This window comes from Hyla sarda, chromosome 5, assembly GCF_029499605.1.
Source record: "Hyla sarda isolate aHylSar1 chromosome 5, aHylSar1.hap1, whole genome shotgun sequence".
NCBI lineage: Eukaryota > Metazoa > Chordata > Amphibia > Anura > Hylidae > Hyla > Hyla sarda.
In genome coordinates, this window is record NC_079193.1 from 231,639,696 (window position 1) to 231,783,874 (window position 144,179).

Genomic DNA, 144,179 nt, shown 5'->3' on the forward strand with positions numbered 1-144,179 from the left:
AGAGGGGGTCTGGAGGAGGAGGAGAGAGGGGGTCTGGAGGAGGAGGACAGAGGGGTCTGGAGGAGGAGGACAGAGGGGTAAGGAGGAGGACAGAGAAGGCTGGAGGACAAAGGAGGGTGGAGGAGTAAAGTGGGGTCTGGTGGAGAAGGATGGAGGAGAACAGAGTGGCCCGCAGAAGGGGATTGAGGAGGACAGATTGATCTAGAGAAGAAAAGAAAACAGAGGTATTGAGGAAGACGCAGGAGGAAAGATAGGTCGGGAGAAGGATGGAGTACAGAGACATCAGGAGGAGTAAAGAGGGGTCTGGAGAAGGAGAATAAAGGTGGACAGAGGGGTCTGGAGGAGGAGGAAAAAGGAGTCTGGAGGAGGAGGGTTGAGGAGGAAAGAGGAGTCTGGAGGAAGAGGACAGAGTGGGTCTGGAGGAGGGTGGAGGAGGAAAGAAGAGGATGGAGGAGGGCAGAGGGTCTGGAGGAGGAGGATAGAGGAGGACAGAGAGGTCTGGAGCAGGAGCGATGAAGAGGATGGAGGAGGAGGACTGAGGGGTCTGGAGGAGAAGGACTGAGGGGTCTGGAGAAGGACTGAGGAGGACAGAGGGTCCTGGATGAGGAGAACAGAGGGGTCAGGTGGAAGAGGAAGATGGAGAAGTAAAGAGGGGTCTGGAGCAGGAGGATGGAGGAGGAGAATAGAGGGGTCTGGAGCAGGAGGGTGGAGAAGGATAGAGGAGGACAGAGGGGTCTGGAGCAGGAGGGTGGAGGAGGAGGACAGAGGGGTCTGGAGCAGGAGGGTGGAGGAGGACTGAGGGGTCTGGAGGAGGAGGACAGAGGGGTCTGGAGGAGGAGGACAGAGGGGTCTGGAGGAGGTGGATGTATGAGGACAGATGAGTCTAAAGGAGGAGAGTGGAGGAGGACAAAGGGGTCTGAGGAAGGAGGATGGAGAAGGACAAAGTGGTCTGGAGGAGAAGAGAAAAGAGAAGCCAGGAGGATGGAGGAGGACAGAGGGGTCTAGAGGAGGACAGAGGGCTCTGAAGAAGGAGGATGGAGGAGGAAAGAGGGGTCTGCTGGAGAAGGACGGAGGAGGACACAGGGGCCTGGAGGAAGAGACAGAGTTGTCAGGAGGAGGACGATGGAGGAGTAAAGAGGGGTCTGGAGGAGGACAGAGGGGTCTGAAGGAGAAGAGAAAAAATGGTATTGGGGAAGAGGAGGATGACAGAGGGGTCAGAAGGAAGATGGAGGAGTAAAGATGGGTCTGGAGAAGGAGGACATAGGGGTCTGGAGCAGTAGGATGGAGGAGGACAAATGGGTCTGGAGGAGGAGATTGAAGGAGGACAAAGGAGAATGGAGGAGGAGGACAGAGGGGTCTGAAGGAGAGGGATAGAGAAAGACAGTGCAGGGGTGGGATTAAGCTGATCTGAGAAGAAACTGTGTGGCAGTATTATTATAATGGATACAATGTGTGTCAGGGTTCTTTTCAGGGGGCACAGTGTTTGGCAGTGTTATATTAATTATTTTTTTCATGTAGAGGATAAGGATCTGCTGGCAAAGTGAGGAGCCAACGATGTTCTGACGTCATACTCTGCAGAGAAGATGTAGCTGGATGAAGTCCTGGCGTCTGGACCAACAGAGAAGACGTCACTCAGGTCACTGATATCATATTCTATTCTCCTGACTGTCCTATCAGATGTGGTGACTGATATTGTGTATTCTCCTGACTGTCCCATCAGAGCTGTAGTCAATTTTAAGTTCTGCAGGGATGATGGATTAAACTGTTCCCCAATCTGTGGCTCTCCAGTCGTAGCAAAACTACAACTCCCATAACTCCTGAGGTTCTCCAGACATGATGGGAGTTAAAGCTTTACAACAGCTGGAAAGCCACTTAAATTGAGGTGATCAGTCAGGGGTCTCAGCAGTCGGAACGCCACCCTGGGCTGCTTATTCTAAAATGCCCGGGCCTATTTTTGGTCCCAGTCCGGCCCTGGTGTATATAATGCATGCAGTGGCGGATCCAGGGGGGGGGGGGGGGAACGGGGCAATTGCCCCCCCCCCCCCCCAGATTAATTTCCCCATCACTATTAAGGACATCCCTATTAAGGACATCCCATGCCCCTGTTAACCCTCTGCGGCCCTCGCACGGACCGCCGGGAAGTAGCGCACGCCAGGACTTCATTGACGTACCGTGCGTGCGCCCATTGGAAAGCAACGAGCCGGAGCGGAGCAGCGGACATGGGCTGGCCAGCATGGTAAGTGACCAGCAGCACATCAGCTTCAGTACTCCGACCACCGCTCCTCCAGTCCTGGGACTTACTGCTATGGTGGCCGGACAAAAAGAGCAGTGGTCGGAGCACTGAAGTAGGGCAGTAAACAGGCATACAGCCTCCAGCCATACACTGTATGGCTGGAGGCTGTATGTCTGTGAGGCAACATACTACACCTAATGTGGGGGGACTATACTGCACCTAATGTGGGGGAACTATAGCCTAATGTGGGGAGAACTATACTGCACCTAATGTGGAGAACTATACTGCACCTAATAGGGAGAACTATACTGCACCTAATGTGGGGTGAACTATACTGGCAACCTAATGTGAAGAACTATACTGCACCTAATGTTGGGGGACTATACTGCATCTAATGTGGGGGAACTACAGCCTAATGTGGGGGAACTATACAGCACCAAATGTGGGGGAACTATACTGCCTAATGTGGGGGAACTATACTGCACCTAATGTGGGGGGAACTCTGCTGCACCTAACGTGGGAGGAACTCTGCTGCACCTAACGTGGGGGGAACTGTGCCGCACCTTACGTGGGGGGGAACTCTGCCGCACCTAACGTGGGGGGAACTCTGCCACACCTAACGTGGGGGGAACTGTGCCGCACCTAACGTGGGAGGAACTCTGCCGCACCTTACGTGGGGGGAACTGTGCCGCACCTAACGTGGGGGCCTCGTATCGACGTTGGCTCACGTCGCGCTCCCAGAATTCAAGGGCCGGCGTTACTACGTCCTGACGCCGGCCCTAGAGCGTGACGTGCGTGAACATCAGGGGGGGGGGGGGTCCTCAATGTCCATTTTGCTTGGTGCCCCCAAATTCCTTCAAACGGCCCTGGGTGTAGCGAGCTGTTCATTTTAGTTCAGTTTTAACCCACATGGTTCGTTTAATGCGGTAGAGAAGTTATTTTGGCATCTTTTCTTTTACCAATAAAACTCTTATTTACTGCATAACTAGGCAGTTGCAAAGTGCCATAATTTAAATAACAGAAATGATATTAAAATATATTAATATAAAACATTTACTTCACTAAGATAGAATGTTGCTTGCTAGAATACAAGAATATGTTACACACTACAATCAGTTAAGAAGAATGTAAAACCCTAAAGAAAATACAATAATCTTGGGAGTAGTTTTTGCTTCCGCTTTTTATAAAGTCTGTAGTCTTATTCAAACCTTTAGTGGCTTAAATCATCTTGCCATCTGTTCCATGACATCCATGTCACACTCAATTAAGATCCCCTATTTTCAAGCTGTCTTCATTGTTTAATGTGCAACTTCTATCTAGTTACTCTGCAAGCACCACACGGGAGAAGCTTGCTATCCCTGCTGGAGACCAGCACATACGAGACAGAAAAAAATAATGACAGTGAGCTTTCCTAAGAGTTTCAGCATGACAAACGCACTCAGTTACTGATTCCAATTATAAAAGTGGATGGAGAAAAAAGGTGCTGCCTTTGGGAGGCTCCTGTCAAATTGACAAGCTAAAGAAGTCACTCATCTCTCTTTAGCACTGTTAACACTGCTTGAAAGTCTATTTCTAAGGAAACATTATGTTCTAACAAGCTTTTCTCTGCTGAGAGATATGTAATGTGTATATTCTGGCCATTCAAGCAAGTGTAAGTGTTACTTATGGTATAGAAAAACTTCCGAGACTTCAGGAAACTACTTACAAGACTCTGATGGCAATTCTAAGATCCATGTAATTTGTATCATTCCTTTCAGTTTTTGCCAAACTGAGTATGTATGGGTTAAGGCCTAATGCAATATTTTTCTGATTTTTACATTAAATACTTTAACGTCTATCAGAAAGAATACAAAACCCCAATAACATATTTTAGTATATATAAGTTAATACCTCTCGTTGAAGTATGTTACAATTGGTAACAATAAGCTGTTATAGGAAGTGTTTGATTTTAAAACGTTCCATTTTTGTTAAATTATGTGAGAAAAGAGGGGGATAAGAGCAGTCTGTGTAAGAGAAGACATGATAAGTAGTCTATGGTAAAGAGGGGATCATGGGAAAAGATATAGGTAAACTAGAAAAATGGCTAGAAATCTGCAAATTGACATTTAATGTACTGTAGATAAGTGCAAGATAATGCACCTTGGGTGTAAAAACCCAATGGAAAAATATTGAATATTTGATATAATCCTAACATTAGTAACTGAGGAAGAGATTTAGGGGTCATTTTTTTCAGAATACTTAACAGGAATCAGACAACCTGTCCACCCGCACTAAACCCAATACGCTGGGTTACAGTGCGGGTTAACCTGAGTAAACAGATGTTTTGCTTAATAAAATTGGTCAAGCCATCTCTAAGATTTAGACCCCATTCCAAGCATGGAAATGACCTCTTCTGTGCAATGGAAGCAGGAGTCGGCTTGCCAAGCTTTCTTGCCTCTGTCCTCTTTGCTTAGCCTTGTCCACCCATCTTCTAAACAGTCATAATTCTTTACTCTTACCTTCTATTGACGTAAGAGCTTTTGCCTATGTGAGCACTCTGCACACAGGCAGAGCGCCTGTGCTGCTCTCCCATCTTCAACCTCACGTTGTAATGACGTGAGTGAAGAATTTAAGTATTCACAAGATGGGTGGGCATAGCTGAGCAAAGAACAAAGGCAGGAAAGCTCAGCAAGCTGAATCTTGCCTCTATTGCGAAGAGGAGGTCATTTGCATTCTAGCAATGGGGACTATATCTCACAGTTGGCTGGGTCAATTTTAGTAAGTGAAACAGCTTTTTACTCAGGTTTACCTGCATTATAACCCAGTGTATTGGGTTTAATGTGGGTGACCAGGCTGTCAGCTTCCCTTTAACCCCTTAACGACGCAGGACGTATATTTACGTCCTGCGCCGGCTCCCGCGATATGAAGCGCTCATCAACGGCCGGGACCCGCGGCTAATACCACACATCGCCGATCACGGCGATGTGCGGTATTAACCCTTTAGAAGCGGCGGTCAAAGCTGACCGCCGCTTCTAAAGTGAAAGTGAATGTGACCCGGCTGCTCAGTCGGGCTGTTCGGGACCGCCGCGGTGAAATCGCGGCATCCCGAACAGCTTGCAGGACACCGGGAGGGCCCTTACCTGCCTCCTCGGTGTCCGATTGGCGAATGACTGCTCCGTGCCTGAGATCCAGGCAGGAGCAGTCAAGCGCCGATAACACTGATCACAGGCGTGTTAATACACGTCTGTGATCTGTGTAAAAGATCAGTGTGTGCAGTGTTATAGGTCCCTATGGGACCTATAACACTGCAAAAAAAAAAAGTAAAAAAAAAGTGTTCATAAAGGTCATTTAACCCCTAATAAAAGTTTGAATCACCCCCCTTTTCCCATAAAAAAAATAAATCAGTGTAAAAAAAATAAAAATAAACATATGTGGTATCGCCGCGTGAGTAAATGTCCGAACTATAAAAATATATCATTAATTAAACCACACGGTCAATGGCGTACGCGCAAAAAAATTCCAAAGTCACTTTTTATACCATTAAAAAATGAATAAAAAGTGATCAAAAAGTCCGATCAAAACAAAAATCATACCGATAAAAACTGCAGATCACGGCGCAAAAAATGAGTCCTCATATCGCCCTGTACGTGGAAAAATAAAAAAATTATAGGGGTCAGAAGATGACATTTTTAAACGTATAAATTTTCCTGCATGTAGTTATGATTTTTTCCAGAAGTGCGACAAAATCAAACCTATATAAGTAGGGTATCATTTTAACCGTATGGACCTACAGAATAATGATAAGGTGTAATTTTTACCGAAATATGCACTGCGTAGAAACGGAAGCCCCAAAAGTTACAAAATTGCGTTTTTCCTTTGATTTTGTCGCGCAATGATTTTTTTTCCCGTTTCGCCGTGCATTTTTGGGTAAAATGACTAATGTCACTGCAAAGTAGAATTAGCGACGCAAAAAATAAGCCATAATATGGATTTTTAGGTGGAAAATTGAAAGGGTTATGATTTTTAAAAGGTAAGGAGGAAAAAACGAAAGTGCAAAAACTGAAAAACCCTGAGTCCTTAAGGGGTTAAAGGTAGGAAGAGAATGTAATAGAGCAACAGGAAATGCTATCAGAATGCTTGGGTGTATAGGGAGAGGTATAAGCAGTAGCAAGAGGGAAGTGCTCGTGCTGTACAGAGCACTGGTGAGACCTCACTTCAAGTATTGTGTGTAGTACTGGAGACTGTATCTCCAGAAGGATATAAACAGAGGTGAGCAAATTGTTGAAAAATTTGATTTGGCCGATTCGCTGAATTTTCCCAAAAAGTTTGGTTCGGTCTGAATTTATTTGCAGGAAATCACTATTAAAAACGGCTATTTCTGGCCTACAGAGAGCCTAATAGGGGTGTAGAACACTTTGCTTTGTCCTAACATGCATAGGGAGTTTGCTGTGTTTGTGAAATAATACTGTTATTCAGTATGACATGCAGATTACAGGCATCCCTATTAGAATCACTGCCGCAGAGTGTCTGGATGTGACAGATTTTTTATGTAATTTTTATTTAATTTAACTTGAATTTACATTTTTGATTACCCATTCTGGTGAGCATCGAGCTGGGGGTGCGCCGCGAGGCGAACTACCACCTGTTCCAGCCCCTGCCTCTCAGCGCACCCCCAAACTCTGAGTGTCCACTTGAAAAGGGAGGGACTGCAGTACCAGCAACTTGGACAGGAGCGCATTCAGCTTCTGTGCCATTGGATAAGTGGGCACAAAAAGCTAGAAGTGGATGCAGAGGAAAAGCTTGTACTTGTATCTTAAAATTGAGCTGGCGGTCCTCCTCCAGGTGAGATACCACCTGTTCCAGCCCCTGCCTCTCAGTGCCCCCCTGACTGTGAAAGTGTGAATGTTTCATTTAATCAGTTATGGTTCATTGTTATCACTCCAAGCTGTTTCATTGGATTCCTGTGATAATTCCATAGGTAATACGACGGTGATGACCATAAGATTAAATCAAATTTTTTTTAAAGATTTATATTAGATTCCCAAGTTCAAAGGGGTATTCCAGACCAAAGCTTTTTATATATATATATATATATATATATATATATATATATATATATATATATGAACTAGCTCCGGAAAGTTAAACAGATTTGTAAATTTCTTCTATTAAAAAATATTAATCCTTCCAATAATTATTAGCTTCTGAAGTTGAGTTGTTATTTTCTGTCTAACTGCTCTCTGATGACTCACGTCCCGGGAGCTGTGCAGTTCCTATGGGGATATTCTCCCATCATGCACAGCTCCCGGGACGTAACATCATCATTGAGCAGTTAGACAGAAAACTTCAGAAGCTAATAACTATTGGAATGATTAAGATTTTTTAAGAGAAGTAATTTACAAATCTGTTTAACTTTCCGAAGCCAGTTGATATATATATAAAAAAAGATTTTGCCTGGAATACCCCTTTAATGTCCCGGTGTTTCCTTTGAACTAATACTGTATGACAAAACCCAAACTAACAAGGAGTCACATGGCGGCACAATGACAGAGTCTAGAGGTGGCAGCAGCATAAGGAGACCATAATCTAGCAGAATGACACAGCCTGGAATAGGCAGCGGCAAGAGGAGACCATATAGTGGCTGAATGACACTCTGCAGCATGAGGAGACCATAGGGCCTCACAATCCCTAAGATTAAAAGATTAATTTTAAAATTTAAATTGAAGATTTATGGTAGGTAGTGCTACCATAAAAATATGTAGGTAATGTCCCAGGCACAGCAGCATCAGTAAACCATATAGTGGCTGAATGACACAGCCTGCAGCAGCATGAGGCGACTAGAGGGCCTCACAATTCCTAAGATGAAAAGATGAATTTTAAAATTTAAATTGAAGATTTATGGTAGCTAGTGATACAGTAAAAATTGTCCCAGGCCCAGCAGCATCAGTAAACCATATAGTGGTTGAATGACAAAGCCTGCAGCTCACGGCAGCATGAGGAGACCATAGGGCCTCACAATCCCTAAGATTAAAAGATGAATTTTAAATTGAAGATTTATGGTAGCTAGTGCTACCATTAAAATTTGTAGGTAATGTCCCAGGCCCAGCAGCATCAGTAAACCATATAGTGGCTGAATGGCACAGCCTGGAGTTGGCGGCAGCATGAGTAGAACATATAGTGGCTGAATGGCACAGCCTGGAGTTGGCGGCAGCATGAGTAGAACATATTGTGGCTGAATGGCACAGCCTGGAGTTGGCAGAAGCATGTGGAGACCATATGGTGGCAGAATGAGATAGCCTGGAGGTGGCAGCAGTAGCATCAAGAGTCCTGAAAATGACCTGGTGACAGAGTGGTGCGGTGGGTGGCAATACCAGTACCGGGTGATGAAAGTGGGTGAAAAAAGGTCTGATGCGGAGGAATGTTTGTAACTTGGGAGAAGCGCCTTAAATCTGTTTGGCACTATACATATTTGTGAAGTGTTGGTGTGGCACCATGGTCAATCTACTCTGATGCATCAGGCATTGGTGGGTGGAAATCCTGGCTGATCCATGCCTGAATCATCTTTACAAAGGTCAGTCTCTCCACATTTTTTGTGGACAGACAAGTTCTCCTTGGGATGACTATGGCCCCCCGTCGCACTAAACACCCGCTCTGATGGCACACTACTTGCCGGGCAGGACAGCTTTTCGGCTACAAATCAAGTTTGGCTGCCCAGAAGTCCAGCGGATCTTCAAGGTGTGTTGGCATGGTCATGTCAAGGTATGCCACCACCTGCTGGTTCAGGTCCTGCTCCAGGTCTACCTGCTGCTGCTGATGATGATGGAGCTGGTACTGCTCCTGCAACCCCTCCACAGCAGCCATGGCTGTGGAAGATGAGCGCAGAGGTCCCCCTGAGTTAGACCTGTGAGAGGATGGACAATGGCGCCGATAGTCATTGGCCAACTGACTACGTAGGATGTCTCTGTAGTAGGTCAGTTTGTCCTCCCTCTCAATGGGTGTAAAAAAGGCCCCCATTTTGTGGCAGTAGCAACGGTCCAGTAAGGTGGAGAGCCAGAAGTCATCCAGCTGCTGAATGGTGAATGGTGACAAGTGAGCATGCATCGTGCCATTTGTGCAAGTGACTCGGAGGGACTCCCTGACTTCATCTCCACTGCATACTGCCACGGTGTGTCTGGGTCCTCAGTCTCGCCTTCCTCATAACCCCCTAGCTCTTCTAACTGCTTCTGCTTCTCCTCTCCTGTCAGATGATTAGAAATACTGACCATTTTGCAAAACCTAAACTGTGCTCCACTGTGCCCCTCCCTTTCCTGTTCAGCCCCCACAGGGCTCATGTGGCCATGAGATGTAGAAGCCATGTCTCCATTGCCCTGACCAGCCATCGTTTCCAACACGTGTTGTAGGAAATGAAGCAGTGGAATGACGTCATTCATCCCGTAATCCTGGCGACTGACTAATAATGTGGCTTCCTCAAAGGGCCTGAGCAAACAGTAGGTGTCACGTATGAGCTGCAACTGGTTGACATTGAAGTTGACACAGGGGAGTCCCCCTGTTCACTTAGATCATCAAGAAATCGGTGATGGCTTTTCTCTGTTTGTGTAGTTGGTCCAACATATGGAGGGTGGTATTCCAACGTGTCGCAACGTCGCAAATAAGACTATGTTGGGGGATACCGTTCTGACGCTGCAGCTCAAGGAGGGAGTGCTTTGCGGTGTACGAGTGGCTGAAGTGCATGCAAAGTTTCCTTCTCATTGTTAGGATGTCTAGCAAATAGGGGAACACTTCAGGGACTGCTTGACAACCAGATTGAACACATATGCCATACAGGGAGCATGGCTAAGCCTTCCTCTTCTTCCCGTTGTTAGTCACCATGGTTCCCATTTACAGTTTTCGTGGAGTAAGCCATGCTCAGATTTCTTTATGAATTACTTTTAGCAGTTCCTCCCGTGTGACTCCGTTCGCCAAGGCAAACCATGTGAAGAACAGAGTGACACATGGTATGCTGAAGGGGCACTGAGACTTGTCTGTGCAGTGGAGGCTGAGGACACGGTGGAGGATGAGGAAGCAGACTCGCACACTGTCACAGGACCAATGGCCTGAGAGCATGGAAAAGGATGCAGCGTGCCCTGTCCAAGTTGGTGTTGTGTGGGCCGTAAAGCACGTGTACTGACCATAGTTACAACTAGAGATGAGCGAACTTACAGTAAATTCGATTCGTCACGAACTTCTCGGCTCGGCAGTTGATGACTTATCCTGCAAAAATTAGTTCAGCTTTCAGGTGCTCCCGTGGGCTGGAAAGGTGGATACAGTCCTAGGAGACTCTTTCCTAGGACTGTATCCACCATTTTCAGCCCACCAGAGCACCTGAAAGCTGAACTAATTTATGCAGGATAAGTCATCAACTGCCGAGCCGAGAAGTTCGCGACAAATCGAATTTACTGTAAGTTCGTTCTTCTCTAGTTACAACTCCAGACGTCGGCGCTGTCGTGACCTTAAATACACACCGACAGACTCAAGGACTTGCCCACCTTCTCTTCCACAAAATTGTGTAGGGCTGGTACTACCTTCTTCCCAAAAAAAAAAGATGGCTTGGCATTCTCCACCACGGCTCGGCACAAGCCATAAGTTCTGTGAAAGGTGCAGAGTCCACCACTTGAAAAGGGAGGGACTGCAGAACCAGCAACTTGGACAGGAGCACATTCAGCTTCTGTGCCCTTGAATAAGTGGGCGCATACTGTTGTCTCTTGGACATGGCTTCGCCGATGGTTTGTTGGTGGAATGACTGACTAAAAGTAGGAGCAGTTGGAGCATCTGGAGTGACAGAAGGAGGGTATGACACACAGCGCCCTTTGGCTAAGGTGGTGGAGCCTTGGCTGGCTGAAAGAGGGAGCGGCGTGCCACTGGGTGATACAGCAGGCTTGACCACTACATCGGAGCCACGGTTCTCCCAGGCTGCTTTATGGGGACGTGTATATGTTGACGCAGGGCCGTGGTGCCAACTATGGGACCCTAGCCACGCTTCACCTTCTGCCAACACATCTTGCATGTGGTTATGTTAACCTCCTCCGGATGCTTGATGAAAAACTGCCACCCCACCGAGTAGCTGATTTTCCCACCACCAGTCCGCACTAATAGACTGCTACTGCAGCCATCTCCAGGAACCCCTGTTCCACTACCTCCGGGGAAGGTAGGCCGCCCCAAAGCAGGTGGTCTCCTCTGGGCACGTTTGGCTCCAGAATTTCCACTTCTGCCACCATGCTGACTGCCAACCATGCTACCACCTTGCTGGCTCAGCTGCTGCCTCACAGGCAACCTGCATCCCTCTTCTCCTGATGATGATGAAGCCCCTTCTACACCTGGCTTCTAATTGCAATCAGCTTCATCATCATCAACAAGTGTCTGCACGTCACTGATGTCCTCCTCAGGTTCCTCAACAGTGTCTGCTTCAGGACCCTGAACGCTGGTAACACCACCTCCCACGTCACTCCCCTCATCACTACTTGCCCGCCTATCAGAGGAAGCGGCGGGCAGTAGCTGCTGACTGTCCTCTATTAGATCGTCCTCACTGAATAGTAGAGCTGAACCAACAGCATTAGATACTTCTGTAGGGGAGAGAACAGCATAGGACAGAGGCAATGGGAGGACAGGGACTGCTCCCGGGCCATGCTAACTAAGGGTTGTGTCTGAGGAACCCACCGACTGTTGACTGGGGGTATCCTGCTGCCACTTGCCCCTAGTCTGTTGCAACCTCTGCCTGACGAATTTAGGCATTTGCCACTCCTCTGTACATGTCCTGGCACTTCTCTGCCTGACATACTTAGTGCGTATATGAGGGGAGTACAATACGCTTCACTATGCTTAAAACAGTATTTGTCTAGAACAGCAGCCGGTGAGTACTTTTGCCTGGCCTTTCACAGTATCTAGGCCCTTGACAGATTAACAGGTACAAAATAGTACACTACTTAGATTTAGGTATGTGGTATGCACTTATGAGGGCAGAAAAATGCGCTACAGTTCACTTAAAAAAGTATTTGAGTACAACACCAGCCGGTTAGTACTTTTGCCTGTCCTTTCACAGTCCTTTAACAAAGACATAGAGTTGCACTGAAAACTTATTCCTCCATCCTCTACTGTTTCACAAGCTGAGACAGCTTGTTCAAATGTGTGAGGCAACACACAGCTCTCTGCCCCTCTCTGTAATACACTGCTGTAGAAAGTGACTGGGAGGTTAATGGCTGCAGTAAAAATTATTTTCTGTGAAAAACCAGAACACTGATGTTACTATGAGGTGAAACGCTGCTGGAAAAAGCTTGTCTGTGTAACACACAATGCTGTCCTATCTCTCTGCAGTGAGAGGATGAAGTGACTAGCCAGAATATGGCTGCCAATTGTCATGTCTGTCGTAGTCTGTTGGACTACTGTGTATTGGATTGCTGTGTGTGAACAGTTTTATGTTTCCTGGTCAGGGAATAGTTAACCCCTTAACAACGCAGGACGTAAATGTACGTCCTGGTGATGTGATACTTAATAAACCAGGACGTACATTTACATCCTGAGCATAACCGCGGGCATCGGAGCGATGCCGGCATCATGTGTGGCAGGTCCCGGCTGTGGATCACAGCCAGGGACCCGCCGGAAATGGCGGACACCCGCGATCCCGCGGATGTCCGCCATTAACCCCTCAGATGCCGTGATCAATACAGATCACGGCATCTGCAGCATCGTGGTCACTTAACAGGATGATCGGATCGCCCGCAGCGCTGCCGCGGCGATCCGATCATCCTGCACGGCAGACGGAGGTCCCCTCACCTGCCTCCGCTGTCTTCCGGGAGTCTTCTGCTCTGATCTGCCTTCCCGCAGACCAGAGCAGAAGATGACCGATAACCCTGATCAGTGCTATGTCCTATACATAGCACTGAACAGGATTAGCAATCGAATGGTTGCTATAAATAGTCCCCTATGGGGACTATAAGAGTGTAAAATAAAAGTAAAAAAAGTAAAAAAATAAAGTTAAAAAAATGTGAAAAACCCCCTCCCCCAATAAAAACGTAAATTGTCCCATTTTCCCTATTTTACCCCCAAAAAGTGTAAAAAAATTATTTTATATACATATTTGGTATGGCCGCGTGTGTAAATATCAGAACTATTAAAATAAAATGTAAATGATCCCGTACGGTGAACGGCGTGAACGTAAAAAAAAAAAAAGTCCAAAATAGCTACTTTTTTTTATAACATTTTATTCCAAAAAATTTTTATAAAAAATGTAATAAAAGTTTTGGATAAGCAAATATGGTATTAATAAAAAGTACAGATCACGGCACAAAAAATTAGCTCTCATACCACCGCTGATATGGAAAAATTAAAAAGTTATAGGTCTTCAAAATAGGGGGATTTTAAACGTACTAATTTGGTTAAAAAGTTTGTGATTTTGTTTAAGCGCAACAGTAATAGAAAAGTGTATAATCATGGGTATCATTTTAATTGTATTGACCCAGAGAATAAAAAACACATGTCATTTTTACCATAAATTGTACAACGTGAAAACAAAACCTTCCAAAATTTGCAAAATTGCAGTTTTCTTTTTAATTTCCCCACACAAATAGTATTTTTTTTGGTTGCGCCATACATTTTACGGTAAAGTGAGTGATGGCATTACAACGGACAACTGGTCGCACAAAAAACAAGCCCTCATACTAGTCTGTGGATGAAAATATAAAAGAGTTATGATTTTTTGAAGGGGAGGAGGAAAAAACAAAAGCGTAAAAATAAAATTGTCCTTAAGGGGTTAAAGGGGTATTCCGGGCAAAAACATTTTATCCCCTATCCAAACGATAGGGGATAAGATGTCTGATCGCAGGGGGGGGAGGGGGTGTTCCGCTGCGGACTTAAGCCAGATTGTGAGCCAATCTAAATCTTTATTTTTGTTTCTCCTATGCCATTTAGGTGTAGCGTTACTAGTTTGGATAATTAACTTTCCATGTAGCCTAGCTAAAGTAATATTAAACATAGTAATATATTTTATTTTAAAAGTTAACAGAATGTTATCAATCTCACCCACACAGCTTGCCATTTACTAGGTTGAGATATTATGTTACAATGTAATACACTGTTGAAAAATGTGTTTCTGTTCTATATTAAGATGATGTTGTAATGCTTAAAGGTAATGCTTAAAGGACATTGGTAGTGCAATATAACTTGTCCACTATCCGAAGGATAGGGGATAAGATATAGATTGCGGGGGGTCCGATCGCTGGGGCCCCCTGTAATCTCCTAGGTGAGGCCACGGCAATCTGTACTAAGTGCAGTGTCATCCCCAGCAGAAAGCCATGGCAGAAACACCCCTCCATGTTTCTCTATGGGATACATGGAGAGGGTGTGTCGGCCGCAGTGTCATGCAGGGACGGAATGCCCCTTTTCCAGCATCCTGCTGCGGCCCCGTCCAGGAGATCGCAGTGGGCCCCAGCGCTCGGACCCCCTGCGATCTATAACTTATCACCCATCATTCGTTATATTGCACTACAGATGTCCTTTAAGACTGTATTGTGATGTTTATGCCATTGTACAAACAGTCTAGTCCAAGCATCTCCTGGCATGTAGAGCAGGAGTTCATCAAAGATTGTTTCAATGGGGTTTCAGTGTGCGATACTGAGGCAGTGCCTGATGTTGTATTGAGAGCAAGCTCGGGGCATTGGAAAGCTTTGGTTAGGGTAGCTCGATTGGATCTTGAACCCTAGACATCCTCCTGGGGTCATTGCGATAAGAAAGTAAAGGCTTCACAAGTGTGATTGAAATTGAGTCCCCTTGTAGTTCCCTTTGTGTTATGGTAGCGCAGATGTAACCAGATCATCAAGAGACAGAAGGACATAGCCATTATATAGAGCAGTGGGCAATAGGCAGCTTAACTAAGTGTTAACAAATCATCCACATTAACAGAGGTACAGTCCTTGAACAGTTTTCCAACTGAAATGAAACAGCAAATTTGGTGTGGTTGGTGAAGAGTTACCCTGTGATAGTCTGTAGGTGTTCTAAGTTAGTCAATAAGATATTAAGGCGTTACCTCAGGTAAAAAATAAATAAAAAAAATAATAAAAAAATGGTGCAGAACATATAGATTTGCTTAACGGTTTACCCGAGTTCTGAAACCCCCAGAAATCTGTTTTGGGGATCTTAGACCTATATTTCCTGGTTAAGCAGTTTTTCAGTGCTACAATTCCTAGAATGCATTGCTTTACCTCAGCTCTTCTTTACAGTCCTCTCACCCTGCCTACTCCCCTCCCACAGCTTTACTGCTCGTTCCCCGCCCAGAGCTGTTGCAGGATATCTCATTTCACAGCAGACTATCGCAAATTCAATCAGGTTGCAGTACTTGCTATTCATTTCTTGTCTGCTCGTCTGACTAAGGCACCATTCATTACAAAGCAGAATGCTTTGTACCATGAACTGAAAACTTCTTGCTGATTTGTAATATTAATATGTAATTCTTATGTGAATGTACTTAGAGAGTGCTTTTTCTCTAAGATGTGTTGGAATACATTGATGTACAGTTTTTTGTTTAGAGTGAATAAAACTTATTTAGATATTATCTGGATATTAGTCTTTTTTTGTAGTCAATGTTCAGTCCTAGTACAGATACAAAATACATACATACATACATAACATAGGTATTGCAAAACTGTGATAATCTGTAGAGTAATCTTACAACACAGGACTGTGGAATACTACAGTTTTCAGATCAAATCTGTCAATTCCTTTGCAGTCCTTCACATTCAACACCTTAAAGAAAATAGGGACAACACAACATTAGCTACTTTAGATGTATAATTTTAATTTTATTAAAGAGTAAACAGTATACTTTTATTTTAATCTTTTCGGTACAGAATTATATGAAGCAGCCAAGCGAGAGAAATTCCAGCTCAATCCCAAGCCCGTAGCGCCTGGACTGGCGTGGGCAACGCCTAGAACACGGCAATGAAAATAAAGAGGATGTCCAGCGCAGGTAGAGGAACGAATTCTTTATTGTAAGCTTCAGCACAGGGAAGACATGACAGAGTGACGCGTTTCGGCCCTAGCCTAGCGCCGAAACACGTCACTCTGTCATGTCTTCCGTGTGCTGAAACTTACAATAAAGAATTTGTTCCTCTACCTGCGCTGGACATCCTCTTTATTTTCATTGCAGAATTATATGAAGGTCAGCTTGAATTTACACAGTATTTTGTAGTGTTTTTTTGTTGTTGTTTTTTTTTTTGTTGTTCTTAACAGTTTTTTGGGGCCAAAAAAGCAAATTATTGAAAATGTATTTAAAGTTTTTTGGTGTATTTTTGGGGGGGAGGAAAAGGTGGTTGGCATTTTTGTTGTGAAGACCATAATCTGAATAAAGAAAAGTACATAAAGATTGTAAGCAGTGGAACCTCAAGTACTATAAAAAATACAATAGCATATTGTCAGTGAACATCCATAGGACAATCTGTGTTTCTAATGACAATGTAATGTCCCATTAACATTGTAACAGCTTTGACCTAAAAATGTAATTCAGAGGTCAAGGTCTGCATTGGGTAATCGGCATAGAGCATGCCCTGATCAGTTACAGCAGATGGACAGGCAAAACTTAAATGGGTTATGTGAGACTAGACAGAAGGGCCTGTGTGCTTTGTCTGGTAACAGAACCACTCTTGTCCATGGGTTCAAGAAAACAGGGCTGTGCTATAACATTAAACACCCATGGTCAAAAGTAGTGGCACATATGTTTTTAGTAAAACACATTTAAACTGTCTATATATGACCATGTTCTAACCCATTTATTAACACATGGTAAATACTATACTGGAACTCTAGGTACACATTACCAGTTATATATAAATGTATATATGTATACTGTTATAGGAAAAATTTAAACTACTAACCTAGAGTGAGAGAAACAACAGTAGGTCAGTCCAATGGCTGGACCAATGATTAGTTTATTCTGGAAAAAGTTAGTTCTTTCAGTGTGTTTCTGGCACATACCTATCTGCTTGGACCAACAATTATTCAGACTAAACTAATATTCTCTTTGTGTGCACTTTTATACCTCACCACTGTAATTCCTGCAGAATGCCATACATGTATGTCAAAATTTAAAGGGGTTATTCACCATAAGGTGATTTAACCCCTTAAAGGGGTACTTCGCCCCATGCATCTTATCCCCTATACAAAGGATAGGGGATAAGATGTAAGATCGCGGGGATCCCGCTGCTGGGGACCCCTGGGATCTCCGCTGCAGCACCCCGCTATCATTACTGCACAGAGCAAACTCACTTTGTGCATAATGACGGGCAATACAGGGGCCGGAGTATCGTGACGTCACGGCCCTGCCCCCTCATGACATCACAGCCCACCTCCTCAATACTAGTCTATGGGAGGGGTCGTGGGGGCCATCACGTCCTCTCCCATAGACTTGCATTAAAGGAGTGGAGCCGTGATGTCGCGTCCAGCCCCTGTATCACCGGTCATTATGCGTAATAGCGGGGTGCTGCAGAGGAGATCCCGGGGGTCCCCAGTGGCCGGACCCCCGTGATCTGACCTCTTATCCCCTATCCTTTGGATAGAAGATGAGATGCTAGGGGCGGAGTGCCTCTTTAAGGACAAAGCCCATTTTGACCTTAAGGACGAGGCCAATTTTCGTTTTTGCACTTTTTCCTCCTCCCATTTTAAAAATCATAACTCTTTCAATTTTGCACCTACAGACCCATATAAGGGCTTCGTTATTGCGTCATCAATTGTACTTTGTAATGACCACTTATTTTATAACAATCTGCAGTGAAACAAAAATAATTTTTTGTGGGGTGAAATTTAAAAAAACAATGCCATTTTGTAAATTTTGGGGGCTTCCATTATTCACACATTGCACTTTTTGGTAAAAATGACACCTTATCTTTATTCTGTAGGTCCATACGGTTAAAAGGATATCCAATTTATGTAGGTTTTATTTTATTTTACTACTTTAACCCCTTAACGACGCAGGACGTATATTTACGTCCTACGCCGGCTCCCGCGATATGAAGCGGGATCGCGCCGCGATCCCGCATCATATCGCGTGGGTCCCAGCGCTAATCAACGGCCGGGACCCGCGGCTAATACCACACATCGCCGATCGCGGCGATGTGCGGTATTAACCCTTTAGAAGCGGCGGTCAAAGCTGACCGCCGCTTCTAAAGTGAAACTGAAAGTATCCCGGCTGCTCAGTCGTCGCTCGGTGCCAAGGATGGTTCAGGCAAAATATACGTTTAAAAGAGGTTTATTTATATGTCAAATAAATAAAACTATTAATTAAAAGTGCATGCAAGCAATAACGCGTTTCGAGATCAGCATATCCCTTCTTCAGATTGCAGATGTAAAAATGATGAAACTGAACATTTAAATAGGCGCCAGACCGGTATTCCAGGTCAGAGGGCGTGTATCTGAACCGGATCTGGATCGGCGTGATGTCTTAAAAATTTTACCATTAAGTCGGCACATTAAAAAGAAAAGAAACAAGATACACGGGGCATGTATTGTAGGAATAGGTGTGTATCTAAGAACAGAATATCACAGTGAATTAACTTTTGGGTGAAGTATATATGAATGAGTGCTAAAAGCGCATCCCAAAGGGAGGCTTAGAGCGCATCAGTCAGACAACATAGTCTGGTGTGATTGAAGTCATGTGAAAGAACTTAATGCAAACTAGTATTACTGGGGAAATGTAGGTGCGCGGGGTACATTTGAAAAGGCCGGATAGATTGAGAAACGTATGCAGCCAATGAAAGTAGGTGGGAGGGACATGAGTGGAAGAACAACAAATAATCCAGTAGCAATACGGCAAAATGTCAAAAATGTAAACAAAGGTCACATGTTTGGTGTATACCAATCAGGGATGAAGTCTATGAAAAAAAAAAAAAAAACAATTTGAACAAATAGAGGCAGCCAATCCGGAGGTGGATGGAGGCGCTAGCAACTGGTCGGGATATACAATGTATATAATGATGAATAAAGTAGTACATCGGACATCTGCGTTCTTAATGAGAAAGAGAGAAAAAGTGCGAAGCAAACTATCGTATCGAGGTAAGTAGGAAGTATGTATGGTCTATGATAATGATGATCATGTTACGTGCTCGATGTACTCGTTAAGACCTGTCGGTTGTAAGGTTTGTAGGCGGAATATCCAATAGTTTTCCCGTCGGCGAAGGCAAGTGAATCTTTGATTAGTGTCTTCCGAGATGTGTTCAATTGGCGTAATGTGAAATCCGGAAAATTTGCAGCCATGCGCCGCCGCAGCATGCCTTGACACACTGTGTAAATTGTATCCATTGGTCACATTTGATCGATGTTTGTTGAGTCGACAGCGCAAAGGTTGAATGGTGCGTCCTATATATTGAAGAGAACAGGAACACTCCAGAAGATAAATGATATATGACGTGTTGCAGTTCATAAATGTTTTGATATTGAATACTTCTTGTGTTATGTTGGATTTGAATGTTTTCTTAGCATGATTAATTGACTGGCAGCATTTGCATCTTGTGGTATTGCATCTATAACTTCCTATTACAGGTGGCATGGATAAAAATGTAGGGATAGTGGCTTTCAGATTTTTTAGACGGCTGGGGGCTAGGATATTTTTAAGTGATCGATTTTTCCGATAAGTGACAAGGGGATGGGAGGGAATGACATCTTTCAAATACGGATCCAATTTGAGGGTATCCCTCGCCGGACCATCAGAACTAGATACAATCCGCATTTTTAACCTCTCCAAACATATTCTGACTGAAATCGAGGAAAGCGTACTTAAAAAGGGTCTATCATTCTGCCCCACTGCAAAATCCAAAGATTTCGATCTATTCCTCGATTTAAATAGCTACATTAGAAAACTAACTTTAAAACGGCATTTCAACATGATTGCCAAAAATGACACTCCATCCGCTATGCCAATAAATTCCTATGTTAATATCCTTGATCCGGCCCCTATACCCACAGGCTTAAAACCCCCATCCACGTTTCATCCGATTCACAATAGAGGCTCCTTCCTGGATACATTCTCAGCAGCAGTTATTTCTGAATTCAAACAAATGTGCTCTAAAGTCACAAGCAGACACAAACCTAATCTCTCTAAAAAACAACGAGAGGCCTTAACCACCTTATCGAAAGATGATTCTATTATAATAAAAGCGGCGGATAAAGGAGGTGGCATTGTATTACTGGATCGAATAGACTATCTCCTTGAAGCTAACCGTTTATTGTCTGATACCACCTTCTACATACAGCTATCCCATAATCCCACTTCTCTGTACTGTAGTGAGTTTAATGATTTTCTTTTACAAAGTTTCAATTCTGGCGTGTTAAACAAAAAGGAATTCAAGTTCATCACCATCACTCAATCCGACACTCCCCTATTTTACTATCTGCCAAAAATCCATAAGGATGCTACATACCCCCCTGGACGTCCTATCATTTCCGGCATTAATTCTCTCACATCCAACCTCTCCCAGTATATAGACATCTTGCTACAGCAATTTGTCATCACCACACCGGCCTACCTCCGTGATACTGCAGATTTCATAAACTCCGTTATTAATATCCCATGGAAAGATTCATATTGCTTCCTAACAATGGACATAACGTCTCTTTATACAATCATAGACCATGACCAAGGCATACAAGCCTTTTCTTTTTTTCTGGATTTAGACACTAAGATGCCCACTGCTCAAAAAATGTTCATTTTAGATGGGATCAAATTCATATTACACCACAACTATTTTTCATTTAATAACCGCATCTATAAACAGGAACGAGGCACGGCGATGGGCACGCGCTTCGCACCAAGTCTGGCAAATCTGTTTATGAGTTTTTTCGAACACCAATTTGTTTACACTCATCCTTTGTTTCATCACTGTATAATTTACAGAAGATATATCGATGATATATTTATTATCTGGGACACCGACCTCAATGCTCTCAATAAATTTATTACAGATCTGAATAATAATACCCAGAACCTCCATTTTACTCATAACATTTATCCTAATAATGCAGAATTTTTGGACGTCATTGTGTTTCACACTCCAGCTAAAAATATCAACACCAAAACTTATTTCAAATCTGTTGACAGTAATAGTTACCTGGATTATAGCAGTTCCCACTTTCACAAGTGGTTAAACAATATCCCCTTTGGGCAATTTAAACGGCTAAGAAGAAACTGTACACAACTTTCAGATTACACCACGCAAAGTAAAATGCTGACCAAGAGATTCAAATCTAAAGGCTACCCAACATCTCTGATCCAAAATAGTTTCCAAAAAGCAAAAGCCCTAGACCAACAGACATGCCTACTTCCATCATCAATCAAAAAAGAAGACAGTATTACCAGTTTCTCTTGCAATTTCATCACCAATTTTTCAAGTGACCATAAAAATATTAAAAAGATTCTAAAGAAACATTGGGATACCCTCAAATTGGATCCGTATTTGAAAGATGTCATTCCCTCCCATCCCCTTGTCACTTATCGGAAAAATCGATCACTTAAAAATATCCTAGCCCCCAGCCGTCTAAAAAATCTGAAAGCCACTATCCCTACATTTTTATCCATGCCACCTGTAATAGGAAGTTATAGATGCAATACCACAAGATGCAAATGCTGCCAGTCAATTAATCATGCTAAGAAAACATTCAAATCCAACATAACACAAGAAGTATTCAATATCAAAACATTTATGAACTGCAACACGTCATATATCATTTATCTTCTGGAGTGTTCCTGTTCTCTTCAATATATAGGACGCACCATTCAACCTTTGCGCTGTCGACTCAACAAACATCGATCAAATGTGACCAATGGATACAATTTACACAGTGTGTCAAGGCATGCTGCGGCGGCGCATGGCTGCAAATTTTCCGGATTTCACATTACGCCAATTGAACACATCTCGGAAGACACTAATCAAAGATTCACTTGCCTTCGCCGACGGGAAAACTATTGGATATTCCGCCTACAAACCTTACAACCGACAGGTCTTAACGAGTACATCGAGCACGTAACATGATCATCATTATCATAGACCATACATACTTCCTACTTACCTCGATACGATAGTTTGCTTCGCACTTTTTCTCTCTTTCTCATTAAGAACGCAGATGTCCGATGTACTACTTTATTCATCATTATATACATTGTATATCCCGACCAGTTGCTAGCGCCTCTATCCACCTCCGGATTGGCTGCCTCTATTTGTTCAAATTGTTTTTTTTTTTTTTTTCATAGACTTCATCCCTGATTGGTATACACCAAACATGTGACCTTTGTTTACATTTTTGACATTTTGCCGTATTGCTACTGGATTATTTGTTATTCTTCCACTCATGTCCCTCCCACCTACTTTCATTGGCTGCATACGTTTCTCAATCTATCCGGCCTTTTCAAATGTACCCCGCGCACCTACATTTCCCCAGTAATACTAGTTCGCATTAAGTTCTTTCACATGACTTCAATCACACCAGACTATGTTGTCTGACTGATGCGCTCCAAGCCTCCCTTTGGGATGCGCTTTTAGCACTCATTCATATATACTTCACCCAAAAGTTAATTCACTGTGATATTCTGTTCTTAGATACACACCTATTCCTACAATACATGCCCCGTGTATCTTGTTTCTTTTCTTTTTAATGTGCCGACTTAATGGTAAAATTTTTAAGACATCACGCCGATCCAGATCCGGTTCAGATACACGCCCTCTGACCTGGAATACCGGTCTGGCGCCTATTTAAATGTTCAGTTTCATCATTTTTACATCTGCAATCTGAAGAAGGGATATGCTGATCCCGAAACGCATTATTGCTTGCATGCACTTTTAATTAATAGTTTTATTTATTTGACATATAAATAAACCTCTTTTAAACGTATATCTTGCCTGAACCATCCTTGGCACCGAGCAGCGCTGGACACAAGGGCCCTCTCTTTCCTCCTCATTCAAGTACTCTACGTGTTCCTTCCCAGGATACCGGTCTAGGCACCTTCAGCTGCAGCACGGATTCCACTTAATACCCCTCAAACGGGGAGATACGCTTAACCCCAAGAGGGTCACCAGGTGAGAGCACACCCTGCTGGGGGATCCACCTGGGATTTCTCTGTTTGTACGGTATCACACGAGGCGCTGCCCTCTCTCTTTTTTTGTTTCCTCAAATTTCCTTTTGGCTGCTCAGTCGGGCTGTTCGGGACCGCCGCGGTGAAATCGCGGCGTCCCGAACAGCTGATTGGACACCGGGAGGGCTCTTACCTGTCTCCTCGGTGTCCGATCGACGAATGACTGCTCCGTGCCTGAGATCCAGGCAGGAGCAGTCAAGCGTCGATAATGCTGATCACAGGCGTATTAATACACGCCTGTGATCAGGATGAGAGATCAGTGTGTGCAGTGTTATAGGTCCCTATGGGACCTATAACACTGCAAAAAAAAAGTAAAAAAAAAGTGTTAATAAAGGTCATTTAACCCCTTCCCTAATAAAAGTTTGAATCACCCCCCTTTTCCCATAAGAAAAATAAAACAGTGTAGAAAAAAAATTAAAATAAACATATGTGGTATCGCCTCGTGTGTAAATGTCCGAACTATAAAAATATATCATTAATTAAGCCGTACGGTCAATGGCGTACGCGCAAAAAAATTCCAAAGTCCAAAAAAGCGTATTTTGGTAACTTTTTATAACATTAAAAAATGAATAAAAAGTGATCAAAAAGTCAGATCAAAACAAAAATCATACCAATAAAAACTTCAGATCACGGCGCAAAAATGAGTCCTCATACTGCCCCGTACGTGGAAAAATAAAAAAGTTATAGGGGTCAGAAGATGACATTTTTAAACGTATAAATTTTCCTGCATGTAGTTATGATTTTTTCCAGAAGTGCGACAAAATCAAACCTATATAAGTAGGGTATCATTTTAACCGTATGGACCTACAGAATAATGATAAGGTGTAATTTTTACCGAAATATGCACTGCGTAGAAACGGAAGCCCCCAAAAGTTACAAAATGGGTTTTTTTTTTCGATTTTGTCGCACAATGATTTTTTTTTCCGTTTCGCCGTGCATTTTTGGGTAAAATGACTAATGTCACTGCAAAGTAGAATTGGCGACGCAAAAAATAAGCCATAATATGGATTTTTAGGTGGAAAATTGAAAGGGTTATGATTTTTTAAAGGTAAGGAGGAAAAAACGAAAGTGCAAAAACGGAAAAACCCTGAGTCCTTAAGGGGTTAAAAAAATTATAACTACATACTCCAAAATTAGTATGTTTAAAATTCTTCTGACCCCTATAACTTTTTTATAGCTTTTTATAAATGTATACATTTTTTATGATATATTAAGTGACCAAAAATGCACAATTTTGGACTTTGATATTTTTTTACGTGTACGCCATCAACCGTATGGGTTTAACTACCCTTATATTTTAATAGTTCAGGCCTTTACACACGCGATGGTACCACATATGATTATTTTTATTTTATTATTTTTCTTAAAAAATGGGAAAAGGGGGGATTTAAACTTTTATTAGGAAGGGGTTAATTCACTTTTATAAACTTTTTTTTTACTTTATTTTTTTTTAAATATGCAATCTTTTGATTGCCATAGCATAGCATTGATAAGCGTTATCGGTGCTCTGCTGCTCCAGCCTGCATAGCAGGTTGGGAGTAGCAGATCATTGATCGGACGGCGAGGTAAGGGCCCTCCCGCCATCTTCTCAACTGATCGGGACATCGCGGGATACTTTAACTTTCGGTTTAGAAGTTGCGACCAACTTTGATCGCAGCGTCTAAATGGTTAATGCTGGGCATCGGACCGATCGGTGATCCCTGGCATTAACCTTGGGTCCTGGTTGCTGATAGCAGTCAGGACTCACCGGGTTTTAAGCATACTCAGCTCATGAGCATGCTTCAAACCCCGGGAATGGGACCAGGGCGCACAGGTACACCCTCTGTCCATAAGTACCGGGACGAAAGGGTGTACCTGTACGCCCTTCATCTTTAACAGGTTAAGTACATACCTGCCAGACAGTAATGGACATGCTTAGATAGGATCCACGCTTGTCTTGGGGGCTAAATGGCTGTGTTGTGAGTCCACCATAACTCTGAGGCTATTTCCTGTTGGTGTTTGTTCCTTTAAACTACAAATACCATAATTTCTTGTTTGAAAGTGTGAGGACCCTTTTCTCCCTCCCACACATTAGCCACCCCACCCATTGAAACACACCTGTGATCCCTTCAATGCAATAGACCGGTGTTTTCTCACTAGGGTGCCTCCAATTGTTGCAAAAACATAATGATTTCCTCCCACCGGTCGCTCCACTCATTGTAGCAAAGACAGGCTCCCTCTGTCATCTGACTAGAGATCTTCAACCTGGGAAAACCTGAAACGACACTTATTTTGTATGCTGTTAAAAATAAAACTTGGGTGACAAATCACAGACGAATTGTGAAATTACCACGGATCACAGGTATAGACTCTCTATAATGAACTATACTAACGTTGCATTCCCTGTAGCATAGTCAAATAAAAAAATCCAGGAATACCCCTTTAATCGCAGAGACACAAGGGCCCAGATGGGACCTGGAATGGCTGGAAATGGAGGTAACCTTGATCCTAGCAATTAAGGTTATGTTTTTTATAGTGCATAAGTAGTACACATAAAGGGGGACATGTATCATTATTTGTGTATGGTAGAAGCATTTTACCCCTTTTCCCGAATTCTAAATTATGCGCAGAAGAACTAAATTTATTAATCAAGCGCAATGAGCTTCATAAATTGCGGGTAAATATAGTTATCTCCTCAATCCACTCTTTGGAAAACAGAATCGATGATTTAGAGCATCTTGCTATGTCAAGTCCAAGATGGCTTATATTTGCGCAAAAAAAAACAGCACTTGCAGCAAAATTTTTGGTGTAAAGGAAAAGTACGCAGTTAATAAATCCATGCGTACTATAGATGTCACTCCAAGGTACCCCACATCCGCGGGGATCCGATCATCCAGTATGCCAGCGGGATGCCCCCTCACCTGTCTCTGGCTGTCTCCCGGGATCTTCTGCTCTGGTCTGAGATCGAGCAGAAGATCACCGATAATACTGACCAGTGCTATGTTCTATACATAGCACTGAACAGTATTAGCAATCAAATGATTGGTATGAATAGTCCCCTATGGGGACATAAAAACTGTAAAAACAAAAAAAGTAAAAAAAAAATTTAAAAAGTAAAAAAAATGTCAAACATACTAATTTTGTTAAAATGGTTTGAGTTTTTTTTAAGTGGTTCAATTATAGAAAAGCATATAATATGGGTATCATTTTAATCGTATTGACCCACAGAATAAAGAAAACTTGTCATTTTTACTTTAAAGTGTACAGCGTGAAAACAAAACCTTCCAAAATTTGCTAAATTGCGGTTTTCTTTTCAATTTTCCCACATAAATAATATTTGTTTGGTTGTGCCGTACATTTAATGGTAAAATAAGTGATGTAATTACAAAGTACAATTGGTGACGCAAAAAACAAGCCCTCATATGGGTCTGTCGATGGAAATATAAGAGAGTTATGATTTTTAGAAGGTGAGGAGGAAAAAACGAAAATGCAAAAATAAATTTGGTCTGGTCCTTAACCTCCCTAGCGGTACGATTCCGTCTGGAAATTTGTACCAAAAGCGGTACAATTTTTTGCATTGAAATTCCACATCTCCCCCCGTCACATTCCCCCTCCCTTGTCACATTTCCCCCCCCCCCATATCACATTCCCCCCCTGTCACATTCCTCCCCTTGTTGCATTCTCCCCCCCCTGTCACATTCATCCCCCCTGTCACATTCCCCCCTTGTTACATTCTCCCCTGTGTCACATTCCCCCCTTGTCACCTTGTCATCTTCTTGTCCTGCAGCAAATACACTAGGTTTGCCGGCAGATTTCAAACCTAGTGTATTTGCTGCAGAACAAGTCCTTTCCCCTTCAGCCAATCACAGGCTTTACACCACTGCGGCCTGTGATTGGCTGAAAAGGGAAAGGTCCTGTAAGATGAATAGAGCAGTGAACAGAGCGCACGGAGGGGACCGACATCTGCAGGGACCGGGACTAGGTGAGCAAAAGGTTTTTTTATTTTCTTCCTTCTTACTTTTACACTTAGTTCAGGGTTTTCTACCAGGGGGCCTCCAGCTGTTGTGAAACTACTGCTCCCAGCATGCCCGGACAGCCTTTGGCTGTCCGGGCATGCTGAGAGTTGTAGTTTTGCAACATCTGGAGGCCCCCTGGTAGGGAAACACTGACTTTTAGTATATGTCTTTACCTGCTCTGGCCGGCCCCCGCAACGGGAGCCGACCCGAGCAGATAATCACATGTTTTCCCGGGGGCTGCATCACTATATCGCAAAAAGCAAAAATCGCGATTTGATTGCTTTTGCGATATACTGTGCAGCCCGCACAGCAACTCTGCAATTCTACCCCGAGCGTGACTCGGGGTTACCGCTTCTAGCAGCGAAAATTAACCCCGAGTCACGCTCGGGAATACCGCTAGGCTGGTTAAGGCCAAAATGGGCCTGGTCTTTAAGGGGTTAAAAGGGTACTCCACTGGAAAGCATTTTTTTTTAAAGGGATATTCCAGGAAAAAACTTTTTTTTATATCAACAAATTTGTAAATTACTTCTATTAAAAAAAATCTTAATCCTTTCAATAATTATCAGCTGCTAAAGTTGAGTTGTTGTTTTCTGTCTGGCAACAGTGCTCTCTGCTGACATCTCTGCTTGTCTCGGGAACTGCACAGAGTAGAAGAGGTGTGCTATGGGGATGTACTTCTAAACTGGGCGGTTCCCGAGGCATGTGTCATCAGAGAGCGCTTAAACAGAAAAGAACAACTCATCTTCAGCAGCTCATTAGTACTGAAAGGATTAAGATTTTTTTAATAGAAGTAATTTACAAATCTGTTTAACTTTCTGGAGCCAGTTGATCTATAAAAAAAAATAGTTTTTTCCTGGATAACCCCTTTAAATCAACTGGTACCAGAAAGTTAAACAGATTTGTAAATTAAAATTAGTATAAGTATCACTAGCGCTGGAATGGTATGTTACCGGCTGCCAAGATAACGCTGAGAGGGTCCTGACCACTCCTCACATGGATAATGGATTAAAACTTAATATGGTATTAGCGTATCGGCGCACAGAAACAATGAAAAGGTATATTCAAATTTGCTCTGGATGTGTTGATTGGCCGTATCCTCGATATGAGGAGCCGGTGAGTACTGAGACTGTGTTATTGATGATACTTCTTAACAGATATACCAAAAATTTATTATACCAAAATGTCCATGGATTTAATTACACCTAAAGCAGAGTACTGAACGATGACAAAGAGATTTGAATAAATACTGAGTTATTTGCAACTGACTTGCGATCACAGTCTCTGTGCATGCATCCCGTTACAAATGTTTCAATAATGTTTCCGATGTGAATACAATGACTACAATCTCTGACACAAATGTGGCAGGGGCCAAGTGTTTCATAGAAAATGAACCGGTACCTGTAAACATACAGCGCTCGTGTTAGGACTGTGGCCCGGGGGTTATTTCCAACTTGCGATCCAGGTAGGGATGTAGACTGGAATAGATATCCGTGGTGGTTGATGACTGGAATCGATGTCTGCTATGGTTCCGAGGAGCCGCAGAGAGCTCCCTTCAATACGGGGTTTTTTTAACAGCGGTTACACACACCGTGAGGATCGCTCCGGCCGGATAGCGTCTCACCGGTGTGGCGCGCTGAACAACGGATCGTTTGCGGTATTGCTTGGTCGCTACTTAGTGACGTCACTATTGTTGTAGGGCACGGGTCAGATCCAATGCATTTCGGATAGTTCGCTATCCTTCCTCAGGAAGGATAGCGAACTATCCGAAATGCATTGGATCTGACCCGGCTTCTGTGCCCTACAACAATAGTGACTTCACTAAGTAGCGCCCAGGCAATACCGCAAACGATCCGTTGTTCAGCGCGCCACACCGGTAAGACGCTATCCGGCTGGAGCGATCCTTACGGTGTGTGTAACCGCTGTTAAAAAAAAACCTTATTGAAGGGAGCTCTCTGCGGCTCCTCAGAACCATAGCGGACATCGATTCCAGTCATCAACCACCACGGATATCTATTCCAGTCTACATCCCTACCTGGATCGCAAGTTGGAAATAACCTCCGGGCCACAGTCCTAACACGAGCGCTGTATGTTTACAGGTACCGGTTCATTTTCTATGAAACACTTGGCCCCTGCCACATTTGTGTCAGAGATTGTAGTCATTGTATTCACATCGGAAACATTATTGAAACATTTGTAACGGGATGCATGGACAGAGACTGTGATCGCAAGTCAGTTGCAAATAACTCAGTATTTATGAAAATCTCTTTGTCATCGTTCAGTACTCTGCTTTAGGTGTAATTAAATCCATGGACATTTTGGTATAATTAATTTTTGGTATATCTGATAAGAAGTATCATCAATAACACAGTCTCAGTACTCACCGGCTCCTCATATCGAGGATACGGCCAATCAACACATCCAGAGCAGATTTGTAAATTACTTCTATTAAAATCCTTCCAGTATTTATCAGCTGCTGTTATGATTCACAGGAAGTTATTTTCTTTTTGAATTTCCTTTCTGCCTGACCACAGTGCTTTCTGCTGATACCTCTGTCCATTTTAGGAACTGTCCAGAGCAGGAGAGGTTTTCTATGGGGATTTGCTCCTACTCTGGACAATTCCTAAAATGGACAATGGTGTCAGCAGAGAGCACTATGGTCAGGCAGAAAGGAAATTTAAAAAGAAAACAACTTCCTGTGGAGCATACAGCAGCTGATAACTACTGGAAGGATTAAGATTTTTTAATAGAAGTAATTTACAAATCTGTTTAACTTTCTGGCACCAGTTGATTTAAGATTTTTTTTTTCCAGTGGAGTACCCCTTTAACTCTTAGCTTGACACACTGTATGCAGATACCACAAATACAATAAAAAGGTAATTTAGGTAATCAGCAATGAATAATTGAGTCACAATGACTAGTAATTGTATCAAGGACTTTTGTTTCATATCAATAATGTCCGAGATGAAACCCTAAGTGCTTTATGTTGTAAGCAGAGGCCCAGTGTACAATTATAGAAATCTATTTACTGACAATCAGTCCATTACCAGGCTGAAACACTAAAAGCATTTACAGTCAGCTTAGTGACTGCACTGTGCTGACATGCAAGGGCCTGAGGGGCTGCAGCACTGGTACTCTAGAGGGGACTGTTTCAAAGAGGAGGATGTAACTTTATTTCAAGAATATGCTTTGACTTGTAAGTCGAGAAACAGAGCTACTTTTGTACGTGCATTTTAATCTGCAGAAAATTGCTCTGATCTTAGTGACTTGTGATCATGACCAAAATCACATGCTAAGCTTTTTAAAGCGTTTGGCTTTATGAGACCTTTCGCTTGTTCATTGTGCATAAATGTGTTATAATAAGAACATTTCATGGGTCTGTACATATGACTAGTAAAACTGAAATTGATGAATTTCCAGTACATGCTATAAATATTCCAAAGAATTTCCTCCGGCACTCAAGGTAGGAGATAAAACAGGCTTGTCTTTATTTATAAAGCAGTTCACATACAGAACAATGGTCTGACGCGTTTCACCCGCTGCGGGGCTTAAGCCCCGCAGCGGGTGAAACGCGTCAGCCCATTCTTCTGTATGTGAACTGCTTTATAAATAAAGACAAGCCTGTTTTATCTCCTACCTTGAGTGACGGACGAAATTCCTTGGAGTTCGTGAGACTGCCGTGGGCGGAACCGGCAGGTCCGCAGCACAGGTGAGAGAAACTATCGGCGCTGGTGCGAGCGGTATCCATGCTTTCTATGCTATAAATATTGTATGAGTGCCTTTCCTACATCTGGATACATTTAGTAGTGAAACAGTGTGATCATAAGAAAGTTACGTGTACAGAAAGTTACTCTACATGTAATTGTACTACAAGTGCTTGTCTGTGGGGTTGCTTCTTTGCCATGTGAGCATACACTATGGATGAGCCAGTTTATAATGCTTTATAGGGAAGTATAACCCAAATTAAAATAGGGTTTGAGTTTATTTTTTTATTGTTACAACATTTCCCTGTTACAAAACTCTGCACACTTTAATATTACCTACTAGCAATCATAAATAACCCAACAAAAGCCTAGGGGCAAGGGAATGCAGCTGGACTAAATAAAGATGAGATTATCCAGAGATCGATGAGAATGCTTTAGTTCCTCTCCATTCCTGTACTTTGTTTAGGAGTCAGGAGCCTGTAAAAAAGCACAAAGGAAGAATATTATAGCATACCAAGAACATACTTTTATTTTCTGTATGTTAAATCTCCTATGCTTTCATTATGTACTATTACATTGAAAAAAAAATAACCCCTTAAGGACTCAGCGTTTTTCAGTTTTTGCATTTTCGTTTTTCCCTCCTTACCTTTTCAAAATCATAACTCTTTAAATTTTCCACCTAAAAATCCATATTACGGCCTTTTTTTTTTGCGTCACCAATTCTACTTTGCAGTGACATTAGTCATTTTACCCGAAAATCCACGGCGAAACGGAGAAAAAATCATTGTGCGACAAAATTGAAGGAAAAACACCATATTGTAATTTTTGGGGGCTTCCGTTTCTACACAGTGCATTTTTTGGTAAAAATGACACCTTTTCTTTATTCTGTAGGTCCATACGGTTAAAATGATACCCTACTTATATAGGTTTGATTTTGTCGTACTTCTGGAAGAAATCATAACTTCATGCAGAAAAATTTATTTGTTTAAAAATTTCCTCTTCTGACCCCTATAACTTATTTATTTTTCCGCATATGGGGATGTATGAAGGCAAATTTTTTGTGCCGTCATCTAAAGTTTTTGTCAGTCCCATTTTTGTTTTGATCTGACTTTTTGATTGCTTTTTATTCATTTTTTTATCGTATAAATGGTATTTTACATGTACGCCATTGAACTAGCGGTTTAATGAACAATATATTTTTATAGTTTGGACATTTACTCACGCGGCTATACCACATATGTTTATTTTTATTTTAATTTACATAGTTTTTTTGTTATGGGAAAAGGGGGGGTGATTCTGACTTTTATAAGGGAAGGGGTTCAGTCACATTTCTTAACACTTTTTTTTCCACTTTTTTTTTTTTTGCAATGTTATAGCTATCGCCGCTCGACTGCTCATGCCTGGATCTCAGGCACGGAGCAGTCATTTGGCGATCGGACACGCTGGAGGCAGGTAGAGATCCTCCTGGTGTCCTGCAAGCTGCTCGGGACAACGCGGTGGTCGCGAACAGCCCGATCGAGCTGCTGGGATGCTTTCAGTTTCACTTCAGACATGGCTGTCAACTTTGATCGCCGCATCTGAAGGGTTAATACCGGGCATCACCGCAATCGGTGATGTCTGGTATTAGCCACGGGTCCCGGCCGTTGATTGCTGCCGGGACCGACCAGATATGACACAGGGTCATCGCGTCGTTAAGGACACAGCCAGCTACATTTTTTCATTTTTTTCCCCTCCTCACCTTCTAAGAGTCATAACTTGTTTTTTCCATGACCAATTGTACTTTGTAATCACATCACTTATTTTACCACTTATATTAAATGTATGGCAAAAAAAAAATTTGTGTGGGGAAATTGAAAAGATAACCATAATTTAGCAAATTTTGGAGGGTTTCATTTTCATGCTGTTAAATTTATGGTAAAAATGACATGTTCTCTTTATTCTGTGTCAATACAATGAAAATGATAGCCATGTTTACATGCTTTTCTATTATTGCAGGTTTTTTTTTAAACCTCAAACCTTTGCTTTACAAAATAAGTATGTTAAAATTGCCCTATTTTGACTTATAAGGGTGCATGTGATCTGTAGTTTTTTAATGGCTTTTTGCATATATGTGACTTTATTATTTTTATTAAACTTTTTAAAAATGTGATGTAATCGAAAAGCAAAAATGTCACCCTACAAGACCATTTATTAAGAATATATATTGATATATGTTTATAAATTTTTTTCTCCCCTTTTTATTTAATATGGGAAAAAGGGGCAATTAAAATTTCCCCTGAGAGTGACAGGAGGCAGATGAGGAGACCTCTGGCTGCATTTTGGCTCATCAGATCCCTGTGGTGGTGCCACGGGTTGTCCGATGAGTCGTACAAAGCCCCCAGGAATGCTTTAACTGACATAAACAGTATTGATCACAGTATCTGATGCGTTAAAAAACGATTGATTGAACTCTTTGCTAATTTTTCGAAAAAGGAAAAAACTTAAAGTGTCATTGTCATTTAGAAAAACTTTTGACATGTCAAAGAAACATGTCAGAACTTTTTATGAGGCAAGGTCTCAGTGTTGAGACCCCCAACGGTTAGGAAACCAAGCCTGAAGACATGCACAGCATTGCTGTTATAAGTCTATTTGGCAGGGGGACAAAGATTGATACAAGACCCCAACGGATTTTACATGTCCCTGTGACATGTCAGACATTTTTGCAATTGACAGAGCCCATTCAAACATTGCATTGACATTATTATTGAGACCATTTACTCATTACTTCATTGAAGCACCATCGGCAGTGATTACAGTCTCCAGTCTACTTGATTGCCACAAGGTTTGCACTTGGATTTGGGTTTGTTTTGCAAGCTTTGGTGGAAGCCATTTTCAGGTTCCCCTAGAGAGGTTTGCTTGGATTAAAGTCAGGGCAATAGCTGGGCAAGGTAGTCTTGTTGGAAGGCTAATATTTGGCCCAGTCTGAGGTTCAGAGCGCTCTGGGTCTGGTATTCATTAAGAATACTACTATAGTTTGCTCCATTCAACTTTCTCTTTATCCTAATGAGTCTCCCTACCCCCAGTTGCTGAAAAACACCACCGTAGCATGATGCTTCCACCACCATGATTCAATGTAGAAATGGTATCAGGAAGGTGATGAGCAGAGTCTGTTTTTTTCTAGACATGACTCTTGAGAACGGCGACCAAAAACTTAAATCTTGGTTTCATCAGACAAGAGAATCTTGTTTCTCACAGTTTCATTTTTGTAAACATAACAAAATGGAAAAAAATCCATGTTGAATTTGCCATTGGCAAAGTTTAAGTGGGACGTTTATCATTGTTTGCTTTGGTAAGCAAGTTCTGAAGGCATTTTTTTTGCTTTAGTTTTGCTTCTGTGCTACATATTTATCATACTATCACAGAGGTTGAAGTATTTGGAGCACACAAGCAAAACAAAAAAGTCGCAGCTGAGACTTTTATGTGACTTTTTTTCCGACATTCTCAATTTGTAGGGGAGTTTTGTACTCCAGGTCAGACCTAGAGCAGACTTGCGACTTTTTGTAAGGGGTTTGCAACTCTTTTTTGCCTACGTGCGAATTTCGCACATCATAAAATCGTGACTACTGCAAAAAGAAAACTGAAACTTGTGTAGGTAATGCTGTTAGTAAGTTTTTAGTTACCACACGAAAAAGTGCTTAAGGGCACAAAAAAAAAAAAAAAGGCTCTAAATACCTTGATAGATGTCCCCCTAAAAGTTTGAGTTTTCCTAAGTTTTCCAAATCTCTAAACGGTGAAGTGATAAAGTAGAACCAACAGCCAGAAATGTGGGCCCTAGGTTGTATAGAAAGTGTGGACTTCCTGAAGTAAGAAGCAATAAAAGTGGCAATTAGAAAGGAGGAAATACATAACATTAACTATTTATGTTATTTAATTAACTATTTAATTTGACAACTAAAATAATATGTGGCTCCTAAAAATTTCAGTTTGAAGTTTGCGTACCATATCCTGATGATAGCTGATGATAGCTGGGTGCTGCATTGCAATAAAAGATGAAACATTGCAGTGGTCCCCAGCGGCGGGACCCCCACGATCAGGCATCTTATCCCCTATACTTTGGATAGGGGATAAGATGTCTTAGGGCCGGAGTACCCCTTTGATCAACACACCACGGCAAAGACCTACATATGGTTTTACTATAAAAAAAGGTGGTTCTAAATAGATATCATTCAAATATCACCAAAATATAGGGTAGAATATTAACCCCTTAAGGACCCTTGATGTACGCATACGTCATGACACCCTGGTACTTAAGGACCCATGATGTACGTGTACGTCATGGAGAATTCCGGACCCCGCCGGGCGGGGATCGGACCGGGATGCCTGCTGAAATCATTCAGCAGGCATCCCGTGCCAAACCCTGGGGGGTCATTAGACACCCCCATGTCGGCGATCGCGGCAAATCGCAAGTGAATTCACACTTGCGCCTTGCGTGATTCCGGGTCATTACGGGTTTATGGTGACCCGGAATATAAGGGGGATAGCGGTTGTCTAAGACACCCACGATCCCCCTGAAGGTATAGGAGTGAGGTGGCAGGGGTGCCACCCCTCCTATTGGTGGTCTAGACGCGACCACCAATAGCAGATCGGGGGCGGGGGGGTTAACTTTCGTTTTCCCCGTACTGCCCACCCACAATAGGCGGGGCAGGGGACGGGGCAGGACGGGGAAACGATGGGGAACGGCGCCAAAGATCCACTTACTGATCCGGGCGGGCGTCGGAGGCAGCGGGCGACAGAGATCGGCGGGCGGCGATGTCGTGCGGCTGGATCCGACGGAAGCCGGTGAGTTGCCTAGCAACATCTGGAGGGTACAGTTTGAGACCATTATACAGTGGTCTCTAACTGTAGCCCTCCAGATGCTGCAAAACTACAACTCCCAGCATGCCCAGACAGCTGTTTGGGCATGCTGGAATATGTAGTTTTGCAACAGCTGGAGGGCTACAGTTAGAGACCATTATACAGTGATCTCTAAACTGTATTCCTACAGATCTTGCAAAACTACAACTCCTAGCATGCCCAAACAGCTGTTTGCTGTCTGGGCATGCTGGGATTTGTAGTGTTGCAACAGCTGGAGGACCACAGTTTGGAGATCACTTTGCAGTTGCAAAACTGCAAATCTCAGCATGCCCAAACAGCTGTCTCGGCATGCTGGGAGTTGTAGTTGTGTACCTCCAGCTATTGCATAACTACATCTCCCAGAATGCCCTTAGGCGATCAGTACATGCTGGGAGTTGTAGTTTTGCAACAGCTGGAGGCACACTGGTTGGAAAATACTGAGTTAGGTAACAGAACCTAACTGAAGGTTTTCCAACCAGTGTGCCTCCAGCTGTTTCAAAAGTACAACTCCCAGCATGCACGGTCTGTCATTACATGCTGGGAGTTGTAGTTTTGAAACAGCTGGAGGTTTGCCCCTCCAGGTGAACGTACAGGGTACATTCACACAGGCAGGTTTACAGTAAGTTTCCTGCCTCAAGTTTGGGCTGCGGCAAATTTTTTGCTGCAGCGCAAACTCCTAGGGGGAAACTCCCCGTAACACGCCAGTGCGAATGTACCCTAAAAACACTACACTACACTAACACATAATAATGGGTAAAACACTACATATACACCCCCATACACTGTCCCCCCCCCAATAAAAATGAAAAACGTATTGTATGGTAGTGTATCCAAAACCGAGCCTCCAGCTGTTGCAAAACAACAACTCCCAGCATTTCCGGACAGCCACTGAGTGTCCAGGCATGTTGGGAATTTAGCAACAGCTGGAGGCAGCCTGTTTGGGAATCACTGGCGTAGAATTCCCTATGTCCACCCCTATGCAATCATTAATTTAGTCCTCAAATGCGCATGGCGCTCTCTCACTTCGGAGCCCTGTCATATTTCAAGGAAACAGTTTAGGGCCACATTTGGGGTATTTCCGTACTCGGGAGAAATTGCACTGCAAATTTTGTGGGGCTTTTCTCCTTTTACCCCTTATGAAAAGGAAAAGTTGGGGGCTACACCAGCTTGTTAGTGTAAAAAAATAAAAAAAATTTACACTAACATGCTGGTGTTGCCCCATACTTTTTATTTTCACAAGCAGTAAAAGGAAAAAAAGACTACCAAAATTTGTAACCCAATTTCTCTTGAATACGGAAATATCCCATATGTGGGCGTAAAATGCTCTGTGGGCGCACAACAAGGCTCAGGAGTGAGAGTGCACTATGTACATTTGAGGCCTAAATTGGTGATTTGCACAGGGGTGGCTGATTTTACAGTGGTTCTGACATAAACGCAAAAAAAGAAATACCCACATGTGACCCCATTTTGGAAACTACACCCCTCATGTAATGTAATAAGGGGTACAGTGAGCATTTACGCCCCACATGTGTCTGACAGATTTTTGGAACACTGGTCCGTGAAAATAAAAAATGTAATTTTTCATTTGAACAGCCCACTGTTCCAAAGATCTGTCAAACGCCAGTGGGGTGTAAATAATACTGCACCCCTTATTAAATTCTGTGAGGGGTGTAGTTTCCAAAATGGGGTCACATGTGGGTGGGTCCACTGTTCTGGCACCACGGGGGGCTTTGTAAACGTACATGGCCCCTGACTTCCATTCCAAACAATTTTTTTTCCCAAAAGCTCAATGGTGCTCCTTCTCTTCTGAGCATTGTAGTGCGCCAGCAGAGCACTTGATGTCCACACATGGGGTATTTCCATACTCAGAAGAGATGGGGTTACAAATTTTGGGGGGCATTTTGTCCTATTATCCCTTGCAAAAAATTTTAATTTGAGGGAAAACTAGCATTTTAGTGAAAAAAAATAAATAAATCATTTACACATCCAACTTTAACGAAAAGTCGTCAAACACCTGTGCGGTGTTAAGGCTCACTGGACCCCTTGTTACGTGCCTTGAGGGGTATAGTTTCCAAAATAGTATGCCATGTGTTTGTTTGTTTTTTTGCTGTTCAGGCACCATAGGGGCTTCCTAAATGTGACATGCCCCCCAAAAACCATTTCAGAAAAACTCACTCTACAAAATCCCACTGTCGCTACTTCCCTTCTGAGCCCTCTACTGCACCCGCCGGACACTTGACTTACACATATGAGGTATTTTCTTACTCGAGAGAAATTGGGCTACACATGTTAGGAAGATTTTTCTCCTTTTACCCCTTGTAAAAATTCAATAACTGGGTCTACAAGAACATGCGAGTGTAAAAAATGAAGATTTTGAATTTTCTCCTTCAATTTGCTGCTATTCCTGTGAAACACCTAAAGGGTTAACAAACCTTTTGAATGTCATTTTGAATACTTTGAGGGGTGCAGTTTTTATAATGGGGTCATTTGTGGGGTATTTCTAATATGAAGGACCTTCAAATCCACTTCAAAACAGAACTGGTCCCTGAAAACTTCGATTTTGAAAATTTTGTGAAAAATTGGAAAATTGCTGCTATACTTTGAAGCCCTCTGATGTCTTCCAAAAGTAAAAACATGTCAACTTTATGATGCAAACATAAAGTAGACATATTGTATATGTGAATCAATATATAATTTATTTGGAATATTCATTTTCCTTATAAGCAGAGAGCTTCAAAGTAAAAAAAATGCGAAATTTTTAATTTTTTCATAAAATTTTGGAATTTTTCACCAAGAAATGATGCAAGTATCGACAAAATTTTACCTCTAACATAAAGTAGAATATGTCACAGAAAAAGAATCTCGGAATCAGAATGAAAGCTAAAAGCATCCCAGAGTTATTAATGTTTAAAGTGACAGTGGTCAGATGTGCGAAAAATGGCCGGGTCCTACAGTGAAAATTGTCTGGGTCCTTAAGGGGTTAAAGGGGCAGAGTAAATTCTCCTTTTAGCTTATTTATCTTATAGAAGCGTTCATCTTATAGAAGCAAAGAATACAGTGTTCTTACAAATGAAATCATAACTTTACATATCTCTTAAGCTGGGTCCACACTACGTTTTGTCCTATACGGGAGCGCATACGGCAGGGGGGAGCTAAAAGCTCGCGCTCCCGTATGTTACCGTATGCGCTCCCGTATGTCATTCATTTCAATGAGCCGACCGGAGTAAAACGTTCGGTCCGGTCGGCTCATTTTTGCGCCGTATGCGCTTTTACAACCGGACCTAAAACCGTGGTTGACCACAGTTTTAGGTCCGGTTGTAAAAGCGCATACGGCGCAAAAATGAGCCGACCGGACCGAACGTTTCACTCCGGTCGGCTCATTGAAATGAATGACATACGGGAGCGCATACGGTCACATACGGGAGCGCGAGCTTTTAGCTCCCCCCTGCCGTATGCGCTCCCGTATGGGACAAAACGTAGTGTGGACCCAGCCTTAGCCACATTTATTAATACTTAGTTTTGCACAATTTTTTTGAGTCCTTCATGTAGTCCCACAAAAAGAAGTTGCAGGGTGTTAGATCTGGCTATTATGGAGGACAGTGCAACATTTTACAATCTTTATTTCTGGCGCAGCTGGTCCATAGCTCTGGTAGAGTTTGATTTAGTTATAGTCGCACTGCTAATAGTTTAAAGGGGTGCTCCGGTGGGGAACAATTTTAAATCAACTGGTGCCAGAAAGTTGTACAGATTCGTAAATTACTTCAATTAAAAAATCTTAACCCTTCCAGTACTCATCAGCTGCTGTATGCTCCACAGGAAGTTCTTTTCTTTTTGAATTTCTTTTCTGTCTGTCCACAGTGCTCTTTACTGACACCTCTGTCCATGTCAGGAACTGTCCAAAGCTGGAGTAAATCCCCACTCTGGACAGTTCCTGACATGGACAGATGTGTCAGCAGACAGCACTATTTTTTAATAGAAGTAATTTACAAATCTGTTTAACTTTCTGGCACCAGCTGATTTAACCCCTTTACGCAAAAATCAGGTACATGTATGTGATGATTAGGGATGACTTCCCGCATCACTACGTACATGTACCTGATGGAAATAAACTGCCGCCGGGCACTGTGACAGATTATTGAGCTCAGCTGTGCTGCTCAGCCGAGCCTCCTTGAAGCCGGCCAGGGACCAATCGCAGTGGTCCCCGGCCGGCGATCACTGCTATTGGTCAGTCAGTACAGATGGACCAATAGTAGGCATCTGGCAGGGGTCTACTCCTTCATCGCTTCACTGTGTTAAGCAATCGGTGGTGAAGGGGGCCCAATCGGAGGAGGTCACCTGCGGGCACTAAGTTAACTCTGTATATGCTGCCATCACTGTGACCGCAGCGTCTATTAGGGTTACAGAGGGAGGAGCTCCCTCGGTCACCAATAAGCGCTCTGCAAAGTGAAAGCAGAGCAACAATGGTTGCCATGGCAACCGGAGGCCTGGCACTGGCCTATGTTGTCATGGCAACATGAGCGATCAGTTACTCACTGATCTATTCTATGCCTGTCAGTACTGACAGACATAGGCATTATTCATTGGAATACAGATGTGTACTCCGTTGAATTATGTGTATAATAGTAGAAAAAAAATTAAGTGTGAAAAAAATATAAAGAATAATAAAATTAATTATATATGTATATGTATAATACACCCACAAAAATTGTCCTCCCCAAATACATCAACATGTCCTGCAAAAAGAGTCCTCATACAATTGTGTCAGTGAAAAAATAAAAAGGTTACAGCTCACAGAATACAGCGACTTACAAACGTGATTTAAAAAAAAATTGTTTTTAGGCCATAAATGAAAAAAAAATAAAGAACAACCAAAGAATAGATTTTTTTTTATGTATACCACCTCATAAAAAGAAAGTCAGAGTGTCACATGTACCCCAGAATGGTACCAATGAAAGAGTTAACTTGTCTCCCAAAAATATTTTTGCACCCCAAGGCCCCTGTAATTTTATATGATGCTACCAAAATATCCTAAACTATAAGGATGCCCCAAAATCCACACAGCACGCCTTCATGTCTGAGGCCTGTGTGAGAGACACTTAGCGCACAAAGACCACATATGGGATATTTCTAAGTCAGTGGTTCTTAACCTTGTTGGAGGTACTGAACCCCACCAGTTTCATATGTGCATTCACCGAACCCCTCTTAATTGGAAAAATAAAATATGATTTTTTCAAATTCAAAACATAGGAGGTATATATTTACACATTAGGCAGACAGAGTTCCCCCACATTAGGCAGGCAGTGTTCCCCCACATTAGGCAGACAGAGTTCCCCCACATTAGGCAGACAGAGTTCCCCCACATTAGGCAGACAGAGTTCCCCCCACATTAGGCAGACAGAGTTCCCCCACATTAGGCAGGCAGTGTTTCCCCACATTGGGCAGGCAATGTTCCCCCACATTAGGCAGACAGAGTTCCCCCCACATTAGGCAGGCAGTGTTCCCCCCACATTAGGCAGGCAGTGTTTCCCCACATTGGGCAGGCAATGTTCCCCCACATTAGGCAGACAGAGTTCCCCCACATTAGGCAGGCAGTGTTCCCCCCACATTAGGCAGGCAGTGTTCCCCCACATTAGGCAGGCAGTGTTCCCCCCACATTAGGCAGGCAGTGTTCCCCCACATTAGGCAGGCAGTGTTCTCCCACATTATGTAGGCCAGTGGTCTTCAACCTGCGGACCTCCAGATGTTGCAAAACTACAACCGGCATGCTGGGAGTTGTAGTTTTGCAACATCTGGAGGTCCACAGGTTGAAGACCACTGATGTAGGCAGTGTTCCCCCACAGACATACAGCCTCCAGCCATATACAGTGTATGGCTGGAGGCTGTATGCCTGTGTACTGCCCACTTCAGTGCTCCGACCACCGCTCCGGCTATAGCAGTAGGTCTCGGGACCGGTGGTCAGAGCACCAAAGATGACGTGCCGCTGGTCACTTACGAAGCTGGCCAGCGCGCGTCTTCCTCCTTCTCTATCCTTCGGTCCTCGGCGCCTTCGTTTCCATGGGCGAATGCACAGGACGTCAGTTACATACCGGCGTGCGCTATGTCCCGGCAGCCCTGCATTTTAAACTTAACGTTGGGCCACAGGGAGTTAATAGTGATGGGGGAATTGCCCCGTCGCTACAGGACAGGCAAACACCGGCTCTGCTCGGGGCCCCAAGCAATTGCTTGGTTTGCCTGTCCTGTTGCGACCTCCCCCACCGAACCCCCTGGACTGACTCACCGAACCCCTGGGGTTCGATCGAACTCAGGTTAAGAACCACTGTTCTAAGTACTTCAGAATTTCGGGAATAAATCTTGAGTTGCATTTCTTTGTCAACACCTACTGTGTTACAGAAAGAAAATGGATTATAATGAAAAATCTGCAAAAAAAATATAAAATGGGATGATTTATGGGGAGTAACATACAGATTGAAAATCTGTAAAATTGCTGCTAAAATTATAAACACTAACATTCTAAAAAAGTAAAATGTTTACCAAATGATGGAGACATAAAATAGACATATTGTAGATGTGAATGAATCATTAATTTGGTGCGGCATGACTATTTATTGTATGAGCAAAAAATGTAAAAACTAGAAAAATGCAAATTTTTTTTTACAAAAAACGCTAAATATATCATTCAAAATTTACCTCTTATGTAAAGTACAATATGTCACGAAAAAACTGTCTCAAGTGAAAGCGTTCCAAAGTTATTAACAAATAAGTAGACGCATGTCAAATTTTGAACATTTGCCTTGGTCATTAAGGTCAAAACAGGCTATTGAGTGAAGGGGTTAAAATAAATTGTTTTCAACCAGAGTACCCCTTTAAGTTTGACAGATCTTCCGCTATCTGTGGCATAAGCCATTCCTTTAACATGTCCATGCAGGATTGGCCAGTGACATTATTCTCAGGAAAAAAAGGGACTGTAGACTTTGTGCCTGCTTATTGCACAGAACACACTAACTTTGGGTGATTCTTTTATGTGCTTAAAGGGGTACCCCACCCCTAGACATCTTATCCCCTATCCCAAGGATGTCTGATAGCGGGGGTCCCGCCTCTGGGGACCCCCGCAATATTGCATGCAGCACCCACCTGTTTCTTGTCCGGAAGCGCTGGAGGGTCTGGGTCACGACCACGGGAACGGAAGTCCGTGACGTCAGGACTCCGCCCCCGTGTGACGTCACGCCCCGTCCCCTCAGTGCAAGTCTATGGGAGGGGGCGTGACGGAGTATTTTGTGTTAGCAGACAGAAAATAAGGTGTTATTTATAGAAGTTACAGGTAGGTAATGCCCCCAGGTAGGTAGTGTCCCCAGGAGGTAGTGGCCCCTAGTAAGTCAAGCACCCAGGTAGTTAATGTCCCCCAGATAGGTAGTCATCTCCCCTGTAGGTAAATCCCCCAGATAACTGCCCCCGGTATGAAAACCCCCTGTGCAGGTAGCCCTCCCCATATTAGCTAGGCAGAAACATAGTAGATAGTCCCCACATTCTGCACGTAGCAGTTCCCCCACATTAGGTATAGGCGGCAGCAGAGTTCCCCCACAGTAAGTATAGGTGGAAGCAGAGTTTCCCCACAGTAGGTATAGGCAGCAGCAGAGTTCTCCCACAGTAGGTATAGGCGGCAGCAGAGTTCCCCCACAGTAGGTATAGGCAACAGCAGAGTTCTCCCACAGTAGGTATAGGCGGCAGCAGAGTTCTCCCACAGTAGGTATAGGCGGCAGCAGAGTTCCCCCACAGTAGGAGTCCCCCCCTCCCCAGGATGTAAAAAAAAAATCTGCTCACCTGATTATGTACCACGCAGCGATCTCCTCCAGAGAAGAGGCCTGCATCTTCCATCCTCCACATTGCAGGCGCCAATGAGTGACGTAATCGGCGCCTGCATTGCGAGCTGCGTGGGGGCAGAGGTCACGTCTCCTCTATGTGTAGGCTGCAGATGCGGTCACACAGAGAGGATGCTTTCTGTTGTATGTGCATGAGCCGCACATACAACAAAAAGCAGCGATGTCTGCCTGGGGATCCGGGACTGGTATTATTGGTAATATTGGTCTGGGTATGCTGGTTGGTCAGTAACCGTATGTTAATATTAGTATGGTGATTATACAAATTCCTTTACTGGTACTGTATTTGGTAATTGTATACTGTTACTTAGAGGTATAGGGTGTTGACATACTTTGTCTTATAGCTGTGTTGTCTTTGAGATTTGTATATATATTTTTTAATTACGAAATGCATTTCAATTAGCTTGAAGTAATGATAACTATACATACAGTGTTGCATTTGGTTTAATTTATTTGAACCTTAGGCTACATAATTTTTGTATAGGAATCTAAGGCCATGATTATGTAGCCAACACAAGGCTTCCTTGGCACAATCTAAATAAAATTTCAACAAGTTTTAATTTCAATTCCATTTGAATTAAGGTATATACAGTCCATAGATCTGGTCCACAAAATGACACATACATTTAATTTGGCTAATTGCAATTACTCATAGCATGAAAAAGCTGTTATCCGCCTGAAACATGAGCGCCAGTTTGTGGGATAAGGGGCCCATGCTTTCTGAACAGCCCAGAGCTAACGGTACACTTAATCTGTCCATGTGTCCAAGGTGACTTTAAAGGGGTACTCCACTGCTCCAGAATTCGGAACATTTTGTTCCGAATGCTTGGAGCGGGTGACGGGGTTGTGACATCATGGCCACGCCCCTCATAACATCACACCCCCTTAATGCAAGGGGGTGTGATGACTTTCATCAAGGGGGTGTGGTGTAACGTCATGAGGAGTGTGACCATGACCTCATGACGCCACCGCCCTCACACCCAGCGTTCTAAATGAACGCCAGGTGCTGCACAGAGATTGGGGGGGTCAAAGCGGTGAGACCCCCGTGAACCAACATCTTATCCCCTATCCTTTGGATAGGAGAAAAGGTATCTAAAGGTGGTGTACCCCTTTAAATGTTTTTTAATTAAAAGTATAGGTTCACATATACTGTATCCCCTATCCTTTGGATAGGGGATAAGGTATCTAGGGGCGGAGTACCCCTTTAAATGTTTTTTAATTAAAAGGATAGGTTCACATATACTGTATCTGGTGATCTGGCTCAGTATATCCAGCCTCAAACTGGCCACAACAGGCCAATAACATTTCCTAATTGCTCTCTCCTACTATCACTTTGCCCCTTTTGAGACCTTTGGGTCTTGGAGACATCAAAAGTGCCATATTCGACAGTATCCCCCCATGCTCTATGCACTTTAAACATTGGGAGATTATCCAAAGGATAGGGGATAAGATGTCTGATCGTGGGGATACCACCGTTGGGACCGCCTGCGATCTCCGTGCAGCATGCGTGCCACACCCGATATTCTAAACATACTGCTTAAAATGCTGGGTTTCCGCGGCCGGAGATGTGACATCACGCAACGCACCCTTCAGTCATGTCTAAAGGACTGTGTTAAGGAAATGCATTTTGTATTGGGCTATTTTCACAGTGTGTTAGTAGTATCCCTTTACTACACCAGAAAAGCTCTAAGTATGTAGTGGAAAATAGTACCAGACAACTGGCTAAAACTTTTAAAATCTCATCTTTATGATGCATTTTTTTGTTTAGAATTTTCAGCATGACAATTTCTGATGCTGTGTTTTTTTTTATTATATATATATTTTTTTATACAGTGGATTGACCCATTTCATTGTAGCACATTAAGCTGCCAATTCATGGTATACATATTTTGCCACTTGTGGACTTACGCTAAACCTGCAGCAAAATCATGTGTGGCATGTAGATTTTATTGAAATATTTCCCCTTGGCTCTGCAATGAGCAAAATTAATGAATAAAGCCACTTAAAAGTACCTCACCCGATGGGTTTAACCCCTTAACGACCACGGACGTAAATGTATGTCCTGGTTTGGCGGGACTTCCCACACCAGGACGTACATTTATGTCCTGTGTATGACCGCGAGCATCGGAAGGGTGCTCGCGTCATACATGGCGCGGATGTCCGCCATTAGCCCCTCAGATGCCATGATCAATACAGATTACGGAATCTCCGGCATTGCAGCACTTTGATTGGATGATCGGATCGCCCGCAGCGCTGCCGCGGTGATCCGATCATCCAGCATGACAGCCGGAGGTCCCCGTCTCCCGGGGTCTTCTGCTCTGGTCTGCGATCGAGCAGACCAGAGCAGAAGATCACCGATAATACTGAGAAGTGCTGTGTCTCATGCATAGCACTGCACAGTATTAGCAATCAAAGGATTGCTATAGATAATCCCCTATGGGGACATAAAAAGTGTAAAAAAAAAGTTGAAAAATGTAAAAATATAAAGTAAAAAAAAGTGAAAAATCCCCTCCCCCAATAAAAATGAAAATTGTCCCATTTTACCCCCAAAAGGCGTAAACATTTTAAAAAAAATAAACATATTTGGTATCGCCGCGTGCGTAAATGTCCGAACTATCAAAATATAATGTTAATGATCCCGTACGGTGAATGGCGAAAGTGTAAAAAATAAAAACATTCTAAAAATGCTGCTTTTTTGTCACATTTTATTAAAAAAAATTAATAAAAAATTATCTAAAAGTTTTATATATGCAAATGTGGTATCTAAAAAAAAGTACAGATGACGGCGCAAAAAATGAGCCCTCATACCGCCCTATATACGGAAAAATGAAAAAGTTATAGGTGGTCAAAATAGGGCGACTTTAGATTACTGATTTTGTACAAAAAGTTTTAGATTTTTTTTTAAGCAGTACAAAAATATAAAAGTATCTAGCCATGAGTATCATTTTAATCGTATTGACCCACAGAATAAAGAACACGTCATTTTTACCGTAAAGTGTACAGTGTGAAAACAAAAGCCTCCAAAATGTGCAAAATTTTGGTTTTCATTTAAATTTCCTCACTAAAAATTTTTGGGGGGGTTCGCCATACATTTTATGGTAAAATGAGAGGTTTCATTACAAATTACAATTGGTCACGCAAAAAACAAGCTCTTATATGGGTCTGTAGATGGAAATATAAAAAAGTTATGGATTTTAGAAGGAGAGGAGGAAAAAACGAAAACGCAAAAATAAAATTGGCTTTGTCCTTAAGGTGAAAATGGGCTTGGTCATTAAGGGGTTAAAGGAGTACTCCGGTGGAAACCTTTTTTTTTTTTTTAAATCAACTGGTGCCAGAAAGTTTAACAGATTTGTAAATTACTTCTATTAAAAAATAATAATCCTTCCAGTATTTATTAGCTGCTGTTTACTACAGAGGAAATTCTTTTCTTTTTGGAACACAGTGCTCTCTGCTGACATCATGACCACAGTGCTCTCTGCTGACATCTCTGTCCATTTTAAGAACTGTCCAGAGTAGGAGAAAATCCCCATAGAAAACATATGCTGCTCTGGACAGTTCCTAAAATGGACAGAGATGCCAGCAGAGAGCACTGTGGTCATGATGTCAGCAGAGAGCTCTGTGTTCCAAAAAGAAAAGAATTCCTCTGTAGTATTCAGCAGTTAATAAGTACTGGAAGGATTAAGATTTTTTTTAATAGAAGTAAATTACAAATCTGTTTAACTTTCTGGCACCAGTTGATTAAAAAAAAAAAAAATGTTTGCCACCGGAGTACCCCTTTAAGGGCATTTTGCAGTTTAAAAACCTACAACATGTCTGCCATCTTCCACAAATTGTTTCCACGGCATATGAATGGGGATTTGGAAAATCCTATTTACATGTATTGTCCTGCTTAGTTTCGGTACTGGTTTTTGTGAACTCAGATTAAGGCTTTATTCGCACACTGTCCATAAATGGCTGAAAAAAAGGATCTTATGCGAAAGACATTAAAAAAAACAAAAAAAAACTGTGTGAACACAAAACTGGCGGAAAATCAGGTTGAGTATAAAACTCAAAAAGCATAGCCCTTGCAATTAGGGGTTTAACAAGCTTCCAGCAAACAGTCTTTTCTCTGTTTCTGTCATATTAAATCTGTCCCCCGACAAGGCATATAACTTAAAATGGCCTCTCGAATGCCATTGTAAGTTGAATACAGCATCAACTTGTGATGCTTCTCAGTGGCCAGAAGTCAGCAGTTAGCGCTGCTGGTTTCTGCTGTTTACTGTATGTTGGGTGCCCACACTGAAGCAACCCCTTGGCTGAGTGGTTTAGCACAGCTGCCCTCCATGCACAGTGTACCACCTTGTTACAACAGCTGCTTGACAGAGCAGTTTCCCTCAGCTGCTGCTGGGCCTTGGCTGCTTTCTGACCTGCCACCTCCATGTCCAGTGAGAGGACTTAAGCATCTCGCTCAGCCCTGCAACTGCTTCTTACCATAGCTGTGGTCAGGATGTTTGAGGAAGTTCCTGGCTGAATCCCTTGTTTACTACCGTACCTGCCCAGGAGCAGCTGTAGTAAAAATTTCTGCTCAGCGCCTGCTGAGGTATTTAGCAGGTTGCAGTAAGGTACTGCATAGTGATTGGCAAGAAAACCCAGCTATTCACCATGCACACATTAGACTCGTCATTTGTGCAATTGGCTGAAAATGATCATCCAGTTGCATAAACCCCTGACTCACCACCAGCATCAGTGAATGCTGATTGGCAGATAAGTCAGGAGTCATAAGGGAGGAGTAGCAGAAGAAAAAAAGAGGAGAAAGAACACAATAAAGAAAAATAAATACTGTAGTAAATTTCTGCTTCAGCGTTATCTCCTTCAGTTTCATGCTAGAAAAAGATTAACCAGTTTCAAGTTGCTCCTTCTGACTCCTTATGGGCTTATTTTAATTCACTATTCATGTTTACATATGTTGGGTTGACATTTTGAGGCTTTGGAATCAATTACCAGTTTTCCATACAGTTATGGACTCAACATTAATTTGGTTTCAACATATAATGATCGTGTCGGAACCAAGGAATATTGTATGCTAATTGACCACAGTATGCAGATCTTCAATTGAACTGATAGCAGAGAGAGGATTCTTTGAAGCATCCAAGTTCTTCCTACCCTATCTGCAATATTAATCAGATATTTTAAAAAGAAAAATTAATCTGAGAACCTTTTTTAATTTCTAAGATGTTAGCCAGGTATATAAGGTTCCCATGTGGCAGATCAAGAACCAAATAACTAGAAGAGTTATCATAAACTTCTGTATTCCTTTACGTTTCCATGAAATTAATCTCTTCATATAGCTTCATAAAGATTGATTCTTGCCTCTATTATAGACCCTTGGCATGTAAAGCAGTCTTGTGACAACAATACAGCAATTATTATACATTTTTTTTTCCTTTTCTGTCAATCAACCTCCTTAAGTACACACAACTGTATACAGCAATTGTCCTGAGAGTATTATGCATAGGCCAATATGATTGCTTATACATAAAGTCTTTATAAATCTGTTTGACGTGTACATATATGAATGTAAAATAGGGATAATACAGATGACATTTCATTAAAATGTGAGCATTAACTCAAAGATTTATTTTCATCCCTTGTGGCATATTAAGTAAACCATTGTCGAGATAATGTGGCTAAGTTGTGTAATAATTTAGGTAAAGCAGGAACAATATCTAATACTTTTATGAAGTCTGATGCCATTACAAAAAAAGTAAGTATTGAGTTAAGCTAAAATAGTCATTCAGATATGAGTACAGAAGGTTGCGTACTGAAGCATTGTGCGCTACCTAGCGGTAGCCATTGCTCAGACGCTGTCTAAAAAGAAGAAGTAAACCTGAGATTAAACTATATTTAAAATAGCTGTTACATTGAAATGTCTGCATGTATCCATCAGCCACTATCAGTTCACAAGCTCTGATATGTGATGAGTTAAAGCTTTTTTCTTGAGTGACCATGCCCATTTGGTATGCACAATGAACAAACTTTTTATGCCCACTTTTTTAATCTATGAACCTGAGCTGCAACTTACCAGCGTTACAATTTTCTCATTTGCTTATGTTTGATAGTTGCTTATTCATTTGTGCACAATTGTTGTTTTTTACTTTAAGAATACAGTTTACTTACCTAGAATAACCTGAAATCTCTATAAGAAATGTGCATTTTCTATGTGTTTAATCCATTCATATTTCATAGCCAGACAGAATGTCAGAGCAAGGTTGGGGGGGGGGGGTAGTTACACAATTGCCTGACATCATACATAACAGTTATGTAGTGGCCTGGAAAAATAATCCTTTTGAGAATACAGCTTACAACATTCTGATCAAATATACTAAAACACAATGCAAGATACCATTTTACACTTAACGAATAATACATTTGTGCAGTACAAAGAACATGTTCTCTTTCACACAAAACATACTGTCATAATTACTGGAAATATGCCAGACAGAATATATATTCATCTTTTGAAAGAAACATAGTTGAATCACCATTTATGCTATGTGAACCTGAAAACACACAACATTAGGAATATAGCCCTTGGGAAGGAGAGCAGTCTGACTGTATCAAAATGAATGACTGTCTGAGTGTGACATTTTCCAGGGGGATGAAAGAAACGCAAAGCATATCTAGGTCAACATAAATAGCATTGCTATTCCAATGTTATTACTATTTGCATCATATCAGTAACAATGCGATAATCATCTGAAGGATTCCAGCAGGTAAACCTACAATACTTTAAGTACAAATGTTGTGCATGTTTACATTCTGAGAAAATTATCATAGGAGCTAGAAATTTCACAGTTATTGTATAAAAATATTTTTTATGGACAGACATCATTACACCATGTCATCAGGTTACATGCTCATATTAACCCTTTGTCTGTCTGCAGGCCCCACAAGATATTCCAGTACCTAGATAACATGGGCAGAACTCTATTTGACACAACTATTGCACTGAATTAATACTATTCATACTATTTCCCATTAGCATCAATCTTGATATTTAACTAGTTACGTGAGTAAGTTTAGCATAGGTTGTTGCATTTCACTATAAAGAAAATCAAGACTGCATGCTTTTAGATGAAATTATTCCCAATTGTATTATAGAATGCGCTTTTTAGTTTACTCGTCCAATATAAGAACATTTCATTTGAAATCATTTACTATATTTAATCCTTATCTGTGCTGATGCTGAAACGCAGCCAAAGTGTGTACAGTTATACACATTGTAACAAAGAATCTTTCATAAAATGGTGAAAATTGCCTTTTCATCAATATATTTTCCTCTTTAAATTTTGTAAATATTCATAGATTTTAGGAGACCTAGGAAATTCAAGGTATGAAGGGCACATTAAAAGGTGCCAGTGCTTTAAGTTACTAAATCTCAAACTACGCAATAGACAGCTTAAGCATCTCTTACAGCGCATTCCCATCTTATTCATGTTTGCTTACTTACATTGCTAGGATATGAGCTGCTCCAAAGGCTTTGTGTCTGGCTCTTTGTGAAAGGAATATATTGAAGTTGTAGAGTTGTATGGCTTGACGGGCTTCATATGCATCTTTTCAGCAGCAGGTGCTTCAAAGGAATAATATCTACAGCCACTTACAGAAAGTTACTCCATAAAGAGACAAATGAAAGCGTGTAGCTCACATTGAACACAGAGTTTAACCATACGTACAGAGCATACAGTGGCCATTGTGTGGGCCGGCATAATAGAAACGACATTCACCTGTACAGCAACTGAGAGCTTAGGAAAGTGTGAAGTGATACAATTATGATGCAGTGAGTGTAAACAAAGAAAGTTAACGACAGATTTATGCTATGTCTTAATCACAGCCAATTGTTTTTTTTTTGTTTCAGCAAAGAAAATACAGAAAGGAAAACATTTTTGTTTAAAGAGAGTATTGATCCAGGGTTGCCAGAATAGGTGTTGCAATAGCCATGCACGAGCGACTGTCAGTCTTCCGAAATTAGGCAAATTAGAGATCATTTGATGGCATTCTATTGTAGCTTTTGTAATCACAGTAATTTTCCTTGGTAAAGCTGCTCAATGATGAAGGGGAGTTCTCACCGCATAATTGTGAAAGATATCGAAAGATTCAGGATTCAGCATCTGCTTTCAAAAGCACTTCACATTCAAATTGCCATTTTACTTTATCCTGAAAATTTATTAGAGATTCAGATCATGTCGCTTTAAATAGAAAGGTGAAAGCAGGGTAATTTCAATCTATGAATTATTCAGATTCATACTGAAGAAACTGCTACCCATGAACTGATTCTCTGACAGTGTCTTTTCCAGAGCCTCCATTATGCTTGTCATTTTTATTTCTTTATCTACGATCTCTTTTTCAGCTACTGAGCTTGTCCCTTAGGGCTCAGCTTCAGCAAACCAAGTATTTCAAATTGGCAATAACCTAAAATGTGCTGTAGTCTTCATAGGCTGTATTTTTCCAAACCATCAAAAAGAAAACCCACACACATCCATGATGATTTCTGTTAGGCTCTTCGATTAGATGAATTAGAAACAAAAGAAGGAAATGAAGGAATAGGATGAGGCATCACACAGAAGAGGAGTTGTTCCCCTGTAACAACCCAGAAGATAAAGTGATGCTTTGTGCTTTCTCCTTTGTTGTCAGCGAGGCATCCTAGCTGCATAGCATCACGCAAAACAACTGTTAAAGCAGGCTGACTTAGTGCCCTGATTTCCAGCAGGAGCAGATAAGGACTGCATTACAGACAGACTAATCCACAAGCACATGCACTTAGACCAGACGACTCATTGCTGAAAATGAAGAAAACACAATAAGCCGGCAGCTGTTGCAGGTAAATCCAAAAGAAAAGCAATAAAACAAGAAGCAAAAATAGTGTGTTTCATACGGTGATGCTCCATTCAACAGACATTGCAATCCTAGAAATTCTCCACATGATGGCTGGTTGTGTCACTGCTAGACGGCTGCTGCCCTGTATCCAGAGAAGGATTGGGATTCATTTAGGTCAGCCAGTCTGGCTACTCTTTTAAGCCGGTTTCTTCCTCATGTGAAATATAAATTGCCTCCTACTATTTTGCCAGCTTTACATGTAACCCATGATGTTTAAGAAAGATTCAGCTGTACATTGGCTGCAAAGGCCCCAGATCTAGATACCAGGAAGCATCGGATCCTTTGTCTTAAGGTTCCTGTTCTTTGCAGGTAGGCTAGCGAGGCACAAAAAACTATTATATCAGGTGAGAAGGCAGATGTTTCTTCGTTCTTTCGAAGCATTTTGGATTCCAGCCTTTGAGCAGTGCTTGTTTAATTGAAAAACGTTGCAAGTTTGATGTCACCGTCTATATCCAAGATACTTTCCAGCTCTTATCCAAAAAAAAGACCAATCCTTTTTGTATCCGAAATAGGCATAAAGGTAAATTCCCGAGAAAAAAAAGATGTTCGGAATCACGCCCTATGCGTCTGTATTGCCGCACTGCGACCAGAAAACTGCAGTAGAAAGAGCTCTTGCAGTTGTGGAAATGTAGAAAGCAGCAGCTCTGTGACACAGCAGTCAGCTGACTTGTAGTGTTATCATTCAATGTCCTCTACCCAAAAAAAGGCCAATTTTCGGAGGAAAAAAAAGCACTGCGGAGAGGAACGAGCATTCCAAAATTTAAAATAACATTGTAGCAGCAAGCCAGACTTGCCTGTCTAAACACCTGAAAGTCACTCCTAGTGCAACGCGTGCAGTTTTGCTCACAGGAACTCTGGCCACATGAAGCTAGCTGACTGTCTGAAATCTCAGACATGCTGACGTAAGATTAGGCATCTTCTTTTTTTTTTTTTTTTTTTTTGGTAACAAAAAAGCTTTTGTTGCTGTGTGATGATAACTGTGAAGTTGGTTCTTAAACTGAATATGTAAAGCTGGCTTAAGAGTATAATTTTATTTAAGTAACTCCAATATGTGAACATTGCATTTATGGACATTATACACACAAAGTGTTACTGAATCTCTTTTTTCAAAAAAATCTTTACCATTACACCCAAGAGACATTTTGCTCAGTATTCATTTTTGTTGCTATTAGGAGAAGCTAATAGCAATTCATACAGTAAGTATAACATTATTAGGACAATAAAGATTGTGTATGTCATGAAATAAATCTGTTGGAAGTAGATTTCATATAAAACAAAGCTTTAAATGTGTTTCATACAAGTCTTATGACTGATATCTGGCATCCTCTAGCTATAGTGAGATGCAGAGCTTTTAATCCAGATTTGATCCTGAAGAGGTCGCTATGCACTGTCTGGATTTGAACTCACGCTCTATATCACATTTTTGCCTTGTATGTTTTGTTATGAAAGTTTTCTCTATGTTGTCCTATTTACATAGCCACAAAAATATAAATGAGCTAAGATTTCTTGGTTCTGATAAACCAAGCATAAAAAGTTGGCACACCTCCCATATCCAGTGTAGTACACAAAAAACAAAGGGCCCTATAGCAAAGGATACATTTCCTTTTAGGTGTTTCTTGACACTCCACACTATTAACCACACTGCATAGAACATGTCAGTGTCCAAATCTTATTTTAATGCCTCCAGAACATTTTCTACCTTGTTTTCTAACATTGCAGCACATGTGGAGGCCATATGCCTGAAGGCTTCCAACGTAAATTTTGAGGTTTTCTGGACAATTTATTACGAAAATACGGACACCTTGGAAAACCATTATGAAGATGGTAAGTAATGTCTGATAGAATTCTGATATGATAATTTTAGAAACATTTACAGTAGGCTGTAAAATTATGAGAAGAACACAATAACCTTGAGCTTTAAAGAGAAACTGACAGGCTGTTCACCTGCGCTAAATCCAATATACTGGGTTTTAGTGTGGGTAAAAAGCCCTAAAAGAGGGGTCACTTACATGAATAAGTGTAGTACTTGAAAAGTTATGGTCCTTCATTCTTCAATTCCTATTGCATTGTTGTGTGCAATGCAGGCTTGCCAAGCTTCCCTGCCTCCTCTATATTCCCTGCCCAGCCCACCCTCTAAATGAGTATGCAAATGTATTCATTCTCACAACACTAGAACGTGAGAGCCTACCGTTTCGGGTAAGCGATTGCTACGCTCAAAGAGCAGATCGCTCACCCCTTTGCATTTTCATCACAAGGGCTGGCCAAGCATGGAATATAGAGGATGCAGGCGAGCTTGGCAAGCCAGCTTCCTGCCTCCATTGCGCACAGCAGCACAATAGGAAGAAAATAATAAAGGGCCTTAACTCTTCAAGTATTAAACCTATTAATGTAAATAAAAAAAAAAAACATAGATCAGCAGTGTATACATTTTGAAAAAAATCTTGGTGTTCAGGTACTAAAACTGGAGGCCAATCTACTTGTCCTGATGAACAAAATGATTTGTTTTATTATTCTATCTATAGACCCATGCAAGTGCTTGTTATTTTGCAGGACCAATTATGCTTTGCAGTGTTGTAATGACATCCTTAAAGGGGTATTCCAGGCAAAACCTTTTTTTATATATATCAACTGGCTCCGGAAAGTTAAACAGATTTGTAAATTACTTCTATTAAAAAATCTTAATCCTTCCAATAGTTATTAGCTTCTGAAGTATTCTGTCTAACTGCTCAATGATGATGTTACGTCCCGGGAGCTGTGCATGATGGGAGATTATCCCCATAGGAACTGCACAACTCCCGGGACGTGAGTCATCAGAGAGCAGTTAGACAGAAAACAACAACTCAACTTCAGAAGCTAATAACTATTGGAAGAATTAAGATTTTTTAATAGAGGTAATTTACAAATCTGTTTAACTTTCCGGAGCCAGTTGATATATAAAAAAAGTTTTGGCCTGGAATACCCCTTTAATTTTTCAACACATTATGCTGCAAAAACGGAAAAAAAAAAAAAAAAACTATTTGTGAAGTAAAATTGAAAAAAAAAATACAATATTGTGGTCAAACTGACACAATGGCCCTGCACCAAAATATACCCATAAATCGATAAACCCAGACATTTGAAAAAAGGGCAAAGACGGCCAAGAATGGGGCATATTCTCCCAACCGAACCTTTTTACTAAAGAATAGAACACAAAATTCTGTGAATAAATGGCTGTAAATTCCCACCAAGAAAAAGCTGGTTGAAACGTTGCCGTCGTGTGAATACCCATAGTAAATAAACTTAGAACCATGCAAGTCTGAAACAACATTCCACACTAATAAAAAAAGTAAATCGGGGCCATTATCTACATTCCTCAGATCGGTACGATTACAATACCCAATGTGTAGTAAACTTTTTTTATTTTTTTTTTTCTAGAAAGAAAATATTATTTAAATTGCCAATTTCTGACCCCTATAACTTTTTTACCTTTCTGCCTATGTGTCCTCATTCACTTTTTTTTTTTTTTTTTACAAATATTGATCAAATACTATCTCTGCCCACCCCATATGGATTAGATACTGTGTCCAATGGATTAGATAATGTTCACCCCTGTATCATATAGGGGAGTTGCACAGTTACCAATCCATATTATGGATTGGGTACTGCGCCAGTGCTTCCCTATAAGGATTAGATGACTTTGCCCTCATACGCTGCAGCCTGCATTAGGATATACAAATAATACATTTTTTTGTCTTCATGGCATAATAATGTTATTGTAATTGACTGTTAACTTTACACTTTACACAATGTAAAACACTCAGGTTGACTTAATCATGCTCTTGTGGTTTGGGCCTAGTCCATGCTAAGCGCTGCTCCCCCTGGTCCCCGTACTGTCAGATGTAAGGGATGCTGGCACTGCTCAGACCTCAGATATACGTAACACCACTCCTTAAAGGATGAAGATGTACAGCAAATAAACCCTGCACCTTTGACTAATCACTCTGCACTAGTAATTTTGGTCCAGGCACACAGGGATAGCTACAGCTATAAATCTGGGGTGGTGGACAGATCTGTTTAAAGTCTGCCCTTGGCTGCCAGTCTGGCTCTGCAGCTTGCTTGAAGCAGGGCTAAACATGAAAAAAATTCACCCGTCCAACGCCTGATTGATTTCAATACATTTTGGCCCAGAAACTAGGAATAATGGGTCAGTACCAGAGATAGCTTAGATTTATTTTTCATACATTGTTTTGGCACCCTTGGTTGTTTAGTATAAAAAGGCTGATATCGTAAGAAAGAAATTGTTATTATTTTCATTAGCATGGCCAAATAGATTCAACAAAAAAACAAAACAAAAATAAACATAGTGTATGACATGGACAAGAATATTGGCACCCTTCCCTAACACTTAGTTGCACATCTTTCACACTAAGATGTTCTGATAATCCTCTGGTTATATTGTTCATGTAATGTTGGTACGCATTGCCAAAGAGCTTAAAGGGGTTCTTCGGTGCTTAGACATCTTATCCCCTATCCAAAGGATAGGGGATAAGATGCCTGATTGCGGGAGTCCTCCGGGTCTGATTACCGGTGACCACAGGGCCGACGGCGTGTGACGTCACGCCTCAGCCCCCGTGTGACGTTACACTCCGCCCTTCAATACAAGCCTATGGGAGGGGGCGTGACAGTTATCACGCCCCCTCCCATAGGCTTGCATTGAGGGGCGGAGCGTGATATCACACGGGGCGGAGGCGTGATGTCACACGCCGTCGGCCCTGTGGTCGCCGGTAATCAGACCCGGAGCGAACACGCTCCGGGACTGATTATAAACGGGGTGCCGTGTGCAAGATCACGGGGGTCCCCAGCGGCGGGACTCCCGCGATCAGGCATCTTATCCCTATCCTTTGGATAGGGGATAAGATGTCTAAGCACCGGAGTACCCCTTTAAGTTTAGCTTCATCTGTACATAAGGCATTTTTTCAGAAAGACTCTAGTTTGTCCATGAAACTTTTGGTACTCTTTAGTTACTATTTTTTTATGCCTTCCTTTAATGGAAAACTGTTAGGTCCCTGAAGCCTCACACACCGGCCCCAGGACTACATATATCAGGAGAACAGTGTTCTAAGGTGCCTTTCATACCTGTATTGTAGCCATCCTAGCCCTTGCCACCATAAGGTGTAGAATGTGTGCTTTGTCCTAGTCAATGTCACAACAGTCTCTATTTACATAACTAAATATCGCCGAGCATGCATTAAAAGGGTTTGAGTAGTTGGAGGCATTGCCAAAGACAATGTACAGACTGGTCTTGTCTTCCCCACTATTAAAGCATACTAAGGTGGTATATCCCAATATAGGGGTCAGGTAACCTCTGTGTGAAATTTTCAACAGCATCTCCACATACCTATCTGACAGTGGGCATTTGTACTCTTCTGCCAGGGCTTTTAAGAGGAGTGTGTCATTTAATCAGGTTTAGGTTTGTGATATAATAATCCAAAGTTTTGGAATTCATAGACCTGTGAGACTTGATTTATGATAGGGTAGGTTGGCAATCATTTTATGGAAGCAATACAATTTCTGATACTTCATGATAGTTTTAAGTTAGCATAACTTTGGACTTAAAGGTAATGAAAAAAAAAGTAAACCTACAAAACTTGCCCAACTGTATATATAAAAAATCCACAAGAATTCATGTAAAATCAAATAATATACTTTATTGGAAATTCATAATACACAAATAAAATAATTGATTATCCCACCCTCCCTATTTAAAAACATATACAAAATGGACAGATTAAAATAAGTTAATGGGGGAACATCCTGGATGACATCCAATACATGCAAGTAAATACTGAATAGTGGCAATCATATAAATATGTATATATAAGATGGAAACTGTTATATCGGTATATATATATATATATATATATATATATATATATATATATAGATGCAAATCATAAAACATTTAATGATTTGCATCTGCATCACTGGACTAATACGGCTACTCAAATTTACTATATATAGATATATATATATTACAAACCGTCCGGATCATAAAAATATATAAATACAGTGACCCGTGCTATATATGTAACACATATAGTGAATATAATTCAAAATTATATAATAATCACATAAATACATATATATTGCAGACCAGCCCTAGAATTGTAAACCACAAGCTATAAAGTGACTTGTGCATAGGGTGCCTGATGTATGATCCCACTCTAAAGTGCACAGACAGAAAGTAAATAACCATATATATGGCATGCTATATGCAAAATAAAAAAAAGACCAGCCTGTGGTCAGTAATATAGTGAGTGCGATCTGGTGGGATCATACATTAGGCACCATATGCACAAGTCACTTTAAAGTTTATGTTTTACAATTATAGGGCTGGTCTGCAATATATATTTATTTATGTTATTATATCATTTTGAATTATATACACTATGGCCCACATTTACTATTGCAAACCCGACATGTTTTGTAGGGATGCGTGCCAGACTCTGGCGCATTACGCCAGAAATTCTGTCACCATCAGAATTTGCGCCAGAATAGAAATAACCCGACTACCTCTCTATATTACTAAGAAAACCCAAAAAGGGGCGTGGCCCTTGTGTCAATGGGGCGTGGTCACCGAAAAGGGGCGTGTTCACGACATTTTCAGAAAAACCCAACATATTTACTAAGGTTTCCACACAAAATGTGGTGGATTTCAGCTGAGGAAAACCCGACAGATCAGAGCATGTGTAAAAAAGAAAAATGTAGGGAAACCTTATTTAATATTGCGGGAAAAAAAATTGTAGGGAATTAAAACCCACAAAGAAACCTACACAACACTCTTAATAAATAAGGGCCTATATGTGTTACATATATAGCACGGGTCACTGTATTTATATATTTTTATGATCCGGCTGGTTTGTAATATACACTGCTCAAAAAAATAAAGGGAACACTAAGATAACACATCCTAGATCTGAATGAATGAACTAATCGCATGAAATACTTTGGTTTTTACATAATTGAATGTGCTGACAACAAAATCACACAAAAATTATCAATGGAAATCTAAATTATCAACCCATGGAGGTCTGGATATGGAGTCACACTCAATTTCAAAGTGGAAAACCACACTACAGGCTGATCCAACTTTGATGTAATGTCCTTAAAACAAGTCAAAATGAGGCTCAGTAGTGTGTGTGGCCTCCACTTGCCCGTATGGCCTCCATACAACGCCTGGGCATGCTCCTGGTGAGGTGGCAGATGGTCTCCTGAGGGATGTCCTCCCAGACCTGGACCCACCAACTCCTAGACAGGCTGTGGTGGACGGAGCGAGACATGATATCCCAGATGTGCTCAATCAGATTCAGGTCTGGGGAACGGGCGGGCCAGTCCATAGCATCAATGCCTTCCTCTTGCAGTAACTGCTGACACACTCCAGCCACATGAGGTTGAGCATTGTCTTGTTTTAGGAGGAACCCAGGGCCAACCCCGCACCAGCATATGGTGTCATAAGGGGTCTGTGGATCTCATCTCTGTACCTAATGGCAGTCAGGCTACCTCTGGTATGTACATGGAGGGCTGTGCAGCCCCCCAAAGAAAAGCCATCCAACACCATTACTGACCTACCGCCAAATCGGTCTTGCAGGAGGATGTTGCAGGCAGCAGAACATTCTCCACGGCGTCTCCAGACTCTGTCACATCTTTCACATGTGCTCAGTGTTAACCTGCTTTCATCTGTGAAGAGCACAGGGCGCCAGTGGTGAATTGATCAATCTTGGTGTTCTCTGGCAAATCCCAAACGTCCTGCATGGTGTTGGGCTGTAAGCACAACCCCCACCTGTGGATGTCGGGCCCTCATACCACCCTCATGGAGTCTGTTTCTTACCGTTTTAGTGGACACATGCACATTTGTTGCCTGCTGGAGGTCATTTTGCAGGGCTCTGGCAGTGCTCCTCCTGCTTCTCCTTGCACAAAGGTGGAGGTAGCGGTCCTGCAGCTGGGTTGTTGCCTTCCTACAGCCTCCTTCACATCTCCGGGTAGCACCTCCATGCTCTGGACACTACGCTGACAGACACAGCAACCCTTCTTTCCACAGCTCGCATTAATGTACCATCCTGGATGAGCTGCACTACCTGAGCCACTTGTGTGGGTTGTAGACTCTGTCTCATGCTACCACTAGAGTGAAAGCACCGCCAGCATTCAAAAGTGACCAAAACATCAGCTAGGAAGCATAGGAACTGATAAGTGGTCTGTGGTCACCACCTGCAGAATCACTCCTTTATTGGGGGTGTCTTGCTAATTGCCTATAATTTCCACCTGTTGTCTGTTCCATCTGCACAACAGCAAATGTCAATCAATGTTGCTTCCTGAGTGGACAGTGTGATTTGACAGAAGTGTGATTGACTTGGAGTTACATTGTGTTGTTTAAGTGTTCCCTTTATTTTTTTGAGAAGTGTATATATACCCATGATTGCCACTATTTAGTATTTATTTGCATATATTGGATGTCATCCAGGATGTTCCTTCATTAACGTATTTTAATCTGTCCATTGTGTATATGTTTTTAAATATGGAGGGTGGGATGATCAATTATTTTATTTGTGTAATATGAATTTCCAATAAAGTATATTATTTGATTGTACGTGAATTCTTGTGGATCTTTTATATACAGTTGAGCAAGTTTTGTAGGCCTTGCCAATTTGTGTTTTGATGCGGCTGCAGCATCTACATAATTTATGTCCTATATTTTGTGTAGGTTTTGTAATGAAAAAAAAAAGGCTAGGGAAAGCCCTTGTAGAGTTTTAGTCATGACAGAGAAAACATCTTTTTGTTGAAGTGGTGAACTGGTTGTGGCCATTGGTTAACAATATTGTGTGTCTGACCATGTTGTAATACACAGTGATGCTAGGAAGGAGTTGGTCATCATTTCCAGAGGGATTACTGCATAAGACAGATGCAACAATTGTATCAAGTAGACATAGGGAACCAATGACTTGTCCCCAAGTCATTGGAGAAGCAGGAAAATAACCACAACCAGTCTGTAATAATGAGGGATAAGGCAGCCAGATTATATAATTGAATATTCTGAAAGTAAAGGCCCCCATTTAATGTGAGTTGTTGTAACATATAGTAAGACCTGCAAAATAGATATCAAAGGGAATGAAAAGCTCAACAACAAAAATAGAACGAGGTTAACTAGGTACACCTGTACACGCAGGTGTGGAGAAAAAGGATATATAATAACAGAATCCTAGTCCTCAAGTACTTCAACCAAAAACGGATATACGATGGATATCAGGTAAAAAAAAATAAAAATTTATGACACATATATAACATATAAAATAGATCACCTATAGGCATGCAAATATCAAATACAATAAAAATATATATCATAAGTAGTAAAAATACAATGACCCAAACATGAATGAATCCTAGTAATATAGAAAATGGATGCTACGATGCAAGGGAATGCTAAAGAGTAATGGGTTAATTCATATAGCCAATCCTTAGTACCGGTAAAGTCTGTAGCAATTTATCACAGAGGAGAAATGGTCTCATGCATGCCAATGTTAAATCGCTAACCACCATGCCAGTTTGTATTAAAGGCACATAATAGCGCTCACAGCCAGGCAGTCCCGATAGTCAGTTGCGCTGTAGTCGCAGTAGCTTCCTGCGCTGAATGTAACTAGCCCCAATTGAGCCGCAGTGAGGACCGCGGCTGGTCTCTCCGATATAGCGCTCGGCACAGAGCATGTACAGCCACAGAGGGATTAGAGTTGTGTCTCATGACACGGGTACGCTGCACAGTCCACAGCTGAATCAATCCAAGCACTGGTGGAAGCGGTAAGGTCCGGTCAGAGTGAATTGCAAGATACTGTGTGAATTTTCTCCGATAGATCCTCATTCCTGGTTAGCAATAGGGATGGCAGATGGATATGGATAAGTAGCAGTCCAGAATGTGGATATAAGACTATATGACAGTCTTTAGCAGCTCTATATATTCAAATGCTGCATATAGGCAAACTTAAAAGCATAAAAATAAAACATAAAATAAGGCCAAATGCGTTTCAGGGTGTAGACGCATGCGTTCTAACCCCTTCTTCAGTGGCTGACAATGTTCACTCAACATGGTTTACAGCCCTATATAAACCACTCACCATGTTGAGTGAACATTGTCAGCCACTGAAGAAGGGGTTAGAATGCATGTGTCCACACCCCAAAACGCGTTTGGCCTTATTTCAGGTTTAATTATTATGCTTTTAAGTTTGCCTATATGCAGAATTTGAATATATAGAGATGCTAAAGAATGTTATATATTAGACTGTACAAAGACTGTCTAATCCCTCTGTTGCTGTACACGCTCTGTGCCGAGCGAGATATCGGAGAGAACAGCCACGGTCCGCACTGAGGCTCGATTGGGGCCGGTTACATTCAGTGCAGGAAGCCACTTCGACTACAGCGCAACTGACGATCGGGAATGGCCGGCTGTGATAGCTATTATGTGCCTTTAACACAAACTGGCATGGTGGTGAACGATTCAACATTGGCATGCATAAGACCATTTCTCCTCTGTGATAAATTGCTACAGACTTTACCGGTACTAAGAATTGGCTATATGAATTAACCCATTACTCTTTAGCATTCCCTTACATCGTAGCATCCATTTTCTATATTACTAGGATTCATTCATGTTTGGGTCATTGTATTTTTACTACACATGATATATATTTTTATTGTAGTATTTGAATGCCTATAGGTGATCTTTTTTATATGTTATATATGTGTTATTAAAAAATTATTTTGACCTCATATCCATTGTACATCCGTTTTTGGTTGATGTACTTGAGGAGTAGGATTCTGTTATTATATAAGAGCTGTAAAGAGCATTGATAACTTTGTCTTTCCTTGGCCTCAAGCAAAAAGGGAGGAATTGTGAAAGATTAATGATAGGCGAGCCAAGCCCGGTAAACCTGGCCTCGCTCAGAACTTTGAGGAAAAAACGGCTCATTGAACATAGAACTTTGCCTGTCTTTGCTTGTGCAAGCCTAACAATGGTGCTAATATAAGAGAAGGGATAAAGAACACATGACGTTTTTGCACCTGAATGCATGATAGGATGAGGAAGTAACAATGAGATGATGTCAGGACAGCTCAGTATAATTTGCAGCTAGCAGCAAGATGAAATTTCACATTATATTTACAGCTCCCAGGCCAATCAGCATAGGGGTGGGTTTAAGAGACTAATTAAATGCTATGCACTGCTTTGCGGCCGCCATTTTAGAGAGAAAACTGATCAGTGAGCAGTGCACAGAAGAACTCACTGTGGAAGTATTGATCCTCGAAAGGTGTTATAAATACAATACAAAGCAATTTGAGCAAAGCATTGTGCGGTGGGCTGACCTCAGTGACCAGAATTATTGTGTCCAGTTGCTGCATTACAAATCTCAGCAGTGTGTCTGTAGAACAAGCCTATACTCACACTAGGTATAGAAAGTACAAGCAAGTGGAACCAGCTCCACCCCAGGCTTCTGCGCACGGACAGGACCAGGACTAGGTCCAAACATATGCAAGAAAGGAAGAATGTCCAGCGCGCACACGTATAAAACCGAGCTGCTTTATTGCATAGTTGCCATAGGAAACATCAGACACTCAGGTAACGTGACGCGTTTCGGCCCGCAGGGCCTTAGTCATAGTCGTGTATGACTAAGGCCCTGCGGGCCGAAACGCGTCACGTTACCTGAGTGTCCGATGTTTCCTATGGCAACTATGCAATAAAGCAGCTCGGTTTTATACGTGTGTATGCTGGACATTCTTCCTTTCTTGCATATACTCACACTACAATACAAATCAAGTAGAGAAAAGCATTTTGCAGTGGACTGACCTGTATTTTACGTCAAGTTACCTGTATTTTCTGGATTTTATGAGAAAACAGTATTTGGAAAAAAAAAATTAACTGGTGCCAAAAAGTTAAACAGATGTGTAAATTAAATATCAAGGTAGAGATGCAGGGAGAGCACACATGGGGAACAATATCACCTAATGGCGTCTGCAGCAAGGTCCGCAGTGACCTCCGATAACAGTCTCCTGCGGGGTGCACGTACAAGATATGAAGTAACAACAAGAACAACAATAGGAGACGTAGGTGCACTCACCGCAACGTAAAGACTGTCGCATCTCGGTGTCCGGTGACGGGTAGCCGGGTCACGGCATTTAGCGCTGGTATCTTGTGGCGCTCAGAGGCTACGCTGGCAGTTTCGCACGTAGGTGCGTGCTTCTTCCGGCCTCTTATTCACGTCATCGCTCCCGGACATATGTAGTGGGGAAGAACGTAATGTTGTCATAGCAATCGTAAACACCGCTACGGAACACCAAATGAACCAAAAAGTGTCAATCAAGCCCTAGTGCAGAAGATAGAGAAAAGTGTAAGTAGCCCATCCTGTGATGATCTGGAAAAAAGGCAGAAATAATCAAGCCACAATCAAACCAAGAAAACAGGGGAAAGAAAAATTCTAATATAATATAAGAAAACAAAAGAACAAAATGATATACCACCTATATAAAACTATGTAAAAATGTTGTTTTCTTATATTATATTAGTATTTTTATTTCCCCTGTTTGCTTGGTTTTATTGTGGCTTGATTATTTCTGCCTGTTTTCCAGATCATCACAGGTGATGGGCTACTTACACTTTTCTCTATCTTCTGCACTGGGGCTTGATTGACACTTTTTGGTTCATTTGGTGTTCCGTAGCGGTGTTTGCGATTGCTATCACAACATTACGTTCTTCCCCACTACATATGTCCGGGCGAGATGATGTGAATTAGAGGCCGGAAGAAGCACGCACCAACGTGCGAAACTGCAGGCGTAGCCTCTGAGCGCCACAAGATACCAGCGCCGAATGCCGTGACCCGGCTACCCGACACCGAGATGCGACAGTCTTTACGTTGCGGTGAGTGCACCTACGTCTCCTATTGTTGTTAGATGTGTAAATTACTTCTATTTAAAAATCTTAATCCTTCCAGTACTTATCAGCATGATTTAGTTTCTGTCAGATCACAGTGCTCCCTGCTGACACCTCTGTCCATGTCAGGAACTGTCCAGAGCAGGAGCAAATCCCCATAGCAAACCTGTCTTGCTCTGGACAGTTCCTGACATGGACAGAGGTGTCAGCAGAGTGCATTGTTCAGGCAGAAAAGAAATTAAAAAAGAAAATAACTTCCTCTGTAGGATACAGCAGCTGATAAGTACTGGAAGGGTTAAGATTTTTAAATGGAAGTAATTTACAAATCTGTTAAACTTTCTGGCACCAGTTGATCTTAAAAAAATAGTTTTGCCCTGGAGTACCTCTTTAAGAATAAAAGCTGACTGGCAGTTTCTCTGCCACTTGGTGAGTGACAAATCACCCCAAAAACATAGAAATAACCTCCAAATATTTTCCAATAAAAAATCTTGTCGATCCTCAAGTGTAACATTACAAAGAGTGTTCAGCACAGAAGACGGCATTGTCAGCCCTAAGCATACAAGACTGTTTTGCTAGCAATGTGGAAAAACCCACGTTTGATAATGAATCAGGAAGGGATCTGTGACTAATTTAAAACTCCTGTGCCTGATGCCAATGGTAGTACCACCACTCCTGCTGTTAGCTGGCTACTACTTTTATCACTAGTCCACCCACCACTGTCTGTTGTCCACTGGCTACAACTACCCCCAGTCCACCACTTACTAATACCAGCAAGTCCTGCACATGCACAGCCTAATTTTTTGGGCTGTTCGTACACAAACTATTTCCTCTTCACTACTGTGGGACACCAATCTTGTTTCAACTCCCAAAAGGAAGAATTTATGGAATGCTTGGAAAAAGTCATAGCGTCTTCATTTGCCAGACTCAAAACCTGTTGCTACTCCCCCCCAAAAAAGGGAAAATTCTTGTAACACTTGGAAAAAGCCGTTGCATCTTCAGTAGAGATGAGCGAGCCGAGCCCCGCAAAGCCAGATTTGACCTGAATTTCAGGGTGGCTACGGCATTAAGAACTTTCGAACATTGCCAGGGTCGGCTCACATGAACCTGGCAATTTTGCTGCCCACAAGAAAGGAGGAAGTATTGAGACAGTAAGATGACATCAGTGAATCCCAGCATACCTTGCAGCTATTACATGGCCTCAGGTTATACAATGATTTGCTGGTTAATGTGCCAATCAGCTCCTAGGCAAATAGGAAAAAGCACAGGGGTGGGTTTAAGACACAGATAAAGCCCTATTTACTGTGTGCAGCCACCAGTTTGGAAAGAGATAGAGAGAGAGGGAGCAAGCACTGCTTAAAAGGGGTTCTCCACCATAAGGTGATTTTAGTACGTACCTTGCAGACAGCAATGGACATGCTTAGGAAGGATCTGCACTTGTCTTGGTGCTAAATGGCTATGTTGTGAGATTACCATAATACTGTGGCTAGCTTTTTTTGAACTGGTACTTCATTTTGGTTTAAATTAGCTACATCCATTCAAAAGACCTGTAGTTTTCAATCAGGGTGCCTACAGCTGTTGCATTAGTTGCAGATTGATCTCTCTCCCACCCAGCGGTCACTAAACCCATTGAAGCAGACAGGCTCCTTGTCATTAGCTGACTAGTGAGTCAGGTCTCTGCCGCATTGCAACCTGGGAAAAATCTGAGACAACAGTCATTTTGTATGCTGTTAAAAATAAATATTGGGGTGAAAATCACAGAAGAATCGTGAGAAAACCGTCACACATAGGTACAGACACTATGAACTACACTAACTTTACAGCTCCTAGCATAGTCAAATAAAAAAAAATTCTTGTAATACCCCTTTAACCCCTTAACGACAATGGACGTAAATGTATGTCATGGTGACGTGGTACTTAACGCACCATGACGTACATTTATGATCGCGAGAACCGGAGCGGTGCTCGCGTCATGCCCGGCAGGTCCCAGCTGCTATCAGCAGCCAGGGACCTGCCGGTAATGGCGGTCATCAGCGATTGCGCGGATGTCCGCCATTAACCCCTCCGATGCCTTGATCAATACAGATCACGGCATCTGCGGCAGTGTGGTACTTTCAATGGATGATCGGATCCGCGGCGATACGATCATCCAGCATGGCGGCCGGAGGTCCCCTTACCTGGCTACGGCCGTCTCCCGGGGTCTTCTGCTCTGAGATCGAGCAGACCAGGACAGAAGATCACCGATAATACTGAGCAGTGCTGTGTCCTATGCATAGCACTGCACAGTATTAGCAATCAAAGGATTGCTATGAATAGTCCCCTATGGGGACATATAAAGTGTAAAAAAAATAAGTTCAAAAATGTAAAATAAAAAAGTAAAAAAATTTGAAAAATCCCCTCCCCAATAAAAAAGTAAAACATCCGTTTTTCCCATTTCACACCCAAAAAAGCATTAAAAAAAAATGAATACACATATTTGGTATCGCCGTGTGTGTAAAAGTCTGAACTATTAAAATATATTGGCCCTCATTTACAAAGACTGGAGTGTCGGTTAGGTCTTTTTTTCCTTGTGATTTACTAATCTGTCGCATGTGTCAGGTTTTTTTGTGTCGCACGATATTAAATTCTGTCGCACGGGAATAAAAAGTGTTGCACTGGAAAAATAAAAATTACGGTAAACCAAATAAATAAAGTAAAGTTACTCTGGACAAGGATGTAACTTTACATTCATGATTGCTAATGGGTTAACAACCCAAATTTTTTTTTTAAATATATAATATATATATATATATATATATTTATAAATATAAATTAAAAAAATCTATTAGATAGTTTAATCATAAATGCATTGAGGGGTTAAAAATGCTTTTAAAGTATAAAACAAGTAATTTAATCATGAACCACAATGGTCAGCTGTCCCTTCCTCAAACACACTCCATTTTTCCATTTTCACTCGACCCCTGGGCTGTTGGTTTTGAAATCACACTTTTTTCAGAGTGATTTCACAATTACTCCGAGTGATTTTTCCATTTTGTCGGGTTAACGCCCATTTTTGAGTAAACCTAAAACTAAAATCTCTCCGAGTGTTTTTGAAAATGTAGGTTGTGCGCCTTAATTTGGGGCGCAGATTTGGTCGCACGCGTGATGCAACCAAATTTTGGGCGCAATAACCGAGAAAAACCGTCGGTTCTCCTTTAGGTAATGAGGTTCTCCTTTAGTTAATTATCCCGTAAGGTGAACGGCGTAAACGTAAAAAAAATTTAAAAAGTCCAAAATTGCTGCTTTTTTGTCACATTTTATTCCAAAAATTTTTTATAAAAAAATTATAAAAAGTAAAACCTAAGCAAAAGTGATACTGATAAAAACAACAGATCATGGTGCAAAAAATGAGCCCTTCATATCGCTCCATATACGGAAAAATGAGAAAGTTATAGGTGGTCAAAATAGGGCAATTTCAAACATACTAATTTTGTTAAAATGGTTTAAGATTCTTTTTAAGCGGTACAATCATAGAAAAGCATATAACATGGGTATCATTTTAATCATTTTGACCCACAGAATAAAGAAAACATGTAATTTTTTCAGGAAAGTGTACAGCGTGAAAACAAAACCTTCCAAAATTTGCTAAATTGCGGTTTTCTTTTCAATTTTCCCACATAAATAATATTTGTTTGGTTGCGCCGTACATTTTATGGTAAAATAAGTGATGTAATTATGAAGTACAATTGGTGACGCAAAAAACAAGTCCTCATATGGGTCTGTGGATGGAAATATAAGAGAGTTATGATTTTTAGAAGGCGAGGAGGAAAAACGAAAATGCAAAAATAAAATTGGTCTGGTCCTTAACCCCTTAAGGACCCAGCCATTTTACACCTTAGGACCCGGCCATTTTTTGAACATCTGACCACTGTCACTTTAAACATTAATAACTCTGGGATGCTTTTACTTATCAATCTGATTCCGAGATTGTTTTTTCGTGACATATTCTACTTTAACATAGTGGTAAAATTTTGTGGTAACTTGCATCCTTTCTTGGTGAAAAATCCCAAAATTTGATGAAAAATTTGAAAATTTAGCATTTTTCTAACTTTGAAGCTCTCTGCTTGTAAGGAAAATGGATATTCCAAATATTTATTTTATTTTATTCACATATACAATATGTCTACTTTATGTTTGCATCATAAAATTGACGTGTTTTTACTTTTGGAAGACACCAGAGGGCTTCAAAGTTCAGCAGCAATTTTCCAATTTTTCACAAAATTTTCAAACTCACTATTTTTCAGGGACCAGTTCAGGTTTGAAGTGGATTTGAAGGGTCTTCATATTAGAAATACCCCACAAATGACCCCATTATAAAAACCGCACCCCCCAAAGTATTCAAAATGACATTCAGTCAGCGTTTTAACCCTTTAGGTGTTTCAAAGGAATAGCAGCAAAGTGAAGGATAAAATTCACAATCTTCATTTTTTACACTTGCATTTTCTTGTAGAACCAATTTTAGAATTTTTACAAGGGGTAAAAGGAGAAAATGTATACTTATATTTGTAGCCCAATTTCTCTCGAGTAAGCAGATACCTCATATGTCTATGTAAAGTGTTCGGCGGGCACAGTAGAGGGCTCAGAAGCGAAGGAGCGACAAGGGGATTGTTACGCCGAGCGCTCCGGGTCCCCGCTCCTCCCCGGAGCGCTCGCTACACTCCTCTCACTGCAGCGCTCCGGTCGGTTCCACGGACCCGGGGCGCTGCGATACCGCCTCTGGCCGGGATGCGATTCGCGATGCGGGTAGCGCCCGCTCGCGATGCGCACCCCGGCTCCCGTACCTGACTCGCTCTCCGTCAGTTCTGTCCCGGCGCGCGCGGCCCCGCTCCCTAGGGCGCGCGCGCGCCGGGTCTTTGCGATTTAAAGGGCCACTGCGCCGCTGATTGGCGCAGTGGTTCCAATTAGTGTTTACACCTGTGCACTTCCCTATATCACCTCACTTCCCCTTCACTCCCTCGCCGGATCTTGTTGCCTTAGTGCCAGTGAAAGCGTTTCCTTGTGTGTTCCTAGCCTGTGTTCCAGACCTCCTGCCGTTGCCCCTGACTACGATCCTTGCTGCCTGCCCCGACCTTCTGCTACGTCCGACCTTGCTTCTGTCTACTCCCTTGTACCGCGCCTATCTTCAGCAGCCAGAGAGGTTGAGCCGTTGCTAGGGGATACGACCTGGTCACTACCGCCGCAGCAAGACCATCCCGCTTTGCGGCGGGCTCTGGTGAAAACCAGTAGTGACTTAGAACCGATCCTCTAGCACGGTCCACGCCAATCCCTCTCTGGCACAGAGGATCCACTACCTGCCAGCCGGCATCGTGACAGTAGATCCGGCCATGGATCCCGCTGAAGTTCCTCTGCCAGTTGTCGCTGACCTCACCACGGTGGTCGCCCAGCAGTCACAACAGATTGCGCAACAAGGCCAACAGCTGTCTCAACTGACTGTTATGCTACAACAGTTACTACCACAGCTCCAGCAACCATCTCCTCCGCCAGCTCCTGTACCTCCTCCGCAGCGAGTGGCCGCTTCTGGACTACGACTATCCTTGCCGGATAAATTTGATGGGGACTCTAAGTTTTGCCGTGGCTTCCTTTCCCAATGTTCATTACACTTGGAGATGATGTCGGACCAGTTCCCCACTGAAAGGTCTAAGGTGGCTTTCGTAGTCAGCCTGCTGTCTGGAAAAGCCCTGGCTTGGGCCACACCGCTCTGGGACCGCAATGACCCCGTCACTGCCTCTGTACACTCCTTCTTCTCGGAAATTCGAAGTGTCTTTGAGGAACCTGCCCGAGCCTCTTCTGCTGAGACTGCCCTGTTGAACCTGGTCCAGGGTAATTCTTCCGTTGGCGAGTATGCCGTACAATTCCGTACTCTTGCTTCTGAATTATCCTGGAACAATGAGGCCCTCTGCGCGACCTTTAAAAAAGGCCTATCCAGCAACATTAAAGATGTTCTGGCCGCACGAGAAATGCCTGCTAATCTTCATGAACTTATTCACCTAGCCACTCGCATTGACATGCGTTTTTCCGAAAGGCGTCAGGAGCTCCGCCAAGATATGGACTCTGTTCGCACGAGGCGTTTCTTCTCCTCGGCTCCTCTCTCCTCTGGTTCCCTGCAATCTGTTCCTGTGCCTCCCGCCGTGGAGGCTATGCAGGTCGACCGGTCTCGCCTGACATCTCAAGAGAGGACACGACGCCGCATGGAGAACCTCTGCCTGTACTGTGCTAGTACCGAACACTTCCTGAGGGATTGTCCTATCCGCCCTCCCCGCCTGGAAAGACGTACCCTGACTCCGCACAAAGGTGAGACAATCCTTGATGTCCACTCTGCTTCTCCACGTCTTACTGTGCCTGTGCGGATGTCTGCCTCTGCCTTCTCCTTCTCTTCGGTGGCCTTCTTGGACTCTGGATCTGCAGGAAATTTTATTTTGGCCTCTCTCGTCAACAGGTTCAACATCCCAGTGACCAGTCTCACCAGACCCCTTTACATCAATTGTATAAACAATGAAAGATTGGACTGTTCCATACGTTTCCGCACGGAGCCCCTTCTAATGAGCATCGGATCTCATCACGAGAGGATTGAACTTTTGGTCCTCCCCAATTGCACCTCGGAAATTCTCCTTGGACTTCCCTGGCTTCAACTTCATTCCCCAACCCTGGATTGGTCCACTGGGGAGATCAAGAGTTGGGGGCCCTCTTGTTCCAAGGACTGTCTAAAACCGGTTCCCAGTAACCCTTGCCGTAACTCTGTGCTTCCTCCAGTAACCGGTCTCCCTAAGGCCTATATGGACTTCGCGGATGTTTTCTGCAAAAAACAAGCGGAGACTCTACCTCCTCACAGGCCTTATGATTGTCCTATCGACCTCCTCCCGGGTACTACTCCACCCCGGGGCAGAATTTATCCTCTCTCTGCCCCAGAGACTCTTGCCATGTCTGAATACGTCCAGGAGAATCTAAAAAAGGGCTTTATCCGTAAATCCTCCTCTCCTGCCGGAGCCGGATTTTTCTTTGTGTCCAAAAAAGATGGCTCTCTACGTCCTTGCATTGACTACCGCGGACTTAATAAAATCACGGTTAAGAACCGCTACCCCTTACCCCTCATCTCTGAACTCTTTGATCGCCTCCAAGGTGCCCACATCTTTACTAAATTGGACTTAAGAGGCGCCTATAACCTCATCCGCATCAGAGAGGGGGATGAGTGGAAAACAGCATTTAACACCAGAGATGGACACTTTGAGTATCTGGTCATGCCCTTTGGCCTGTGCAACGCCCCTGCTGTCTTCCAAGACTTTGTTAATGAAATTTTTCGTGATCTGTTATACTCCTGTGTTGTTGTATATCTTGATGATATCCTAATTTTTTCGGCCAATCTAGAAGAACACCGCCAGCATGTCCGTATGGTTCTTCAGAGACTTCGTGACAATCAACTCTATGCTAAAATTGAGAAATGTCTGTTTGAATGCCAATCTCTTCCTTTTCTAGGATACTTGGTCTCTGGCCAGGGACTACAAATGGATCCAGATAAACTCTCTGCCGTCTTAGATTGGCCACGCCCCTCCGGACTCCGTGCCATCCAACGTTTTTTGGGGTTCGCCAATTATTACAGGCAATTTATTCCACATTTTTCTACCATTGTGGCTCCTATTGTGGCTTTAACCAAAAAAAATGCCGATCCCAAGTCTTGGCCTCCTCAAGCGGAAGACGCCTTTAAACGACTCAAGTCTGCCTTCTCTTCGGCTCCCGTGCTCTCCAGACCTGACCCATCTAAACCCTTCCTATTGGAGGTTGATGCCTCCTCAGTGGGAGCTGGAGCTGTCCTTCTACAAAAAAACTCTTCCGGGCATGCTGTTACTTGTGGGTTTTTTTCTAGGACCTTCTCTCCGGCGGAGAGGAACTACTCCATCGGGGATCGAGAGCTTCTAGCCATTAAATTAGCACTTGAGGAATGGAGGCATCTGCTGGAGGGATCAAGATTTCCAGTTATTATTTACACCGATCACAAGAACCTCTCATACCTCGAGTCTGCCCAACGGCTGAATCCTCGTCAGGCCAGGTGGTCTCTGTTCTTTGCCCGATTTAATTTTGAAATTCACTTTCGGCCTGCTGATAAGAACATTAGGGCCGATGCTCTCTCTCGTTCCTCAGATGCTTCTGAAATTGAACTCTCTCCTCAACACATCATTCCTCCTGACTGCCTGATTTCCACTTCTCCAGCCTCCATCAGGCAAACTCCTCCAGGAAAGACCTTTGTTTCTCCACGCCAACGCCTCGGAATCCTCAAATGGGGTCACTCCTCCCATCTCGCAGGTCATGCGGGCATCAAGAAATCTGTGCAACTCATCTCTCGCTTCTATTGGTGGCCGACTCTAGAGACTGATGTGGTGGACTTTGTGCGAGCCTGCACTATCTGTGCCCGGGATAAGACTCCTCGCCAGAAGCCCGCTGGTTTTCTTCTTCCTCTGCCTGTTCCCGAACAACCTTGGTCTCTGATTGGTATGGATTTTATTACTGACTTACCCCCATCCCATGGCAACACTGTTATTTGGGTGGTCGTTGATCGATTCTCCAAAATGGCACATTTCATCCCTCTTCCTGGTCTTCCTTCAGCGCCTCAGTTGGCTAAACAATTTTTTGTACACATTTTTCGTCTTCACGGGTTGCCTACGCAGATCGTCTCGGATAGAGGCGTCCAATTTGTGTCTAAATTCTGGAGGGCTCTCTGTAAACAACTCAAGATTAAATTAAATTTTTCTTCTGCATACCATCCTCAATCCAATGGACAAGTAGAAAGAATTAACCAGATCTTGGGTGACTATTTACGACATTTTGTTTCCTCCCGCCAGGATGACTGGGCAGATCTTCTACCTTGGGCCGAATTCTCGTATAATTTCAGAATCTCTGAATCTTCCTCCAAATCCCCGTTTTTCGTGGTGTACGGCCGTCACCCTCTTCCCCCCCTCCCTACCCCCTTGCCCTCTGGTCTGCCCGCTGTGGATGAAATTTCTCGTGATCTTTCCATCATATGGAGAGAGACCCAAAATTCTCTCTTACAGGCTTCTTCACGCATGAAGAGATTCGCGGATAAGAAAAGAAGAGCTCCTCCCATTTTTTCCCCTGGAGACAAGGTATGGCTCTCCGCCAAATATGTCCGCTTCCGTGTCCCTAGCTATAAGTTGGGACCACGCTATCTTGGTCCTTTCAAGATTTTGCGCCAGATTAATCCTGTCTCTTACAAACTTCTTCTTCCTCCTTCTCTTCGTATTCCTAATGCCTTTCATGTTTCTCTTCTTAAACCACTTATCATTAACCGTTTCTCTCCCAAATCTGTTCCCCCCACTCCTGTCTCCGGCTCCTCGGACATCTTCTCCGTCAAAGAAATTTTAGCATCTAAAAAGGTCAGAGGGAAAACCTTCTTTTTAGTGGATTGGGAGGGTTGTGGTCCAGAAGAGAGGTCCTGGGAACCTGAGGACAATATCCTGGACAAAAGTCTGGTCCTCAGGTTCTCAGGCTCCAAGAAGAGGGGGAGACCCAAGGGGGGGGGTACTGTTACGCCGAGCGCTCCGGGTCCCCGCTCCTCCCCGGAGCGCTCGCTACACTCCTCTCACTGCAGCGCTCCGGTCGGTTCCACGGACCCGGGGCGCTGCGATACCGCCTCTGGCCGGGATGCGATTCGCGATGCGGGTAGCGCCCGCTCGCGATGCGCACCCCGGCTCCCGTACCTGACTCGCTCTCCGTCAGTTCTGTCCCGGCGCGCGCGGCCCCGCTCCCTAGGGCGCGCGCGCGCCGGGTCTTTGCGATTTAAAGGGCCACTGCGCCGCTGATTGGCGCAGTGGTTCCAATTAGTGTTTACACCTGTGCACTTCCCTATATCACCTCACTTCCCCTTCACTCCCTCGCCGGATCTTGTTGCCTTAGTGCCAGTGAAAGCGTTTCCTTGTGTGTTCCTAGCCTGTGTTCCAGACCTCCTGCCGTTGCCCCTGACTACGATCCTTGCTGCCTGCCCCGACCTTCTGCTACGTCCGACCTTGCTTCTGTCTACTCCCTTGTACCGCGCCTATCTTCAGCAGCCAGAGAGGTTGAGCCGTTGCTAGGGGATACGACCTGGTCACTACCGCCGCAGCAAGACCATCCCGCTTTGCGGCGGGCTCTGGTGAAAACCAGTAGTGACTTAGAACCGATCCTCTAGCACGGTCCACGCCAATCCCTCTCTGGCACAGAGGATCCACTACCTGCCAGCCGGCATCGTGACAGGGATTTTGGAGAGTACGTTTTTCAGAAATGGTTTTTGGGGGGCATGTTGCATTTAGGAAGCCCCTATGGTGCCAGAACAGCAAAAAAAAAAACACATGGCATACCATTTTGGAAACTAGACCCCATGAGGAACGTAACAAGGAATTAAGTGAGCCTTAATACCCCACAGGTGTTTCACGACTTTTGCATATGTAAAAAAAAAATAAAAAAATTTCACTAAAATGTGTGTTTCCCCCCAAATTTCACATTTTTGCAAGGGTTAATAGCAGAAAATACCCCCCAAAATTTGTAACCCCATCTCTTCTGAGTATGGAGGTACCCCATAAGTTGGCATGAAGTGCACTACGGGCGAACTACAATGCTCAGAAGAGAAGGAGTCATATTTGGCTTTTTGAGAGCAAATTTTGCTCGGGGGCATGTCGCATTTAGGAAGCCCCTATGGTGCCAGGACAGCAAAATAACCCCCACATGGCATACCATTTTGGAAACTAGACCCCTTGAGGAACGTAACAAGGGGTACAGTGAGCATTTACCCCCCACTGGTGTCTGTCAGATCTTTGGAACAGTGGGCTGTACAAAATATTTTATTTGCACAGCCCATTGTTCCAAAGATCCGTCAGACACCTGTGGGGTGTAAATTCTCACTGCACCCCTCATTACATTCCGTGAGGGGTGTAGTTTCCGAAATGGGTCACATGTGTTTTTTTTTCTTTTTTGCATTTGTCAAAACCGCTGTAACAATCAGCCACCCCTGTGCAAATCACCTCAAATGTACATGGCGCACTCTCCCTTCTGGGCCTTGTTGTGCGCCCCCAGAGCACTTTACGCCCACATATGGGGTATCTCTGTAGTCGGGAGAAATTGCATTACAAATTTTGGGGGGCTTTTTTCCCCTTTACCTCTTGTCAAAATGAAAAGTATGGGGCAACACCAGCATGTTAGTGTAAAAATTTTTTTTTTTTTTACACCAACATGCTGGTGTAGACCCCAACTTCCCCTTTTCATAAGGGGTGAAAGGAGAAAAAGCCCCCAAAATTTGTTAGGCAATTTCTGCCGAGTACGGAGATACCCCATATGTGACCCTAAACTGTTGCCTTGAAATACGACAGGGCTCCGAAGTGAGAGCGCCATGTGCATTTGAGGCCTGAATTAGGGATTTGCATTGGGGTGGACATAGGGGTATTCTACGCCAGTGATTCCCAAACAGGGTGCCTCCAGCTGTTGCAAAACTCCCAGCATGCCTGGACAGTAAACGGCTGTCCGGCAATACTGGGAGTTGTTGTTTTGCAACAGCTGGAGGCTCCATTTTGGAAACAGTGGCGTACCAGACATTTTCATTTTTATTGGGGAGGGGAGGGGGGCTGTGTAGGGGTATGTGTTTATGTAGTGTTTTTTACTTTTTATTTTATTTTGTGTTAGCGTAGTGTAGTGTTTTTAGGGTACAGTCACACGGGCGGGGGATTACAGCGAGTTTCCCGCTACGAGTTTGAGCTGCCGCGCAAAATTTGCTGCATCGCAAACTTGCAGCCTGATACTCACTGTAAGCCCCCTGCCCATGTGAATGTACCCTGTACATTCACAAGGGGGGGACCTCCAGCTGGTGCAAAACTACAACTCCCAGCATGCACAGTCTATCAGTGCATGCTGGCAGTTATAGTTTTGCAACAGCTGGAGGCACACGGGTTGGGAAACACTGAGTTAGGAAACAGACAATGTTTCCCAACCAGTGTGCCTCCAGTTGTTGCAAAACCACAACTCCCAGCATGCCCAGGCAGCCGAAGGGCATATTGGGAGTAGTGGTTACGTAAGAGCTGGAGGAGAACAGTTTGGGGACCACTGTGTAGTGGGGTCCAAGCTGCAGCCCTCCAGATGTTGCAAAACTACAACTCCCAGTATGCCAAAACTGTCCAGGCATGCTGGGAGTTGTAGTTCTGCAACATCTGAAGGGCCAGATGTTACAGAACTACAACTCCCAGCATGCCTGGACAGTAAGGGCATGCTGAGGATGTGTAGTTTTGCAACATCTGGAAGGGCACAGTGGTCTCCAAACTGTGGACCTCCAGATGTTGCAAAACTGCAACTCCCAGCATGCCCAGACGCCAAGGGCTGTCTGGGCATGCTGGGAGTTGTAGTTTACAGGGTCCCATTACAGCAATGCATGTCGCTTTACGGCGACGTGCATTGCTGTAAAGGGCCCGACCGCGGCTGAAGATCTACTCACCTGTCGCCGCCGCCGCCGTCTTCATCGCCGGGATCCGGGTCTTCAGGGACGAGGTAAGTACCGGGGCTGGTCCCCAGCACTCCCCCGTCCCCCGCCGCGTCCTCCGGTCTTCCTCCCGTCCTCTCCGGACTTCAAGGGGCCGGGCAGGACGGGAGGAAGTAACCGCCCCCCCTCCTGCGATTGGTCGGTTAACTAACCGACAGATCGCAGGGTATAGGAGGAGGTGGCAGGCTTGCCACCTCGCTCCTATACGTTAGCATGGTCCTGGCTGTCTGTGACAGCCGGGATCATGCGAAATTACCGGGCGGTCGGGTCCCAGAGACCCGATCAGCCCGGTATCGCCGCAGATCGCAAGGGCGATTTCCCTTGCGATTTGCGCCGATCGCCGACATGGGGGGCCTACATGGCCCCCCTCGGCGTTTGCCCTGGATGCCTGCTGAAGCATTTCAGCAGGCATCCGCTTCCGATCTCTGCCCGGGGCGCGGCAGAGACCGGAGAAACACCAGGACGTACTAGTACGTCCTGGGTCCTTAAAGCCCAGGGTGCCAGGACGTTCTAGTACGTCCTGGGTCCTTAAGGGGTTAAAGGGGTTAAGCCAATTAATTTTTTACAAATTCAAACCTATACAAAATTCCACAGTAAGAAAAGCATTGTTTAGTGGGCCCACTTTAGACAGGGGCCTCCAGTCAATACTCCTACATGCAGAAGTCTGTTGATGCACTACAGCAGTGATTTAGCCCATTAAAACTATCACATACAAATATATATATAGCAAATTTAGCATTGCAGTGGGCTAATCTGTATTTCAGAAATACGTATTAGAAGTGTTGTGAAAGTAGCATAGCTGTCTAAAGCCTAGTTATGTGTATTCTGGGTTTGATCACACCAAGTTAATTTAATTGGGTTGAAAGGGGTTATCCAACACAAGGTGATTTTAGGATTTTCCTGCCAGACAGTAATGGACATGCTTAGGAAGGATTCGTGCTTGTCTTGGGGCTTAATGGTTGTGTTGTGAGTCCATCATAACCCTACTTTCTTTTTGTGAAATTTCCTGATGGAGTTCCCTCCCTTTTTAATTGTCAAAAATGTTTCAAAATGGTTTCAAGCTTCCAGCTTAGGCTCACCTCCTGCCTCACTTCATTAACAAGTCCTTATTTGGTCTGCAGAACTCAACTGACTTGAAACTTGACATTTTTTCAAAATTAACCCCTTAAGGACCAGGGGTTTTTCCACTTTCGTTTTTCCTCCTTACTTTAAAAAAATCATAACTCTTTAAATTTTGCACCTAAAAATCCATATGAGGGCTTATTTTTTGCGCCACCAATTCTACTTTGTAATGACATCAGTCATTTTACACAAAAATCTACGGCGAAATGGGAAAAAAAATCATTATGAGACAAAATTGAGAAAAAAAAACACCGTACCTTTTTCGATAAAAATGACACCTCTTTATTCTGTAGGTCCATACAGTTAAAATGATACCCTACTTTTATAGGATTGATTTTGTCATACTTCTGAAAAAAATCATAACTACATGCAGGAAAATGTATACGTTTACAATTGTCATCTTCTGACCCCTATAACTTTTTTATTTTTTATATGGGGCGGTGTGAGGGCTCATTTTTTGCGCCGTGATCTGAAGTTTTTAGCGGTACCATTTTTGTATTGATCGGATTTTTTGATCGCTTTTTATTCATTTTTTCATGATATTAAAAGTGACCAAAAATACGTTATCTTTGACTTTGGAATTTTTTGGCACGTACGCCATTGACCGTGCGGTTTAATTAACGATATATTTTTAGAATTCTGACATTTACGCACACGGCGATACCACATATGTTTATTTTTATTTACACTGTTTTTTTTTTTAATGGGAAAAGGGGGGTGATTCAAACTTTTATTAGGGAAGGGGTTAAATGATCTTTGACGTGGCGAATGGGCTTGTACTTTTTGATCAAAATGTATACTAACAACCTGTTAGTGTTTGAAATTATGCTGAGAAGCAAGTAGATCAAATTACAAATGGTGGATGTGCGGCTGTGTTTCTCTTTTTGTGTTAAATGATCTTTATTCACTTTTTATTTTTTTTACAATTTTTTTGCAATGTTGTAGCTCCCATAGGGGACTATAACACTGCACACATTGATCTTTTACATTGTTTAATGGTTTCTCATAGGAAACCAGTGATCAATGATTCTGCCGCTTGACTGCTCATGCCTGGATCTCAGGCACTGAGCAGTCATTCGGCGTTCGGACACCAGGAGGCAAGGTAAGGGACCCTCCAGCTGTGTCACAGCTGTTCGGGATGCTGCGATTTCGCCGCAGCGATCCCGAACAGCCCCCTGAGATAGTCGGCAACATTTTAGTTTCACTTTAGACACGGCGTTCAACTTTGAACGCGCGTCTAAAAGGTTAATAGCGCTCGGCAGTGCCACGCCCTATTAGCCACGGGTCCCAGCCGTGGCCCGACCCGCTATGACGTGGGGCCACGTAGTACGTACACGCTCTGTGTACATTAACATTAACAGTCTTAAATCCACTTGAATAGCCTTTAAAACTACTTTAATACATTCCTAGGTCAAGAAGTGTTATACAGGGCTTTAGAGTTCTTAGGCAGTATTATTTATGTGCTTTATTTTTTAACTTTGGATGTTGTTAATAAACACATTGAAATAACATTTTTATAGTATATTGAATGTATTATATGTTCTATTTTTAAGATGTTTTACTTTAGTAAATGTTATTGCTACTCTTAGGATAAGAATGTAAGATGAACTCTGGATACAAATTTTGAAACACTGACACAGTCTACATTTATTTGTGATACCATGATGTTTGTAACACCTTAAGGGTGCATTCCCACAGGGCGTATACGCAGCGTATTTGACGCTGCGCAAAATTTACGTCAGCAGCGGGAAATACGCTGTGTATTCCTTGCTCACTATACACACAGGGCTTTCCGGCGGCAGCCCTATGTGTGCAGTGAGTTTTGGAGGCGGAGCAGCGCGTCACAGACACGCCGGCACACAGCCCTGCCTCTAAAACTCCCTGCACACATAGGGCTGCCGCCGGAAAGCCCTGTGTGTATAGTGAGCAAGGAATATGCAGCGTATTTCCCGCTGCTGCCGTCAATTTTGCGCAGCGTCAAATACGCTGCATATACGCCAGGTGGGAACGCACCCTAAAGGGCCACAGAATATATAAGGTTTAGGAATTGCTGAGACATTACATAATTACATTTTGAAACTTTTAATTTGTTGTTCTGTCATACCTATCTTGCTTATCCATCCAATTTCCACGTTCTTTATTTACAAGTAATGTTCATTCTTCATTTTCTATGTTTTCTCTTCTTATTTATATATCACTTTATTTAATGCGGCTATACAGTCTATGGTTAACAAAATATATTTCAATACTGGCCTAAGAAAATAATTATACATTTGCCTTTAGAAGCCTACTAGTTTGATGTGTGTTTACAATATGGAATAACATAGAGCAGAGAAGAATATAATTTTCTCCCTCCTATTAAGTAAATTTCCAAGCTGTTGGTGGTGTTTTCTTGAAACTCAATGAATATTCTGTTAAAATGTGACTATAGCTTTAAAGAGGTACTCCACTGGAAAACATTTTTTTTTTTAAATCAACTGGAGCCAGAAAGTTAAACAGATTTCTAAATTACTTCTATTTAAAAATTGTAACCCTTCCAGTACCTATCAGCTGCTCAGGAACTGTCCATTGAAGGAGCACATCCCCATAGCAAACACTCCTGCTCTGAACAGTTCCTAAAATTGACAGAGGTGTCACAGGAAGCACTGTGGTCAGACAGAAAGGAAATTCAAAAAGAAAATAACTTCCTGTGAAGTATATAGCAGCTGATAAGTACTTGAAGAATTTACGATTTTTAAATAGAAGTCATTTAAAAATCTGTTTAACATTCTGGTACCAGGTGATTTAAAAAAAAAATGTTTTCCAGGGGAGTACCCCTTTAATGGCACAAGACATTTTAACATCTCTACCAGTCTATTTTATTATTTTGTTTAGTAGCATCTCTCTCTACTGCAGGAATCCCCAACTAGTGGCCACATCTGCCTATGCTGTGCTGCTTGCAGACTGTTCTGTGTGGTGGGAATAGGCCCACATAATTTATGGGTCAAATACATGAGCTGTATGGCAATTAGTCAGCAGAAACAAGACATACTGTATACAACATGTATTATGACGGAATGACGTAACTGTTGTCAACTGACTGGCCGGGTGTTGTATAGACCCATGCTGTGGATAAGGGATAAGGTATTTTTCACTGGACACCCCATTAAATAGGATCTTTGAGATGTGACAGTTTTCATAGCTCAATTTGAAGAAGTTAAGGGATGAATTAAAGAGTATTGCATTTGAGATAATATAGAATACCTAGGCTTACTATGGTGTATAATCTCTACATGTTTTGTTTCATTTATGTGACTTTGGAGATAATCTAGAATGTGTATAGGACTGATGATTGTAATTTTTCCCATTACTGGAAGTTATATAGATGGCAATAGATGTAGACGTGAGCGGGTCATGTCAGTTAAACAACGGAATGGCTCACTTCCTTTACATAAACTATATATACTACCTGAGAAAGCTGGCTAGAAATCAGGGTTCTAATATATTATATATACTAGTCACGTTTGCGCTCACGCTTACAATGGGTTAACTGAGGGGAGTGACTTTACCCCGAAAGTAGGCTCTTCCCCCATGCGGTGTCACAGGGGGCAGTGTTTTAGGCAGACATAAGAGCGCTAACATGATGTTAAGCATGCCGGCGTTCTCACTAGCGCGCAGTACCGGGTAACACAGCGGGAACGCTGCCACTGCAGCGTCTGAGCATCGCTCCTATACTGTAAGTATGCTTTGCATATAGATATGACTAAAAGCGGAGGTACAGTAATGGCTAAGTGATCTAACAAGTCCACCCATGATATGTTTTGCTCTAGATAGCGCCGGTATCTTGAGGCTCCCGGGGGTCATGTGAGTAGATGTATAAACATGTATGGATCCTGTGTGTCATCTGAGGGGTAAGCAAGATAACTGAAAAGCAGCATGTCTTTTCTGTTCCCTCTTTCTTTCTTACAGGTCCATGGCTACGCAGTACCCCAGCGCGTAAATATATACATTAACGGGAGTGACTATGGTGACGCTACGGTTTTAATCCATTATGTTTCATTTAGGGGTCCATGAGTGCACACTGCACAGTGACCAGTGGTGTACACTTGGAGATTATTATCTGTATACACAGTTATGCACAGTTATGTCATATTAAATATAGTAACTATACCGACACAGGTGCCTCTATGCTTCCCCTGAGGAAGTAGGCAGTGTAAATATTCTATCTATACGCCTGCAGAAAGGAGTCGGGAGTGGGAAATTTGTGTAATATATGCATGGTGTACTGATCCTTCCATTTGCGTAACCAACGTAATCAATATGGTGATACATATATATGGTTGACCCCTATTGTAGAATTATTGGCCGTTGCAAGTGGACCAGAGTACAGTTGCTGTATCATTGGTGTACTGTCTACCCTTTGTATATAATTTCTGTATATGTTGGTATCCACTTTAATGACTTTTTGGTGTGATTTTAATGTATTATCAGTAAATGATAAGTTTTAGAGGCCCCTTTTTCCCAGTGGGATTTATATTTTCTGATAAATTAAAGAGAAAAGTAAAAATGCTTGGTTAAAATTACCACGTTCCAGCAATTATACAGGTCCTTTACTTTGTGTACGCATCACCGAAATGCCTAACAAGTCCCTAACAAAAGATTTGGTGCATTGGATGTGCCGATGAAAAGACTGTTCTGGGGAGACAAAAGAGACAAAATTTTTGGTTGTATTATTTTTCATTGAATTTGCAAAGGATTATGTAGGCAGAAGTCCTTATTGAATACATCTATTTGTACTCCGGTGGAAAACTTTTTTATTTTTTATTTTTTTATGAACTGGTGCCAGTAAGTTAAAAAGATTTGTAAATTACTTCTATTAAAAAATATTTACCCTTCCTGCACTTTTTAGCAGCTGTATGCTACAAAGGAAATTATTTTCTCTTTGAATTTCTTTTTTGTCTTGTCCACAGTGCTCTCTGCTGACACCCCTGTCCATGTCAGGAACTGTCCAGACCAGCATAGGTTTGCTATGGGGATTTTCTCCTGCTCTGGACAGTTCCTGATACAGGCATCAGGTGTCAGCAGAGAGCACTGTGGACAAGACAAAAAAGAAATTCAAAAAGAAAAGAATTTCCTCTGTAACATACAGCTGCTAAAAAAAAGGGTAAAGATTTTTTTAATAGAAGTAATTTACAAATCTGTTTAACTTTCTGGCACCATTTGAAAAAAATTCCACCAGAGTACCCCTTTAAGGGAAGACAGAGATTCTTTTCAAAACATTGAAGCAGGTAGCTTAAGGGAGACAGGGTAATAGAGGCCCATATGGGGTATTATTTGACAATATTTGGAATGTTTGTCACAAAAAATATACGGTAAAGGAAAGTGTTTGGAGTGAGTGGAAGTGTTTGTAAGTAGACGTTGTACCCCTTTGTGGCACAATCACAATTTGAAATCATTTTATAATAGTCCTGGTATGAAATTTTGGGAAGTGAAAGAGTAAAGTATGTTGGGCAATTGTTTTCTCAAGGCCAGAAGAATAAATTTGATTTGATTGAAGAATAATATGGGTTAAGAGATAACACTTTTTGGTATATTCAAATGCAGCATTCACATAGGAGCAGGGAGGAAATAAACATAAGATTAATGGTAGAATCCAATTTTTTTGTAGATCTTAAAGGGGTACTCAGGTGGAAAACTTATTTTGTTTAACAGAGAGTTAAACAGATTTGTAAATTACTTCTATTAAAAAATCTTAATCCTTCTAGTACATAGTAGCGGCTGTATACTACAGAGGAAATTATTTTCTTTTTGGATTTCTTTTCTGCCACGATCACAGTGCTCTCTGCTGACACCTCTGTCAATGTCAGGAACTGTCCAGAGCAGAAGAAAATCCCCATAGCAAACATATTCTGCTCTCGACAGTTCCTCAAATAGACAGAGGTGTCAGAAGAGAGCACTGTGGTCCTGACAAAAGAAATCCAAAAAGGAAATAATTTCCTCTGTAGTATACAGCCACTAATAAGTACTGGAAGGATTAAGATTTTTTTTTATAGAAGTCATTTACAAATCTGTTTAACTTTCCGGAACCAGTTGATAAAAAAAATAAAAATAAAGGTTTTCTACCTGAGTACCACTTTTATCTAAATTGTTGCTGAAAGAAATAACCACATTCCAGACAAGGATTAGAGAGTTATGAGTGAAAGATATGGGTTCTATTTCAGATAGAAAGTACAATAAATCATATAGGTGACAGCAAAACATATATAAGGGTACAGGTAAAGCCCTAATTTAAATACACAATGCTATTTCAGATAGAGTCTGGTGGTTATAAAATGTAAATCGAGGTGGTGCAACTGAGAATCATGTATAGGCTGTTTCATTCACTTTGTAGGGATAATTAAAAAGGTACTTGTGTGATGAGGAAGATGCAATTTTTTTTCCAATCTAATATGGGAGAGTTCCAATATTCAGCACCTCTGGTACCAAGCTATAGACAAAATTGGGACCAAAATATCAAAGGACATTAATGTCCCAGTCAAAATGTAGATACTGAACAATTGTTGAGGGTTTTTGAGCTTGTAATAGGCTGTTAATCTAACTTTCCTTCCATGCAGAACTCTTAAAGGTGAGAACAAAAAAAAAAAAACCTCCTAGTCATAAGGAATGAGAAAGGGTGACAGATAAGGTCAAAACATATGAATTTATTTTAGCCAAGGAAACTAAAAGAGGAGTGGCAGAGTATGAGAAACTGTGGAGGAATTGTAAAGTCAATTAAATAAGTATGAAGCAAACTGGTGAGGTGATTTAATTATTTGAAATTATTATTATTATTTTTTCTACAGGGGTGGGTATGTTGGGAGGTGATAAGAGAAAAAAACTTTTTATTAATAATGTATGCTTGTACTTTATGTGGGTTTGTTGAAATAAAATACACAAAACAAAGACATTTGAAGACAAAATGATACATTTTATGATGCAAGAACATAGGACTTAATATGTATTTAAAGGGGTACTCCCGTGGAAAACTTTTTTTTTTTTTTTTTTAATCAACTGGTGCCAGAAAGTTAAACAGATTTGTAAATTACTTCTATTAAAAAATCTTAATCTTTCAAGTACTTTTTAGGGTCTGTATAATACAGAGGAAATGCTTTTCTTTTTGTAACAAAGAGCTCTCTGCTGACATCATGACCACAGTGCTCTCTGCTGACATCTCTGTCCATTTTAGGAACTGTACAGAGCAGCATATGTTTGCTATGGGGATTTTCTCCTACTCTGGACAGTTCTTAAAAGGGACAGAAATGTCAGCAGAGAGCACTGTGGTCATGATGTCAGCAGAGAGCTCTGAGTCCCAAAAAGAAAACCATTTCCTCTGTAGTATTCAGCAGCTAATAAGTACTGGAAGGATTAAGATTTTTCAATAGAAGTAATTTACAAATCTGTTTAACTTTCTGGCACCAGTAGATAAAAAAAAAAAAAAAAAAAGTTTTCCAAGGAAGTACCCCTTTAAGCACATTATCAAAACTTCTTATAACCTGTGCCTAATTATCTTCTCTCTTCTGTATCTTGCCATGTGCTGCTAAATTACCATGCTCAATCCTGCTCTCTTTCCAACCCACCCCCTTTCTATCATCTATGTAGTCTATAGTCCTACAGCTGGACAGTTTTGTTGTTTTATCCCCTGCATATTTACGAGATGCACATGTGCTCAGAAATGCTTTTGACTTGATAATTGGATGACTCTCAAAAGATTGTCGCTACAAAATACTGTTAGTCCAATAAAAAGGTATTACAAGATAATGCAACATTCTATGATTTTTCATCTGCATCACTAGACCAATACACCTACTCCAAACTATTTACTGCATTATCAAAAGACTCCCAAGTATTCTAAAAAATAACAATAATAATACATATAATATGGATATTATTTTTGTGATAAAAAAGGGCTCTCAATATGTCATTAATGCTTGCTTTAAACCCTGTATAAATTTAGTGATGGTAATAATAATGCATAGAAATATTCCCATAATATTACCTGCATCTTTACAAATGTCAAGATTCTCAGTTTATAATTAGAATGAGATCACAGTTTTTGCATTTGATCATATGGGATGCTGTACAGAAATCTATTCTGTTCTTGACATTCAATATGCCAAAGGAATACAAACTAGGACTGTAGGTCTGAACAGTTGTATTTAATTTAGGAAATCATTATAGTAAGAGCAGTTGACATATCCTTGTCCTCTTTTCCTTCTGTTCCGTTCTGTTAATGTTGGTATGTTTTCTCAACTGTTGTTTTAGGCTGAAAGCAAAGGATTTTGCATGCTTTTAGCCAATTATGCTGACAATTCCATCCCATTTACATCTCAGGACTGTCATTAAAGTTTTGACTATGCTGTGGCATATCTAGTGAAAGAGACTGCTGTCTGAACTCATCACATTAAAAGCCCTAAAGTAAAAGAATTAATGTGTAACTCACAATACGAAGAAGTGGTTGTATTTGTAGAGAAATTTTGCTGAAACATTATTGAATCAGAGTAGCACTCCAACTGCAGTGACCCGTACTGTCTACAGCCAGTCGGATTACACGTCATTCTTGTGTATTTCATTCGCATGAAAACACTGCATTCAATAGTTCCATATGCATTTGCATCTTTCTCTATGAAAAGATAAAATGTTACTATAATGACAGTAATTTATTTTTATCTTGAGCAGCTATCACAATGCATAACAAATCTAGAAGTAAAACAACTAGATACTATATAGCAGGGGTATTCAATTAAAATTTGGTCCAATTAGAGAAAATTTCTCAAGTAAAAGTCTTGAAAAATCATAATGACTTACTTGAATTATCATTTAGTACCGTGGTCTGTAGGTAGAAGCCCCCCTTGTAGGTAATAGTAGCCCCCTATAGGTACAAGTAGACCCCTGTGGATAGCAGTAGCCTCCTCTGTAGACAGTAACAGCCCCCCTGTAGGCAGTAACAGCCCCCCTGTAGGTAGTAACAGCCCCCCTGTAGGTAGTAACAGCCCCCCTGTAGGTTGTAGCAGCCCCCTGTAGGGAATCAATGGAGAAAAAGAGACATGGTCACACATCTACATCTTGCACAAAGATTCTGTGCTTCCCAGCATATATATATATAAATTTAACAGGCCATTAGTGTACATTATGATCATAACGTGCAGGCCTGCTAGAAACGTCACAGCCACATGTGTGTAGGGGGTCCCAAACATAAAATGGCCACACAGCACCACACCAGTGTGAAGAGATTGAAAAGCTCACTCACTATGTGCTCCCGAGTCAGAGGATTGGAAGATTGCAAGGAACAGCCCCCTGTAGATAGCAGTAGCCCACCTGTAGGTAGTAACAGCCCCCCTCTAAGTAGTAGCAGCCCCCTGTAGATAGTAGTAAACTCCCCTGTAAGTAATAACCGCTCTCCGCAGCCCCAATGTACATAGTAGTAGAAGCAGCAGCAGCAGCATCCCGGAAGTAACAGCCCCACTGTAACACAGTAACATAGCTCATAAGGTTGAAAAAAAGACAAAGGTCCATCAAGTTCAACCTATAGCTCTACTGTGTTGATCAAAAGGAATGCACAAAATCTTTCTGAGACTGATGCCAAATTCCTTCTCGACTCAAAATATGATCCCTAGATCAGAATAGATCCCTAGATCAATGTTCTGTCCCTTTTTTCTAAATTAAATAACCCCAATTTTGATCATTTTTCTGGGTACTATAGTCCTCCCAATTCATATATTACTCCGGTAGCCCGTTTTTAAGCTCTCTTCCCTTCCACTATATATTTCTTTTAGGCTCCTATCACACTATGATATTCTTGCGTTTAAATTTCCGTTACCAATGTGCGTTGAAAAATATTTTCAAATTACTTTACAACGTCCGTTATAAAATCCCATTCAAGTCTGTGGGATTTAATGATCATCCGTATTTATCTTTTTTATTCCGTCACTAATAATGTCCGTTAAGGGCGATCGAAGATTCGTAGGAACATGCACTAATTTTTCCTCCGTAACTACAAACGGATAAATTAACGTCCGTTACTATTTAACATTTAAGTCAATGGCGTGATGGACGTTAGCACATACATCCGTTATTGTCCGTTATTGTAACAGATGTAAAAAAGCCCCCCAAAATTTGTAATGCAGTTTCTCCTGACTACGGAGATACCCCATATGTGGGCGCAAAGTGCTCTGGGGGCACACAACAAGGCCCAGAAGGGAGAGTGCACCATGTACATTTGAGGTGATTTGCACAGGGGTGGCTGATTGTTACAGCGGTTTTGACAAACGCAAAAAAAACAAAACCCCACATGTGGCCCCATTTCGGAAACTACACCCCTCACTGAATGTAATGAGGGGTACAGTGAGAATTTACACCCCACTGGTGTCTGAGATCTTTGGAACAGTGGGCTGTGCAAATTAAAACTTTTGTATAGCCCACTGTTCCAAAGATCTGACAGACACCAGTGGGGGGTAAATGCTCATTGTACCCCTTGTTACGTTCCTCAAGGGGTCTAGTTTCCAAAATGGTATGCCATGTGGGGGTTATTTTGCTGTCCTGGCACCATAGGGGCTTCCTAAATGTGACATGCCCCCCAAGCAAAATTTGCTCTCAAAAAGCCATGATTCCTTCTCTTCTGAGCATTGTAGTTCGCCTGTAGCGCACTTCAGGGCAACTTATGGGGTACCTCCATACTCAGAAGAGATGGGGTTACAAATTTTGGGGGGTATTTTCTGCTATTAACCCTTGCAAAAATGTGAAATTTGGGGGGAAACACACATTTTAGTGAAATTTTTTTTTTACATATGCAAAAGTCGGGAAACACCTGTGGGGTATTAAGGCTCACTTAATTCCTTGTTACGTTCCTCAAGGGGTCTAGTTTCCAAAATGGTATGGCATGTTTTTTTTTTGCTGTTCTGGCACCATAGGGGCTTCCTAAATGCAACATGCCCCCCAAAAACCATTTCTGAAAAACCTACTCTCCAAAATCCCCTTGTTGCTCCTTCGCTTCTGAGCCCTCCGAACACTTTACATAGACATATGAGGTATGTGCTTACTCGAGAGAAATTGGGCTACAAATACAAGAATACATTTTCTCCTTTTACCCCTTGTAAAAATTCAAATATTGGGTCTACAAGAACATGCGAGTGTAAAAAATGAAGATTGTGAATTTTCTCCTTCCCTTTGCTGCTATTCCTGTGAAACACCTAAAGGGTTAAAATGCTGACTGAATGTCATTTTGAATATTTTGGGGGGTGCAGTTTTTATAATGGGGTCATTTGTGGGGTATTTCTAAGATGAAGACCCTTCAAATCCACTTCAAACCTGAACTGGTCCCTGAAAAATAGTGAGTTTGAAAATTTTGTGAAAAATTGGAAAATTGCTGCTGAACTTTGAAGCCCTCTGGTGTCTTCCAAAAGTAAAAACACGTCAATTTTATGATTCAAACATAAAGTAGACATATTGCATATGTGAATAAAAAAAATTATTTGGAATATCCATTTTCCTTACAAGCAGAGAGCTTCAAAGTTGGAAAAATGCTAAATTTTCAAATTTTTTATCAAATTTTGGGATTTTTCACCAAGAAAGGATGTAAGTTACCACAAAATTTTACCACTATGTTAAAGTACAATATGTCACAAAAAAACAATCTCGGAATCAGAATGATAACTAAAAGCATTCCAGAGTTATTAATGTTTAAAGTGACAGTGGTCAGATGTTCAAAGAATGGCCGGGTCCTAAGGTGTAAAATGGCTGGCTCCTTAAGGGGTTAATATCAAAATATATATTTACAAAAATGATGTTTTTATTTTTCTATATTCAGATTGTACAAGAGGAATCATCCCCCTCATCATCGGATGAAAACGACATGGGGCGAAGGCCTGCCAGATCCACAGCGAGTGTACTTTAAAAAATAAAAAATAAAAATTTTTATTGAATTGGATTTTTTATAATGTTTGCACTGTATTGTTCATTGTATGATTATTTTATTTGTATTCAGTATTTAAAACAGTTTTCATTTTTTATAGCCACATCAACATAGGAGCAAGGAAAGCTCTGGAACTAGGTCCAGAATGTCCCAATCAAAAAAGGTGATTTATTATTGTCAATGTTTGACATCATATTTGTTAAATTAATTATAATACATTTTTTTTTATTCATTATTTCAACAGAAACATTTTCCAGAAAGGAGGGAAACATCTGAGGAACACAGTGACCATACAAGTAGCCCAAGTGTGAGAATTTTTAATCTTTTTTTTTTCTTTTTTTCAAAATGTTTGTATTTTATATAAAAATGTTTTTTTTTTTTGCTTTTATAGGCAGCAGATTGAAAACTATTTTTATTTTTTATAGCCACATCAACATAGGAGCAAGGAAAGCTCAGGCACTGTGTCCAAAAAGTCCCAATCAAAAAAGGTGATTTATCTCTCTTATTGTCAATGTTTGACATCATATTTGTTAATTTAATTTCAATAAATTTTTTTTTATTCATTATTTCAACAGAAACATGTTCCAGAAAGAAGGGAAACATCTGAGGAACACAGTGACAAGAGATGAGCGAACTTACAGTAAATTCGATTCATCACGAACTTCTCGGCGCGGTAATTGAGGACTTATCCTGTATAAATTAGTTCAGCTTTTAGGTGCTCCCGTGGGCTGGAAAAGGTGGATACAGTCCTAGGAGACTCTTTCCTATGACTGTATCCATCTTTTCCAGCCCTCCGGAGCACCTAAAAGCTGAACTAATTTATGCAGGATAAGTCATCAACTGCCGAGCAGAGAAGTTCATGACGAATCGAATTTACTGTAAGTTCGCTCATCTCTAACAGTGACCATACAAGTAGCCCAAGTGTGAGTATTTTTTATCCTTTCTTTTTCAAAATGTTTGTATTTTATTTTTAATGTATTTATTTTTTCTTTTATAGGCAGCAGATAGTGGTGATAGGACATATATACCAGCAGAGGAATCCGAGGAGGAAACTGTCCCTCATATATCGGCCCCCCAAGCCTCCAAGGAGCCTTCCAAAGAGCCTGAACCAGTATGTATTCTTCAATTTATATATGTATATATATGTATATGTGTGTGTGTGTATATATATATATATATATATATATATATATATTTATATATTAATTTTAAATAGCGTCCCGCACCAACCAGAGGAAGAGGCCTCAGGGTCCAAGGCAGAGGACGTGGTCGTGTGAGTATTTTTAAAAATATTCTATGTTTGTGTGTACTTAAAAGTCAGTTGCCTATTTCAATAATCACATTGTTTCTAGAGAATCAATCTGATTGATTGTATAGTCAACTGAATACAAGACATTTATTAAAAAAATAATATCAGAACCTTTTTATTTTCAGGGTGGCGCTCAGCCCGGTCGGATGACCATTCAATTAGAGCAGGACGAGCCTCAAATCCTGATTGATGATAACCTATTAATTGGGATGATTGAGGCTCGTCCTGCCCTATGGGATTTGTCCGACCCAAATCACGCCAAGCGCCAGTACTCCAAGGCTCTTTGGATGGAGATTTGCAGAGCACTCTGTAAATCCTGGGAGGACCTCTCAAGTCAAATATTTAAAAATGTTTTTTTTACTTTTATGCTTATTTTATTAACAATTATTCTTTATTTCAAGGTGATCAAATAAATAAAAAATCACTGGCATTCCATCAGGGACCGATATATGAGGGACCTACGGGAGGAGGAGTCAATGCCCAGCGGCTCCGGGGCATCGAGGAAGACTCCCTATGTACATGCCCCACTCCTCGGATTCCTCCAGAAGTGCCACAATTTGTGGAGGTATGTTTATTTAATACATTAATTTTATTTTATTTTCATATTTTTAGTCTTTGTTTAATAATCCTTTTTTATTTTTTTATCTTTCAGAACACATTCCAGTGTGCTACAAAAAGCTGCACACCCTCTGCCATGATGGTTGAAGCTCCACACTCGCCCCCACCCCACCCACAACACTGCTGATCAGGGGCAACAACCATCTCCCCTACCAGCGCCCTCCTCGTCCAGAACAAGTCGCCAGAGGTTCGAAGCATCCTTTGGAGATTTGGTCCGGCCGATGAGGTCTGGCAGAAGACAGCATGGGATCATGGAAGATCTCATTAAGCTCACAAAGGAGAGCTTAATGAGATTGGACGATAGAGTTGAACTCTTAAGGGAGGAGTTTTGCCAGTCCTGGCAGGTGGGGGCAGGGCCGTCAACTGGTCCCCGTTCGGAGACTTAACTCTATCTCCAGAGCATGGTTCCCATGGTGGAGAGAATGCCCTTAGAGAAGCAGTGTCAGTTCCGCAAGGAGTCAACAGACCTTTTGATTAGACTCTGCGGCCCCCCTCCCAACCCTCCTGTCCCACCCAGAACTCCACCAAACCTCCCAACCCCCCCTCCTCACTCACCTTATTTAACAATGTCCCCTGCCCCAAGCACTCATCGTTCCCCTGCCCGCCACCGTTACACTGCCCGCCAACTTTCCCCTACCCACCACCGCTTCCCTTCCCATTGCCATTTCCCTTCCATGTCCACTCCCCGTCCATTCGGCCATCACCTTTCCCCTCCACGTCCACAGCCCATGTCCCACTCCCTGGGACATTCCCAGCATTTGGGCCATTTCCCCCCCCCTCCAATACCATGGTCCAAATGCTGTCCCAGGGAGAACCCTCAACATTTGCATCTCCTAATTTCCCTCTCCCACAAAATATTCCCACCCCTTCCCATCAATATTCTTATTACCACACACAATCCTACTCCCTGAATACCCCTATTATGCCCAGGGTGTTCTCACAAGGTATCATTGATGCAGCCCCCGGAGGACCCCAATTGCCAGGACCCTTCCCTAGTCCCCCCCTGTCATCTTTTCTCACGGAACTCTAATTACCCAGAGGATCCAGCCTCTCATTGTTTTCCTCCTGTTTCTTGGAAAGATGGTTGAGCAGCGATCCAGCTGCCATGACTGCTCCAAAGGGCTCCTTACCCGGCACCTTTAAATTAAAAAAAAAAAAAAAAAAGTTTGAAAAAAAAGAAAGAAACTTGTATATAGTTTTAAATTATTTTTATTGAAAACAAAAATTTTTTTTTTTATTAAAGTTGTTTTTTGTTAAAAACATTTATTGACTGTCTATTATTTATGATATATACATTAACACTAGAGATGAGCGAACTTACAGTAAATTCGATTCGTCACGAACTTCTCGGCTCGGCAGTTGATGCCTTTTCCTGCATAAATTAGTTCAGCTTTCAGGTGCTCCGGTGGGTTGGAAAAGGTGGATACAGTCCTAGGAGACTCTTTCCTAGGAATGTATCCACATTTTCCAGCCCACCGGAGCACCTGAAGGCTGAACTAATTTACGTCATCAACTGCCGAGCCGAGAAGTTCGTGACGAATCGAATTTACTGTAAGTTCGCTCATCTCTAATTAACACCTCGCTAGCATGATAGGGGAGGTGACATTCTGTACGCCACAGTGTCACAGTCTGCTTGCATGATTTGGGAGGGGATAATTTGTACGCACCAGTGTCAGACTGTGACACTGTGGCGTACAGAATGTCACCTCCCCTATTATGATAGCAATGTGTTACTGTATATACCATGTTTTGTTTCTCAACATTGTTTGAATGATTTGGGAGGGGATAATTTGTATGCACCAGTGTCAATGTGGAGAAACAAAACATGATATATACATTAACACATTGCGATCATGATAGGGGAGGTGACATTCTGTACGCCACAGTGTCACAGTCTGACACTGGTGCCTACAAATTATCCCCTCACAAATCATACAAGCAATGTGGAGAAACACTACATGATATATACATTAACACCTTGCTATCATGATAGGGGAGGTGACATTCTGTACACCACATTGTCACAGAACAAAAAAGCAGGAGATCCAGCACTATTCTTTGCAGCTTTATTCAGAAACACAGCACTCGGATAATATCAGCCCACACATCAGACGCGTTTCGAGTGCATGCGCTCTTTCTCGGTGATGTCACAGGTAAGTCCAGGTGAGGTTAAATACCCTTCATCAAGGGGAGGGGGAAATTCCCATATCCCCACCTCTCACTGGAAATCTGTGACATGGTTCACATTAGTAAAAACAAACATTTAAGATACATAAAATTCAAATGGAACATACATGTAATAAATACTACATTATTGTTCATACAATTATGGGATCGAAAATGGAACAGTGGGGTTTGCGAAGATAGTACTTTAATCTTTTAATAGTGAAATAGTAGTTCATGACGGACATTAAGTCCCATCGGGGAACCAGTCCCCAATGTGAACTGCCAATAAGCCTCACGATCTGCAAGTTTTTTCCTAATGCAACCCCTTCTCATTCCCATTTTAACATGCTCAATGGAGAAAATTCTGAAGGTATTTCATTTACCAGCATGTACGGAATGGAAGTGTACAGATGCCGCGGATCGCTGTCTCATTGCGTTAAGCGTGCTATCGTTTAGGTGCTCAAGTGCTCCAATTTTTAGTTTTCTTGTGGTATATCCCACATATTTTAAATTGTACTCTGTGCATTCGATCATGTAAACTATATTGCTGTAATTACAGTTTATGTAGTTATTGATAGAATACATTTTTGTGCCGTCAGAGTTTTCAAACTGGGAAGTCTGTTTAACATACTGACATGTGCGGCATACCTTATGCCCACACTTGAAGAAACCTTTTCTCTCTAGCCAATTGCAGTTTTTTCTGTTTTGTGAAACAACTACACTTGGAGATAATTTATCCCCAAGTGTAGGTGCCCGCTACACTATGAAAATGGTCATTTGATTTTTAATGCCCAGGAATTATTTCATTTTTGATAAGACTTTTTTCGTTCAAGTAAGCGGCGTTTCAATGGGGGCTAACTTAACTATGTCCTTCTGGGAGTCACAATTTATTTACACTACTGAGAATCCTTTCAGGGAAAACATACAGTGGTACGGTCGATTTATTGATGACCTCCTCCTAATTTGGAGGGGGGACATCATGACCGTACTACTGTTTGTGGATCACTTAAATAATAATATGTTTAATTAAAAATTTACTCACCATGTGGACTCCACTAATATTACATTCTTGGATCTAGTGCTGAAAGGCTCCCAGGAACGAATCATTGAAACTTCAACATACAGAAAACCTACCGTATATACTCGAGTATAAGCCGACCCGAAAATAAGCCGAGGCCCCTAATTTCACCCCACAAACCCAGGAAAAGTTATTGACTCGACTATAAGCCTAGGGTGAGAAATACATCATCCCCCCCATGTCATCATCCCCCCCCTGTCATCACCCCCCCCCCCCTGTCATCATCCAGACCCCCGTCATTAACACCCTTCATCCTCACCGCCTGTCAATCCCTTCTCAGTGGTCTTCAACCTGCGGACCTCCAGATGTTTCAAAGCTACAACTCCCAGCATGCCCGGACAGCCGATGGCTGTCCGGGCATGCTGGGAGTTGTAGTTTTGCAACGTCTGGAGGTCCGCAGGTTGAAGATCACTGATAAGGGATTGACAGGTGGAGATGGACGGCCGGGACCATCCCCTCACAGCTAAAGCCAAAAACTTTTTTTTGTTCACTCGAGTATAAGCCGAGGGGGGGCGTTTTCAGCAAGAAAAATCGTGCTGAAAAACTAGGCTTATACTCGAGTATATACGGTATATCTGGCAATGCGGTCCTGAGAGCCAACGGCAATCACCCCATTCATACTGTACATGCGATCCCAGTTGGGGAATTGACCAAGCTAAAACGAAATTGTACAAATCCCAAAGTATATAATACAAAAGCTAGTGAATTAAAACAAAGATTAAAACAGAGGGGGTACTCTTCATATACTCTTAAAAAAGCCGAACAAAAAGTATCTAAAAAAGAAAGAATTAATTTACTAAACCCAAACAATATTAATCAGGTGGTAACTAAAGTCAATAAAACCGTTCTTGCCATTACCTACTCGCCATATTTGAATCAGATCAAAAGCATAGTGCAGAGACACATGCAATATTTAAAACAGGATGAAACCCTGGCAAAAATATTGGGAGCAGAATGTCAAATAGTCTCTAAGCGGGCACCTACACTTGGGGATAAATTATCTCCAAGTGTAGTTGTTTCACAAAACAGGAAAAACTGCAATTGGCTAGAGAGAAAAGGTTTCTTCAAGTGTGGGCATAAGGTATGCCACACATGTCAGTACACACGACACATGACAGGCTACCCAGTTTGAAAACTCTGCTGGCACAAAAAGGTATTCTATCAATAACTACATAAACTGTCATTACAGCAATGTAGTTTATATGATCGAATGCACAGAGTGCAATTTAAAATATGTGGGATATACCACAAGAAAACAAAAAATTAGAGCGCTTGAGCACCTAAACGATAGCACACTTACCGCAGTGAGACAGCGATCCTCGGCATCTGTACACTTCCATTCTGTACATGCTGGTTAATTAAATACCTTCAGAATTTTTGCCATTGAGCATGTTAAAATGGGAATGAGAAGGGGTTGCATTAGGAAAAAAACTTGCAGATCGTGAGGCTTATTGGCAGTTCACATTGGGGACTCGTTCCCCGATGGGACTTAATGTCCATCATGAACTACTATTTCACTATTAAAAGATTAAAGTACTATCTTCGTAAACCCCACTGTTCCATTTCGATCCCACAATTGTATGAACAATAATGTAGTATTTATTACATGTATGTTCCATTTGAATTTTATGTATCTTAAATGTTTGTCTTTACTAATGTGAACCATGTCACAGATTTCCAGTGAGAGGTGGGGATTTGGGAATTTCCCCCTCCTCTTTATGAAGGGTATTTAACCTCACCTGGACTTACCTGTGAAATCACCGAGAAAGAGCGCATGCGCTTGAAACGCGTCTGATGTATTGGCTGATTTTATCCGAGTGCTATATTTCTCAATAAAGTTGCAAAGAATAGTGCAGGATCTCCTGCTCTTTTGTTCTATTATCGGGTGTTGGCTGGACACCGATCCGTGCACATCGGAGGGGTTTGGTGAGCTGGAAAAGTGTTTGTGGACTTTACCACAGTGTCACAGTCTGACACTGGTGCGTACAAATTATCCCCTCCCAAATCATGTAAGCAATGTGGAGAAGCACAACATGATATATACATTAACACATTGCTATCATGATAGGGAAGGTGACATTCTGTACGCCACAGTGTCACAGTCTGACACTGGTGCGTACAAATTATCCCCTCCCAAACCATGCAAGCAATGTGGAGAAGCCCAACATGATATATACATTAACACATTGCTATCATGATAGGGAAGGTGACATTCTTTACGTCACAGTGTCACAGTCTGACACTAGTGCGTACAAATTATCCCCTCACAAATCACGCAAGCAATGTGGAGAAACACTACATGATATATACATTAACACCTTGCTAGCATGATAGGGGAGGTGACATTCTGTACGCCACAGTGTCACAGTCACTGGTGCGTACAAATGATCTCCTCCCAAATCATGCAAGCAATGTGGACAAATGCAATATCAAAAGTAAAAAATTACATAGAAAATTAATTCAAAGAAAGTTCAGAACATCCGATCCTGCCATGACACTCTGCCAGCTTCAGTCAAGAAATAATTAGCAAAATCGTCTCTGAGACGCATGACGGCCTGGGTAGATATCTGCTGTACTGCAGGTAGAGATGAATCCACTTCTTCTGGATCACTGATGGAAGGCTCCTTGGTTAGGATAAAGTTGTGGAGAACCACAGCTGTCTTAACAACCATATCACCCACGTCCGGGTGCAGTTGGATTGGCCGCATGAAGATCCGCCATTTTCCAGCAAAAATGCCAAAGGCACACTCCACATAGCGTCTTGCACGTGAAGTCCCATTTCACTAGAGTATATCCTCCTACCTAGGACAGAGTTCTTGAAGACACGGGAGTCGTTTGTTCTTCCATATGACCCAATGTCTACAGCGATGAATCTGTACTGCACATCCACAACGGCCATGAGTATGGTGGAGAAGAACTTCTTGTAGTTGAAAAACTCTGAACCCGTGTGTGCCGGCTTCTGGATCCTGATTTGCTTTCCATCAATGGTTCCAACAGTTTGGAAATGTATTTCCTGGAATTTCTCTGCTATGCAAATCCAAAGTTCTGGAGAAGGTTGTGGGAGAAATTCTGCTGCAAGGCAATTCCACAGGACATCACAAGTGGTCCGGACAATCCCTGAGATGGTGGAAATTCCCAGGCGAAACTGGAAGTGGAGCGATGAAAAACTCTCACCTGATGCCAGAAACCTGAAGAAAGAAAAAGGTGTTTGAGTATTTTGTATAATTGAATTAAAAAATGCAAAAAAAATAAAATAAAACATACTACATACCCAAGGGTTACGACGAGGCGTTCCTCTGGTGATGTCCCAAGAGGTGGGTGTCTTGGGACGGATGCGTTCACTGATGCATGCTAGAAGGTCATCGAACGTTCATACAGACATCCGTAGGTAGCTTGCAAACTTCTCAGGGTGCTGGCGCAGCTCCACATACAAAGTGCTTTGCACACCATGGGTCATATGTGCCGCAGTGATGGGATGTATCCAATATCTTCTGCGGCGTTGGTTGCGACATCTTTCGGCATCTAGATATCTTCTTATTCTTCGGGCACGCCACAGCAGAACATCAAAACCGTAGGAAAGGTTGGTGGGAAATTCTTCAGACAGCAAAGTACTCTCCCTCGCAAAGCTGAAATTCAGACTGCTGCCAGATCATTGAAGCCCCCTTTTTATATCCCACCCTTGGAGTCGGAGGCGGTGCTTCGAGGTGTGAAATGGTGGGAGAGGTGTGAACAGGTAGGAGAGTTGTAAAAAGGATGAACTAAAGGACGTTATTGATGTTTGCTATAACGGATAATAATGGACATTAACGCATAATCAATGATCTGTTACAATAATGGAACATTGAAAAAATATTCATCCGTATTTGTCCGTTAATTCATCCGTTCATAGACGTCCGTTTTCAAATTATAGAATACACAAAACGGAGGTTTAAGAACGGAGAAACACTGTATAGTGTGAAAGAAGCCTTACACTGGTGCAGTACTGTACACAGTATTCCAAATGTGGTCTGACTAGTGATTTGTATAGTGATAGAATTATTTTCTTGTCGTGTACATCCATGCCCCTTTTCAGGCACCCCATCATTTTATTTGCTTTGGCAGCAGCTGTCTGCCACTGGATACCAGTTAAATTTACTTTTGTCAGTCATTTTTCATGTCAGTCGTCTCCAGTGTTTTTCCATATAATACGTATTCCCAGCCTAGATTTTTTTTTGTCCCTAAGTGCATAACCTTACATTTACCAGTGTTGAATCACACCTGCCCCTTCTTTCTAATCTGTAGATAGTAGCAGCCTCTTGTAGATATAAGTAGCCCCCTCCCTGTAGGTAGTAACCCTGGTACTTATATACTGTACTATGGCCCTGTTCTCTGTGAAATGTTACCATTTTCAGAGCTGGGTCCAGAGTGGACAGTAGCTGGGTCTGTGGTAGGGATGTCCCGATACCGATACTAGTATCGGAGACGATACTCTGCATTTGCATGGTATCGGGGACTTGTTTAATGTCCCCAATATCATGCCCGATACCTGTTGCTGTGCTGCGCTGTCCCGTTCTCCCGATCGCAATCATTGCGTCCTATGGAGGAGCATGTGACACACACGTCACTCCTCCTCCCCTGCGCCCAGCGTAACGCTACGGAGGAAGCAGAGTGACGTGTATGTCACATGCTCCTCCATAGGACGCAATGATGCGATTGGAAGAACGGGACAGCGGAGTGACAACAACCAAAGACAGCCGCAGGTGAGTGAGTCTATATAAGGGGGGGGGGGTGCTGTCTATAAGGGGGGGGGTGCTGTCTATAAGGGGGAGCTGCTGTCTATAAGGGGGGAGCTGCTGTCTATAAGGGGGGGCTGCTGTCTATAAGAGGGGGGGGCTGCTGTCAATAAGGGGGGGGGTGGCCTGCTGTCTATAAGGGGCTGGCCTGCTCCCTACAAGGGGGGACACTGCTCCCTGTCTACAAGGAGGGGGCCCACTGTCTACAAGGAGGGGGGGCCCGCTGTCAACAAGTGAGACACGGGGGGCGCTTACTACAAGGGGGGGGGGCCTGTTGTCTACAAGGGGGGCAAGAGGGGGGGCTGTTGTCTATAAGGGGGCGGGCTGCTGTCTATAAGGGCGGTGGCCTGCTGTCTATAAGGGGCTGGCCTGCTCCCAAGGGGGGACACTGCTCCCTGTCTACAAGGAGGGGGCCCACTGTCTACAAGGAGGGGGGGGCCTGCTGTCTACAAGTGAGACACGGGGGGCACTGTCTACAAGGGGGGCAAGAGAGGGTGCTGTCTACAAGGGGGGGGCTGTTGTCCTCAAGGGGGACACGGGGGGCGCTGTCTACAGGGGGGACTAGAGGGGGTGCTGTCTACAAGGGGGGCCCTGTCTACAAGGGGGGGCTGCGGTCTACAGGGGGCTGCTACTAATGTCTGCAACTATCTATACTACCTACAAGGGTATACTACCTACTATTAAAGACAATCTTACAGCAGAGTCACCTGCACTAACTTCAATTTATAGGTAGATAGTGTAGGTGACCCGGTTTCTACCGCTGCTCACCATGTGAATGTCAGCCCAATCGCTCCGGAGACATTGGTTTTGCCGCCAATGCAAATTACCTGTTCTGTCCAATGGAGAAGAGAGAAATCTTGGCTCATACTACAGCAGCCGCCTCCATTGTACACAACAAGGAACCCACATATCATACGGTAAGCAGCGCCAGAAACCGGGTCACCCTGGTGTCAGATTCCCTTTAAAATAAAAGTACTTGTACTTGGTATATTGGCGAGTACCAGAATAAAAAGTATCAGTACTCGTACTCGTTCTTAAAAAAATGGTATCGGGACATCCCTAGTCTGTGGTCTGCATGTTGGTGACTGCAGCTATACAGTGTTAGGTTAGCATCAGATCCTACAGTCTATGAGGAAAAATTCAAACACATCTGTAACAAAAACTTGAAAAAAAGCTTTTGTATTGTGCACTATAGTTCTGACAATAGTACTATACACAGAAGATGACATTGCTTTAGAGCAAATTCACAATTAAACTACAGATACATTAAATAGTACCTATCAAGAATACTGAACACAAAATTATTTTAAGGGTAAGATCACTCGTGCCATATTTTGTTGCATTTTTTCGGCAGGTGATTTTGCTCCCCATTGACTTCAATCAATGGGCAAAATACGTCACGTGTGACCCTACCTTAAAAGGAGTACTCTAGTGCAGAGTGTTCCTGCTCCGTCCTGCCCGGGCTGCAAAATAAATGAAAATGAACCATCACTCACCTCCCTGGGTTCCCGCGGAGCGCCTCTACAGCTGATCGGTCCTCCGGTCCATCTCCTTCATACTTCCGGGTGTAATGAAGCGTCACATGGTGCTCAGCCTATCCCCGGCCGAGGCAGAACATCGCGGCGGACGGCGATAGGCTGAGCGCCATGTGACGCTTCGTTACACCCGGAAGTATAAAGGAGATGGACCAGAGGACCAATCAATTGTAGTGACGCTCCGCGGGAAGTGAGGGAGGGGAGTGATGGTTCATTTTCATTTATTTTGCAGCCCGGGCAGGACGGAGCAGGAATACTCTGCACTAGAGTACTCCTTTAAATAATTTTTATTGAAAAAAGATAACACTAAAAAACAATAAAAAGATTAGCAGTGGTCAGATGACAATACGTACAAAGTTAATTGAAAAAATAAATAAATCTCAAACAGACTTCCTACAACTACACCATTAAAAGAGCAAAAATATACCCACAATCTCACATTGCATATAAAAGTAATGGACACCTGAAAAGTGTCAACAGACATATTTATAAGAACAGTGTGTGACATGTGTGAGATTTATCAAAACATGTGTACAGAAAAAGTTGACCAGTTGCCCATAGCAACCAGCTTGTTTCTTTCATTTTTGAAAGGGCCTTTGAAAAATGAAAACAGTACCTCTCATTATCTTGTTATAATTTACAATCCTCCCTGTTCACTGCCCCATCATGATAAACCACCCCCTGCCTTTATTTTTATTATTTTTTAGTTTTCTACCTTGATATTGCTCTATATTTTCTGTTCAGTCTCAGTCCGATTCACAGACTGGGAAGGGGCGTTCTCCAGCAGACGTGACATCATCTGAAGCCATACAGGGGAGAACTTCCTCCTGCACTTTGCTACACACAGCCCAGAGCAGTTTAGTGTGAAATGAGCTATGATTGGATAATGCTGCACACACCCCTCTCACCACTCCAGACTGCATTTCCTGTATTTGGACGTCTGTCAGGCTAGCAGGAGTCCAAAGTCTGTGCAAGAGATAGGAGGAAATGTGCTCTGGACAAGTAGGGAGACACCCAGTGGCAGCTTTTTTTAAACACAATAACAAAAATTTGTTTTAATGAGAGTGCCCATTTAAAGAAGCTTATTGGTTGCTATGGCCAATTGGTCAACTTTTTCTCTACACAGGTTTTGATAAATATCCCTCATTGTGGTATATATTTTGGTAATGAGAAGTACAAGTCAAAAAAACTGTAAAAAAATATGTTTAAATAAATGTTATTACATCATCACCTGCAGGGTAAACAGGCACATATAAAGTTAGCTGGCACACCACCCACCAGCTGATAAAAGTTCATCAGCGGATGGTGTGCCAGAATACCCCGTTTACCCTGCCATAACCACGATCTGTTAACAGATCAAAACGTGTTTGCATTTCATTTGCAGTTTTATATAAGCCCCACTTTTTTCAGTTTTTAATGTGTTCCAAAATAAGGTATCTGAATTTTTATCTGGGAACTGGAGAACCTTACTTTTTTGCTGTGCCTTTTACTCACACTGAGACTTGTCTCAGGTGTTTCAACTCTGTGTCTCCAGGACAACTCCTTTCCATGGCACTGTGATTGCAAGACAACAAACAGTGAGCTTGTACCAATTTTTTTTTTTTTTTTTTCATTCCTTAAGACAGTGATTCCCAACTGGGAGATACTGCCAGGGATGCCGCGGGCTCCATTGGGCAGAATCGCTGCTTCAAAAAATAAATAAATTCGAATTTCCTTCCTTGGCGGTAGAGTCAGCGTCATGTGCTGAACCCTTCCGCCAGAGAGGAGCTGACGTACAGACGCCGGGCGGGAAGCCTCCACGTCACTGCAGTGACAACTTTGGACACTTCATGGCAGTCCTCCTCAGTGCGGCGATGTCAGCCGTCAGCTCAGAGATAAAATGGGGGTTGGAGAGCAGGGAATCAAGATGACTGGAGACCGCGGTGAGGTGAATAGATGCAAGAGGAGGGGGGGAGTGAATGGAAGCAAGAGGAGCAAGGAAGTGAATGGAAGCAAGAGGAGGAGGGGGGTGAATGGAAGCAAGAGGAGGAGGGGGTGAATGGAAGCAAGGGAAGGGGGGATGAATGGAAGCAAGAGGAGGTGGGGGGCTGAATGGAAGCAAGAGGAGGAGTGGGGTTGAATGGAAGCAAGGGAAGGGGGGATGAATGGAAGCAAGAGGAGGGGGGATGAATGGAAGCAAGAGGAGGAGGGGGGTGAATGAAAGCAAGAGGAGGAGGTGAATGAAAGCAAGAGGAGGAGGGGGGGTGAATGAAAGCAAGAGGAGGAGGGGGGGGTGAATGAAAGCAAGAGGAGGAGGGGGGTGAATGGAAGCAAGAGGAGGGGGTTAATGGAAGCAAGGGAAGGGGGGGTGAATTGAAGTAAGAGGAGGCGGATGAATGGAAGCAAGAGGAGAAGGGGGGATGAATGGAAGCAAGAGGAGAAGGGGGGGTGAATGGAAGCAAGAGGAGAAGGGGGATGAATGGAAGCAAGAGGAGAAGGGGGATGAATGGAAGCAAGAGGAGAACGGGGATGAATGGAAGCAAGAGGAGGAGGGTGAATGGAAGCAAGAGGAGAGGGGGTGAATGGAAGCAAGAGGAGAGGGGGTGAATGGAAGCAAGAGGAGAGGGGGTGAATGGAAGCAAGAGGAGAGGGGGTGAATGGAAGCAAGAGGAGAGGGGGTGAATGGAAGCAAGAGGAGGAGGGAAGTGAATGGAAGCAAGAGGAGGAGGGGGTGAATGGAAGCAAGAGGAGGGGGGTTAATGGAAGCAAGAGGAGGGGGGTTAATGGAAGCAAGAGGAGGGGGGTTAATGGAAGCAAGAGGAGGGGGGTTAATGGAAGCAAGAGGAGGGGGGTTAATGGAAGCAAGGGAAGGGAGGATTAATTGAAGTAAGAGGATTGGGGATAAATGGAAGCAAGAGGAGAAGGGGGGATGATTGGAAGCAAGAGGAGAAGAGGGGATGAATGGAAGCTAGAGGAGGGGGGGATGAATGGAAGCAAGAGGAGGGGGGATGAATGAAAGCAAGAGGAGGAGGGGGATGAATGGAAGCAAGAGGAGGGGGGGGGTGAATGGAAGCAAGAGGAGGGGGGGGTGAATGGAAGCAAGAGAAGAGGGGGTGAATGGAAGCAAGAGAAGAGGGGTGAATGGAAGCAAGAGAAGAGGGGGTGAATGGAAGCAAGAGGAGAGGTGGTGAATGGATGCAAGAGAAGTGAATGGAAGCAAGAGGAGGAGGGAAGTGAATGGAAGCAAGAGGAGGAGGGGGGTGAATGGATGCAAGAGGAGGGGGGTTAATGGAAGAAAGGGAAGGGGGGGTGAATTGAAGTAAGAGGAAGGGGGATAAATGGAAGCAAGATGAGGGGGGATGCATGAAAGCAAGAGGAGGGGGATGAATGGAAGCAAGAGGAGGAGGGGGGTAAATGGATGCAAGAGGAGGGGGTTAATGGAAGAAAGGGAAGACGGGGTGAATTGAAGTAAGAGGAGGGGGGTTAATGGAAGAAAGGGAAGGGGGGTGAATTGAAGTAAGAGGAGGAGGGATAAATGGAAGCAAGAGGAGGGGGGATGAATGAAAGCAAGAGGAGGGGGGATTAATGGAAGCAAGAGGAGGAGGGGGGTGAATGGAAGCAAGAGGAGAGGGGGTGAATGGAAGCAAGAGGAGGAGGGGGTGAATGGAAGCAAGAGGGGGTGAATGGAAGCAAGAGGGGGGTGAATGGAAGCAAGAGGAGGGGGGGATGAATGGAGGCAATAGCGAGGGGTAGAGGGGGTGATGGAGGCAATAGCAGGGGTGTGAATGGAGGCAATAGTGCTGGGAGGCAGGCGGCAATGTGGGTGGGTGGCTGGAAGCAACCTAGGAGGCAATGTGGGTTGCCGGATGCTATGTTGGTGGCTGGAAGCCAGGAGACAGTGTGGGTGGCTGGAAGCAATGTGGGTGGGTAGCGGGATGCAAGAGACAATGTGGGTAGCTGGAAGCAATGTGGGTATCTGAAGGCAAAAGCGGTGGGTGGTTAATTAGCTGGAGGCAATAGTGGTAAGTGGGTAGGAGGCCATTGTGTGTGTGGAAGAGGCTGGAGACACTGTGTGCGAGTGGGAATAGAGCTTGGAGGCATTTGAGAGGATGCTGTGTGTGTGTATCTGAGGCTGCTGGAGACATTTTGTGCGTGTGCATGTGTGGCTGCTGCAGGCATTGTGTGTGAGGCTGCTGAAGGGTGTGTGTGACTGCTGGAAACATTGTGTGTGTGTATGTGAGGCTGGTGGAGGCATTGTGTGTGTGAGGCTGGTGAAGGCATTGTGTGTGTGTGCATGTGAGGCTGCTGAAGGCATTTTGTGTGTGTGTGTGTGTGTATGTGAGGCTGCTAGAGGCTTTGTGTATGAGGCTGCTGGAGGCTGTGTGTGTGAGGCTGCTGAAGGCAGTGTATGTGGCTGCTGGAGGCATTGTGTGTGTATGTGAGGCTGCTGGAGGCATTGTGTGCGTGTGTATGTGAGGCTGCTGGAGGAATTGTGTGGGTGTGCATGGCTGCTGGAGGCATTGTGTGTATGTGAGGCTGCTGGAGGCATTGCGTGAGTGGGAGACTGCTGGAGGCTGTGTGTGTGTGAGAGACTGTAATAGTAATGGTGTAATAGAAAATTATTCAGTAGGGGTGCCCCGCAAAAAAAAAATTGTGTCGAGGGGTGTCCTGAGCCAAAGAAGTTGGGAACCTCTGCCTTAAAGGGTTACTCCACCCCTAGACATCTTATTACCTATCCAAAGGATAGGGGATAAGATGTCCGATCATGGGGATTCTGCCACTGGGGACCCCCGCGATCTCTCCTTTAGCACCTCTGTTCACCAGCTGCACGGAGCGAAGAACGTGCAGTGGCTGATGACGGGCGATACAGGGGCCGGAGTATTGTGACATCATGAGGGGGCAGCGCCGTAACATCAAAATATTCCTGCCCCTGTTTTTCCAGGTTCTTTGCTCCGTGCAGCTGGTGAATGGGGGTGATGTAGAAGAGAACGCAGGGGTCTCCAGCGGCGGGACCCCATGATCAGACATCTTATTCCCTATCCTTTGGATAGGGGATAAGATGTCTAGAGGCGGAGTACCCCTTTAAGCACTCAGCCCATTTTGGCCTTAAGGACCCAGCCAATTTTCATACTTTCGTTTTTTCCTCCTCCCCTTCAAAAAATCCTAACGCTTTAACCTCTTAAGGACTCAGGGTTTTTCCGTTTTTGCACTTTCGTTTTTTACTCCTCACCTTCTTAAAATCATAACACATGTTAACACATACATATGTTTATTCCCTTTGTGTGAATTGGAACTAAACCAAAAAATGGAGGAAAAAAAAGCAAATTGGACATAATGTCACCCCAAACTCCAAAAATGGGCTGGACAAAATTATTGGCACCCTTAACTTAATATTTGGTTGCACACCCTTTAGAAAAAAAATTACTGAAATCAGTTGTTTCCTATAACCATCAATAAGCTTTTTACACCTCCCAGCCGGAATGTTGGACCACTCTTCCTTTGCTAACTGCTCCAGGTCTCTCTTATTGGAAGGCGCCTTTTTCCAACAGTAATTTTAAGATCTCTCCACAGGTGTTCAATGGGATTTAGATCTGGACTCATTGCTGGCCACTTCAGAACTCTCCAGTGCTTTGTTTCCATCCATTTCTGGGGGCTTTTTGACGTATGTTTGGGGTCATTGTCTTGCTGGAAGACCCAAAATCTCAGACGCAAACCCAGCTTTCTGACCCTGGGCTGTACAGTGTGACCCAAAATACATTGGTAATCCTCAGATTTCATGATGCCTTGCCAACATTCAAGGCACCCAGTGCCAGAGGAAGCAAAACAACCCCAAAACATCATTGAACCTCCACCATATTTCACTGTAGGTACTGTGTTCTTTCTTTGTTTTCAGTAAACAGTAGAATGATGTTCTTTACCAAAAAGCTCTATCTTGGTCTCATCTGTCAACAAGACATTTTCCCAGAAGGATTTTAGCTTACTCAAGCTCAGTTTGGCAAAATGTAGTCTTGGTTGTTTATGTCTCTTTGTAAGCATTGGGGTCCACCTGGGTCTCCTGTCATAGCATTTCATTTCATTTAAATGTCGACAGTTTGCGCTGACACTGATGCTCCCTGAGCCTGCAGGACAGCTTGAATATCTTTGGAACTTGTTTGTGGATAACCTTTCATAAATTTTTCTCTTCCGTCTACACCCAGGGAGATTAGCTACAGTGCCATAGGTTTCAAATGTCTTTATATTGTTGTGCACTGTGGACAAAGGCAAACCTAGATCTCTGGAGAGGGACTTGTAACCTTGAGATTGTTGATATTCTTCCACAATTTTGGTTTTCAAGTCGTCAGACAGCTCTCTTCTCTTTTTGTTGTCCATGTTTAGTGTGGCACACACAGACACACAATGCAAAGACTAAGTGAACTTCTCTCCTTTTTATCTGTTTTCAGGTGTGCTTTTTATATTGCCCACACCTGTTACTTGCCCCAGGTGAGTTTAACCCATTAAGGACCCTTGACGTACGCATACGTCATGACAACCTGGTACTTCAGGACCCATGACGTACGCGTACGTCATGGAGCATTCCGGCCCCTGCCGCGCGCCGGGCGGGGATAGGACCTGGATGCCTGCTGAAATCGTTCAGCAGGCATCCCGTGCAAACGCCCAGCGGGGTCATCAGACCCCCCCCCCCCAATGTCGGCGATCGCGGCAAATCGCAAGTGAATTCACACTTGCAATTTTTGCGATTCCGGGTCATTACGGGTCTATAGTGACCCGGTATATAAGGGGGGTCGCGGTTATCTAAGACACCCACAATCCCCCTGAAGCGTTAGGAGTGAGGTGGCACGGGTGCTACCCCTCCTATCCTTGCTATTGGTGGTCTAGACGCGACCACCAATAGCAGATCGGGGGCGGTTAACTTTCGTTTTCCCCGTCCTGCCCACCCACAATAGGTGGGGCAGAACGGGGAACGAAAGGAGACCGGCGCCGAAGATCCACTTATCGATCCGGGCGGGAAACGGAAGCTGCGGGCGACGGAGACTGGCGGCGATGACGTGCGGCTGGATCCGACGGAAGCCGGTGAGTTGCCTAGCAACATCTGGAGGGTACAGTTTGAGACCATTATACAGTGGTCTCTAACTGTAGCCCTCCAGATGTTGCAAAACTACAACTCCCAGCATGCCCAGACAGCTGTTTGAGCATGCTGGAATATGTAGTTTTGCAACAGCTGGAGGGCTACAGTTTGAGACCACTATATAGTGGTCCCTAAACTGTAGCCCTCCAGATCTTGCAAAACTACAACTCCTAGCATGCCCAAACAACTGTTTGCTTTCTGGGCATGCTGGAATTGGTAGTTTTGCAACAGTAGGAGGACCACAGTTTGGAGATCATTTTGCAGTGTTCTCTAAAACTGAAGCTCTCCAGATGTTGCAAAACTGCAAATCCCAGCATGCACAGACAGCAAACAGCTGTCTCGGCATGCTGAGAGTTGCAGTTGCGTACCTACAGCTATTGCATAACTACATCTCCCAGCATGCCTTTCGGCTATCAGTGCACGCTGGGAGTTTTAGTATTGCAACAGCTGGAGGCACACGGGCAGGTTTACAGTAAGTTTACTGCTTCAAGTTTGGGCTGCGGCAAATTTTTCACCGCAGCGCAAACTCCTAGCGGGAAACTCACCATGACACGGCAGTGCGAATGTACCCTAAAAACACTACACTACACTACACTAACACATAATAAAGAGTAAAACACTACATATACACCCCCTTATACTGTCCCCCCCCCCCCAATAAAAATGAAAAACGTATTGTATGGCAGTGTTTCCAAAACGGAGCCTCCAGCTGTTGCAAAACAACAACTCCCAGCATTTCCGGACAGCCACTGACTGTCCAGGCATGCTGGGAATTTTGCAACAGCTGGAGGCACCCTGTTTGGGAATCACTGGCGTAGAATACCCCTATGTCCACCCCTATGCGATCCCTAATTTAGTCCTCAAATGCGCATGGAGCTCTCTCACTTCGGAGCCCTGTCGTATTTCAAGGAAACAGTTTAGGGCCACATATGGGGTATCTCCGTACTAGGGAGAAATTGCACTACAAATAATGGGGGGCGTTTTCTCCTTTTACCCCTTATGAAAAGGAAAAGTTGGGGGCTACACCAGCTTGTTAGTGTAAAAAAATTAAATATTTTACACTAACATGCTGGTGTTGCCCCATACTTTTTATTTTCACAAGCGTTAAAAGGAAAAAAAAAAGACCCCCAAAATTTGTAACGCAATTTCTCCTGAGTACAGAAATACCCCATATGTGGGCGTAAAATGCTCTGCGGGCGCACAACAAGGCTCAGGAGTGAGAGCGCAGCATGTACATTTGAGGAGTAAATTAGTGATTTGCACAGGGGTGGCCGATTTTACAGCGGTTCTGACAAATGCAAAAAAAAAAAAATACCGATATGAGACCCCATTTTGGAAACTACACCCCTCATGTAATGTAATAAGGAGTGCAGTGAGCATTTACGCCCCACAGGTGTCTGGCACATTTTTTGGAACAGTGGTCCATGAAAATGAAAAATGTAATTTTTCATTTGCACAGCCCACTGTTCCCAAGATCTGTCAAACGCCAGTGGGGTGTAAATGCTCACTGCACACCTTATTAAATTCTGTGAGGGTTGTAGTTTCCAAAATAGGGTCACTTGTGGGGGGGGTCCACTGTTCTGGCACCAAGGGGGGCGTAAACGCACATGGCCCCTGACTTCCATTCCAAACAATTTTTTTGCCAAAAGCTCAATGGCGCTCCTTCTCTTCTGAGCATTGTAGTGCGCCAGCAGAGCACTTGACGTCCACACATGGTGTATTTCCATACTCAGAAGTGATGGGGTTTCAAATTTTTGGGGGCATTTTGTCCTATTACCCTTGTAAAAATGTTACATTTGAGGGAAAACTAGCATTTTTGTGAAAAAAATAATCATTTACACATCCAACTTTCACGAAAAGTCGTCAAACACCTGTGGGGTGTTAAGGCTCACTGGACCCCTTGTTACGTGCCTTGAGGGGTGTAGTTTCCAAAATAGTATGCCATGTGTTTTTTTTTTTTTGCTGTCCTGGAACCATAGAGGCTTCCTAAATGGGACATGCCCCCAAAAAACCATTTCAGCAAATTTTGCTTTTAAAAAGCTAAATGTGACTCCTTCTATTCTGAGCATTGTAGTTTGCCCGCAAAGCATTTTACGTCCTAACATGGGGTATGTCCATACTCAGAAGAGATGGGGTTACAAATTTTGGGGGTCATTTTGTCCTATTATCCCTTGTAAAAAAAAAAATTACATTTGAGGGAAAACTAGCATTTTTGTGAAAAAAATAATCATTTACACATCCAACTTTCACGAAAAGTCGTCAAACACCTGTGGGGTGTTAAGGCTCACTGGATCCCTTGTTACGTGCCTTGAGGGGTGTAGTTTCATAAATAGTATGCCATGTGGGTTTTTTTTTGCTGTCCTGGAACCATAGAGGCTTCCTAAATGGGACATGCCCCCAAAAAAACATTTCAGCAAATTTTGCTTTTCAAAAGCTAAATGTGACTCCTTCTCTTCTGAGCATTGTAGTTTGCCCGCAAAGCATTTTACGTCCTAACATGGGGTATTTCCATACTCAGAAGAGATGGGGTTACAAATTTTGGGGGTCATTTTGTCCTATTATCCCTTGTAAAAAAAAAATTACATTTGAGGGAAAACTAGCATTTTAGTGAAAAAAAAAAAATCTTTTTCACATCCAACTTTAACGAAAAGTCGTCAAACACCTGTGGGGTGTTAAGGCTCACTGGACCCCTTGTTACGTGCCTTGAGGGGTGTAGTTTCCAAAATAGTATGCCATGTGTTTTTTTTTTTTTTTTGCTGTTCTGGCACCATAGGGGCTTCCTAAATGTGACATGCACCCCAAAAACCATTTCAGAAAAACTCACTCTCCAAAATCCCACTGTCGCTCCTTCCCTTTTGAGCCCTCTACTGCGCCCGCTGAACACTTGACATACACATATGAGGTATTTTTTTACTCGAGAGAAATTGGGTTACACATTTTAGGAAGATTTCTCTCCTTTTACCCCTATAAAAAAATTCAATAACTGGATCTACAAGAACATGCGAGTGAAAAAAATTAAGATTTTAAATTTTCTCCTTCAGTTTGTTGCTATTCTTGTGAAACACCTAAAGGGTTAACAAACCTTTTGAATGTCATTTTGAATACTTTGAGGGGTGCAGTTTTTATAATGGGGTCATTTGTGGGGTATTTCTAATAAGAAGGCCCTTCAAATCCACTTAAAAACACAACTGGTCCCTGAAAAATTTCGATTTTGAAAATTTTGTGAAAAATCGGAAAATTGCTGCTATACTTTAACCCCTTAAGGACGCAGGACGTAAATGTACGTCCTGGTGAGGTGGTACTTAACGCACCAGGACGTACATTTACGTCCTAAGCATAACCGCGGGCATCGGAGCGATGCCCGTGTCATGCGCGGCTGATCCCGGCTGCTGATCGCAGCCAGGGACCCGCCGGCAATGGCCGATGCCCGCGATCTCGCGGGCGTCCGCCATTAACCCCTCATCTGCGGCATCTGCGGCAGTTCGCGATTTAAATGAACGATCGGATCGCCCACAGCGCTGCTGCGGGGATCCGATCATTCATAACGCCGCACGGAGGTCCCCTCACCTTCCTCCGTGCGGCTCCCGGCATCTCCTGCTCTGGTCTGTGATCGAGCAGACCAGAGCAGAAGATGACCGATAATACTGATCTGTTCTATGTCCTATACATAGAACAGATCAGTATTAGCAATCATGGTATTGCTATGAATAGTCCCCTATGGGGACTATTCAAGTGTAAAAAAAAATGTAAAAAAATGGAAAAGTAAAAGTAAAAAAAAAGTGAAAAATCCCCTCCCCCAATAAAAAAGTAAAACTTCAGTTTTTTCCTATTTTACCCCCAAAAAGCGTAAAAAACATTTTTTATAGACATATTTGGTATCGCCGCGTGCGTAAATGTCCGAACTATTAAAATAAAATGTTAATGATCCCATACGGTGAACGGCGTGAACGAAAAAAAAATTAAAAAGTCCAAAATTCCTACTTTTTTAATACATTTTATTAAAAAAAAAATTATAAAAAATGTATTAAAAGTTTTTTATATGCAAATGTGGTATCAAAAAAAAGTACAGATCATGGCGCAAAAAATGAGCCCCCATACCGCCACTTATACGGAAAAATAAAAAAGTTAGAGGTCATCAAAATAAAGGGATTATAAACGTACTAATTTGGTTAAAAAGTTTGTGATTTTTTTTAAGCGCAACAATAATATAAAAGTATGTAATAATGGGTATCATTTTAATCGTATTGACCCTCAGAATAAAGAACACATGTCATTTTTACCATAAATTGTACGGCGTGAAAACAAAACCTTCCAAAATTAGCAAAATTGCGTTTTTCGTTTTAATTTCCCCACAAAAATAGTGTTTTTTGGTTGCGCCATACGTTTTATGATATAATGAGTGGTCATTACAAAGGACAACTGGTCGCGCAAAAAACAAGCCCTCATACTAGTCTGTGGATGAAAATATAAAAGAGTTATGATTTTTAGAAGGCGAGGAGGAAAAAATGAAAACGTAAAAATTAAATTGTCTGAGTCCTTAAGGCCAAAATGGGCTGAGTCCTTAAGGGGTTAAAGCCCTCTGATGTCTTCCAAAAGTAAAAACATGTCAACTTTATGATGGAAACATAAAGTAGACATATTGTATATGTGAATCAATATATAATTTATTTGGAATATTCATTTTCCTTATAAGCAGAGAGCTTCAAAGTTAAAAAAACAAATGTAAAATTTTCAATTTTTTCATCAAATTTTGGAATTTTTCACCAAGAAATGATGCAAGTATCGACAACATTTTTACCACTAACATAAAGTAGAATATGTCACGAAAAAACATTCTCGGAATCAGAATGAAAGGTAAAAGCATCCCAGAGATATTACCGTATTTATCGGGGTATACCACGCACCGGCCTATAACACGCACCCTCATTTTACCACGGATATTTGGGTAAAAAAAGTTTTTTACCCAAATATCCATGAAAAAATGAGGGTGCGTGTGTGCGCGTGTATACCCCGATATACCCCCAGGAAAGGCAGGGGGAGAGAGGCCGTCGCTGCCCGCTTCTCTCCCCCTGCCTTTCCTGGGGTCTAGAGCGCTGCTGTCGGCCCTTTTCACCCCCTGGCTTTCGGCGCCGCTGCCCGTTCTGTCCCCCTGACTATCGGTGCCGGCGCCGATAGCCAGGGAGAGAGAAGCGGCGCCGACAGCCAGGGGGAGAGAAGGGACAGCTGCACCCATTGCCGGCGCCGCTGCCCCGTTGCCTCCCCCCATCCCCGGTGGCATAATTACCTGAGTCCGGTCCGCGCTGCTCCGCTGCTCCAGGCCTCCGTCGTGCGTCCCCGGCGTCATTGCTATGCGCTGAACGACGCGGCGCTCTGACGTCATGCGCCGCGCCGTGCATAGCAATGACGCCGGGGACGCACGATGGAGGCCTGGAGCAGCGGAGCAGTGCGGACCGGACTCAGGTAATTATGCCACCGGGGATGGGGGGAGGCAACGGGGCAGCGGCGCCGGCAATGGGTGCCGCTGCCCCTTCTCTCCCCCTCGCTGTCGGCGCCGCTTCTCTCTCCCTGGCTATGGGCGCCGGCACCAATAGTCAGGGGGACAGAACGGGCAGCGGCGCCGATAACCAGGGGGTGAAAAGGGCCGACAGCAGCGCTCTAGACCCCAGGAAAGGTAGGGGGAGACAAGCGGGCAGCGACGGCCTCTCTCCCCCTGCCTTTCCTGGGGGTGTATCGGCGTATAACACGCACACAGACTTTAGGCTAAAAATTTTAGCCTAAAAAGTGCGTGTTATACGCCGATAAATACGGTAATGCTTAAAGTGACAGTGGTTAGATGTGCAAAAAATGGCCGTGTCCTACAGTAAAAATTGGCTGGGTCCTTAAGGGGTTAAGGACCAGGCCAAATTTTATTTTTGCGTTTTCGTTTTTTCCTCCTCGCCTTCTAAAATCCATAACTCTTTTATATTTCCATCTACAGATTCATATAAGGGCTTGTTTTTTGCATGACCAATTGTACTTTGCAATAAAACCTTCTTTTACCATAAAATGTACGGCGAACCCCAAAAAACATTTTTTTAGGGAGGAAATTTAAATGAAAACCACAATTTTGCACATTTTGGAGGGTTTTGTTTTCACACTGTATACTTTATGGTAAAGATGACATGTGTTCTTTATGCTGTGGGTCAATACGAATAAAATGATACCCATGGCTAGATACTTTTATATTTTTGTACCGCTTAAAAAAAATCTAAAACTTTTTGTACAAAATCAGTAATCTAAAATCACCCTATTTTGACCACCTATAACTTTTTCATTTTTCCATATATAGGGCGGTATGAGGGCTAATTTTTTGCACCGTCATCTGTGCTTTTTATTGATACCACATTTGCATAGATATAACTTTTAGATAATTTTTTATACATTTTATTTAATAAAATGTGACAAAAAAGCAGCATACGTTTACGCCATTCACCGTACGGGATCATTAACATTATATTTTGATACTTTGGACATTTACGCACACGGCGATACCAAATCTGTTTATAAAAAAAAAAAAACGCTTTTTGAGGGTAAAATGGGAAAAACTGACAATTTTTTTTTTACACTTATTATGTCCCCATAGGGGACTATCTATAGCAATCATTTGATTGCTAATACTGTTCAATGCTATGTATAGGACATAGCACTGATCAGTATTATCGGTGATCTTCTGCTCTGGTCTGCTCGATCTCAGACAAGAGCAGAAGACCCCGGGAGACTGGATGATCGGATCGTCGCGTCAGCGCTGCGGGCGATCCGATCATCCATTCAAAGTACCGCACTGCCGCAGATGCAGGGGTTAATGGCGGACATCCGCGTGATTGCCAAAGGCTGTCTGGAAATTATGGTGGTTGCAGTTTAGCAACAGCTGGAGGCTCTCTATCTGGAAACCCTTCTTTATGAGCACCCTAAATGTACTAACCTGTGTTTTTTTTCCCTTCTCATTTCAGATCTGTGTATTCTGTGGACTATGTCAATGACCAGCATTTTTTTTGTTAAATATTAATAAAATGGTTAATGGGGGGGGCACTCAGTTTTTTTTTATTATTTATTTAGAAGAAAACGCATAGGGTTCCCATTGATTGGGGGGGGGGGGGGGGCAGGGTGTGAATATTGATGAGGCAGGGGAGCTGGGCGAGCAGGCTCCTTGCCTCATTATGCGGAGCTCCAGAATGGAAACAGAATTAGTAACGGGCATAACTATGGAAATACTTTACATAAATATGTAAATATCCTCTCTTTTTACAGCTAGTCCCCCGCACTTTAACCCAGTAAATTGGGGTTAGAGTGGGAGAACTAGCTGTCAGTCTCTATTTAAGTGGTTATGTCACAGTAAAAATGCTTTGCAGATTTTTCCCATGATTCTTCTATCTACAGAATACACGCCAGAGTTTTTCTTGCTTGCATCTTCGTGCAGTGGGCAAAATTCCATCCCCCCAGAGTGACATGGTGATTCATTTTAGTTATAATTTTTTTTAAACATTTTTCCATCCTTACACAGTAGTGTGCATGTTGCCTGTAGAGTAGATCCAATGGGCCATGGTGGAGCAGGAAAAAAGAAAATACAGTGGTAAAGTGCATGCATTAGTGTGTTGACCAGCCAGTGACATTGATAAAAAAAAAGCAACATTGTAAGACTCCAAATTTACACTTCCCATAAATGTAGCTATGAAAACGTTTGTAGGCAAATCTCTAACTATGACCATGGCAAATTTGGTTCTCCCAGTTTTATTTAAAAAACAAGGTTTATCTGGTTTTGTAATAAATTCACACTGTTAAATAAATGTGTCTACCATCCCACCCAATAAATATCTCCCAGGAGCTGCAACAAACATTAGGAACTGTCTAAAATTATTTAAAAAAAATCTCAAATATAGAACACAGTTCGTCACATTCATCCCTTTGATCATGTGAATTTGAACTTTTTGAAATATCACTAACACATTTGAACAGAAAAAAGCTGAAAATAAGGCTCAAAAATGGTACATGAACATATGCTAAGTGTTATAGTAAAACCAAGATCAAAGATAAAACCAAGATAAAAACAGCAAAAAACTCTCAAAATAGGCTACCACTATAAAAACATCTGTCCGGAGAGCAGAAACTAAGGCTACCCCCAGGTATTCACCAGAGCCCATCGCAAGGCAGAATGGATTTGTCTGGTAGGGATCTAGGTTGTGTCAGTGGAGTCTGGTGGCAGAAATAAAGTGTGAGAATGTAGACCACAGACCTAGCTAGATGACCTGTGAAATGCAGGAGTAGTAGTCAGAATCCAAAGTCAAAATCAAAGGACACAGATAAAGTAAAGACACAAGATGAGAGATTAACCAAGAAAACACACCATTGCACACAGAGGGTTGATCCAAATAGGAAGGCAATACAGGGTACAATGGTAAACAAACATCAGAACAGATAAAGGAGCCTAGAAACATAAGGAATCTTAGGTGATGAATCTAGATGAATTTCATTAAAAATCACACCTCAGCCTTTGATTGGATACCAAACCTGAGCCCTGATTAGCTCAGTGTACTAAGCCACTGATTGGCAAAATAACTTCAGCCAGAGTTTGTCTGGTGGCCTAACCAATCTTTAAACAATTACTCCCAGCATTGTTGCACAGGCTGAAGTGATGGTTGCTAGACGAAAGGTAGGCAAGTCCCTGAAACTAAAGCAGGGTCTATAAAACACCCAATAACCTCTTTTCTCATAGATCTTTCATTCTTCTATTCAAAAAGAAAAAAAGAGCAGACATGGTGAAAGCTCAGTTATTAAATGCAGATGGGGGTTACCAAGGGTTTTTATATTCACAATACTCCACAGAATATAACACCACATTAAAACAATGCTGTCCAACTCTAATTTTGCCACTGGTTTCTTTCGTAGAATGTGCACTGTGTATTTAAAAAAATTAAAATAAAAAATGGAAATCCACTGAGGACACAAAAGGAAGGAAATTCATTCTGTGTGCCGAGATGCTGTTTACTGTCAGAATTATATAAATATTGCAAAATAAATATATAACAGATTATAGCCAAATATTCCAACTTTTCTCTAATCTTTTATATTCTGATTGCATTTTTTATTTCATATTTGCACATTATTATGGGGGGCAGCCATCTCGCCTGTGCTGCTTTTAGCAGCATTTAAAGATATGCTTTACCGCAAGCTCCAAGGACAAATGCAACAATAGCTTCTGGGCATTCTCTGAGACCTGTAAAGAGGTAATGCTATAGGGAGAGAGGCTGAGCTGTGAACCTAAGATATTGGGGGACACTTACTAAAGTGATCCCACCAGTTTGTTTTTTGATTTTATGCCCAAATTGTGTTGCCCGCTTCATGCACCAGAATTTGCAACCACAAAATCCCACCAACTCTCCATTTTACTCAGAATGATGTGTCCACAACATTTTCGAAAAATCCCAACATATTTATTAATGTTCCTAAATAAAAATGTGGTGTATTTGAGCTCTGGAAAACCAGACAGCTTAGAGCAGTTGTAAAAAAAAAAAAAAATCAATGTAGGAAAAAATTTGTAAAAACCCACAAAGAAAACTACACTTCACAAATAAGGGCCATTGTATTATCTACGTATGGTGTCACCTTTTACATGGAAAAGACGCTGCTGGAATGGAATCTGTATGGAACAGGAAGTTGTAGCTTAGTTTTAGGATTAGTGGTCAGAATAAAAACTGAAAATTTTCTGGATTCATTTAACTACTTAACAATGCAGGACGTATACTTACGTCCTGCATTGACTCCCGCGATATAATACGGGGTCACACGATGTCCTCGCATCATATTGGGTCGGTCCCTGCGGCCATCAACGGCCTGGACCCACGGCTAATACCGGACATCACCGATTGCGGTGATGCCCGGTATTAACCCTTCAGACGTGACGATCAAAGTTGACCGCCGTGTCTGAAGTGAAACCGAAAGCATCCCGGCAGCTCAGTCGGGCTGTTCGGGACCACCGCAGTGAAATCCGATCGCCGAATGACTGCTCCGTGCCTGAGATAGAGGCAGGAGCAGTCGAGCGGCTAATAAATGGCAGTGAACAGTGTAATAGATCAGTGTGTGCAATATTATAGTCCCCTATCGGGGCTATAACACTGCAAAAAAAAAAAAAAAGTGTTAATAGATGTGATTTAACCACTTCCCTAATAAAAGTCAGAATCAACCCCCTTTTCCCATGGAAAAAAAAAATCTATGTAAATAAAAATAAATATAAACGTGTGGTATCGCTGTGCGTAACTGTCCAAACTATAAAAATATATAATTAATTAAACTGCACTGTCAATGGCGTACATGTAAAAAAATATCCAAAGTTCAAAATAGCGTATTTGTGGTCACTTTTTATACCATTAACCCCTTCCCGCAAAGTGGCTTATATATAAGCCGCAATGTGCAGGCAGTTCGCGCATCACGGCTTATATATATGACACGCAGTTAACCCGGCGATGTGCAGCATCGCACGGGTTAACTGGCAGAAGTCCCGCTGTTTCCAGCAGGGGACAACTTCTGCTTCACCCCCCAGGACCATCCATTGATGGTCTTGGTCAGCGATCACTGTGATTGGTCCCTGTGGACCAATCACAGTGACCTGGGGTGAAAGTTCAGATCCCCTGCACTGCCCGCCCCTGGAAGTCGGGCAGAACGGGGGACGATGGCTGCGGGGGCTCGCGGGGGCTCGCGGGGACCTGCGGCATAGGAGGGGAACACGTGGGGACTGGCGCCCTTACCTGGAGCCGCGGTGGGACCGAGGTCCTCAGAGGCAGCAGTGAAGATCTTCACTGCTGCTTCTAGAAGTCTTAAAACTACAACTCCCAGCATGCCCAGACAGCCTTTGGCTGTCTGAGCATGCTGGGAGTTGTAGTTTTGCAACATCTGGAGGGCCCCAGTTTGGAGACCATTGTATAATGGTCTCCAATCTGTGCTCTTCCAGCTGTTGCAAAACTACAACTCTCAACATGCACTGACTGTCCATGCATGCTGGGAGTTGTAGTTCAGCAACATGTAGCCCTTCAGATGTTTCCTAACCTGTGTGCCTCCAGCTGTTGCAAAACTATAACTCCCAGCATGCACTAACAGACCATGCATGCTGGGAGTTGTTGTTTTGCAACAGCTGGTGCCCCCCCCCCCCCCCCTGTGAATGTATAGGGTACATTCACACGGGCGAGGGTTTTACAGTGGGTTTCTCGCTGCAAGTTTTGCGCTGTAATCCCCCGCCCATGTGACTGTACCCTACAAACACTACAATAACACAAAATAAAATAAAAAGTTAAAAACACTACATATACACATACCCCTACACAGTACCCCCCCAATAAGAACGTCCGGTTCGCCACTGTTTCCAAAGCGGAGCCCCCAGCTGTTGCAAAACAGCAACTCCCAGTATTGCTGGACAGCCATTGACTGTCCAGGCATGGTGGGAGTTTTGCAACAGCTGGAGGCACCCTGTTTGGGAATCACTGGCATAGAATACCCCTATGTCCACCCCTATGCAAATCCCTAATATAGTCCTCAAATGCGGATGGCGCTCTCACTTTGGAGCCCTGTCGTATTTCAAGTCAACAGTTTAGGGCCACATATGGGGTATCGCCGTACTCAGGAGAAATTGCGTTACAAGGTTTGGGGGGCTATTTCTCCTTTAACCCTTTATGAAAAGGAAATGTTGGGGTCTACACCAGAATGTCAGTGCAAAAAAATTAAATTTTCACAAGAGGTAAAAGGGAAAAAAGCCCCCCAAAATTTGTAACGCAATTTTTCCTGAGTACGGAGATACCCCATATGTGGGCGCAAAGTGCTCTGGGGGCGCACAACAAGGCCCAGAAGGGAGAGTGCACCATGTACATTTGAGGTGATTTGCACACGGGTGGCTGATTGTTACAGCGGTTTTGACAAATGCAAAAAAAACAAAAACCCCACATGTGACCCCATTTTGGAAACTACACCCCTCATGAAATGTAATAAGGGGTGCAATCAGAATTTACACCCCACTGGTGTCTGACAGATCTTTGGAACAGTGGTCCGTGGAAATGAAACATTTTGTACAGCCCACTGTTCCAAAGATCTGTCAGACACCAGTGGGGAGTAAATGCTCACTGTACCCCTTGTTACATTCCTCAAGGGGTCTAGTTTCCAAAATGGTATGCCATGTGTCTTTTTTTTGCTGTTCTGGCACCATAGGGGCTTCCTAAATGCGACATGCCCCCCCGACCAAAATTTGCTCTCAAAAAGCCAAATATGACCCCTTCTCTTCTGAGCATTGTAGTTCGCCTGTAGTGCACTTCAGGTCAACTTATGGGGTGTCTCCATACTGAGAAGAGATGGGGTTACAAATTTTGGGGGGGTATTTTCTGCTATTAACCCTTGCAAAAATGTGAAATTTGGGGGGAAACACACATTTTTTTTTACACATGCAAAAGTCGTGAAACACCTGTGGAGTATTAAGGCTCACTTTATTCCTTGTTACATTCCTCAAGGGGTCTAGTTTCCAAAATGGTATGGCATGTGTTTTTTTTTTTTTTTTGCTGTTCTGGCACCATAGGGGCTTCCTAAATGCAACATGCCCCCTAAAAACCATTTCAGAGAAACTCACTCTCCAAAATCCCCTTGTCGCTCCTTCGCTTCTGAGCCCTCTACTGCGCCCGCCGAACAATTTACATAGACATATGACGTATGTGCTTACACGAGAGAAATTGGGCTACAAATATAAGTATAATTTTTTCCTTTTACCCCTTGTAAAAATTCAAAAATTGGGTCTACAAGAACATGCGAGTGTAAAAAATGAAGATTGTGAATTTTCTCCTTCACTTTGCTGCTATTCCTGTGAAACACCTAAAGGGTTAAAACGCTGACTGAATGTCATTTTGAATACTTTGGGGGGTGCAGTTTTTATAATGGGGTAATTTGTGGGGTATTTCTAATATGAAGACCCTTCAAATCCACTTCAAACCTGAACTGGTCCCTGAAAAATAGTGAGTTTGAAAATCTTGTGAAAAATTGGAAAATTGCTGCTGAAATTTGAAGCCCTCTGATGTCTTCCAAAAGTAAAAACTCATCAATTTTATGATGCAAACATAAAGTAGACATATTGTATATGTGAATCAAAAATTTTCAAATTTTTCATCAAATTTGGGGATTTTTTACCAAGAAAGGATGCAAGTTACCACAAAAATTTGCCACCACGTTAAAGTAGAATATGTCACGAAAAAACAATCTCAGAATCAGAATGATAACTAAAAGCATTCCAGAGTTATTAATGTTTAAAGTGACAGTGGTCAGATGTGCAAAAAACGCTCTGGTCCTTAAGGCCAAAATGGGCTTGGTCCTTAACCTCTTAAGGACGCAGGGCGTATGGATACGCCCTGCATCCCGAGTCCTTAAGGACGCAGGGCGTATCCATACGCCCGTGGGAATTCCGGTCCCCACCGCTAGCTGGTTGGGGACCGGAGCCGGATGCCTGCTGAAATCGTTCAGCAGGCATCCCGGCATATCGCCCAGGGGGGTCATTATGCCCCCCCATGTCGGCGATCGCCGCAGATCGCTGGATAATTCAGTCCAGCGATCTGCGGCGATTCCGGGTCAATCGGGTCTCCAGTGACCCGGTGACCCGGAATTACTGGCTGTTAAGGGCCGTCTCTGACAGCCCCGAACAGCCAGAGACTGCAGGGGTGAGGTGGCACTGGTGCCACCTCACGATCGCCCTGATTCGTCGGCCGGATTACCGGCCGACCAATCAGGGCGCCTGCTGCGGGCGTCACTCCCGCACCCGCTCCGCCCCTCTTCCGGAGGGCGTGAACGGGTGCGGGAAGACGACCCCGGGTGCTGGGGACCCCGATCCCCGGCGTCCATGTTGGGATCGGGGCCCCAGGAGCGACGGCGGCGGCGAGGGACAGTCCTGTGATGAAGCAGCAGCAGGAGGTGAGTTACAGCCTCCTGCTGTTGCTTAGCAACCGCTCCCAGCATGCAAAAAGGGCATGCTGGGAGCTGTAGTTATGCAACAGCAGGAGGCAGACCACCACAACTCCCAGCATTCCCTTATGGGCATGCTGGGACTTATGGTTTTGCAACAGCTGGAGGCACATTTTTTCTATGGAAAAGTGTACCTTCAGCTGTTGTATAACTACAACTCCCAGCTTGCACAAACAGCTAAAGTGCATGCTGGGAGTTATAGTGGTGCATCTGCTGGTTGCATAACTACAACTCCCAGCATGCCCGTTGGCTGTCGGTGACTGCTGAGAGTTGTAGTTTTGCAACAGCTGAAGGCACACTGGTTGTGAAACTTAGAGTTTTTTTTTTTTACCTAACTCAGTGTTTCACGACCGGTGTGCCTCCAGCTGTTGCAAACTACAACTCCCAGCAGTCACCTTACACCATGCACCGTACATGCTGGGAGTTGTAGTTTTGCAACAGCTGGAGGCACACTGGTTTTGAAACACTGAGTAAGGTCACAAATTCCGTTATACATAACCAGTGTGCCTACAGCTGTTGCAAAACTAAAACTCTCAGCATGTACAGTCTGTCAGCGCATGCTGGGAGTTGTAGTTTTGCAACAGCTGGATGTCCCCCCCAATGTGAATGTACAGGGTACACTCACATGGGCGGAGGCTTACAGTAAGTATCGGGCTGCAAGTTTGAGCTGCAGCAAATTTTCTGCTACAGCTCAAACTGCCAGCGAGAAACTACTGTGAACCCCCCGCCCGTGCGACTGTACCCTAAAAACACTACACTACACTAACACAAAATAAAAAGTAAAAAACACTACATATACACATACCCCTACACAGCCCCCCTCCCCTCCCCAATAAAAATGAAAAACGTCTGGTACGCCACGGTTTCCAAAACGGAGCCTCCAGCTGTTGCAAAACAACAACTCTAAGTATTGTCGGACAGCCGTTGACTGTCCAGGTATGCTGGGAGTTTTGCAACAGCTGGAGGCACCCTGTTTGGGAATCACTGGCGTAGAATACCCCTATGTCCACCCCTATGCAATCCCTAATTTAGGCCTCAAATGCGCATGGCGCTCTCACTTTGGAGCCCTGTCGTATTTCAAGGCAACAGTTAAGGGTCACATATGGGGTATCGCCGTACTCGGGAGAAATTGGGCTTCAAATTTTGGGGGGTATTTTCTGCTTTTACCCTTTTTAAAAATGTAAAGTTTTTGGGAAAAGAAGCATTTTAGGTAAAAAAAAATTTTTTTTTTTACATATGCAATAGTCGTGAAACGCCTGTGGGGTATTAAGGTTCACTTAACCCCTTGATACATTCCCCGAGGGCTCTAGTTTCCAAAATGGTATGCCATGTGGTTTTTTTTTGCGGTCCTGGCACCATAGGGGCTTCCTAAATGCGGCATGCCCCCAGAGCAAAATTTGCTTTCAAAAAGCCAAATGTGACTCCTTCTCTTCTGAGACCTGTAGTACGCCAGCAGAGCACTTTTCACCCCCATATGGGGTGTTTTCTGAATCGGGAGAAATTGGGCTTCAAATTTTGGGGGGTATTTTCTGCTTTAACCCTTTGAATAAATGTAATTTTTTTGGGAAACCAAGCATTTTAGGTAAATTTTTTTATTTTTTTTTTTACATATGCAAAAGTCGTGAAATACCTGTAGGGTATTAAGGTTCACTTTACCCCTTGTTACGTTCCCTGAGGGGTCTAGTTTCCAAAATGGTATGCCATGTGGTTTTTTTTCTTCTGTCCTGGCACCATAGGGGCTTCCTAAATGCGGCATGCCCACAAAGCAAAATTTCCTTCAAAAAAGCCAAATGTGACTCCTTCTCTTCTGAGACCTGTAGTGCGCCAGCAGAGCACTTTTCACCCCCATATGGGGTGTTTTCTGAATCGGGAGAAATTGGGCTTCAAATTTTGGGGGGTATTTTCTGCTATTACCCTTTTTTAAAATGTAAAACTTTAGGGAAACCAAGCATTTTTTTTTTTTTTCATATGCAAAAGTCGTGAATCACCTGTGGGGTATTAAGGTTCACATTACCCCTTGTTACATTCCCCGGGGGGGTCTAGTTTCCAAAATGGCATGCCATGTGGGGTTTTTTGCTGTTCTGGCACCATAGGGGCTTCCTAAAGGTGACATGCCCCCCAAAAACCATTTGACGCTCCTTCCCTTCTGAGCCCTCTACTGCGCCCGCCGAACACTTTACATAGACATATGAGGTATGTGCTTACTCGAGAGAAATTGGGTTTCAAATACAAGTAAAAATTTTCTCCTTTTTACCCCTTGCAAAAATTCAAAAATTGGGTCTACAAGAACATGCGAGTGTAAAAAATGAAGATTGTGAATTTTCTCCTTCACATTGCTGCTATTCCTGTGAAACCCGTAAAGGGTTAAAACGCTTACTGAATGTCATTTTGAATACTTTCGGGGGTGCAGTTTTTATAATGGGGTCATTTATGGGGTATTTCTAATATGAAGACCCTTCAAATCCACTTCAAACCTGAACTGGTCCCTGAAAAAAAGCGAGTTTCAAAATTTTGTGAAAAATTGGAAAATTGCTGAGGAACTTTGAAGCCCTCTGGTGTCTTCCAAAAGTAAAAACTCATCAATTTTATGATGCAAATATAAAGTAGACATATTGTATATGTGAATAAAAAAAAAATTATTTGGAATATCCATTTTCCTTACAAGCAGAGAGCTTCAAAGTTAGAAAAATGCTAAATTTTCAAATTTTTCATCAAATTTTGGGATTTTTCACCAAGAAAGGATGCGAGTTACCAAAAAATGTTACCACTACGTTAAAGTAGAATATGTCACGAAAAAACAATCTCGGAATCAGAATGATAACTAAAAGCATTCCAGAGTTATTAATGTTTAAAGTGACAGTGGTCAGATTTGCAAAAAATGGCCGAGTCCTTAAGGTGAAAAAGGGCTCAGTCCTTAAGGGGTTAAGGGGTTAATAAATGAATAAAACGTGATCCAAAAGTCCAATCAAAGCAAAAATGGTACCGCTAAAAATTTCAGATCACAGCACAAAAAAATGAGCCCTCATACATCCCCATGTGCGGAAAAATAAAAAAATTAAAGTTATAGGGGTCAGAAGATGACATTTTTAAACGTATAAATTTTCCTGCATGTAGTTATGATTTTTTCCAGAAGTACGACAAAATAAAACCTATATAAGTAGGGTATCATTTTAACCGTATGGACCTACAGAATAATTATAAGGTGTCATTTTCACTGAAAAATGCACTGCGTAAAAATGGAAGCCCCCAAAATTTACAAAATGGCGTTTTTTTTCTTAAATTTTGTCGTACAATGATGTTTTTTCCCATTTCGCTGTGGATTTTTGGGTAAAAGGACTAATGTCACTGCAAAGTGGAATTGGCGGCACAAAAAAATAAACTATAATATGGATTTTTAGGTGGAAAATTGAAAGGGTTATGATTGGGATGGTGTTATTGTATTTATCTCATTTATTGGCCCAGGTGGATCAGACAGGGATGTGGAAATACTATCGCCCGACACCTGGGACATGTAGTTCCGGGCAGGTGAATTTTTTTATAGATTTAGCCCTGTATCGGGCAAGAAGGGCAGGACCGACTTCACCCCTTTTTTTTTAATGCCGCATGAGGTGCAGGAGCGGACACAGACTTGCATGGGAGGCAAATCTGCACTTCACACGGAGCTCAGGGTGTATGGAGCGTGCTCCTGACTTGAGCCCGCTCCATATTTGGCGGCCCCCGGCTGATTTCAGTAGCCAGGGGCTGCTGCTAATAGCCCCCTATGCAGCTATCGCCGAGGCCAGCTATTAAGTTGACAGCGGTGTCGAAAGGGATCTTTTAACCATCCCTGGTCTAGCAGGAAGGATCGCCCGCCCGCAGCGTGATCGTGGGGGACGATCCCCTGTGGAGGGGGGGGGGGGATAATGGCAAAAGGGGGGATTAGATTATCCCCACACCTCCATCTTAATCCCCTTGTGCCATTATTCTTCCCCCCTCCGATTCCCTTTTGCCATTATTCAATTATGGCAAAAGGGGATCAGAGGGAGGGGGGGAATAATGGCACAAGGGGATTAAGTATCACATTAGTATCGTATTAGAAAATGACTTATTTTATCAGTTCCGTGTGATGGATACCCGTGGACATACTTTCACCCTTTGGGGGTACAGTCGTGAAAGAGGTTGAGAACCACTGCACTAGGACATGTCAAAGTTTTTAAAGTGACAGGTATACTTTAAGATAAAATAGGATTCAAACAATAGGTCACTTTCAGACACATTCCCTTAAAACCTTTAGCCTTTGGTTAATACCTCTCTAAAGGTAAAGTTCAATCCTTTGTAAATTATGTGTGACATATTTCTTAAAGAGCATATGGTATGGTATAATGAAACATATGGCTGTCAAAAGACCAGTAAAATGTGCTGTGACTGATAGATCTGTATTGAAAAGAGAACAGGTAAAATGTACATATGTTCTTATACAGAGATTTGATGCATCTTAGAGGTAGCACATATCTACAGTTAGTTGGGGTAAATAATGTCAGCTTACAAATTATTAATATATCTCTCAGGAAAGATAAATGTCATAGAAAATACAAACATCAAACATAAAAACGGAATATAGTAACTTATTAACAGATAACAACAGTTGCAGCTGCCTAAAACAAATGGCAGATAAGATTAGGTCGCTTGCACCTGGCCCTCTATAAACACTGTGTAGTTCAGTTTATGTGATTTAGTAACTTAGGGACAGAAACAGTTGCGCAAGAGGTTACCGTACTTGCCAAAGAGGTTATCTACCTGCAGTCTTCTTGCATTAAGCTTTGATTCTTTGGATGCATGTTTTAGGCAGCCCCAAACACACTGGAGACTTTTTTGGCCTGACTTGGCATTGGCTGGCTGACATCCTTAGAGTAGAAAATACATCATGAGCTTTTTTAGTGTGCCAATGTGACATTCATTTTTTCTACTAAAGATATTGATGCTATAAAGCTAGTATGTGTGATAAATGTTTTTTCAGCTTATCCATTCTGCTTATTTCAAAGACTACATTATATAGACAGTTGGACAATTATAACATCAATGTTTTTGGTGAGAAGACCCATGTAAGTCACACTTCTGTATTTTAAACTGCTGTCTAATTCAATAGAATGCAAAAATAGCCTGGCGCTATACAACATAAATAGCAGCTAACAGCCTTTTGCATGACATGAAATGAAATCTGGCACCTCTATATTATATTCAGAGCCTAAAGGACTATTCCACTTTAAAAAAAACATCCCCTATCCTAAGGCACAGGTGTCTGATTGGAGGAGGGGGGTGGGTTTGAATGCTGGGAGCCCTAGTGATCTCTTGTAGAGGATCCCAGCTCTCACCTCTTCATACAGGGTCCATCATGTCTCCACAGTGCATTCTGTCCACTACCCTTGGAAATGCAATGTTGCTGAAGTGAAGGCCCGCTCAGCTAATCACGGTATAAAACTGGGTCTTGCCTTGACCGGTCACTGGCTAAGTGTGCTGTCACTTTTCAGCAAGAGTGCCTCTCTGAGGGTGGGGGCAAGAGAAAGTCCAGTCAGCCTCAAGTTGGAATAATTAGCTGGCATCCTCCAAGTTTGGACACAGAGCCCTTGAGGCAAACTCTGGCATATGGATTAAATAATTCGGACTCATGGAAACAGTGTAATAAAAATGCAAACACATGAAGAAAAGAGTGGAGAAACTCACCTGTTAAGTTGATGGCAGCAGGATGGTTCACTTCACGTCTATTCGGTGAACAAGCAAGGAGGCGGTAGATGGTAACAGGGGAATCAGGCGGCGGGCCACAGCCATATCACACCGTTAGGTGCTTTGTCAGGCCCCTGTGACGTCATCATATGCACTCTGCAGGTTTAATCACCTATGGTATCCCACTTGGTTTTGTTATAGGCACGCTAAGGGTTAATTTTTTGGTTTAGAATCTGTGTAGAAAAGGATGGCACCAGGGTATAGTGCGCAGTGCTCATGGATCATATAAAGCCAATGGAATGAAAATAAATCCTGGCACCAGCGGCTTTGATGCAAATAAAAGGATTTATTTGTAATACAGCATGTATTACAAATAAATCCTTTTATTTGCATCAAAGTCGCTGGTGCCGTGATTTCTTTTCATTCCAATTTTTTGGTTTATACCTACTTACCTGTGTCATGTGACACCATACGTAATTAAACCTGCAGAGTGAGCATGATGACGTTGCAGGGGCCTGACAAAGCACCTAACGGTGTGATATGGCTGTGGCCTGACGCCTCCGTTTCCATCTACCGCCTCCCTGCTTGTTCACTGAATGGACGTGAAGTGAACCTTCCTGCTGCTATCAACTTACCGGGTGAGTTGCTCCGCTCTCTTCTTCATGTGTTTGCATTGTCCATTTACTTATTCCACGCATGTAGCACCAACAGCAGCACACAATCATCTTACGCATACACTGGCTGTAACAATTGCAAGGAAGATCCTAGCGGAAAACATAGTGGCAATGCCAGACTTTACTTTCTTTTGTGATCACAGTGTAATAGAAATGCTGCTGTACAGTAAATAACTGCTACTAAACGTGTTTCTAGACTCCCATAGGTTCCCTCTTCAGTGATATAGTAGCTATAATAATAAATCAGTAGGTGTCTCTAGATCAGTGTTTCCCAACCAGGGTGCCCCCAGATGTTGCAAAACTACAACTCCCAGCTGTCCAGGCATTCTGGGAGTTGAGGTTTTGCAACACCTGGAGGCACCGTGGTTGGGAAACACTGATCTAGATATACCAAACTTAATTATATACAATTACAAACACCTAAGTTGCCTACAACTAACATGAATATAAAATCAGAAACAGAAAAACTAAAAAATAAGACACATTCAACATATTACCATCTAATTGCCCCTACTTTTCTGCAAAGGATATAAAAAAAATAAAAATAAAAAAAACCTATGATTCCTAAATAGCCATTTTTTCCCTTTTTCCCCCTCTTTTCCTTTCTTACTTCTCTTCTCTTTCCTTTCCATTAGAAAGACATACATGACAATTCCCAAAAGAAACGACAATAACCCCTAGAAGAGCAACTAATGAATGTATAGCAAAGCACAGTACATAGGTACTTTGTTTATAGCCTGTAATCAGTAAAGCTATGTTTTTATTCTTCAACTGAGTGTATACTTTAGTATGAGCATTAATTTTGTTTTTGTTGCTTCTAGGCTTAGTTTGCACATATAGCACCCTGGACCTAACTACACTGCTCAAAAAACTAAAGGGAACACTTAAACAACACAATGTAACTCCAAGTCAATCACACTGTCCACTCAGGAAGCAACACTGATTGACAATCAATTTCACATGCTGATGTGCAAATGGAACAGACAACAGGTGGAAATTATAGGCAATTAGCAAGACACCCCCAATAAAGGAGTGGTTCTGCAGGTGGTGACTACAGACCACTTCTCAGTTCCTACGCTTCCTGGATGAGGTTTTGGTCCCTTTTGAATGCTGGCAGTGCTTTCCCTCTAGTGGTAGCATGAGACGGAGTCTACAACCCACACAAGTGGCTTAGGTAGTGCAGCTCATCCAGGATGGCACATCAATGCGAGCTGTGGCAAGGTTTGCGGTGTCTGTCAGCATAGTGTCCAGAGCATTGAAGCGCTACCAGAAGACAGGCTAGTACATCATGAGATGTGGAGGAGGCATAGCACTACCAGAGCCCTGAAAAATGACCTCCAGCAGGGCACAAATGTGCATGTGTCCCCTCAAATGGTCAGAAACAGACTCCATGAGGGTGGCATGGGGGCCTGACGTCCACAGGTGGGGGTTGTGCTTACAGCCCAACACCAAGCAGGACGTTTGGCATTTGCCAGAGAACACCAAGATTGGCAAATTTGCCACAGGCATCTGGTGCGCTTCACAGATGAAAGCAGGTTCACACTGAGCACATCCTCCAGCATGACCAGTTTGGCGGTGGGTCAGTAATGGTGTGGGTGGCATTTCTTTGGGGGGCCACACAGCCCTTCATGTGCTTGCCAGAGGTAGCCTGACTGCCATTAGGTACCGAGATGAGATCCTCAGACCACTTGTGAGACCATATGCTTGTGCAGTTGGCCCTGGCTTCCTCCTAATGCAACAATTCTAGACCTCATGTGACTGGAGTATGTCAGCAGTTCCTGCAATAGGAAGGCATTGATGCTATGGACTGGCCTGCCCATTCAGCAGACCTGAATCCGATTGAGCACATCTGGGACATCATGTCTCGCTCCATCCACCACCACCACAGACTGTCCAGGAGTTGGCGGATGCTTTGGTCCAGGTCTTGGAGGACATCCCTCAGGAGACCATCCGCCACCTCATCAGGAGCATGCCTAGGCATTGTAGGGAGGTCATATGGGCATGTGGAGGCCACACACACTGCTGAGCCTTATTTTGACTAGTTTTAAGGACATTACATCAAAGTTGGATCAGCCTGTAGTGTGGTTTTCCACTTTGATTTTGAATGTGACTCCATATCCAGACCTCCATGGGTTAATAAAGTCAATTTCCATTGATAATTTTTGTGTGATTTTGTTGTCAGCACATTCAATTATGTTAAGACGAAAGTATTTCATATGATTAGTTCATTCATTCAGATCTAGGCTGTGTTATCTTAGTGTTCCCTTTATTTTTTGAGCAGTGTATATACCAGTATTTGGTAGTGCTCATCCTTTCCCTAAAATTTGTAACACAATTTCTCCCAAGTACAGAAATACCCCATATGTGGGCATAAAATGTTCTGCGGACGCACAACAAGGCTCAGGAGTGAGAGTGCACTATGTACATTTGAGGACTAAATTGGTGATTTGCACAGGGGTGGCTGATTTTACAGAGGTTCTCACAAACGCAAATACCCACATGTGACCCCATTTTGGAAACTACAACCCCCCAATGGAATATAACAGGGGGTATAGTGTGCCTTAACACCCCACAGGTGTTTCACGAATTTTTGTTAAAGTTGGATGGGAAAATGAAGAACATTATTTTTCTCACTAAAATGCTCACCCAAAATTTTTCATTTTTACAAGGGAAAATAGGAAGAAAAAAAAGCCCCCCCAAAATTTGTAACCCCATTCCTTCTGAGTAAGAACACACTCCATATGTTGATGTAAAGTCCTCTGCGGGTGCACTACAATGCTCAGAAGAGAAGGAGCGACATTGCGATTTTGGAGAGAAAATTTGTCTGGAATTGAAGGCCACGTGTGTTTACAAAGCCCCCAAGAACAATGGACCCCCCCATGTGACCCCATTTTGGAAACTACACCCCTCACTGAATATAATAAGGGGTGCAGTGAGCATTTACGCCCCACAGGTGTCTGACAGATTTTTGGAACAGTGATCCGTGAAAATGCACAGCCCACTGTTCCAAAGCTGTCAAACGCCAGTGGGGTGTAAATGCTCACTGCACCCCTTATTAAATTCTGTGAGGGGTGTAGTTTACAAAATGGGGTCACATGTGGGGGGGGTCCACTGTTCTGGCACTACGGGGGGCTTTGTAAACGCACATGGCCCCTGACTTTTAATCCAAACAAATTCTCTCCCTAAAAGATCAATGGCACTCCTCCTCTTCTGAGCATTGTAGTGTGCCAGGAGAGCACTTGATGTCCACACATGGGTGTATTTCCATACTCAGAAATGCGGTTACAAATTTTGGGGGGCATTTTCTCAAATTATCCCTTGTAAAAATTTAAAATTTGAGGCAAAAAACAGCATTTTTGTGAAAAAAATTTTTTTCTTCATTTACACATCAGACATTAAACAAAAAGTCGTCAAACACCTGTGGGGTGTTTAGGTTCACTGTACCCCTTGTTACGTTCCTTGAGGGGTGTAGTTTCCAAAATAGTAGGCCATGGTTTTTAGTTTTTTTTGCTTTTCTGGCACCATAAGGGCTTCCTAAATGCGACATCCCCTCTCCCCCCCCAAAAAACAAAAAAATTTCAGCAAAATTTGCTTTCCAAAGGCCAAAATGTGACTCCTCTTCTGAGCATTGTAGTTCACCCGCAGAGCATTTTACGTCCTAACATGGGGTATTTCATACATAAGAGATGGGGTTACAAATCTTGGGGGGCCTTTTTTCCCATTACCCTTTGTAAAAATGGTAAATTTGGGGAAAAAACTGCACTTTAGTGAGAAAAAAAAAAGTCTGATGTGTAAATGAAAACCTTAACGAAAAGTCATCAAATACCTGTGGGGTGTTTAGGCTTGTTACGTGCCTTGAGGGGTGTAGTTTCCAAGATAGTGTGCCTTGTGTTGTTTTTTTTTTTTTTGCTATTCTGGCACCATAGAGGCTTCCTAAATGTGACATGCCCCTCAAAAACCATTTCAGAAAAACTCACTCTCCAAAATCCCATTGTCGATCCTTCCCTTCTGAGCCATCTACTGTGCTTGCCGAGAACTTCACATACACATGAGTTATTTCCTTACTCGAGAGAAATTGGGTTACAAATTTTGGAGGGCTTTTTCTCTTATTACCCCTTGTAAAAATTCAAAAACTGTTTACAAGAACATGAGAGTGTAAAAAATTTAGATTTTTCATTTTCTCCTTCACTTTGCTGCTATTCCTGTGAAACGCCTAAAGGGTTAAACTTTCTGAATGCCATTTTGACTACTTTGAGGGGTGCAGTTTTTATAATGGGGTCATTTATGGGGTATTTCTAATATGAAGGCCCTTCAAATCCACTTCAAAACTGAACTGGTCCCTGAAAAACTCAGATTTTGAAAAATTTTTGAAAAATTTGAAAATTGCTGCTAAACTTTGAAGCCCTCTGATGTAAAAAAAATGTCAACTTTATGATGCACAGTTGACATTTTTTTTTTATGTGAATCAATATATAATTTATTTGGAATTTCTATTTTCCTCATTTTCATCAAATTTATGAATTTTTCACTAAGAAGTGATGCAAGTATCGACAAACATTTAACATTAACATAAAATAGAATATGTCATGAAAAAACAAATCTCTGAATCAAATTTATAAGTAAAAGCATCCCAGAGTTATTAATGCTTAAAGTGATAGAGGTCAGATTTGAAAAAAATGCTCCCGTCCTTAGGGTCATAATGAGCTCCATCCCCAAGGAGTTAAAAATTGTTCTTTCCCAACTGAACAGAACTGGTGGCATGAAAAAAAATTGTTGAGTATCTTATGGACATATTCATCAGTACAATCATAATACATGATTAGTAAAAACAAACCTGAATGTAATGGAATATGTATTATTTATGACAAATTACAAACTACAATTATATTTACCAATACTGCTAACAATAGTGATTTATGCTAAATCAACCGCAAACAATACATTTTATTGTTGACCGTTAGACCTTTCTGTGCATTTTGACTTGGCAATGATTGCTATCAACATTCAGATGCTCACGTATCATAGATCATAAAGGCTTTATGCACAACCATGATTAATTCAAATGGCACTACACAATAAATAAAAGAAAAATAGACAGATTTTACATTAGTGTTTACATTTTGTTTAATTTTCTGGCAAACACTTATTAACTGTTTGTTACACTAAAATGTGAATAATTTGTCCACGTTGCTGCAGGACTGGTTAGTTTCCCAGTAGGTATGGGGACCCCTTAGTGGTGTGATTTTCAGGATTTTATTTTTTTATATTCAATATTTAAAAATTTGTTAACCTGTTTTTTTTTGCACTTTCGTTTTTTTTTCCTCCTCACCTTCAAAATAAGTCATAATGCTTTTAATTTTCCACCTACAGAGCTATCTATATGAGGGCTTGTTTTTTGTGCCACTAATTTTACTGTGTAATTAAATCAATAATTTCACCACAAAGACACAACCGGAAAAAAATATTTGTGGGGCAAAATAAAAATGCCATTTTGCCACTTTTGGGGGCTTCGCATTATACCCACATTAAATAGGTTTTATTTTGTTTTGCTTCTTTTGAAAAATTCTAACTTTTTGTACAAAAATTTATGCGCAACTGTCACGAATTTGTACCCCAATAAACTAATCACAGGGTAACAAAGTTCTTTAGAATAACTCTCCAGGTATACCCTTTACTGCTTTCTAGCAGCTTTTATCAGGCTAAAAAATGCTTTATAAGACAGCCAGCAACATGTATGTCATCACTAGGACCGCTGTGTGAGGGGTTAATGGCGGACATCAGCACAATCGCCGATGTTCGCCATTACCGGCGGCTCCCTGGCTGCTGATAGCAGCCAGGACCTGCCGTGCATGACGTGAGCACCGCTCCGGTGCTCGGGGTCATGTACAGGACGTAAGTGTACGTCCTGGTGCGTGAAGTACCAGCGCATCAGGACGTACATTTACATCCATTGTCCTTAAAGGGTTAAACAACCATTTTACAACAACATATTCAAGTTTTTGGACCGGACAGTGCCCATTTAATGCAGCTAGAGTGTGAAACGTTATCAATCGGTGTTACGGTTTCTTAAAATCTTTGCAAAACGCTCTCCTTGGCTGTTAGTGTAGGCAGAGATGGATGGGTTGAAAACTTCTGTTTTATGAGAATCCAGTTTCCATGAGTTTCTGGCTCTTTACTAATCTGTAAGAGGGTTTGTGCTTTTATAGCTAGTACAGTGATCCTTTAACCCCTTAAGGACTCAGCCCATTTGGGCATTAAAAGGGTTATCCACCATAAGGTGATTTTAGTACGTACCTGGCAGACAGTAATGGACATGCTTAGAAAGGATCTCGTTTGCCTTGGGGCTAAATGGCTATGTTGTGAGATTACCATAACACTGTGGCTAGCTTTTTGTGAACTGGTATTTCCTGTTTGACTTTTTATTTATTTTTATTCTTTTTACTACAAATCCCATAATTCAATTTTTCTCCCTCCCACACATCAGCCACCCCACCCATTGAAACATAAATGAGCTGCATCTATTCAAAAGACCTGTGGTTTTCAAACAGGGTGCCTACAGCTGTTGCATTAGTTGCAGCTTGATGTTTCTCCCAAGAAGCGATCCCTCCACCCATTGAAGCAGACAGGCTCCCTGCCATCACCTGACTAGTGAGCCAGGTCTCGGCCGCATTGCAACCTGGGAAAATTCTGAGACAACAGTCATTTTGCATGCTGTTAAAAATAAATATAAGGTTGAAAATCACATAAGAATTGTGGGAAAACGTCACACACAGGTGAAGACACTATATTATGAACTACACTAACTTTACAGCCCCTGTATCATAGTTAAATAAAAAAGATACCCCTTTAAGGACTCAATTAAATTTTTACGTTTTTGATTTTTCCTCCTCACATTCAAAAAATCATAACTATTTTATATTTTTATCCACAGACTAGTATGAGGGCTTGTGTTTTGCATGACCAGTTGTCCGTTGTAATGCCATCACTCACTTTACCATTAAATGTATGGCGCAATAAAAAAAAAATACTATTTGTGTGGGGAAATTAAAAAGGAAACTGCAATTTTGCAGTTTCATTTTCACGTCGTACAATTTATGGTAAAAATGACATGACATGTGTTCTTTATTCTGTGGGTCAATACGATTAAAATGATATCCATGATAACATACTTTTCTATTACTGTTGTGCTTAAAAAACGCAAACTTTTTTACCAAATTAGTTTAAATTCCTTTTTTGAAGGACTATAACTTTCATTTTTCCGTATAAGCGGCGGTATGAGGGCTCATTTTTTGCAGTCATCTGTACTTTTTATTGATATCATATTTGCTTATATAAAACTTAAATTTATCAAATATTTTTTGGAATAAAATGTTATAAAAAAAAGCAGCAATTTTGGACTTTTTTTAACGTTATCATTAACATTATATTTTAATAGTTCGGATATTTACACATGCAGCGATACCAAACATGTTTATTTTTTTTTAACACTACTTTCATTTTTACACATAGGGTACATGGAGGGGGCGTGTTGGCCGCCACGTCCTGTGGGGACGGAACGCCCCTTTCCAACATACTGCTCCGACCCCTGTCCAGGAGATCGCGGGGGGCTCCAGTGGTCGAATCCCCGCGATCTATAACTTTTATATTGCACTACAGATGTCCTTTAAGCTCCAATAATGATTGGCTCCAGAGCGATCATTGTAAATTAAAAATATTGTCCAATCTCGAAACCTCTTACTAGGTTTTCCTTAAAGCGTACCCGTCAGATCCAACAAAAAAAACTTTAATATATCACTCATCTATGTACATTTTTATGTGTCTAGCACCTTTATTTTTTTTATTACACTTAATTTAGCTCACTAGTCTGAATTCCTCTCAAAGGAAGGGAGTGTGGCCTCACTGTGCAGGTCTCCGCCCCTCCCTCAGTATGCTGTCTGCTCACAATCTTCCCTAGCATTAGCGAAACTACATCTCCCAGCTTGTCCTCACTGACAGTAGCGGGACACAAACTGACCGTGGGATAATTTTTCCTCCAGCTGTGAGCCCTGCGCTCACAGCTGTCACTCAAGGAAGTGTGTCCATGACGCATGGCCACAGCAGGACTAGTATGTGTCCATGGAGGCAGGGGGGGGCAGTTTGACTGGCTTTTTTAGTATGAAATACTGAAAAATTTCTAATGAAAGCAATTGCAAAACCTATTGGTTATACATGCTTTACAACATATCAAAAGTTTTTGTATCTGACAGTTCCCATTTAAAGCTCCTAAAGTGTCAACCAAAAGTAAGAAAAATAAAATAAGATTTAAAGAAAAATTACCAGATAACTAACGGACAATGGGTGTGAACCCATTCTGCCATCTGAATGAGCAGAATCTGAGCAGCCCCTTGGTTTTTACCCTTTACAGAGCTGCTGCTCACCTGTAGACAGGCTAATCAGGAGATGGAAGCACCATGCCAATCAGTTGCTGTGTTCCCCATGTCTCCTGAAGGGTGGGACATTTAAAGACATCTACTGATCCACTCTGCCTTCTGTCCAATGATTTCAACCTAATTCTGTATTTCCTGATTCAACCCTTACTTGTCCGTTTTGCCTTTGGTCCTAATTCTGGTTCTGATTCACTGGTCCATTTTCTGGTTTTCCCACTTCGTGTTCTGATTCTGTCCTTGATGTGTATGTGTGGTATTGGCTCACTGGTGTGACACTTCCCTTTACTGCTCCATGCACTGTGAGATTGTTGCTCAGATGGAGGCTACCACTTGGGGCAGATTATCCAAGCAGGTAGAGACAGTGGTTGGGGTGAGTCTAGGGCTGTACTGTTTCCTACCTAATGTGACACTAACACACATAAAGCAAGAAATAGCTGCTGAAAACTATCAATTGCTTTATGTATATAGGCAAGTACTTCATTAGGGCAACACTAGACAGCCAATTGGTGAATGCATTTCAGTAATAAAGGCCAGTGAAATGCTCACTTAGATTGGTCAGATCTTCCCAGTCATTCATATGTGCATTGTATTCTCAGCATGGTTTTAATTAGGGATGCACCAAAATTTAGTCCACCGAAAATCATCAGCAGAAAATGTCTCGTGGCTTAACACCTTATCGACCGACGACAGATGTATGTACATCAAAAGCTCACATCTGCCTGTAATGACGAACATCGGAGATTGCTCCGATGTCAGTCATCGACATAGCCGGCAGCCCCCTGCTAATTATTGTAGCTGGGGGCCACTGCTAGTAGCCAACATGCAGCAATCGCCGCGGCCGGCTATTAACCCTTTCGATCACTGCTGACAGCGGCATCTAAAAGGGAAATGTAAATGCTCCTTGGTGGTCCAGTGGGGTGGATTGCCCCCCTGCAGTGGGGGACCACTGTGGAGGTAGCCGGAAGGCTTACCTCTGCAACACTGGTGCCCAAGGCTCTTCATTTGATTTAGCCTGGCTCAAGCAGGCTCAACCAAATGAGCACAGATCACACAAACAAATGGAGTTCTATGCAACTCCATTGATCTGTATGAGGAATCTAATGATTCCTCCTAAAAGTCCCCTAAGTGGACTAATAAAGTGTAAAACAAAATTTTTATAAAAGTTTAAAAAACATCCATTAACCCCTTCCATATTAAAAGTTTAAAATCCCCCTTTTTCCATATCAAAAATATGAAAAAAATATAAAAGTAAAACATTTGGTATCGCCACGTGCGTAATTGTCCCAACTATTAAATTATAATGTTTCTGATCCTGCACTGTTAATGGCGTAAACACAAATTCCAAATGCAAAAATTGACGATTTTGGTCACATCACATCCTGAAAAAATTTTTACAAAAACTATATTAAAAAAAGGCAGTAGGGCAATGCATTTTTGGTTTTCAGCCAAGCAGAGCCTAAATTTTCGGTTTTGGACCAAAATTTTCCTTTAGGTGCATCCCTAGTTTAAATTTTATTTAATTTTTTGCTTTTATTTTTTGCAGTGTCCTGGTAACCATGAGGGTGTCTTCTGTACAACGATTCACATGATGAAAACCCTGTAAAAGCCTGGGGAACTTTCTTGGTTGAGAAAAAATATGGTAACAGACGACAATAACAATATTTATTTAAATAGTGCCCACAGATTCCATACAGTCATGGCCGTAAATGTTGGCACCCTGAAATTTTTCAAGAAAATGAAGTATTTCTCACAGAAAAGGATTGCAGTAACACATGTTTTGCTATACACATGTTTATTCCCTTTGTGTGTATTGGAACTAAACCAAAAAAGGGAGGGAAAAAAAGCAAATTGGACCTAATGTCACACCAAACTCCAAAAATGGGCTGGACAAAATTATTGGCACCCTTTCAAAATTTTGGAAAAATAAGATTGTTTCAAGCATGTAATGCTCCTTTAAACTCACCTGGGGCAAGTAACAGGTGTGGGCAATATAAAAATCACACCTGAAAGCAGATAAAAAGGTTCACTTCACTTCGTTTTTGCATTGTGTGTCTGTGTGTGCCACACTAAGCATGGACAACAGAAAGAGAAGGAGAACTGTCTGAGGACTTGATAACCAAAATTGTGGAAAAATATCAACAATCTCAAGGTTACAAGTGCATTTCCAGAGATCTAGATTTGCCTTTGTCCACAGTGCGCAACATCATCAAGAAGTTTGCAACCGATGGCACTGTAGCTAACCTCCCTGGGCGTGGACAGAAGAGAAAAATTGATGAAAGGTGTCAACACAGGATGGTCCGGATGGTGGATAAGCAGCCCCAAACAAGTTCCAAAGATATTCAAGCTGTCCTGCAGGTTCAGGGAGCATCAGTGTCAGCGCAAACTATACATCGACATTAAATGAAATTGAACGCTCGAGACCCAGGAGGACCCCACTGCTGAAACAGAAATATATAAGAGCAAGAGTACATTTTGCCAAAATTAACTTGAGTAAGCCAAAATCCTTCTGGGAAAACATCTTGCGGACAGATGAGACTTTTTGGTAAAGCACATCATTCTACTGTTTACCGAAAAGGAATGAGGCCTACAAAGTAAAGAACACAGTACCTACAGTGAAATATGGTGGAGGTTCAATGATGTTTTGGGGTTGTTTTGCTGCCTCTGGCACTGGGTGCCTTGAATGTGTGCAAGGCATCATGAAATCTGAGGATTACCAATGGATTTGGGGCGCACTGTACAGCCCAGTGTCAGAAAGCTGGGTTGCGTCCAAGACCTTGGGTCTTCCAGCAGGAGTCCAGATCTAAATCCCAATGAACACCTGTGGAGAGATCTTAAAATTTCTGTCTTCCAATAAGAGAGACCTGGAGCAGTTTGCAAAGGAAGAGTGGTCCAACATTCTGGCAGAGGTATAAGAAGCTTATTGATTGTTAAGGAAGTGACTGATTTCAGTTATTTTTTCCAAATGGTGCGCAACCAAATATTAAGTTAAGGGTGGCAATAATTTTGTCCAGCACATTTTTGGAGTTTGGTGTGACATTATGTCCAATTTGCTTTTTTCCCTCCCTTTTTTGGTTTAGTTCCAATACACACAAAAGGATTAAAACATGTGTATAGCAAAACGTGTTACAGCAACCTTTTCTGTGAGAAATACTTCATTTTCTTGAAAAATTTCAAGGGTGCCAACTAAAGATGAGCGAACTTACAGTAAATTCGATTCGTCACGAACTTCTTGGCTCGGCAGTTGATGACTTATCCTGCGTAAATTAGTTAAGCCTTCAGGTGCTCCGGTGGGCTGGAAAAGGTGGATACATTCCTAGGAAAGAGTCTCCTAGGACTGTATCCACCTTTTCTAGCCCACCGCAGCACCTGAAAGCTGAACTAATTTATGCAGGAAAAGTCATCAACTGCCGAGCCGAGAAGTTCGTTACGAATCGAATTTACTGTAAGTTCGCTCATCTCTAGTGCCAACATTTACGGCCATGACTGTATCAATTTTGGGGGTATAAATATAGACAATTATCAGACATACAATATTACACACTTTAATAAAACTAGGGATGCACCAAAAGGGAAATTTTGGTCTAACCAAAAATTTAGCCTGTGCTTTCTGAAAACAGAAAATGCATTGCCCTGTCCACTTTTTTTTTTTTTAATATAGTTTTGTAAAATTGTATTATCAGAATTATTTTAGTTACTGATGTACTTGTAGGGGATGCGGGGTGGCTATAGAAGGTACTGGCCGAGCTTGGAGCCACAGCACTGCCACTCACCATACAACTGACTCCAGGACACAATATAGGGGTACCCACCTATCTGATTGGTTGCTATGGGCAACTATTCCCTTTTTCCTCAGCACGTTTTGATAAATCTCCCCCTTATAACTTAGAAAAAAAATTTCAGTATGCTTAACCCCTTAACGACAATGGATGTAAATATACGTTCACGACGTACATTTACACTCCGCCATGAACACGAGCAGCGGTCTGGTGCTCGCGGCACGTACCGGGTGCTATTAGCAGCCAGGGACCAGCCAGTAATGGCGGATGTCCACCATTAATACCTCAGATGCCGTGATCAATACAGATAACGGCGCTGCCATGGGGATCCGATCATCCAGCTTGGTGGCTGGAGGTCCCCTCACCTGCCTCCGGCCATCTCCAGGGGTCTTCTGCTCTGGTCCGAGATTGAGCAGACCAGAGCAGAAGATAGCCGATAACACGGATCAGTGCTATGCCCTATGCATAGCACTGAACAGTATTAGCAATCAAGTGATTGCTACAAATAGTCTCCTATTAACCCCTTCATGACCCAGCCCATTTTCACCTTCATGACCTGGGCATTTTTTGAAAATCTGACCACTGTCACTTTAAACATTAATAACTTTGGAATGCTTTTACTTATCATTCTGATTCCGAGATTGTTTTTTTGTGACATATTCTACTTTATGTTATCGGTAAAATTTCACTGATATTTGCATCCTTTCTTGGTAAAAAATCTAAAAATTTCATGAAAATTTTGAAAATTTAGCATTTTTCTAACTTTGAAAGTCTCTGCTTGAAAGGAAAATGGATATTCCAAATAAATTACATATTGATTCACATATACAATATGTCTACTTTGTGTTTGCATTAAAAAATTGACAAGTTTTTTACTTTTGGAAGACACCAGAGGGCTTCAAAGTTCCGCAGCAATTTTCAAATTTTTCTCAAGATTTTCAAAATCGTAATTTTTTAGGGCCCAGTTCAGGTTGGAAGTGGATTTTAAGGATCTTCATATTAGAAATACCCCATAAATGACCCCATTATAAAAACTGCACCCCCCAAAGTATTCAAAATGACATTCAGTAAGTGTTTTAACCCTTTAGGTGTTTCACAGGAATAGCAGCAAAGTGAAGGAGAAAATTCTAAATCTTCATTTTTTACACTCGCATTTTCTTGTAGACCCAATTTTTTAATTTTTACAAGGGGTAAAAGGAGAGAAATCACCCTAAAATTTGTAACCCAATTTCTCTCGAGTAAGGAAATACCTCATATGCGTATGTAAAATGTTCGGTGGGCGCAGTAGAGGGCTCAGAAGGGAAGGAGCGACAATGGGATTTTGGAGAGTGAGTTTTTCTGAAAGGGTTTTTGGGGGGCATGTCCCATTTAGGAAGCCCCTATGGTGCCAGAACAGTGGACCCCCCCACATGTGACCCCATTTTGGAAACTATACCCCTCATGGAATTTAATAAGGGGTGCAGTGAGTATTTACACCCCACTGGCGTTTGACAGATATTTGAAACGGTGGACTGTGCAAATCAAAAATTTTATTTTTCATTTTCACAGACCACTGTTCCAAAAATCTGTCATACACCAGTGGGGTGTAAATGCTCACTGCACCCCTTATTACATTCCGTGAGGGGTGTAGTTTCCAAAATGGGGTCACATATGGATATTTATTGTTTTGCGTTTGTCAGAACTGCTGTAACAATCAGCCACCCCTGTGCAAATCGCCTCAAATGTACATGGGGCACTCTCCCTTCTGGGCCTTGTTGTGCGCCCTCAGA

At 42.5% G+C, this 144,179-nt stretch overlaps 1 protein-coding gene and 1 long non-coding RNA gene across 2 annotated transcripts; one reads left to right on the top strand and one right to left on the bottom strand.

Annotated features, from left to right (window-relative positions):
* Positions 1 to 31,312: 31,312 nt before the first annotated feature.
* On the bottom strand, positions 31,313 to 53,602 carry LOC130273860 (uncharacterized). The gene is made up of 2 exons (XR_008844149.1): positions 51,283 to 53,602; positions 31,313 to 31,524 (listed from the first exon to the last, which is right to left on the bottom strand). It is a non-coding gene; the product is annotated as an uncharacterized LOC130273860 (long non-coding RNA).
* An 834-nt stretch (positions 53,603 to 54,436) lies between these two features.
* On the top strand, positions 54,437 to 91,867 carry LOC130274556 (vitellogenin-A2-like). The gene is made up of 6 exons (XM_056522995.1): positions 54,437 to 54,530; positions 91,134 to 91,211; positions 91,339 to 91,401; positions 91,483 to 91,545; positions 91,664 to 91,726; positions 91,814 to 91,867. Exons 1-6 carry the CDS (start codon positions 54,522 to 54,524, stop codon positions 91,865 to 91,867), a joined length of 330 nt encoding a protein of 109 aa, XP_056378970.1. The 5' UTR covers positions 54,437 to 54,521.
* Positions 91,868 to 144,179: the final 52,312 nt, after the last annotated feature.

Coding starts and splice junctions, on each gene's coding strand:
- LOC130274556 (XM_056522995.1), top strand. Junction 91,212..91,338: donor CTGCCAGATCCACAGCGAGT/GTACTTTAAAAA, acceptor CATTTTTTATAG/CCACATCAACATAGGAGCAA. Junction 91,727..91,813: donor AAAAGTCCCAATCAAAAAAG/GTGATTTATCTC, acceptor TTATTTCAACAG/AAACATGTTCCAGAAAGAAG.